General features: G+C 45.3%; 7 protein-coding genes, 1 long non-coding RNA gene and 1 pseudogene across 13 annotated transcripts in view; 5 read left to right on the top strand and 4 right to left on the bottom strand.

Annotated features, from left to right (window-relative positions):
• LOC135543374 (inositol polyphosphate-4-phosphatase type I A-like) overlaps positions 1-19,753 on the top strand; it is a 42,220-nt gene extending 22,467 nt beyond the window's left edge. Inside the window, exons 7-24 of one of the 3 annotated variants that reach the window (XM_064970584.1) lie at positions 317-431; positions 583-673; positions 1,248-1,395; positions 1,558-1,688; positions 3,129-3,233; positions 3,315-3,423; positions 4,252-4,269; positions 5,128-5,314; positions 5,969-6,187; positions 6,902-7,046; positions 7,582-7,614; positions 9,659-9,831; positions 10,534-10,657; positions 10,734-11,001; positions 11,082-11,179; positions 11,265-11,377; positions 12,046-12,200; positions 13,362-16,735. In XM_064970584.1, coding sequence (XP_064826656.1) covers positions 317-431; positions 583-673; positions 1,248-1,395; positions 1,558-1,688; positions 3,129-3,233; positions 3,315-3,423; positions 4,252-4,269; positions 5,128-5,314; positions 5,969-6,187; positions 6,902-7,046; positions 7,582-7,614; positions 9,659-9,831; positions 10,534-10,657; positions 10,734-11,001; positions 11,082-11,179; positions 11,265-11,377; positions 12,046-12,200; positions 13,362-13,542 — 2,413 coding nt within the window. In that variant the 3' untranslated portion in view covers positions 13,543-16,735. Of the gene's footprint in view, positions 1-316; positions 432-582; positions 674-1,247; positions 1,396-1,557; positions 1,689-3,128; positions 3,234-3,314; positions 3,424-4,251; positions 4,270-5,127; positions 5,315-5,968; positions 6,188-6,901; positions 7,047-7,581; positions 7,615-9,658; positions 9,832-10,533; positions 10,658-10,733; positions 11,002-11,081; positions 11,180-11,264; positions 11,378-12,045; positions 12,201-13,361; positions 16,736-17,466 lie in introns of those variants that run through there. The other 2 variants (XM_064970582.1, XM_064970583.1) reach the window with 2 other exon arrangements.
• Positions 19,754-22,395: 2,642 nt separating this feature from the next.
• Positions 22,396-25,317, top strand: LOC135542983 (pyrimidine-specific ribonucleoside hydrolase RihA-like; annotated as a pseudogene).
• Positions 25,205-29,679, bottom strand: LOC135543373 (protein unc-50 homolog). The gene is made up of 6 exons (XM_064970581.1): positions 29,580-29,679; positions 28,664-28,932; positions 26,942-27,062; positions 26,471-26,610; positions 26,277-26,384; positions 25,205-25,620 (listed from the first exon to the last, which is right to left on the bottom strand). The coding sequence occupies exons 2-6, from the start codon at positions 28,926-28,928 to the stop codon at positions 25,484-25,486; spliced, it is 771 nt and encodes a 256-aa protein (XP_064826653.1). The 5' UTR covers positions 28,929-28,932; positions 29,580-29,679; the 3' UTR covers positions 25,205-25,483.
• Positions 29,680-31,914: 2,235 nt separating this feature from the next.
• LOC135543372 (CRACD-like protein) lies at positions 31,915-48,134 on the bottom strand. Of its 2 annotated transcripts, XM_064970578.1 has the most exons (11): positions 48,013-48,134; positions 38,161-38,238; positions 37,793-37,949; positions 37,222-37,357; positions 36,963-37,124; positions 36,642-36,710; positions 36,317-36,511; positions 34,774-36,175; positions 34,442-34,486; positions 32,638-33,248; positions 31,915-32,463 (listed from the first exon to the last, which is right to left on the bottom strand). In XM_064970578.1, the coding sequence occupies exons 2-11, from the start codon at positions 38,207-38,209 to the stop codon at positions 32,302-32,304; spliced, it is 2,988 nt and encodes a 995-aa protein (XP_064826650.1). In that variant the 5' UTR covers positions 38,210-38,238; positions 48,013-48,134; the 3' UTR covers positions 31,915-32,301. The 2 variants fall into 2 exon arrangements, with proteins under 2 accessions (XP_064826650.1, XP_064826652.1); XM_064970580.1 differs by lacking the exon at positions 36,642-36,710.
• Positions 48,135-52,707: 4,573 nt separating this feature from the next.
• Positions 52,708-59,254, bottom strand: LOC135543025 (testis-specific gene 10 protein-like). The gene is made up of 17 exons (XM_064970127.1): positions 58,693-59,254; positions 58,395-58,603; positions 57,520-57,675; positions 57,214-57,399; positions 57,001-57,078; positions 56,720-56,871; positions 56,442-56,557; positions 56,205-56,363; positions 55,964-56,015; positions 55,639-55,807; positions 55,116-55,226; positions 54,516-54,701; positions 54,127-54,294; positions 53,603-53,784; positions 53,298-53,402; positions 53,018-53,170; positions 52,708-52,933 (listed from the first exon to the last, which is right to left on the bottom strand). Exons 1-17 carry the CDS (start codon positions 58,856-58,858, stop codon positions 52,903-52,905), a joined length of 2,379 nt encoding a protein of 792 aa, XP_064826199.1. The 5' UTR covers positions 58,859-59,254; the 3' UTR covers positions 52,708-52,902.
• A 1,427-nt stretch (positions 59,255-60,681) lies between these two features.
• LOC135543024 (lipoyl amidotransferase LIPT1, mitochondrial-like) lies at positions 60,682-61,972 on the top strand. Its single transcript, XM_064970126.1, is given in 2 exon segments — positions 60,682-61,384; positions 61,386-61,972. Coding segments are annotated over 2 exon segments (1,143 nt in total). The 5' UTR covers positions 60,682-60,826; the 3' UTR covers positions 61,971-61,972.
• Positions 61,973-63,159: 1,187 nt separating this feature from the next.
• On the top strand, positions 63,160-90,807 carry LOC135543371 (eukaryotic translation initiation factor 5B-like). Of its 2 annotated transcripts, XM_064970576.1 has the most exons (23): positions 63,160-63,290; positions 67,330-67,452; positions 67,605-67,671; positions 70,560-71,328; positions 71,460-71,489; positions 71,826-72,046; positions 72,123-72,372; positions 72,474-72,560; positions 72,698-72,769; positions 72,859-73,151; positions 73,248-73,466; positions 74,123-74,190; positions 74,277-74,418; positions 74,664-74,795; positions 76,457-76,639; positions 76,824-76,985; positions 80,687-80,818; positions 81,490-81,621; positions 81,717-81,793; positions 81,923-82,087; positions 88,917-89,055; positions 89,170-89,331; positions 89,566-90,807. In XM_064970576.1, exons 1-23 carry the CDS (start codon positions 63,256-63,258, stop codon positions 89,671-89,673), a joined length of 3,768 nt encoding a protein of 1,255 aa, XP_064826648.1. In that variant the 5' UTR covers positions 63,160-63,255; the 3' UTR covers positions 89,674-90,807. The 2 variants fall into 2 exon arrangements, with proteins under 2 accessions (XP_064826648.1, XP_064826649.1); XM_064970577.1 differs by lacking the exon at positions 71,460-71,489.
• A 1,168-nt stretch (positions 90,808-91,975) lies between these two features.
• LOC135543370 (uncharacterized) lies at positions 91,976-94,701 on the bottom strand. Its single transcript, XR_010456209.1, has 2 exons — positions 94,479-94,701; positions 91,976-92,363 (listed from the first exon to the last, which is right to left on the bottom strand). It is a non-coding gene; the product is annotated as an uncharacterized LOC135543370 (long non-coding RNA).
• On the top strand, positions 92,210-121,230 carry LOC135543369 (rho guanine nucleotide exchange factor 7-like). 2 transcript variants are annotated; one of them, XM_064970574.1, is made up of 21 exons: positions 92,210-92,374; positions 94,695-94,778; positions 97,894-97,978; positions 98,476-98,609; positions 98,824-99,025; positions 100,767-100,855; positions 101,778-101,872; positions 102,001-102,096; positions 102,448-102,570; positions 103,471-103,609; positions 108,241-108,300; positions 109,424-109,570; positions 109,635-109,721; positions 110,849-110,927; positions 111,143-111,297; positions 113,522-113,743; positions 113,894-114,077; positions 114,600-114,785; positions 117,348-117,447; positions 117,601-117,655; positions 117,865-121,230. In XM_064970574.1, exons 1-21 carry the CDS (start codon positions 92,210-92,212, stop codon positions 117,985-117,987), a joined length of 2,610 nt encoding a protein of 869 aa, XP_064826646.1. In that variant the 3' UTR covers positions 117,988-121,230. The 2 variants fall into 2 exon arrangements, with proteins under 2 accessions (XP_064826646.1, XP_064826647.1); XM_064970575.1 differs by lacking the exon at positions 114,600-114,785.
• The last annotated feature ends 20,157 nt before the right edge of the window (positions 121,231-141,387 follow it).

Here is a 141,387-nt window from a genome sequence, read left to right as displayed (position 1 = left end):
CACTCTGTGAGGTGGGTCTCAGGAGGAGTTGGGATATGGGAGAAAAAAAAAATCTAATTCACACATGTAAAATATATTCTTGTACATTTGTGAAATGGGTCAAATGTAAACACCCAAAGGATTATTGTCTTAGAACAGATGAGGATGCTTAAGTGAATGGCTCCATAGTAATGTAAATATGAAGCCTATACATTTTTCAGCTAGATTGTTTTGGGTCTGTCATAGTTTTCTGCTGTTTGATCGTTGCTGACTGTAGACTGTGTGTTCCTGGGGGATGCCGTTGACAGCCCTATTGGTGTGTGTTATTGATGAACAGATCTGCAGAGAACAAGCACGTGGGGAACATCACCATCATTGCCTGGCAGATAGAGGAGAAGAGGGATCAGAGGACTCTGCCTGTTGCCAGGTTACCAGACGCCATCAACGGCAGGGTGAGCTTCTGAGACTTCCGCAGGATCCCTACCGCTGACACCAAATGTCAGACACCCGTGACCTGCGAGACCGTGGCCAGGGTTGTGTGTGTGTGTGTGCATGCGTGCGTGCATCCTGCATATGTGACTCTTCTATCCCTGTGTGCCACAGACCGTGCTTCCAGTGGATGAGAGCCTGACCGAATCCATGGGTGTCAGAGCCAAATATGCATCTTTATGCAAAGACACCCTGCTGACATCAGGTAGGAGGGACAGCTGGGTCTGTCCCATTATCTCAGCCCACTGGCACCACCTCTACCAAAGCCCTGTAGAAGAGCCTGTCTCCCCACTGAGACGCTTTGTAAGCAGGACACAATAATTCACAAGTGTCACCTGAGACGAATGCAGTTCTGTATCATCTTCCGTAACATTTCACCTAATGTGATTCTGTTCTAAAAATGATTTCTGCGGCTCTAAATGATTTGATTGGACATCCATCCGATCCGTCCCTCATGGCTGGATGTTAGCAGGTTTCACTGAGTAATGTCATTACCCGTACGCTCAGTGAGAGAGTGTTGCTTTTCTTAGTCACCACTCTGATGTGTGTGTGTCTGGACAGACATCTGTATACAGTGGAATGGCTTATTGTCCTCTGGGAAGGAAATCGTTTTTCACATGCTCCTCTTACACTTTAAATCATCACAGAGACAAAATATGACCTTTTGAAATATGCAGGTCCTTTATCATTTATTACTTGACCTGTGGAGCAAAATAAATGATTCAGAGATTGTGTTAGATGATGTTGAGCATTTTCCGTGTGTGTGTGTGTTTTCTCAGTGTTTGGAGGCACCATGTCCAGAATGTACCGTTTCCCCACCACGGACGGTCACCACCTGCGGGTGCTAGAACAGATGGCTGAAAGTGTGTTGTCTCTCAACATCCCCAGACAGTATGTCAAACTACTGCTGGAGGAGGACGCTGTCAGGTACACTACTACACATTGTCACACACACACACACAGAGACATATACACACACCGACATGCACATTTGTGACAGTGTCCAGGGATTTGTTAATTGAGTGTACATTAATAAAATATAATTTAATTCCTAAGTTGCCAAAGTGTGTGTGTTTGACGTGTTTTCAGGGTTTGTGAGCTGGAGGAGCTGGGGGAGTTGTCACCATGCTGGGAGAACCTACGACGACAGATAGTCACTCAGTACCAGAACATCATCCTCACGTACCAGGAGACTCTCTCTGACCTCACCAACTACAAGGGTTAGTACTGTACACACACACACACACACACGACTACCAGGAGACTCTCTCTGACCTCACCAACTACAAGGGTTAGTACAGTACACACACACACACACACACGACTACCAGGAGACTCTCTCTGACCTCACCAACTACAAGGGTTAGTACTGTACACACACACACACACACGACTACCAGGAGACTCTCTCTGACCTCACCAACTACAAGGGTTAGTACTGTACACACACACACACACACGACTACCAGGAGACTCTCTCTGACCTCACCAACAAGGGTTAGTACAGTACACACACACACACACACGACTACCAGGAGACTCTCTCTGACCTCACCAACTACAAGGGTTAGTACAGTCACACACACACACACACGACTACCAGGAGACTCTCTCTGACCTCACCAACTACAAGGGTTAGTACAGTACACACACACACCTCACCAACTACAAGGGTTAGTACACCAACTACAAGGGTTAGTACTACACACACACACACACGACTACCAGGAGACTCTCTCTGACCTCACCAACTACAAGGGTTAGTACAGTACACACACACACACACACACGACTACCAGGAGACTCTCTGACCTCACCAACTACAAGGGTTAGTACAGTACACACACACACACACACGACTACCAGGAGACTCTCTCTGACCTCACCAACTACAAGGGTTAGTACTGTACACACACACACACACACGACTACCAGGAGACTCTCTCCTCACCAACTACAAGGGTTAGTACAGTACACACACACACACACACGACTACCAGGAGACTCACCTCACCAACTACAAGGGTTAGTACTGTACACACACACACACACACGACTACCAGGAGACTCTCTGACCTCACCAACTACAAGGGTTAGTACTGTACACACACACACACACACGACTACCAGGAGACTCTCTCTGACCTCACCAACTACAAGGGTTAGTACTGTACACACACACACACACACGACTACCAGGAGACTCTCTCTGACCTCACCAACTACAAGGGTTAGTACTGTACACACACACACACACACGACTACCAGGAGACTCTCTCTGACCTCACCAACTACAAGGGTTAGTACTGTACACACACACACACACACGACTACCAGGAGACTCTCTCTGACCTCACCAACTACAAGGGTTAGTACTGTACACACACACACACACACGACTACCAGGAGACTCTCTCTGACCTCACCAACTACAAGGGTTAGTACAGTACACACACACACACACACGACTACCAGGAGACTCTCTCTGACCTCACCAACTACAAGGGTTAGTACAGTACACACACACACGACTACAAGTAACACACTAACTTATTTCAGCCTCAGATAACTATGTCGAAGGTGCTTGGTTTGTTGTGGTTTAACATGAGAATCCTACTCTGTCTATTCCACCCCTCTCTTTTGTCTGGTCTTTCCTCCAGGTCCATCATTCAAGGCCAGTAACCTGAAGGCAGAGAGGAAGCTGGAGTTCATACCCACCAACCTTCATGTCCAGAGGATGAGGGTGCAGGACGAGTCTGGCTTTGGTGAGCTGAGCCCCATTCCCTGTTCCCCCCTGGATGTTCATGCAGCTCTCCACTTTGGCCTTAATAGTTATGTTCCCCCAGACCACACGTATGACGTGGTGACTATCGGGGCTCCCGCCGCCCACTACCAGGGCTTCAAGAACAGCGGCCTGCGCAAGCAAATCACCAAGTTCGAGGAGGCCAAGAAACAGTGAGTACAGAACCTCACAAAGAGGTGGAACCGGGGTAGAACCTTGGTTAGACCTTTGTATTAGGTGTATCCTTCTTGCTGCGAATGCAACACATTTTTTCAGCTAACAACACTACTGACTGACTGATTATCTGGCTGTGTGTGGGCTTGGCTTTTTAAGTCTTGTTTTTAACGGACACATTTCTAATCAAGTGAATCCGAAGTCTGTTTTTGGTAGAGAAACACCCTTGTATCTCTCCCCATCCCCTTTTAAAATGGTATTGGAACGTTGGACTGCATCAACATGTTTACGGCGTTTTAACAGGTTATAACCATTAGGCAGAATGAATACCTGCATTAAACACAAACCACTGCTTTTGTCGAAACATTAACGTCATTATACAGTTGAGAATCACATCCTGAGAATGATATTATTTATGTGGTTAATGAATGATACCCCACAACATACTGTCAAATGCAATGCTTCATTTATCAAATCCATGTACGTCTGTTTATCCCTTGTTCCTGTGCTACTGCATGTCTGTTTTCCCTTGTTCCTGTGCTACTGCATGTCTGTTTTCCCTTGTTCCTGTGCTACTGCATGTCTGTTTTCCCTTGTTCCTGTGCTACTGCATGTCTGTTTTCCCTTGTTCCTGTGCTACTGCATGATCCGTATTTTGACGGCCGACTTCCTGTCTGTTTTCTCATTATACACTACATGCTATGCTGCTTTTAGCCTTGGCATTTCCCCTTAATTATATTTCAAAGACACCTTAATTATATTTCAAAGACATTTTCAGTTTTCTGGCTTTTTAATTTTTTCCAATTGCATCTTTATTTTCTAATCAGCGTTTATGAGGAAGAATGGTGAGTTCCTATGTACTCTGATTCTGTTCTTTAGTCATTTTATTCTCCCCACTGTTTGGTTCTTTCTGCACGGAAATAATTGTTTGTTCGCCGTCACTGAGTTTGTTGTTTAGCTGTAAGGCTGAGTCACTCAGTCACCTACCTGTGTTTCACCACTGTAAGTGTGAATCCACAATGGCTGCCTGTGAGTACCATCGTAAGCTACTGTATATGGACAGAGGGTGATCTACAGTAGAGCGCTTGCTATGGGGTTTGAGGCATAGAACTACAGAGACTGACAGATCCATAACAATAGCATTGTACATTCTACATCTTAAACAGTCTGCCTCACTCTGAACATCTGTGGTTCTATGTCTAGATAGTGTTGTCTGTGTTCCAGGTGAGGAACAGGCTTGTGCATGCAGATGTGGATGCTCACCTCAGTCCCAGACCTGCAGAGTAGAATATTCTAGCAGAGTTGAATTATTCAGATATGTATTGTATGCAGCCAGGTGTGTAATCTGTCAAGCAGTGTGAGAGAATGTATTTCTGCAACAATCTCCTTCAGTTCAGTTCCCAGAATGCAATGCACATTCAGTCTCACGTTCCTGTGTGTGCTCTTACCATCTTTGTCTACACATCTGCGTCTACTGTCTCTGTCTACTGTCTCTGTCTACTGTCTGTGACTACTGTCTGTGTGTCTGTGACTACTGTCTGTGACTACTGTCTCTGTGTCTACGTGTCTGTGACTACTGTCTCTGTGTCTGTGACTACTGTCTCTGTGTCTGTGACTACTGTCTCTGTGTCTGTGACTACTGTATGAGTGACTCAGGGTAAATGCTGTGTTCTCTTAACACCCCACCCTGTCTGTCCCTGCAGCAGTGCCCTGTCCAGCTGTCAGTCTATAGTGTACGTCCCCCAGGACATTGTCCGGGCCAAGGAGATCATCTCCCACATCAACACCCTGAAGACCCAGGTCAGCTACTATGCTGAGAGGCTGTCCCGGGCCGCCAAGGACCGCTCTGCCAACGGTCTGGAGAAGACCCTTGCCATCCTGGCTGATAAGGTGAGGGAAAGCCTCTAGTCTGGTACCAGGTCTGTTGTGGAAGGAGAGCCCCTGGCCTGGTACCAGGTCTGTTTTGGAAGGAGAGCCCCTGGCCTGGTACCAGGTCTGTTTTGGAAGGAGAGCCCCTGGCCTGGTACCAGGTCTGTTGTGGAAGGAGAGCCCCTAGTCTGGTACCAGGTCTGTTGTGGAAGGAGAGCCCCTGGCCTGGTACCAGGTCTGTTGTGGAAGGAGAGCCCCTGGCCTGGTACCAGGTCTGTTTTGGAAGGAGAGCCCCTGGCCTGGTACCAGGTCTGTTGTGGAAGGAGAGCCCCTAGTCTGGTACCAGGTCTGTTGTGGAAGGAGAGCCCCTGGCCTGGTACCAGGTCTGTTTTGGAAGGAGAGCCCCTAGTCTGGTACCAGGTCTGTTGTGGAAGGAGAGCCCCTAGCCTGGTACCAGGTCTGTTGGGGAAGGGGAGCCCCTGGCCTGGTACCAGGTCTGTTTGTTGTTTTATTGACCTTTGGAGTGTGTATTTTGTCTTCAGTCATAAACCCAAAGAGATTAATAAATCATTTTACCAATTGAATTTGTCATCATGTGGACGGAAGAGAATACAGAACTGCCTCTCATGTTTGGCTCAATTCCCGCTGTGTGGTTCGTATGACCTTTACCTTCAGACTCGCCAGCTGGTGACTGAGTGCGACTGCAAACTGCTGGCCTCAGCCATCCAGGGGCTGAACGCGGCACGCCCCGAGTACATCGCCTCCAAGGAATCACCCTCCGCCGACGCCACCGATCAAGTAGTCCTGCGCAACGACCGGGACACGCTGCTGGCCAAGTGGAGCGGATGCAACAGCCGGTCCTCGCTGCACGTCGACTGGCACGAGGAGGAGTGGGTAAGGCAAGGGGTCACCAGGGCTCAGGGGTTCACAGGTCAACTCCAGTTTAGCCTTCGTGGTTTAGGAGCACTTAAATCCAGTTCCAGTATGTAAGGAAGAAAGCAGTGTGTTTACTGAGGAATTTGTTGTGTTTTCGTTTGGTTTGTTGGTCCATCAGATGTCTAGACTGGAACTCTAGATTTGATTGGCTTTTGTTTATTCTCTCCTCCCCTCTCCTCTCTTCCACCCTTCTCTCCCTTCCCCTACAATGTACTTCCATTTTGTGTTCCTCCTCCCCTCTTCATTCCCTCCTCCTTCCACCCTTCTCTCCCTTCCCCTACAATGTACTTCCATTTTGTGTTCCTCCTCCCCTCTTCATTCCCTCCTCCCTTCTACACTGTACTTCCCTTTTGTGTTCCTCCTCCCCTCTTCATTCCCTCCTCCCTTCCACCCTTCTCTCCCTTCCCCTACACTGTACTTCCCTTTTGTGTTCCTCCTCCCCTCTTCATTCCCTCCTCCCTTCCACCCCTCTCTCCCTTCCCCTACACTGTACTTCCCTTTTGTGTTCCTCCTCCCCTCTTCATTCCCTCCTCCCTTCCACCCTTCTCTCCCTTCCCCTACACTGTACTTCCCTTTTGTGTTCCTCCTCTCCTCTCTTCCACCCTTCTCTCCCTTCCCCTACACTGTACTTCCCTTGTGTGTTCCTCCTCCCCTCTTCATTCCCTCCCCCAGGAGAAGGTGTGGGTAAATGTAGACAAGAGTCTTGAGTGTATCATCCAGCGGGTGGACAAACTCCTTCAGAAGGACCGTCTGCCCGGCGACAGCAGCCAGGGGGACACTACCCCAGGCCACCAGCAGGGCGGCAGCAGTAAGAAAGGTAACCAGAGTACCAGGGCGTTCTGGATCAACCCCGAATGCATGACCCAGGAGGAGCCTTCATCATCACTACCTTCCTCCCCATCATCATCCTCCCACCCTGAATCTGACTCATTCCCACCCAGCCCTGACAAAAACCCATGTAGGTTTCTTTCCTTTCTTACTTCACTTCACTTGCTTTTTTGCTTTGTCATGCACATTTGTCCTCTCATCATACTGCTATCATATTCATCATATCTCAACCTATTAGAATTGGTCTACCTTGTTTTTGTGCAGTATTTTTTTTTCTTAAACATTCCAAAGATGTATATTTCCTATGTGTGAATGGTTCATTTTTCTCTGTGTTAGGTAGGTCTGTCAGTGCTTGTTGTATTCTGGAGGCCAGCCAAAGTCCCGTTGCTGTGGCCTCCTATGTGCCAGCTCAGCATACGTACTGTAGCCATCTAGCTTATTATGTGCTTACTGTACTGTGTGCTGTCTGCCATGTTGCTGGTGGTGCTCCCTAACCATGCATGTGGCACCTCCACTCCTTCCAGATGGCAGCCCCAGTGGCGAGGAGGCTTTCCCAGGTAAGAGCTCTGTCCTCTCCCCAGCTTCTGTCCCCCTGTCTCTCTGACTGCTTCTAGCTGCAGCCCAGCTCAGTGCCACTGCTTCGTCTAGCTCTATATATCACCGTCTGTATGACACCTCTGTTTCTAGTCCCCTATCAGAGATGAAAGACTTAAAGGCCAATGTGTTGTCACATGTTATTGTATCACATTATATGAAGGAGTTGCAGCAGCAGTTTAAGGGTCTCTCAGGATGCTTTCAATGCAGGAGTACACAGTGTGTGTTACTGTGTGTGTGTTACTGTGTGTCTGGCCCAGGGGAGTGGAGCGAGGCCCTGTACACTGTGTGTCTGGCCCAGGGGAGTGGAGCGAGGCCCTGTACCCTCTCCTCACCACGCTGACAGTACTGTGTGTGTGTTACTGTGTGTCTGTGTGTGTTACTGTGTGTCTGGCTGGCCAGGGGAGTGGAGCGAGGCCCTGTACCCTCTCCTCACCACGCTGACAGAGTGTGTGTTACTGTGTGTGTGTGTGTTACTGTGTGTCTGGCCCAGGGGAGTGGAGCGAGGCCTGTACCCTCTCCTCACCACTGTGTGTCTGGCCCAGGGGAGTGGAGCCCCTCCCTCTCCTCACCACGCTGACAGAGTGTGTGTTACTGTGTGTGTGTGTTACTGTGTGTCTGGCCCAGGGGAGTGGAGCGAGGCCCTGTACCCTCTCCTCACCACGCTGACATAGTGTGTGTTACTGTGTGTGTGTGTGTTACTGTGTGTCTGGCCCAGGGGAGTGGAGCGAGGCCCTGTACCCTCTCCTCACCACGCTGACAGAGTGTGTGTTACTGTGTGTGTGTGTGTGTCTGGCCCAGGGAGTGGAGCTGTGCTGACATCTGGCTGTGTGTCTGGCCCAGGGGAGTGGAGCGAGGCCCTGTACCCTCTCCTCACCACGCTGACGCTGTGTGTGTGTGTGTTACTGTGTGTCTGGCCCAGGGGAGTGGAGTGAGGCCCTGTACCCTCTCCTCACCACGCTGACAGTGTGTGTTACTGTGTGTGTGTGTGTTACTGTGTGTCTGTTACCACGCTGACAGTGTGTGTTACTGTGTGTGTGTGTGTTACTGTGTGTCTGGCCCAGGGGAGTGGAGCGAGGCCCTGTACCCTCTCCTCACCACGCTGACAGAGTGTGTGTACTGTGTGTGTGTGTGTGTTACTGTGTGTCTGGCCCAGGGGAGTGGAGCGAGGCCCTGTACCCTCTCCTCACCACGCTGACAGAGTGTGTGTTACTGTGTGTGTGTGTGTGTGTGTTACTGTGTGTCTGGGGAGTGGAGCCCCTGTACCCTCTCCTCACCACGCTGACAGAGTGTGTGTTACTGTGTGTGTGTGTGTTACTGTGTGTCTGGCCCAGGGGAGTGGAGCGAGGCCCTGTACCCTCTCCTCACCACGCTGACAGAGTGTGTGTTACTGTGTGTGTGTGTGTGTTACTGTGTGTCTGGCCCAGGGGAGTGGAGCGAGGCCCTGTACCCTCTCCTCACCACGCTGACAGAGTGTGTGTTACTGTGTGTGTGTGTGTGTTACTGTGTGTCTGGCCCAGGGGAGTGGAGCGAGGCCCTGTACCCTCTCCTCACCACGCTGACAGAGTGTGTGTTACTGTGTGTGTGTGTGTGTGTGTGTTACTGTGTGTCTGGCCCAGGGGAGTGGAGCGAAGCCCTGTACCCTCTCCTCACCACGCTGACAGAGTGTGTGTTACTGTGTGTCTGGCCCAGGGGAGTGTGTGCTGACAGAGTGTGTTACTGTGTGTCTGGCCCAGGGGAGTGGAGCGAGGCCCTGTACCCTCTCCTCACCACGCTGACAGAGTGTGTGTTACTGTGTGTGTGTTACTGTGTGTCTGGCCCAGGGGAGTGGAGCAAGGCCCTGTACCCTCTCCTCACCACGCTGACAGAGTGTGTGTTACTGTGTGTGTGTGTGTTACTGTGTGTCTGGCCCAGGGGAGTGGAGCGAGGCCCTGTACCCTCTCCTCACCACGCTGACCGAGTGTGTGTTACTGTGTGTGTGTGTGTGTTACTGTGTGTCTGGCCCAGGGGAGTGGAGCGAGGCCCTGTACCCTCTCCTCACCACGCTGACAGAGTGTGTGGCTATGATGAGTGACAAGGCTAAGAGCTCCATGGTGTTCCTGTTGATGCAGGACAGTGCTCCTACCATCGCCATGGACCTCTCCCTGCAGTACAGACGAGATGTGGTCTTCTGCCAGACGGTCAGCACAGGACACATCCACACATACTGACGTGCGCACACACGCAGATGCATACACGTGTGTGCATGTGCACCCATTAGCAAACACATGTGCGCATACATACAGACACACAAGCAGTGAGGTAGAATGTGTGTAAATAAATAATGTATGTGACGTTGAAGTGAAAATATTAACAATCAACAAACTGAGTATACCAAAATTAGGAACAATTCCTAATATTGAGTTGCATCCCCCCCCCCCCCTTTTGCCCTCATAAGTCTCAATTCATCAGGGCATGGACCTCAAGGAGGCGAAAGCGTTCCACTGGGATGCTGGCCCATGTTGACTCCAATACTTCCCACAGTTGTCAAGTTGGCTGGATGTCCTTTGGTTGGTGGACCCTTCTTGATAAACAGGGGAAACTGTTGAGTGTGAAAAACCCTGTGCCTGACACCTACTACCGTACCCCCCACCCCGTTCAAAGGCACTTCAGTGTTTTGTCTCCCCCATCCACCCTCTGAATGGCACACATAAACAATCCATGTCCCAATGCTTAAAAATCCTTCTTTAACCTGTCTCCTCCCCTTCATCTACACTGATTGAATTGGATTTAACAAGTGACATCAATAAAGGATCATAGTTTTCACCTGGCCAGTGTCATGGAAAGAGCAGGTGTTCCTAATGTTTTGTATACTCAGTGTTAATGTTAATATCTGTCTCCAGCTCACTGCCCTCATCTGTGGCTTCATCATCAAGCTGAGGAACTGTCTCCGTGACGATGGCTTCCTCAGGCAGCTGTACACCATCGGCCTGCTGGCCCAGTTTGAGTCTCTGCTCAGCACCTACGGTAAAGTACTCTCCTCTCTCATTCTCTCTCTCTGTTTAATGATTGTTCACTCTCTCACATACCTCCCACCTCCCAGGCGAGGAGCTGTCCATGTTGGAGGACATGTCGGTTGGCATCATGGACCTACGGAACGTTACCTTCAAGGTGACCCAGGCAACCTCCAGCTCCTCCCCCGACATGCTGCCGGTCATCACTGGCAACCGGGACGGCTTCAACGTCCGCATCCCGTTGCCGGAGACCATGTTTGACGCGTTGCCGCGGGAGATCCAGAACGGCATGCTGCTGCGCGTCCAGCCGGTGCTCTTCAACGTGGGAATCAACGAACAGCAGACGCTGGCAGAGAAGTGAGCGGGGGGGAGGAATGATGGAGGGATGAAGAGTGGTGATGTCCCTGTATTGTTGACATGTCTCCTGTTTGTGACAGGTTTGGAGACACGTCTCTGCAGGAGATCATTAACCTAGAGAGTCTGGCCAGACTCAACTCCTACTATCAACAGTTCAAGGAGGTCCTACCTGAGGACTGTAAGTCACCATGAAGTATTTGGCCCTATATGGAGAATATTGTTAAGATGTAGCCTATAACACCCCCCCCCTCTCCTGGTCTCAGGCCTGCCCAGGTCCCGTTCCCAGACGTGTCTACCAGAGCTGCTGAGGTTCCTGGGACAGAACGTCCACGCCAGGAAGAACAAGAACGTAGACATCCTGTGGCAGGCAGCAGAGGTAAGCCCATTTTTCCGCTGCAGGTCCATTAATGAAATATTGGAGATGATCCTTTCGAGTCCAGTCAATTTCCTTCTGTATGGATGTTACTAATGAGAGTCCAGTCCATTTCCTTTTGTATGGATGTTACTAATGAGAGTCCAGTCCATTTCCTTCTGTATGGATGTTACTAATGAGGGTCTTGTCCATTTCCTTCTGTATGGATTTTACTAATGAGGGTCTAGTCCATTTCCTTCTGTATGGATGTTACTAATGAGGGTCCAGTCCATTTCCTTCTGTATGGATGTTACTCCAATGGATGTTACTAATGAGTCCAGTCCATTTCCTTCTGTATGGATGTTACTAATGAGGGTCCAGTCCATTTCCTTCTGTATGGATGTTACTAATGAGGGTCCAGTCCATTTCCTTCTGTATGGATGTTACTAATGAGGGTCCAGTCCATTTCCTTCTGTATGGATGTTACTAATGAGGGTCCAGTCCATTTCCTTCTGTATGGATGTTACTAATGAGGGTCCAGTCCATTTCCTTCTGTATGGATGTTACTAATGAGGGTCCAGTCCATTTCCTTCTGTATGGATGTTACTAATGAAGGTCCAGAGCAGGCCTGAATAATAATTCTGTAGTGAGCAGCCTGCTGTCTATTATTTCCTGGTATCTCTCCTCCCCAGATCTGTCGTCGTCTGAACGGTGTGCGTTTCACCAGCTGTAAGAGTGCTAAGGACCGCACGGCCATGTCCGTCACCCTGGAGCAGTGTCTGATCCTACAGCACGAACATGGCATGGCCCCACAGGTCTTCTCCCAGGCCCTCGACTGCATGCGCAGGTAGGTGTCCAGCCCACTGCCTGAACTAAAATGAAACGCACACATATTGCTCGTTCCATATGCTGGGATAGTGCCAACTACAAGGTCTCCTCCCCCCCATTTTTTTTAAATAATAAAATACATGAAAGTTATATTTTAATTCTCTGTAGTTTAGCATTGGTTCCTCACGCAGCATATGCTTGACAGTCTGTCCAGCCAGTTTGTGGAGAATGCTCCCCATGATGACAGAGCTCGCTTTCCATACCCCCACATCATCCCCCTATCCAGCTCTCCTCCAACCCCATCCCCCTGTTCTCTGACACTGCTTGCTGAGAAGATGAGAAGGGCTAGATGAAGTGAAGGAGGGTAGAAGGAACAGAAACCTTGTGTAAAGATGTGACGACTCCCAGAACAGAAGCCCTGTAGAGTACAGTAGGTTATGTGAAAGATCTGTTGGGTAGTAATGCCATGCTGTCCTGCAGCTCCCTGCATGGTCTCTCGCTCCTCTTCTTCACCTGCCCACTTCCTGTTCCTATTTGGTATGGGGAATTTTAAGTGCATGGCTTGAGGCTGGCATACCCCCCCCCTCCCTCCCCCCACCTGCTATTCAGGAAGTGAATCCAAATTCAATGACTTGACTGAAATGAAATGGATTGGAGCACAACCCCCCCCCCCCCCCCCCCCATATCTGTTGTCTGTGGTATGAACATGGAGAATCATCACTGTCTTCTCTTCTTACCTCTTGATTGTTTCTTTCCTAAAGATACAGAACATTTCTCTTAATTTTCTCCTTTCTCCTTTCTCTCTTCCTCTTTTATGACAATGTATTTGTCTAACATTTCCCTTTTTTTTGGAATGATTTCATTTATCCATTTTTAATTTGGGGTGTTTCTTGTTTGGGATTTGTTTCTGGCTGAATTGGTCTTTTCACCTTCCATTGCACTGGCTGTGGCCCTAACCTTAATGTTATTACACCCCACCTGCACCATCACTGGTATCTCTCTTTGTTATCCATGGCTGATCATGGCCACCACATATCATTCATATTGTGTATTATCATCTCCTCCACTCTTATTGGCCACTTCATCCCTGTCCCAATGCACGTGTCCATCTATCCATCCATCCATGCCACCTGTACTTTTTGGCCCCGGCTTCTCCTCCTCCCCCCCCCCCTCTCCGCAGCATTGGGACCAGGGAGGGGGTCACCCAGAAGAACCTGAGTGGCCTGTTGCCTGTGCGGGATTTCAGGCTGGACCCCAGCCTGCTGTACTCCCTGCCCCTGCTGGCCCTCAGCCCCAACCTGCTGGTCGTCTGGCTGTTCCTCAGCGTCGCCTACTTCCTGGCCAAGCTTCGCTGCAGCTGAAGGCACAGCCCCTCTGCCACCCAGCCCCACCTTCTCTCGACCTCTACTCACCTCTTCTCTCTGCCCGTTTCCCCCAGTGTGTCAGTCAGTCAGTCAGGAAGAAAGGCAAAAAGTTAGTTTGTCAGTCAAGGAGGAAGACAGGGAGTCAGTCAGTCTGTCTGGAGCTCAGCCGGGAGAAACCTCTGATTGGCTGAGGGCAGACCGTGTGTACCTGACTGGACTTTATGTGCGTCACTCGGCTAAACTGCCAGCTGTTCCACCCAATGGGCAGCCAGCACTCCTCCCGCCCTGCTCTCTGTCCTAACCAATCCAGTCAGAGCAGGAGGCTGGTCTAAAGGTCTATGTGCAGAACTGTATGAGACTGTTACTGTCAGTGTTCTGACATATTTCTCAGTTTAACACCCATTGTTTTGCAACAATCAAATACAAACTGAGAGTATGGAGAGAAACTTAGTGAAATATAGCCGGTAAGAAGTTTTAGCTGAATTTAATGGAAGTTTGTCCCAGTTGTCCTTGAGTATTTATAATGCCGCTTCCCAACTCATGACATGATTATAACCATGATAATATGATGTAATGGATCCTTTGGTTTTGCACAGAGCTTATTTTCAGTCATGCAAATGTTCTGGCTTGCTTGACGTTTACGTCTTCCATGCAATATCAAGCGGATGTTGTTTTGATCTGGTGGCCATTTTGTTGTTGTTCCTCAGGCCCTTCCTACTCTTACAGCAGGAGAGACTTGTGTCCGCTTTCAATTTAAACCAATGCACTTTTGTATCAACGTTGTCGTCTTAATGAAGGTTATTCGCTTGTCTTGCCAATGGACACAGTTTATTCTTGGTCAGAGCAATTTGAATTGGCTAAATCTGTGAATTTATGATATTTCAGGGGAGCTTTGTTGGCTTGTTTGATTATGCAGTGTAGTTTTTCCGAAGTGTTTATTTTTTAGTTGATATAAGATTTCATGCCTGGACCAAGTTTCCTATTTACTATAGAGTTTGTATATATGAATTGGTTCTTTGTTTGTTTGAGAACCTATAAGGGTTGCAGTTCTAGGGAAATGACAGAGAAGATGAAGAGAATGTACATGGGCGAACCTCAAATGGCTCCCTACCACCAAATGATGCACCACCTCTGACCAGTAGTGCACTAAATATAGGGGATGATTTGAGACACAACCCATGCTTGTTGTGCCAAATGTTTTAGCCAGGTCTCAGATGGTAGATACAGGTCTTGGATCTTTATTCCAGGTCAAAGTATTACTTCCAGATCTCCCAGCAGCCCAAATCCATCCCACTTCCACAGAGAAGTGCCCTAGAAAGGGAGATTTGATATCAGACTCTTTGGGTTACTTCCAAGCCTTGCACTCTGGACTTCCTGGTCTCTGTCGAGAGAGTCCACACACCATTATCAAATACAGTAGTTGCTATCTAGTCCCATAAAAACATGATTAGCCATCTAATGGTATATGCACTCATTAATATGTAGACTAGTGGTATTATCGTTTTCCAGCCCCATAGCCTCTCTCCATTTTAATCAGTATAATACCTGTCTTCAGTGTTACGTCCCAAGACGGCCACACTCAATCCAATCTAAAGTGACCTACTAAAGAAATGGACCATCCGTCCCAAAATAGCCTCCTCTGTGAGATTGTCACGCTCGTCTTACATCCCCTCCACCCCTCATTTCCAACTCCTCGACCCCCACAATGGAAAACTGGAGGGATTCTTTTGTCCTTGTTGGTTGAGCTTTATGCAAGCTTCTTATAGGCCTCTCACCTGTGTGACTGGTATGAGAGCTCGGCTGGGTTTAATGGTGTATTTAGGTTAATTCATTGGTTTGGTTTTGAATATTCAGAGGTTTATTATTTCTACTGATTTACATTATCGACAAATACGTACATGCAGTATTTATTTCTCAGTATTCTACAGTATTTACTTTTTCAATCTTGTAAATCATTATTGTAAATAATAGAAATGTATAAAATCAGATCATCTTTTGATAAGTATGCTGGTGTAGAACTACCTCTATTGTCCCATGAAAACACCATCTGACTGTCAGCCAGGGGAGAGAGCCGAGGGACAGCCAGGGGAGAGAGCCGAGAGACAGCCAGGGGGAAATGTGCTCCATGACAGCAGCACCCAAGTTCTTCACCAAATGGCACACTATTCCCTACGTAGTGCCCTATAGGGCCTGGTCAAAGTAGTGTACTATATAGGGAATAGGGCTCTGTTTAAGACGCAACCCCAGTCGGTAAAATGTTAGGATGGCGTTTGCCTCAACCAAATGTGAATTAGCTCGCCCTGCTGGTTAGTAATGATACAACAGAAGCTTGCCACCCAGTAAGTCCTATGAAAAGATTTGGATTGCTCCGTTCTGGGGATACATGCAATTAGGAGACCATTCTAAAGTTGTAGAGAATTGCAGAATGTGCTGGTGACATTTAGTTCTGCTGGTGTATTTAATTCCGATGAAGAAACCCACTGTGTTAAACATGTTGTAACCATAGGGATGCTAAATCCAGGAATATTCCAACTAAAACCAAGTTCTTGACTCAATTCTCAAGTTTTATTTTTCTGTTTCTCTTGAATTCCTTAGTGCTTTTGACTATAGAGAATATATTTATATTGCGTTGCATTATATTTTCATGCTTGTATGTCTAAATGCTCACGTTTGCTAAATATATGTATTCTTATGGAAAGTTTGTGATTACATTATCGTCATGCAGGTGTCACTTTAGAATTTCTCCCTCTCATGATAGTTGCTGTTCCAGATATCTTTGTATTAACCCTTGTCTGGTACTTTGCCAAGTTCCAACCTAATATCAGGGTTGCTTGGATAATCATTTATGAGTATGCTCTGAAATACTATCCTTTCTCCCTTTCTCTCTGAAGTAGTATGCGTTTCTCCCTTTCTCTCTAATGCTTCTCTCTGAAATAGACTTTTCTCCCTTTCTGGTTCTATATGAAATGGTATGCGTTTCTCCCTTTCTCTGGTTCTCTCTGAAATAGTATGCGATTCTCCCAGTCTCTCTGAAATAGTTTGCCTTTCTCCCTTTCTGTCTGAAATCGTTTGCGTTTCTCCCTTTCTCTCTGAAATCGTTTGCGTTTCTCCCTTTCTCTCTGAAATCGTTTGCGTTTCTCCCTTTCTCTCTGAAATCGTTTGCGTTTCTCCCTTTCTCTCTGAAATCGTTTGCTTTCGTTTATGCGTTTCTCCTGAAATCGCTTTCTCTCTGAAATCGTTTGCGTTTCTCCCTTTCTCTCTGAAATCGTTTGCGTTTCTCCCTTTCTCTCTGAAATAGTTTTTCTCCCCTTCTCTCTGCTTCTCTCTGAAATAGTAGACTTTTCTCCCCTTTTCTCTAATGCTTCTCTCTGGAAAGTGCAATAGCAGTCAATTAGTCAGCAGCCCAAAGAATCAGCTTTAATGTTGTTATATAATAAATGCCAAATGTATCAGAGGAGAAGGTGTTCACTTCACTGTAGAGTATTTGAATAGTTCTGTTTGTTTTCCCTGGAATGGAACTGTTGCATTGAAATTAGAATGTAGAACATTTAAGTCTGTGTCTTTTGCTATTGCTCTTGTTTCACGTTATCTGTGGTGCTCGTAACTCTGTGGTGCTCGTAACTCTGTGGTGCTCGTAACTCTGTGGTGCTCGTAACTCTACCTAGAAAGCAGGTCTTCTGTACACAGTATTAGTGTTCCGTACCGCTCCCTCCAACATCCCGATATTTCCCGGGACAATCCGTCCGTTCCTTTAGCTGTTGCCCCCATGTTTCTTTGACAGTGGCGTCAATGTGTTGGTTGGTTTTTGGGTTTGTCATTTGTCTTTTAACACAAGCCCTTTTTTGTTTTTGTTTTCTTCACTTTGCTGTCATCCTCTCTATCTGTGCCCTCCCTCCCTTCCTCCCTCCTCCTTTTTCCCAGTGAGGGCTGCAGACGGGAGAATACCATGAAGAACGTGGGATGTCGCAAGTATGCTTTTAACTGTCTGCAGCTCAAGGCCTTCCCCAAACATTACAGGCCCCCCGACGGAACGTTTGGGAAGGTTGACACTTGATTTGGATCATAATCTTTTCTATTGTAATAGGGACAGCAACAACAATGGCAGCATAAAAAAAATGAATCAATGGTTAGATGGTCTTCAACCTACGGTAGTTGCGGAAGTCCTGTGCACTGAATCGATGCATATTTTCCATTTCAAAGAAGAATAGCAAAAACTATGGAATGGGGAAAATGCCAAACCACTACTGGTTGAGAAACGATATACCATTTATTCAGACCTCACATGCATACCTTTCTATATTGTTCTGAAGTTGTAGATCAGTCAGGTGGAACTAGTGACAACACTGTCTGGTTACATCACATTTTTAGCGTAGTCAAGATACAGCAAGGAGGTCGTTTTCCTGAAAAGACGGTCACTGATTCTTTACCATTATACACAGTGATGACTTTTAGTACTTTTCAGAGCCTCAGGCCATCTATAGGTCACCAAACGTTCATCCTGGGACGATGCTACTTCATGCTGACTATGTTCAAAGTCGTGTCTCTCAACCCATAGTTAACATGTAAACTGGGATTCGTACATTTGGTTGGCGTCATTGGCCAGAGCCTATGCATTTCAGAGTTCTTATTTAGGGAGTGTTTTACGTATGGACCACACATTGTGGAAGTCAAGCTAGTCTGATGGACTTGATGAAGGATTCCATGTGGATTTAGCAGTACTCTAATCCTGTAGAGCAGGGGTTCTTTCAATGTTTTCAGCTCCAGAACTGAATAAAGAATTGACCATCCTCCTGTGACCCAAATGGTTCACCAGTGACCCAAATGAAGACAAAATAGTGCGTGATTTGAGATGTATTCTCATAACTCACCACCCACCTCTTGCATGCCCAGGGCCCACTTTGGAACCCGACCCATAGTTTAAGAAACCCTGTAGAGAGACGTCCCACCGACTGCAATGGCAACCCAAGACCAACCAGAGCTTTCAATGTCTGACGCATACCTCACCTATGTCCTGTTTCCCTTTTCATATCTGTAAAGCCTGCGTTTAACTTCTTTGCCAAATGAAGGTTTGTGATTGTGAATGGATTTAGCTATGTGACATTATCTGGCAGCTCACTGTGAAGTCTTAGCACTGTTAAAGGGATAGTTTGGGATTTTGGCACGAGTTCACCCGGGAGTCGGGTGAAGTTAGCTGTAGTTTCGCAAGCCAATGCTAACTAGCTTAGCACAAAGAGGGCCTCATTGCCAAAATCCTGAACTATTCCTTTAAGACTTAGAGGAATATGGAAAAAGCTATGAATGTTCTAGAAAGATCCACTTCCCTCTTTTTCCAAGTTAATTTCAAAAAGTTTGGTTTGAGGGTAGCAAATGAAACATAACACATTATAAGATTGACTTGTAAAGGAAATCGAGTAGATTATTTTCTGTTCTAATGTTGAACCAAGTAAAGGCCAGTAGGAAACCATTTAAACACCCAAGAAGCACTTTTCTTTATAATCATTTTCTGCATTTGTTGCACTGTTATTTTAGGATTGTCTTGTTGGCAGGCGTTGTTGATCAGGGTAAAATAGTCAGTAGAATGTTATCGGTATGGGAGTTACATTGTACGTTAATCTGGAAACTGTGCTGCTCAACAACAACATATTTGTCACGTCTATTTTCACCACCAAGCAGCAATGTCGACTTTCTGTTTTGCAACATTTAATGAGATCGCAATTTGATACACAATTGAGCCAGAGGAGACTTGACCCTACAAATGAGTCGTGTGTGTGTGTGTGTATGTATGTATGTATGTATGTATGTATGTATGTATGTATGTATGTATGTATGTATGTATGTATGTATGTAGCAAAGCTTCACATATGTTTGCTTTTCAACAGGCACTTCTGTACTGCACATGACACACGAACCATAAACTCAACTGGGATGCAGTTTGTGTACATTTAGTGTATTGTTTACTGTCTTTCATGCTCATAAATATTTTTAGTATTATTGGAAACATATTTCACTATCTGCAGACTTCATTTTCCATTTATGTACTATACTATAGGGTATAATTCAATAAGAGTTGGGATTGGATTTGTATTTCTTTCTATCGTAATGAGCATATCTTGAATCCTGCACAAAGAGGATATCTGTATAGGCCTGACTGTTGCTTTAGATGACGCTTTCATCAATATCTGACGCTAATAAAAGAATGTTCAACGTCTTTGTTTTGTCTTTGTAATGGAAGACTTGAAAGTTTACCTCAAGATGTTGCGTGTTGGAATGTTCCGTTCTTTTCATTTGCAATTCATTCTATTCCAGAATCTTCTCTGGGTGACTCCAGCTAGAGTGAAATGTCATCCAGCCAGGTCACAGCCACAGTAAAACAAAAGACCTTGTGTCTGTTTACTAGGAATTTTTTTTTTTTTGTTCTCTGCAAGATGCCACTTGTTATACAGTAGCAAAGCTGTAGAGATATGAAGCCAGTTATAATGTCTGTGGTGTGATCCAAAGATGTACTCATAGTCACAACTAGAAAGAAACAAGGTTCAACACATTTTGATTCCTAAAATACAGTGCTACTTGAAGACAATGGCAGCCCCATTGGCATATGGCACACTATGGAGATCAGCGTCTCGTTTCCAGAGGTGGAGGTAATTGGGTTTATTTTTCACTTCTCTTTTTACAAAGGAGGGCCGGGTCCATAGTGGTCACGCAGAGTGAATGCAAATCTACTCAGCCTTTAGCTCCATTTGTAATCCTGTATTTTTATTTAATCATATTGGACACACTTTATTTTGACTAAAACATATCTGGAATATATAGATCATATTTTCTTCCACTGTTTAGGATACCTCCAAATATTTGGTGTTTTAATACGTTTGACTGAGTTATGAAAATGTTTTGGAGAACTACACAGTCTGATACGAATACAGCCTTGGCAGACATAAGCGGACCACATTCATGTGGTCTATTACTCTCGATCACACTCCAGTCCAGACGGTGGCAGTAATGCACTCAACATCTGGTTTGCACACTGAAGAACGAACAAAAGGGGGTGGGGGTAAGAAGAACTCGATAGTAGAGGCTGCGCTTCCGTGAAAGTACGTCTTTATTTCGCGCAGAGGAATGGCTTCTCTTAATGTTGGGTCGACATACTCAAATTATACAGACTTTAATAATGCGCTCACCGCATTCGAAAATGAGAGTTTTGTTCAGTTTTACCGCCGCAACGCAAGAACAATTGAGAAAGTCAAACGATTAAATCCAAGGCACCATTACAATCCTGAGTTGAAGTGTGACCATACATCTGATTTGTATACACAGTGGCAGAAATGTCTTATCACATTCTAAAGGAGTGCGTCCGAAAACGAGGTAGCTAGCTTCCATTTCTAGATGACTTTTTTTATTGTATCCATGGTCATGAAGCCTACATATCTGCTAGGTCTGCTGACTGTTTTGCAGCGTCCGTCATAATAAAAGTTTTTCAATGTACTGTTTTAAAGGACAAGAGAGCATATTTTTTTGTTGTTGTAGTGGTGACAGTATAAAAAAACTGTTTTTAATTAGAAATGTATTTCGTTTTACATTGTTCGAACAATGTTAAAGTAGGATCGTTGTCTCTACAGTACCTGCAGGGTTGGATGCCCAGCTTTAATCAAAGTCAAAACTACAGAGGATGGAGAGAGATTAGTTGTAAAGGAAATGGTTAAAATACACAACCATGAAGTCAGTGAGGTGAGTGGTCAACATAATGGGGTCAATTCCAGATGGCAATACCAGGATGCATTTTATAGTCTTACTGTTATGATAAAATACACTAGGACTATCACATAGCAATTACTGGTTGATGGTTGTTCACACATAATAAATGAATGTTCTTGTACAGGCTGCATTCAAGCACTACCCCAAGAGGAGACAACTATGTCCCGCTGAACGCGCCTAGTGTTCCGAATTGCTGACAAAGTACGATGGCAACAAAAGATTGGTGATCGAAGAGCTCACCAAAGTAACTGGAAAAGTCATCCTACCGAAGGACATTCACAACATTGCAGCGACAATGAACTGTCCTCCAAAATGTGAGCGAAAGAAACAAGAGGTGAGCAAAGGGATTCGAATGGTGATGGACACTGACACAAAGCTAAGAGAACAGGCAAGAAAAAGGTGGCCTGGATCTGGTTAGTATATCTGACATAATACGGGCTATTATGTTAAGGACGGTGCATTGTCATTACGTTGCCACAACGTTGGGGATGTTACACCCTCACATACAGCGGCGTAGTGGTGGTGGTTTATTTTTTTACCTGACCTCGAACAACCGCCCGGCAGTCTCATGAGCTTACACTCCGGTTCGCTACGTGGACTCCAGTGGTAATCAGCTTGGTAATAACAGGCTACAGTTTACCAACCGTTTCGACCTGTTATCCACCTACGTGCGCAGGACATTTGTCTGTGGGTTTCGCGTAGCACAGAACCATTACAAATATAATTATATTTCTATGCGCAGAACGTTGGCCCGGTCAATTTGAAAAATACATTGAGAAGCCAGTTCCAACACTCACATGTATAGCTGGCAGGGTTACAAACAGGGTTTCCATATAGGCAATATCAGATATTCTTTACGGCTGCTCTACTCAGCCTGATAACGTATGATTCAATTCCTATACTGTGTGTCTTCTCCATTCATTCCGATATAAAAGTGCATGACGAGGTGTAGCAGACATGCTTTAGTCTTTCAAAGAAGACACGTTGGCAACGACAGTCAAACTATCGTCAAGCACAATTTTGCTGGTAAAGAAATTGTTGGCAAACTTAGATTTTGGAGTGTAATGTCCCATTTTAATGTTACTGCTGTTCTGACTGTTGTTGAATGCACCTCTAAGCGGTCAAGGATCCAAGAGGGTAAGCGGCAACGCCTCCCTGGAAAACTCCTGCAGGAATACACTGCGAGTCCTCAAGGTCTGCCAGAGACTTGAGGTAGGCCTGGTGGAAAGACTGCTCACTTCATTAAACAACGATTTGATTTGTAACGATCATACAATTTTGGTGGTAAGCTTATGCTCTATTATAGACTAATATCAGTGTGTATTATCTACTGTGTTGCGTTAGATCCCAGTGTTCGGTGGCGCTGTGGAGCCTCTGATGGGCCACCCCCTGTCGGCAGGCTCCTTCCACGGGCAGGATGGGCTGGGGGACGCCCCTGACCCAGATGCCCCGGGCCTGGAGCTGCTGCAGACCGAAGGGGCTGTGGAAGCCATCATCAGGCTGGTCAATGAGAACCCTGGAGAGGTCGGTAACAGAAGGGTTAGGTTCCTAGGCTAAAACCAAACCCCAGCACCACTAGATCTATGAGAAATGTCTTTGCATTGGGGCTTGGAATCCAAACAAGAAGGTATTTTACTAGGATCCCCATTAGCTATTGCAAAAGCAGTGGCTACTCTTCCTGGGGTCCACATGAAACATAATACAGAACATCAATAGACAAGAACAGCTCAAGGACAGATACTACTTTTTTTTTTTTAAACACGTAGCCTACATATCAATGCATACACACAAACTAGGTTAAATAGGGGAGAGGCGTTGCTTTGTTTTTTGAAACCAGGTTTGCTGTCTATTTGAGCAATATGAGATTCAAGGAAGTTCCATGCAATAAGGACTCAATATAATACTGTACATTTTCTTGAATTTGTTCTGGATTTGGGGACTATGAAAAGGCCCGTGGTGACATGTCTGGTGGGATAAGTGTGTGTGGCAGAGCTGTGTGTAAGTTGACTATGCAAACAATTTGGGATTTTCAACACATTGTTTCTTAAAAAGAAGTGATGCCATCAGTCTCAACTCTTTGCCAAGAGAGACTGGCATGCATAGTATTTATATCAGCCCTCTGATTACAATGAATAGCAAAACGTGCTGCTCCGTTCTGGGCCAGCTGCAGCTTAACTAGGTCTTTCCTTGCAGCACTGGACCACACGGCTGGACAATAATCAAGACTAGACAACTAGAGCCTGCAGAAATAGCATTTTGGAATGGTGTCCAAAAAGCAGAGCATCTCTTTATTGCGGCTAGACTTCTCCCCATCTTTATAACCATTGAATCTATATTTTTGACCATGACAGTTTACAATCTAAGGTAACTCCAAGTAATTTAGTCTCAACTTGTTCAACAGCCACACCATTCATTACCAGATTCAGCTGAGGTCTAGCACTTAATGAATGGTTTGTACTAAATACAATGCTCTTAGTTTGAGATATTCGGGACCAGTTTATAACGAGGTCTAGTGCTTTGTTGCCAAGGTGTTAAGGGCATTTTTTGTCCCTTCATAGTAGATGTCTGGATTGACTCAGTGTTTTTCTCTGTCTAGGTGTGCCTGGTAGCTATGGCCCCATTGACCAACCTGGCCCTTGCAGTGAAGATTGACCCCCACCCTCCCGCAGAAACTCAAAGGTCTCTTCATCATGGGAGGCAACACTTGACTGTAAGGGTTTTGTCTATAATGCCATTTACATAGGCCTAGGGACTTGTTATCAACATACTTTGTCATACAGTCAATTGACCTGGTAGGATGTTACGTTATTATTTATATAATTTCATGTTTCTTGGGTATTGTTACTTGTGTTTGCAGCGAGGGGGAACACCACCGTGTGTGCAGAGTTCAACTTTGCTGCCGACCCGGAGGCTGCTTACATCGTCCTGAACCGCTTCTTCTGTCCAACCTACATCGCTACCTGGGAGTTCTGCTGTGAGAACAAGCTACCATGGGTAAGACCACAGGTTCTGGTCATCTACCTATACAGACTAAATAAAGGCTCACACACTACCAGGCTTATTGTAAGCACTGGTCCAGCTCTCACATCAGAGCAGATGGGAGGAAATGAGGTGGCCACTTTCAATTATTGAGATGCATCCACTGGCTTACTTAGACAATTCATTACTATCGAAATATCACTTGCAGCCTTTTTACAAAGATATTACATACATTTTGTTTGAGCAAATTGATTAGTCTTTTCTCCAAACCCAATTCTCTAATCTGAATCCTGCAGTCATTCTGTGACAACTGGCTGGCCCAGGACTCAGACAAGGCCCGCTTCATGGAGAGCATCTTCAAACACACAATGAACACCGTGGCCACTTGTGCTCGCTACCAACGGGAGATGACGGCTGGCCCGGGTTTTGTGTCGTGCGACTCGTACGCCATGGCGGCAGCCATCAATGACGGTTTCGTGTGGGTGTCTGAGCCGGTGGAGCTTCAGGGGACCTACACCCGGGGCATGATGGTCCTGGACAAGCTGGGAGTCCTGGAGAAGGAGCACCAAGTTGTCATGAGGACAGTGGACCTGGAGAGCTTCAAGGAGATGTTGATGGACTCCCTGAAGTAATAAGGGAACTACACCTATACCGCTGTCCCATATTGCTTTCAATTGTTTATTTTTACAAAATTATAGGGGAGGGCTCAAATTCCACTGTTTGTAATGATAGATCTTGATAAGAGGGAAACCGTTTGAGGTGGTGGATGTCTGTTTTGACTTACCATTATGTTCTGAATCACCATTTTACTTTATCAGGAAATAAATATTCTACAGTTGTCTTATATATAGTGAGGTCAACAGCAAACATCCATGAGTGATGTTATTAGTTGTTTTAGATTGCATTTCTTTCCTGTTAATGAAAAGGGGGATGAAGTAAAGCCTCTTTATTGAAAGTGCCCAGGAATGTACTCAGAGAAACGTCCCTTAGTCCAATTCAAATACAAATTCATTACTTTCTCTTCAATAAACAAGCTTTTCAGTACATCATGTTTAAAATAAAAACAAACCACAATTTGTGTATCTTACAGCCAAAGTATTATTTACAAAGTATACAAAACTGCATCACCATCCAATCACATTCCAGAATGAAAACATTGTCCATGAGTCCTCAGAGCCACCTGTCTGTGGGCTCTGGTCCTGGCTAGTGTCTACTGGACGCGGTACTTGTAGAACCAGCAGAGGCCCTTGGTGAAGTTCCATCCCAGGGAGAGAGAGAGGATGTAGAGGAGAACTAGCAGGGCGAAGGGGTAGAGAAGAACCACTGTGTTCTGCAGTTGGGGCAAGGCTGAGGAGGGACAGCGAGAGAGGAAATGAAGTAAATATACAGTTGGTAGACGTAACCATCGTTAGAGGGTCTGATGGTTTCACCCCCTTAAAGGTGAATAAAACCACAGAACAAATAAATGAAGCAGCCGCTTGTCATTTCCACTCACTACCAAATATGGCAGTGAGAGGAAGCACCACGTAGCCTAGTGGTTAAGAGCATTGGGACAGTAACCAAAAGGGCCCTGGTTTGAATCCCTTGTTGCTCTGGATAATAGCATCTGCTAAATGACTGGAATGTAAAATAAAGCCCAGTGGCCAGCAGAGGAAGGATGACCGACATTCTGCAAGTTTTGAAACATTTGATCTCAATACAGTTTTCTGTTCCCAAAACTAGAATCTTATGAACAGAGTGGACGTAGACTTTGCCAAAGTCATAAAAAAACATATTGTTTAGAAGGAGTGCAAAGGCGAATTGAGTTATAGCACATGGGCACTTAACAGAGTAGATTTGCAAGAACGGGCCAATAGGATCTCGCTAGCTCGTGCTTGGCTCTGCCCACCTCCTTGCTTGTTCTGCCCACTATGACTCATTTGTTCCCATTGGAAACGACAGGCTGTGATCTATCTTGGTTTAGTTATAAAAAAATCTTCGATAAAACTTATAGGGGGCCTCACCGTTGTATCCCAGGAATGTAATGTATAGATAGTAGCTGATGGCTGTCAGCCACAGACTGTTCCCTACAAAGTACCCCAGGAACCAGTCTGAGTTTATCACTACGATATCTGAAACAAACAGCAGGGATCAGACACCGTTACAACAAATAACACCGTAATATGTTAGAAATGTGTAATAACAAGTCTGCACTCACGGTTTATAAAGAAGAGCTGTAGGAAGTGCAGGATGACAAGCAGGGGGTAGAAGGCATTGAGATGCACATCGAAGGCGTAGCCCCACTCTACATCATAGTCTTTACTGGGCGGCTTCAGCAGGTACTTATTGGTGATGAACCTGGGGATACAGCACGGACAGGAAAGGGCCTTTAGAAGAGCCTGGGGAAGGACCAACATTTACACAGCCCGAAGACAACCTCTACCCTGTATCTGAAGGGACCAGATAGACATACACACAATATGATGCTTCTGGCTCCATGTGGCCTCAAGCTCCCAGCCACTCCATCTGGCCTCAAGCTCCCAGCCACTCCATCTGGCCTCAAGCTCCCAGCCACTCCATCTGGCCTCAAGCTCCCAGCCACTCCATCTGGCCTCAAGCTCCCAGCCACTCCATCTGGCCTCAAGCTCCCAGCCACTCCATCTAGCTCTTTCTGTAAATCTCTACTCACCACATGAGTGTGGAGATGAGCAGGCCCACGCCGATGCAGTCTATGAACACCACCCACAGCAGTAGCTTCAGAGTCTCCACAAAGCCCATGTCCAGCACCAGCCCAAAGCCCACTGTGGACACTACACACAGAGCACGAGAGACCGGTGTCAACCACAGCCACAGGACAAAAGCAGAAAGATGATATTGTAATTTGTAATAAATGTTATTTATTAGGATCCCAATTAGCTGCTGGAAAAGCATCAGCTCCTCTTCCTGGGGTCCACATAAAACATGACATAATGCATAGTTAAGGACTGAAATACATGCATTTAAAATGACACAACATACATATCAGTACATACAATATCTAGGTCTAATACATAGAACATTGCAAGTTGCAATACAAGATATATAAAATGGCTGTCTCTCTTCACAGTCCCCTTGTGCAGTAAGGTGTGCTATTATCTGTTTTTTTAAACTGGTTTTATTTCTAGCTTGAGTTACCTGGGGTGGCAGAGAGTTCCATGTCGTCATGGCTCTATTTAATACTGTGTGTTTCCCAGCCTCTGTTCTGGACCTGGGGACTGTGAAGAGACCTCTGTTTGCATGTCTTGTGTTGTACCGGTTAGTGTCCGAACTGTGTACCAACTGCTTGAACAGACAGTTTGGTACCTTCAACACATCAATATCTCACACAAAGACCAATAGTGATGCAGTCAATCTCTCCTCAACTTTGAGAAAGGAGAGACTGTCAGTAACATGCATGTCACTTTCCCTCCAAGTGAGATACGGGCTGCTTTGTTCTGGGCCAACTGCAATTTACCCATGTCCTTCATCTCCTCAACTTGCTCAATAGCAACATCATTCAATAATAGATCTAAACGAGGTTTAGCATTGAGCGAGTGATTTGTCCCAAAAATTATGCTCTTCGTTTGAGATATTCAGCACCAGCCTATTGCTAGTTACCCATTGTAAAACTGTCTGGAGCTCTGTGTTAAGTGTCTGTTATTTATTTTACTTGTATAAGTCTAACAAAAACAGCTCCCAATCTTCTATCAATTTCTTTCAGTCATTCATCATTTTTTAAAATGTATTTTACCTTTATTTAACTAGGCAAGTCAGTTAAGAACAAATTCTTATTTTCAATGACGGACTAGGAACAGTGGGTTAACTGCTTTGTTCAGGGGCAGAACGACAGATTTTTACCTCGTCAGCTCAGGGATTCGATCTTGCAACCTTCCGGTTACTAGTCCAACGCGCTAACCACTAGGCTACCTGCCGAGCATGTGGAGTAACTGATCATCAAAACATTTCCTTGAGACTACACAGTCTCATCACAAACTCTTTATGTCTCTGATCTGTTTTAATCACAAGTGAGATGAGACCAATGGAAAGAGGGTCCCATAACCAGGCATTAATACTCCAAATGATACATTCATTCCTGTCTGATTGGTGGTTACATCCTCAACAAGAAAGTCTTATTGCATCCTATTTTGAGTTTGTTAATGATTTATGTTGCTGCTTCATTTCTAGTCAAATTTAATATGATGCTTTAAAGGTGCTTTGCTTTTTGTTGGGTTGTGCATTTTTATACTTTCTCTAAATTGCAAAAAGTTATTTTAGTGGTCACACTATTGCTACACAGTTCTTCCCACTCCTTGTTTTTATAAAGCACACTTGATCAGAAAGGGCAGGTGATTGTTTAAGATCGACTGCTGTGAAAAACACCCAAGATACTGACCACAGAGCCAGATGCTGAGTAACACCAGGAAGGCAGGGTCGTCTCTGGCCCACTGGTCCTTGGTCTGCTTCCTGTAGTGGAAGTTACGATAGACTCTCTGTGGAGAGGTGAACAGGTAGAGCATCTGCCACACGGCAAACTCAAAGTCCATGGCTTTGAAGTGCAGCAGCCTCCTCAGGTATTTGTAGCGCTTGGCGCCCGCTGTGTGGCGTGCCGCATCGCGGGCACTCAGGCTTCCGTTCTGCGGCGAGGTGGTCGGTAACATAGTGCTGGGAAACACAGGAAGCATCACGATGACCAAATCAGAGCCATTGATATACAGAATTTGATTTACAGTGGAGGTGCAGTCTTCCCTTTCTCCCTGCATAGGGCTCACCTGGTGACACAGTACTGTCAGCTTATGTCAACATCCAAGAACCTGTACAATATTGACTTTTACCATGCAATTACATTAAGTCATTGCAACAGTCACATTGATTATTTCCTAAATGACCTTGTCCATCCTGTCAGTCTGTCTGCGGAAGTTTAGTTTAGACATCTTACTAGCTATCTGATATGTCTGTAACACACTCCAGCAGTCACGACAGATATGATATACTGTGCTCAGATTTTTGTTGACATGCCAGACTAACAGACTAGTAGCAGCTAGCTAGATGGCTCTTGAAAGCTAACGTCAGCTGACAAACTGTGGTTTTCCGTGCCAACAATATTGTTTAAACTAAAGTAATTTGTGCCAGCGAGTATCAAAACGTAAGACTAAACAAAGAAGCTAGCTATGGCTAGCTGACGTTAGGTCGGTGGCATAGACCCTTTGATGGATATGGAATTGTCTGGCCTTAGTAGCACGTTAGACAAGACTACAACTGAATGTATGGTTTAGTTGCACACAGAGATAAGAATGTTGGAATAAACGTACCTACTGAACCTCCTATTTTTAGAAGAAAGTTCCTTTTCCTCAGTAAAAAAATAGCTCTTCCGGACAACTGAACACGTAGAAACTTCCGGCAATTGACCAAGAGGCGCTTAGATATTGCATCTTGGGAATTGTAGTCAAAACGAAATTAAACAAGCTTTGTTGTAGTACAATCTATCATAACATATCACCACTCCCCTCTGACATAGCCAAAATAAAATAATAGATATTGATTTTTGCAAAAATAGCTCCCCGAGTTACACCAGGAACACACAATCCTTCCATCAGTGCTCAGACTGTCCGCAAGAGGCTGGACTGAGGGCATGTAGGCCTGTTGTAAGGCAGATCCTCACAAGACATCACGGGCAAGAATATCGCCTATGGGCACAAACCCACCATCGCTGGACCAGACAGGACTGGCAAAAAGTGCTCTTCACTGATGAGTCGCGGTTTTGGCTCACCAGGGGTGATGATCGGATTCGCGTTTATCGTTGAAGGAATGAGCGTTACTCCGAGGCCTGTACTCTGGAGCGGGATCAATTTGGAGGTGGAGGGTCCGTCATCCGTTTTGTCACCAAAGCCGCATATACTACCCACCACTGTGACCTGTACGCTCTTATTGGCTGGCCCTCGCTTCATACTCGTCGCCAAACCCACTGGCTCCAGGTCATCTACAAGACCCTGCTAGGTAAAGTCCCCCCTTATCTCAGCTCGCTGGTCACCATAGCAGCACCCACCTGTAGCACGCGCACCAGCAGGTATATCTCTCTGGTCACCCCCAAAACCAATTCTTCCTTTGGACGCCTCTCCTTCCAGTTCTCTGCTGCCAATGACTGGAACGAACTACAAAAATCTCTGAAACTGGAGACTCATATCTCCCTCACTAGCTTTAAGCACCAGCTGTCGTCGCAGCTCACAGATTACTGCACCTGTACATAGCCCATCTATAATTTAGCCCAAACAACTACCTCTTTCCCTACTGTATTTATTTATTTTTTTGCTCCTTTGCACCCCATTATTTCTATCTCTACTTTGCACATTCTTCCACTGAAAATCAACCATTCCAGTGTTTTACTTGCTATATTGTATTTACTTCGCCACCATGGTCTTTTTTGCCTTTACCTCCTTTATCTCACCTCATTTGCTCACATTGTATATAGACTTATTTTTCTACTGTATTATTGACTGTTTGTTTTACTCCATGTGTAACTCTGTGTTGTTGAATGTGTCGAACTGCTTTGCTTTATCTTGGCCAGGTCGCAATTGTAAAATGAGAACTTGCCTAACTGGTTAAATAAAGGTGAAAAAAATGGTCTGGGGGAGTGTGTCACAGCATCATCAGACTGAGCTTGTTGTCATTGCAGGCAATATCAATGCTGTGCATTACGGGGAAGACATCCTCCTCCCTCATGTGGTACCCTTCCTGCAGGCTCATCCTGACATGACCCTCCAGCATGACAATGCCACCACCAGAGTGTGATTTCCTGCAAGACAGGAATGTCAGTGTTCTGCCATGGCCAGCGAAGAGCGCGGATCTCAATCCCATTGAGCACGTCTGGGACCTGTTGGATCAGAAGGTGAGGGCTAGGGCCATTCCCCCCAGAAATGTCAGTCAACTTGCAGGTGCTTTGGTGGAAGAGTGGGGTAACATCTCACAGCAAGAACTGGCAAATCTGGTGCAGTCCATGAGGAGGAGATGCACTGCAGTACTTAATGCAGCTGGTGGCCACACCAGATACTGACTGTTACTTTTGATTTTGACTCCCCCTTTGTTCAGGAACACGTTATTCCATTTCTGTTAGTCACATGTCTGTGGAACTTGTTCAGTTTATGTCTCAGTTGTTGAATCTTGTTATGTTCATACAAATATTTGCACATGTTAAGTTTGCTGAAAATAAACGCAGTTGACAGTGAGAGGAAGTTTATTTTTTGCTGAGTTTAGGTGCTCTGTAGAGCATACAGTGTGAACCCAATGGTGCGTTCGGCTGCACGTATCAACCTATGAAGAGTCTTGCGGTCCGCGGCGGTGGAGTTGCCGTAACAGGCTGTGATGCAGCCTGACAGTATGCTCTGGATGGTGGTCCTGTAGAACACTGTGAGGGCCCTCGGGGACAGGGCGAATTTCTTCAGCCTACTGAAGTTGAAGAATCTCTGTCGTGCCTTCTTTACTATGGTGTTCGTGTGATCAGACCATTTCAGATTCTCTGAGATATGTACGTCAAGGAATTTGCAGTTATTGACCATTTCCACGGTGGCCCCATTGATGAGGCAGCCCCATTGTGGTTGATAATAGCTTATTGATGGTTGATTGAGCCCACACAATTCAAACTAGTCAGAATACAATTGACAGTATATTTATTCCAGACAACAGGGATCAAGTATGGAGTGATATGTCAAAAGCAGTGAAAAAACTGAATCGGAGTTTGAACCAGCAACCAACAAGAGTATGCCCTCTTGTGCCATAAAAATCCAGATCTCTTGGTTTAGTGTTGTTATACGCAGTAGTTTAGCATCAGTCTGGCCGATGTGAAATATAAGTAATTTTAAAAATGTAATGGTTAGAAGAGTAAGGCATAGTAAAGGGAAAGAGGTTTTAAACTCTGAATCCAGTACGTTCAAATAATACAGTCAGCAACAAATCATTATTTTGTTTCAGTCTTCTTCTTACTCTCTTTAGGAACCTCTTTACCTCCTTCAAACACACACACGCACGCGTGCATTTCTCTTAGTCCATAATCTTGTCACTCCAGGCCAGAGATTTCCTCTTGGCAAGTTCCATCCAGGTTGGCTGACCCCGGTGTGACAATGAGGAGGATGATGATGATGAAGAAGAAGGTATCTCAGGATTTGCGATGTGAATCTCAATTTGACCATTGCTAGATTCCTCCTAAGATAAAATACAGAGATGACATATTACTAACTAAACTGGCCACATTACATCTTAGTTACAAAATGAAGACTTACTCTGGTTGAGTCAGTTGTTTTTCCTCACCACGTGAACTGACCAGGAAAAACGCCTGACCCTAGTGGGGGGGGGGGGGGGGCACAGTCAAATATTTACCATAGTCCCAGTCGGGAGCGCTCTTTCTGTCCATTTCTCCACAGGCATCTTCCCAGCTCTCTTCAGAGACGTGGAGGATCTCTCAGACACTCCTCGTAGAGTTGGTCTGGTTGGCATGTGAGGTTGGGAGGACGGTTGTGTCAGCTGTTGCACTGTTCCTTGTGGTGTCGGTTGTGATGCTGTTTGTGTGTTAGGCTGATCTGAAGGCAATGTTTTGAGTTTAGCTGTCAGATGCCTTTCCTGTAGAATTGGTCTTCCGCTTGGTATTGGTTGAGATGGTGATTGTATCACTGGGGGTGATGTTTGTTTTTGCGAGGCTGTTTTTGTGCTTGGCTGTGATTGTGATGGAGGTTGTGTTGATGGCTGAGCTGTTGGTTGTAATCTTGGCTGTGGGGCTGGGGTTGGAGCTGGCAGTGGTGATGGGGTGTACTGGGGCGTTGTTGTCCCCCTTGTCCCAGGCACTGTCTCTGGACTGAGATGCTGTTGGAGACTCCTGGTCTTTTCCCGGGCCATGGACATCCAGACAGGCTCCGATCCAGCTGACACATTAGACCCAGGGGTCTCAGCCCATCTTGGGAGCCCCAGAGCAGGTCTGGAGGATGGGCCTTTGTCTGAGGAACAATGGGTGACAGTGTTGAAATCAAGTCAAACTTTATTTAAAGTGTATTTAAAAGATACTGTGGTGTTTGATGACTGGAGTTGTGAATCCAATATTTAATCAGATCATCTTCATTTATTCTGTGGTTCATTTGGTTTGGTCGATATTGGCAATATTATGATTGAGGTGAAACAGAGATCATATTACAAACAGTGCCCCTGTAATTATTTGGACAGTGAAGAATGTTTTCTTCTTTTGGTTCTATACTCCAAATTTTGGATTTGAAATTAAACAATGGCTCTGACGCTAAAGTACAGACTGTCAGCTTTAATTTGAGGGTATTTTAATCCATATCAGGTGAACCGTTTAGAAATTACAGCAGTTTTTGTTCATAGTCCCCCCATTTTAGGTGAGCGAAAGTATTGGGACAAATTCACTTATGCGTATTAAAGTAGTAAAAAGTGAAGTATTTGGTCCCATATTCATAGCACGCAATGAATACATCAAGCTTGTGACTGTACATTTGTACATTTTCTGTTTGTTTTGGTTGTGTTTCAGATTATTTTGTGCCCAATAGAAATGAATGGTAAAAAATGTATTGAGTCACGTTTATTGAAAATAAGAATAGAATATGTTTCTGAACACTTCTACATAATGATGAGTGAGAAAGTTACAGATGCACAAATATTATACCCCCAAAAAATGTAATGGTGAGAGGTTAGCATGTCTTGGGGGTAGGATATTTGTGCATCTGTAACTTTCTCACATATTCACGATTCATTCAGGATGATCAGTAATCATGGTAGCATCCACTTTAATATAGAAGTGTTTAGAAACATATTATATTCTTATTTACAATAAAAGTGACTCAAGAATGACACAATACATTATTTACCATTCAATTCTATTGGGCACAAAATTTTCTGAAACACAAATGTAAGCATCCAGCAAATTTGTAGAGTCACAAGATTTATGGAGTCATTGAATGCTAGGAATATAGGACCAAATATATAGAGTATAGAGCCAAAGGAAGAACAAATGCTTCACCGTCCCAATAATTACAGAGGGCACATATTATTATACAGATCTGGATCCAGTTTTGATTGGAGGGGAAATTGCCCACTAATTCAGAAGTGCTCATTATACTGTAACTACTATTGTATGATTATTAGAGAAGTGTTCAGTGGTTCAGTGGATATATGTTACCTGGGTCTGAAAAGGCATCTACAACCAGGTCAGTATCATCATCATCTAAGGATAGAACCAAGACAGTGCCTAGAGGTGAGTACATGCTATTGAAACAGGGCCCTGAGTAGACTGACATAGCTGCAACCGTGTGAGCTAGAACACCTTGTTAGCGCAAAGTTAGTTAGTGCATAGTCCAAGTTAATAGTTATTCAATATAGACTCAGCGATATGACGTAGATTCAGAAAGTAAACAGCATAGTGGGTCAATTTCCGCAAAAACTCAAGAGCGTTGAACGCGAGGCTCAATTTCTCTGCTGAACTATCGACGTCGTTCTAGAGGACATACGTACCTTGGTTCTCGTTGAGTCTGTTTCTGTCAAGGGTGTATGAGGGGGGGCAGTCAGACACTTGTGACGGGCCCTTCCTCGTAGCCTTATTTGCCAAGTCACCCCTGATCTTTGAACTTGTGCCAATTTCGTCTTTGACTGGTTCTGCAGTTGTTGAGACAATATGACACCCAACCCTGAATTCTTGGTCCCTTTCCAAGCGATACTTCAGAGACTGAGAAGTGGTGCGCAGCTTCACTCCAAAAGCACTCCTCCTCTCCTGCTCCTGCTCCTCATTTCCCTCACTCTGCCCATCCCTTTTCTCTCCTCCCTTCAGTCCTGTCTCCTCCACGACTTCTACCTCTGTTTGTACTTTTCTCTCCTGAGGTGAGGGTTGTGGTTGGTTTTCCTTCAGACCTTTAAATGTGACCTGCTCTGGTTTTACGTCTTGCCTTCTGACAGACTCCTGAAGAGGGTTCTTGGCCACCCTCCCCTCCCCTCCTTTTCCTTCTGTATTCATCTCCTCGTTTCTTGTCCCTGTTTGTGCTCTGCCAGTGGCGCTCTTGGAACGCTGTCTCAAGGAGGAGGTGGAGAAACTGTTTGCTCTAGGCAGTGTGTCTTCATGGCCACTAGGTGGCCCTGTCGTCCTCTGCACCAGGTCCAATTTGGAGGTTTCTTCATTAAAGCCCGACAGTGGGACTGCTGTAGTCTCTCTGACAGACTCTCTCTCAAAAGCAGGTCTCTGTGTTTGTCTTATAACGCGAGAGGCAGGGGTAGGTAGAGCAGAGTGGTGTGTAGAGCTGCTGGTGTCTGCTAGGCTCACACCCTGTGTGTTTCTGCTCAACCTGTCTCCCTTGTTAGACGTGGCTGGGGTCATATTCTCCTCTGGCTTCTCTTTTGAGGGCAGTTGATTTGTGATGGAAGTGACATTATCTGATCCATAGACAGGACTGAGAGGCCTGGAGAGGGTCTTTTCAGATGTAGACCCAGGCCGACTTCCCTGGTCTGAATTATCCTGGATGAGAGTTCTTGGGCGTTTGACCCGGATAGGTTCCGGGGGCTTCTGTGGCTCCTCCACTGCTGCTGAAGGGGGAGTGGACAGGCTCGGGGTCTCCAGGATGGAGGTCTTGGTCATGGGTTCTGGTAGAGGAGAGGTCATAGCCTGGAGGTAGAGAGGGTTGGTGGTGACGCGTCCCTCTGTCTCGGAGGACTCTTGTCTCTGTAATACCTCTTTCTGACCACCAGGGGGTACTGACTGCCAGGGCTTCTCCTCAGAGTCTTTTGGAGATGAAGAGAACGGTTGCTCCCTCTCCCCCTCTTCCTCTCTGTCCTTGTTCTCCGTTCCATCCTGCTCTTCCTCCCTCTCAGACAGGGGCTGGTCTGGGTCCAGGTCACTCAGGCTCTCTGAGCCAAGTCTGCTTGCTCTCTAGTAATGACACAGACAAGAAAAACAGCCCGTTAAACCATGGTCTTATATTTACACTGTAATGAAGGTATTCAAGATTGAAATGCTGCCCAGTACCCACTATGTGGTGTTTTGATGTTACACTACACAGTGAGATCTTACCAGGGGACCTTTCCTTCCCTTGGCGCTGGCCCTCTGGTTCCTGGGTTTAACAGACATACGGTGACGGGCGGCAGAGCTGTCCAGGCTAGGAGTGTACTGGGCTGGGCTGGTGAAGTCCACTGCAGGGGAGGGCTCTGGATCACAGGGGGAAGCAGGATTCGGGGAGAGAGGACGGGAGGAGGGCTGGGAGAGGCACTGAGGAGAAAGTGGAAAAGCACATTAACAACTGAAATGGACCCAACAAACATGTTTTCGGTGAATGTTGTTAGGATGATCAGTATGTGAATGTGGGATGTGGTGTAACGCAGACAGGAAGTTGCATCACCTGCTCCTCCTCCTCACTTCCTGTCCCTGCTAAACTCAGAGAGCTATGGTGCCTGTGAGTGTCAGGGAACTGGGGATGGAATGGAGGAAGAGGTGTCAATCAGTCAGTCACACAATGTGGTGGAAGAGTAATGAAGAATGATAATGATAATGGTGATGATTACATTGTGTTTTGTTTGCAAGTTTACCAACAGACTCTACTGACTACAGCAAGGTTTGTTCTCTAAAAATAGATGATATCTCAATGAGACTATCCTGGATAAATATAAGTTAGATCAATTGTATCTATGTGTGTGCAGTAAATGTGATCAGCTCCATTCACCTTGTAGGAAGGCCCCTGTGCTGTTCGGTCATGGAACAAGATCTCTGGAGGGCTCTGGGGCAAACCATCATCCTCAGAGGTGGCTCCAGAATCTTCCATTCTCTTTCCAGGGATCAGCAAGGGGGGAGGGCCCAGACACATGTTCTGCCGCTGCAGTTTCAGCTGCCCAATCAGAAACAGTGCATTTGTGATGAGCACACTCCGGGACCAATCACAACAGTAGATTAGACTATAAGGACCCTCCCACCTACGGATTCACCTGCAGTTCTCGTATCCTGCTGTGTACGTTCTCCTGAGACAGAACCCTCGTTGGCTCAGAGGAGCTCTGTGATTGGTCAGCCAGGAAGATGCTGTCATGTGACAGAGCTCTGGACCCCAGTGTATTTGGACCGCCCCTGTAAGTGACACAGTTCAAAAATATGTTTACTACATACAGTGCCTTGCGAAAGTATTCGGCCCCCTTGAACATTGCGACCTTTTCACAACAGTATCTCGGACCTGCCTGGTGTGTTCCTTGTTCTTCATGATGCTCTCTGCGCTTTTAACGGACCTCTGAGACTATCACAGTGCAGGTGCATTTATACGGAGACTTGATTACACACAGGTGGATTGTATTTATCATCATTAGTCATTTAGGTCAACATTGGATCATTCAGAGATCCTCACTGAACTTCTGGAGAGAGTTTGCTGCACTGAAAGTAAAGGGGCTGAATACTTTCGCAAGGCACTGTACATACAGTTTTTCCCAGTGGACGTGCTACTTAAACTTGATAACTTGATCAACTTGACATGCTACTATTTCCAGTGAGTGAAAGAGGTCAGATGCTTACAAACAGTCATCCTCTGAGTCGTCGTCCCTCGGAGCTATGACATCAGCAGTGACATCACTGGCGGACTGGCTCTGCTTCATCAGTCCTTCAGTCTCCTTCCTCTTCAGACGCCCAAACAGACGACTCTTCAGCAGCTTGAACCGAGACTTCTTCCTCCCTGAAACCACCACGAAGTTATTGTTCTACATTAGGTTTGTTTGCAGAGTCAGACATGAGACTTTTGCTGTGAAGTTCATTCCTGTTTGCATTGCATAATACACTGTATATGAATGGTGCATTGGGAGTGAATGATTTGCCAGCTACGTATGTCTGTTTACATTGGTTTAGGCATGTCAATCATTTAAAGAGAAAGTAGACATGTGTTCTACCTGTAAGCTCTTCTCCTGAGTCCTCCACTTCCCCAGCGTTGCTATTCATGACAGGAGACTGGAGTTAGCTGCTCTTACCTAGGAAGAGAAACAGGGCAAGACAAAAAACAGTATTTAGCAACGTCTGGGGGTTCTGTATTAACAATGGCTCTTCCTGTGAGCCATTCAGGAGCCAGTAGACTGCAGGTTACAGCTCACCTCTATCACACCACTCCCTCCCTGGACAAAGTGTGCTTTCAGGACTGGCCTTGGACTTACTGCCTGAGTATTGGTACTGTGCAGACACTGGCAAATATACCTCTCTATACCCCCTGGCGATGTGGGTTGGAGCCCTGTCTCAGCCACTCTCTGTCTATAACCCCTGGATGATGTGGGTTGGAGCCATGTCTCAGCCACCCTCTGTCTATAACCCCTGGTGATGTGGGTTGGAGCCCTGTCTCAGCCACCCTCTGTCTATAACCCCTGGTGATGTGGGTTGGAGCCCTGTCTCAGCCACCCTCTGTCTATAACCCCTGGTGATGTGGGTTGGAGCCCTGTCTCAGCCACCCTCTGTCTATAACCCCTGGTGATGTGGGTTGGAGCCCTGTCTCAGCCACCCTCTGTCTATAACCCCTGGTGATGTGGGTTGGAGCCCTGTCTCAGCCACCCTCTGTCTATAACCCCTGGTGATGTGGGTTGGAGCCCTGTCTCAGCCACCCTCTGTCTATAACCCCTGGTGATGTGGGTTGGAGCCCTGTCTCAGCCACCCTCTGTCTCAGCCCTGTCTCAGCTACTGTCTATAACCCCTGGTGATGTGGGTTGGAGCCCTGTCTCAGCCACCCTCTGTCTATAACCCCTGGTGATGTGGGTTGGAGCCCTGTCTCAGCCACTCTCTGGTGATGTGGGTTGGAGCCCTGTCTCAGCCACCCTCTGTCTATAACCCCTGGTGATGTGGGTTGGAGCCCTGTCTCAGCCACCCTCTGTCTATAACCCCTGGTGATGTGGGTTGGAGCCCTGTCTCAGCCACCCTCTGTCTATAACCCTGTCTGATGTGGGTTGGAGCCCTGTCTCAGCCACCCTCTGTCTATAACCCCTGGTGATGTGGGTTGGAGCCCTGTCTCAGCCACCGTCTGTCTATAGACCCCTGGTGATGTGGGTTGGAGCCCTGTCTCAGCCACTCTCTGTGTATAACCCCTGGTGATGTGGGTTGGAGCCCTGTCTCAGCCACCCTCTGTCTATAACCCCTGGTGATGTGGGTTGGAGCCCTGTCTCAGCCACCCTCTGTCTATAACCCCTGGTGATGTGGGTTGGAGCCCTGTCTCAGCCACCCTCTGTCTATAACCCCTGGTGATGTGGGTTGGAGCCCTGTCTCAGCCACCCTCTGTCTATAACCCCTGGTGATGTGGGTTGGAGCCCTGTCTCAGCCACCCTCTGTCTATAACCCCTGGTGATGTGGGTTGGAGCCCTGTCTCAGCCACCCTCTGTCTATAACCCCTGGTGATGTGGGTTGAGCCCTGTCTCAGCCACCTCTGTCTATAACCCCTGGTGATGTGGGTTGGAGCCCTGTCTCAGCCACCCTCTGTCTATAACCTTCTCAGCCACCCTCTGTCTATAACCCCTGGTGATGTGGGTTGGAGCCCTGTCTCAGCCACCCTCTGTCTATAACCCCTGGTGATGTGGGTTGGAGCCCTGTCTCAGCCACCCTCTGTCTATACCCCCTGGCGATGTGGGTTGGAGCCCTGTCTCAGCCACTCTCTGTCTATAACCCCTGGTGATGTGGGTTGGAGCCCTGTCTCAGCCACTCTCTGTCTATACCCCCTGGCGATGTGGGTTGGAGCCCTGTCTCAGCCACCCTCTGTCTATAACCCCTGGTGATGTGGGTTGGAGCCCTGTCTCAGCCACCCTCTGTCTATACCCCCTGGTGATGTGTCTATAACCCCTGGTGATGGAGCCCTAACCCCTGGTGATGTGGGTTGGAGCCCTGTCTCAGCCACCACCCTCTGTCTATAACCCCTGGTGATGTGGGTTGGAGCCCTGTCTCAGCCACCCTCTGTCTATAACCCCTGGTGATGTGGGTTGGAGCCCTGTCTCAGCCACCCTCTGTCTATAACCCCTGGTGATGTGGGTTGGAGCCCTGTCTCAGCCACTCTCTGTCTATAACCCCTGGTGATGTGGGTTGGAGCCCTGTCTCAGCCACCCTCTGTCTATAACCCCTGGTGATGTGGGTTGGAGCCCTGTCTCAGCCAGCCACTCTGTCTATAACCCCTGGTGATGTGGGTTGGAGCCCTGTCTCAGCCACCCTCTGTCTATAACCCCTGGTGATGTGGGTTGGAGCCCTGTCTCAGCCACCCCCTCTGTCTATAACCCCTGGTGATGTGGGTTGGAGCCCTGTCTCAGCCACCACTCTCTGTCTATAACCCCTGGTGATGTGGGTTGGAGCCCTGTCTCAGCCACCCTCTGTCTATAACCCCTGGTGATGTGGGTTGGAGCCCTGTCTCAGCCACCCTCTGTCTATAACCCCTGGTGATGTGGGTTGGAGCCCTGTCTCAGCCACCCTCTGTCTATAACCCCTGGTGATGTGGGTTGGAGCCCTGTCTCAGCCACCCTCTGTCTATAACCCCTGGTGATGTGGGTTGGAGCCCTGTCTCAGCCACCTCTGTCTATAACCCCTGGTGATGTGGGTTGGAGCCCTGTCTCAGCCACCCTCTGTCTATAACCCCTGGTGATGTGGGTTGGAGCCCTGTCTCAGCCACCCTCTGTCTATAACCCCTGGTGATGTGGGTTAAGCCCTGTCTCAGCCACCCTCTGTCTATAACCCCTGGTGATGTGGGTTGGAGCCCTGTCTCAGCCACCCTCTGTCTATAACCCCTGGTGATGTGGGTTGGAGCCCTGTCTCAGCCACCCTCTGTCTATAACCCCTGGTGATGTGGGTTGGGCCCTGTTCAGCCACCTCTGCCCCCTGGTGATGTGGGTTGGAGCCCTGTCTCAGCCACCCTCTGTCTATAACCCCTGGTGATGTGGGTTGGAGCCCTGTCTCAGCCCTGTCTCACCACCTCTGTCTATAACCCCTGGTGATGTGGGTTGGAGCCCTGTCTCAGCCACCCTCTGTCTATAACCCCTCAGCCACCCTCTGTGATGTGGGTTGGAGCCCTGTCTCAGCCACCCTCTGTCTATAAACCCCTGGTGATGTGGGTTGGAGCCCTGTCTCAGCCACCTCTGTCTATAACCCCTGGTGATGTGGGTTGGAGCCCTGTCTCAGCCACCCTCTGTCTATAACCCCTGGTGATGTGGGTTGGAGCCCTGTCTCAGCCACCCTCTGTCTATAACCCCTGGTGATGTGGGTTGGAGCCCTGTCTCAGCCACCCTCTGTCTATAACCCCTGGTGATGTGGGTTGGAGCCCTGTCTCAGCCACCCTCTGTCTATAACCCCTGGTGATGTGGGTTGGAGCCCTGTCTCAGCCACTCTCTGTCTATAACCCTGGTCTGTCTATGTGATGGGGTTGGAGCCCTGTCTCAGCCACCCTCTGTCTATAACCCCTGGTGATGTGGGTTGGAGCCCTGTCTCAGCCACCCTCTGTCTATAACCCCTGGTGATGTGGGTTGGAGCCCTGTCTCAGCCACCCTCTGTCTATAACCCCTGGTGATGTGGGTTGGAGCCCTGTCTCAGCCACCCTCTGTCTATAACCCCTGGTGATGTGGGTTGGAGCCCTGTCTCAGCCACTCTCTGTCTATAACCCCTGGTGATGTGGGTTGGAGCCCTGTCTCAGCCACCTTCTGTCTATAACCCCTGGTGATGATGTCTCAGCCACCCTCTGTCTATAACCCCTGGTGATGCCCTGTCTCAGCCACCCTCTGTCTATAACCCCTGGTGATGTGGGTTGGAGCCCTGTCTCAGCCACCCTCTGTCTATAACCCCTGGTGATGTGGGTTGGAGCCCTGTCTCAGCCACCCTCTGTCTATAACCCCTGGTGATGTGGGTTGGAGCCCTGTCTCAGCCACCCTCTGTCTATAACCCCTGGTGATGTGGGTTGGAGCCCTGTCTCAGCCACCCTGTCTCAGCCACCACCCTCTGTCTATAACCCCTGGTGATGTGGGTTGGAGCCCTGTCTCAGCCACCCTCTGTCTATAACCCCTGGTGATGTGGGTTGGAGCCCTGTCTCAGCCACCCTCTGTCTATAACCCCTGGTGATGTGGGTTGGAGCCCTGTCTCAGCCACCTTCTCTGTCTATAACCCCTGGTGATGTGGGTTGGAGCCCTGTCTCAGCCACCCTCTGTCTATAACCCCTGGTGATGTGGGTTGGAGCCCTCAGCCACCCTGTCTCAGCCAGCCACCCTCTGTCTATAACCCCTGGTGATGTGGGTTGGAGCCCTGTCTCAGCCACCCTCTGTCTATAACCCCTGGTGATGTGGGGAGCCCTGTCTCAGAGCCCTGTCTCAGCCACCCTCTGTCTATAAACCCCTGGTGATGTGGGTTGGAGCCCTGTCTCAGCCACTCTCTGTCTATAACCCCTGGTGATGTGGGTTGGAGCCCTGTCTCAGCCACCCTCTGTCTATAACCCCTGGTGATGTGGGTTGGAGCCCTGTCTCAGCCACCCTCTGTCTATAACCCCTGGTGATGTGGGTTGGAGCCCTGTCTCAGCCACCCTCTGTCTATAACCCCTGGTGATGTGGGTTGGAGCCCTGTCTCAGCCACCCTCTGTCTATAACCCCTGGTGATGTGGGTGATGGAGCCCTGTCTCAGCCACCCTCTGTCTATAAACCCCTGGTGATGTGGGTTGGAGCCCTGTCTCAGCCACCCTCTGTCTATAACCCCTGGCGATGTGGGTTGGAGCCCTGTCTCAGCCACCCTCTGTCTATAAACCCCTGGTGATGTGGGTTGGAGCCCTGTCTCAGCCACTCTCTGTCTATAACCCCTGGTGATGTGGGTTGGAGCCCTGTCTCAGCCACCCTCTGTCTATAACCCCTGGTGATGTGGGTTGGAGCCCTGTCTCAGCCACCCTGTCTCCCTGTCTCAGCCACCCTCTGTCTATAACCCCTGGTGATGTGGGTTGGAGCAACCCTCTGTCTATAACCCCTGGTGATGTGGGTTGGAGCCCTGTCTCAGCCACCCTCTGTCTATAACCCCTGGTGATGTGGGTTGGAGCCCTGTCTCAGCCACCCTCTGTCTATAACCCCTGGTGATGTGGGTTGGAGCCCTGTCTCAGCCACCCTCTGTCTATAACCCCTGGTGATGTGGGTTGGAGCCCTGTCTCAGCCACCCTCTGTCTATAACCCCTGGTGATGTGGGTTGGAGCCCTGTCTCAGCCACCCTCTGTCTATAACCCCTGGTGATGTGGGTTGGAGCCCTGTCTCAGCCACCCTCTGTCTATAACCCCTGGTGATGTGGGTTGGAGCCCTGTCTCAGCCACCCTCTGTCTATAACCCCTGGTGATGTGGGTTGGAGCCCTGTCTCAGCCACCCTGTCTATAACCCCTGTGATGTGGGTTGGAGCCCTGTCTCAGCCACCCTCTGTCTAAACCCCTGGTTATGTGGGTTGGAGCCCTGTCTCAGCCACCCTCTGTCTATAACCCCTGGTGATGTGGGTTGGAGCCCTGTCTCAGCCACCCTCTGTCTATGCTCTTACTAGCTGTCTCCCGTTACATTTCCTGCACTACTGTCAAAAATACTAAAAAAACATAAAAAAATATATTTACATATATTTTAATTCATTGTCTCAACAGATTTTGGAGTTGTCGTATTTTAATAACATGTATTTATTTATTTAATAATTAATTATAGCACATTTGATTATCCAGCCGACATACCAGTAAATTACCCTTCATTGATAACAAATAGTTTCACATCCTCTTTTCCTTGAAAGAGCTGATAACACCTCTAAACTAAGGCAATGTTTAAGAAACTTAACAAACCTGATAAATGGTCTACATTTTGTCAGGCGTTAGATATTAGCTTTGTTATTGCATTGTTCTGGCTATTTATAGTTAATAAATAAGCGCTTTTCATTTGATGTAACATTTTCTCAAGTCAAGTTTGCCAGTTCAGTGATTATTGTGTCAGCAGTTCCAATTAGTTTCAACAGTATTTCTCTTTCAGCAGATATCATGGAGCGTTTGATTAGAGCAAGCGGCCCAGACAAGAGGCTTTCAGCTCCTGTGTTGACTTTGTGCCTGGTCCTGAATAGGAGTTGCCTAGCAGTCCACTGGTGACGTGATGTGACATTAAATAACAAGGAGACAAATTAAACACGACTTGAGTTCAACCTTTCCCAGACTCATAATGCTTACACACACGCACACACATGCACAGACACACACACACGGACAGCTCCTTCACACAATGTCTGAAAGAAGACAACAAAAACCAGAGGTTCACCAGAGTTCTAAGTACCCCCAAACTCCCCCAATCCATCTTTCTCCAAGACGTATCCAAGCAGGGAGAACTCAGGGAGAAGACTGGGTTAGTGCACTGAACCCAGCCAGCAAACCACATGCAGCAACCCTGTCTAATACAGCAAGTCTGTCTAATACAGAAACCCAGTCCAATACAGCAACCTAGTCTAATACAGCAACTCTGTCTAATACAGAAACCCTGTTTAATACAGAAACCCAGTCTAATACAGAAACCCTGTTTAATACAGCAACCCTGTCAAATACAGCAACCCTGTCTAATACAGCAACCCTGTTTAATACAGAAACCCAGTCTAATACAGCAACCCTGTTTAATATAGCAACCCTGTCAAATACAGAAACCCTGTTTAATACAGAAACCCAGTCTAATACAGCAACCCTGTTTAATACAGAAACCCAGTCTAATACAGCAACCCTGTTTAATACAGCAACCCTGTCAAATACAGAAACCCTGTTTAAGATAGAAACCCAGTCTAATACAGCAACCCTGTTTAATATAGCAACCCTGTCAAATACAGCAACCCTGTCTAATACAGCAACCCTGTTTAATACAGAAACCCAGTCTAATACAGCAACCCTGTTTAATATAGCAACCCTGTCAAATACAGAAACCCTGTTTAATACAGAAACCCAGTCTAATACAGCAACCCTGTTTAATACAGAAACCCAGTCTAATACAGCAACCCTGTTTAATACAGCAACCCTGTCAAATACAGAAACCCTGTTTAAGATAGAAACCCAGTCTAATACAGCAACCCTGTTTAATACAGAAACCCAGTCTAATACAGCAACCCTGTTTAATACAGCAACCCTGTCTAATACAGAAACCCTGTTTAATACAGAAACCCAGTCTAATACAGCAACCCTGTTTAATACAGCAACCCAATCTGATACAACAACCCAGTCTAAATACAGCAACCCTGTCTAATATAGAAACCCTGTTTAATACAGCAACCCAGTCTAATACAGCAACCCAGTCTAATACAGCAACCCAGTCTAATACAGCAACCCAGTCTAATACAGCAACCTAGTCTAATACAGCAACCCTGCTCTGCATCTAGCTGTCAACTGGAACATAATCTCCCTGCAGAGTAGAAGACTAAAGGTCGGTGCAGCTCACTGAGCAACCCAACTACTGAACCACACACAGCAACCAGGCCTTGAACCCTGGTGCCCAGCAGAATGGATATCTGCAGAGAACAAGCCCAACAATAGGGAACAGCAGGGGTACTGTCTCTGGTGAAATCCTATCCTGCAGCTACAGGATATTACTGAAGTTGGCTGGCCAGTCCTGATCCAGCTGGCTACAAACAGCACAGTACAGATGCCATATCTTAATTTGATCATCCTGTTGTTGAAGGAATTGCAATTTCCACTTTAAAATGTCAGACTTGATTTGCCCTAATGATAAATGTATCAACCCCTACAAAACATGTTCATTAATTATAATCCACATAACAATTCACATTTCCTGTTGCTGCAGGATTATATTCATGCTGTTTTAACTGGCTCAAATTAAGATACGGCATCTGTATACTACGTATGCACTCTGTGGTAGAAGAGCCTTTAAGCTAACTACCCTCCTTGTTGGCACCAAACGTTCCATGATTAAAACATTCTAATTTGCATTGTAACTAGAAGTGGCAATGTCTCATGTGTAACTTTTAGTGTCAACATGGTGTCTATTGAGATTCTAAATCAAGCCAAGAGACTGTATATGATGGCTGGTTCTCCATGGCTCTGTCTATCTGTGGATCTGGCGAGGATACGCCTGTATATTACTGTTTAATGAGATGATGAACTTGTGTAACCTTTTAGACCTCACACACACACACCTGCACCTGCGACACCTCAGGTCCTCGAGTGCCTGTAGTGACGTCAGCATTTCCGGTTGTTCCCCCAAGGCTATAATGGAACCCCACAGCTGAGCTACTGTATAGATAAGAGGAAACCATCTACGTTTTACAGCGCCACGCATACAATAAAATCATCAGATTACATGTTTCCGGGGTGTAAATGAATCCATTTGAATAGAAATAGATTTCAGCTGTGGGCAATGAGTGAATAATTAACTGGAAATGGCTGTGAACAATAAACAAAGAATAAACAAAGAAATACATTGTTCAAAGTATAGAAGGTCTATTTTTTTGTTTTTGTTTAGTAGCTACTATCTTGTCTCATCGCTACAACTCCCGTACGGGCTCTGGAGAGACGAAGGTTGAAAGTCATGCGTCCTCCGATACACAACCCAACCAAGCCGCACTGCTTCTTAACATAGTGAGCATCCAATGTGTCGGAGGAAGCACCGTGCACCTGGCAACCTTGGTTGACCTGCTTTCCACAGGAGGTTGGTGGCACCTTACCTGGGGAGGACGAGATTGTGGTAATGGCTGGAGTGGAAGGGGTGGAATGGTATCAAATACACCAAACACATGGTTTCTATGTGTTGGATACCATTCCATTCGCTCCGTTCCAGCCATTATTATGAGCCATCCTCCCCTCAGCAGCCCCCACTGCTGCTTACTTACCATGGAAGTAAATAGAAACCAGGTACCAACATGGTCCCTCCCTGGAAAAAGCCTCTAAAAGGAAGTGTGACTGATAAGTCCTACGTAACAGCACTGCACAATGAGAGCCAAGGGACTCCTCAGAGAGCCAAACAACACAAGCCCAGGGGACCTGACACTTTCAGTAAGTCTCCACACATCACAGCAGTGCAGTGAACACAAAGAATATTACCTGTTGATAATGGAGGGACTAAGGTAGAGAGCTACCCCCTATAATCTATCTCTGGGTACTAGACTAAAGAAATATGAACCGGAACTCAATGGTTTTGTGCTCTCCCTTTAATTAAGGTATTTTAACCAAACAGCCATTATGAAATCTGATTGTCCAGTGAATGATCAGCGATTACTCTGGTCCTGTTCACAACCAGCATTATGCTTTATATACAGAGCAGTGTTGTTTACCAAAGGCAGTTTTATTAGATGACAATGAAGGATAACTTAGGAAAGACAAACACTGTAATGGCAATCATCCTTCTTGCTGGATGAGTGCATAGTGTTGTTTTTACAGAAACAGGTTGAAGCCTATCTGTAGGCTTCTGTTTTGGCAGTGGAATAATCACACAGAATCTGGAGTTTTCAAAACCCTAGCACGTCCTCTTTTACCTGGAGAAAAACTCCAGAGATCATAACAGTTGCTATTGTTTAGGTCGTCAGACACGATTTGATTCTTATCAGTTAATCCCATTTAGGAATGCAGAACTCGTGCTCAACACACTGTAGTTAAAAGTTCAAAGGTTATGGAACAAGAAACAGTTGAAATACTGTACAACACCCTGGAAGATCATATGTTGCAAATGATCTTATCAATTATCATTTTTATCAACAGATACAACTGTTTGTGGGTCGTTTCTAGTTCATTTACAGTAAGAGTCAAGTTCAGTCGGGTGGAATTGTCTTACCCTGTTACTGGAGAGCAGCTGCTTCTTCTTCCTCTCTCTCTTTCTCTGATTTCTCTTTCTCTCCAAGGGGAGGATGTGTCCTTCCACGCACTCACACACATACTAGTCTTCAGCCACCTCACCACACCGCCATCTGCAAATGAAGGGAATGAGAGGTGATAGGACAGAAAGGGAGAGAGGGAGTGGAGAGAGAGAGAGAGAGAGAGAGAGAGAGGAGCGCTGCAAGGGTAGTGTTCATAGGATCAGTGACAGGAGTGGAAAGCTGTCTTAAATGAACTGTGTACAGAGAACAACTGTGTTGTGTTGTCCTGCATCATTTATCCCCTCTATACATTTTAGGGTCTTCGGCAAATGTCTACATTTAAAGACATTTCCTAAGTACTCCAATTCAAAAGTATTTAAATGTCTGAATGCAGTTACGTATCTCAGTATGTGTTCATAAAGAGTTAATAATTAGAGTGAATAAGTCACTTTTACAAGTTGTAATTAGTGACCCGTTGGAGGCATTGGGTCTACCTGACAGCCTCCTGGGTCTACCTGACAGCCTCCTGGGTCTACAGCCTCCTGGGTCTACCTGACAGCCTCCTGGGTCTACCTGACAGCCTCCTGGGTCTACCTGACAGCCTCCTGGGTCTACCTGACAGCCTCCTGGGTCTACCTGACAGCCTCCTGGGTCTATCTGACAGCCTCCTGGGTCTACCTGACAGCCTCCTGGGTCTACCTGACAGCCTCCTGGATCTACCCGACAGCCTCCTGGGTCTACCCGACAGCCTCCTGGGTCTACCTGACAGCCTCCTGGGTCTACCTGACAGCCTCCTGGGTCTACCTGACAGCCTCCTGGGTCTACCTGACAGCCTCCTGGGTCTACCTGACAGCCTCCTGGGTCTATCTGCCAGCCTCCTGGGTCTACCTGACAGCCTCCTGGGTCTACCTGACAGCCTCCTGGGTCTACCTGACAGCCTCCTGGGTCTACCTGACAGCCTCCTGGGTCTACCTGACAGCCTCCTGGGTCTACCTGACAGCCTCCTGGGTCTACCTGACAGCCTCCTGGGTCTACCTGACAGCCTCCTGGGTCTACCTGACAGCCTCCTGGGTCTACCTGACAGCCTCCTGGGTCTACCTGACAGCCTCCTGGGTCTATCTGACAGCCTCCTGGGTCTACCTGACAGCCTCCTGGGCTTACCAGGTTTCTACAGGCTTGAAATACAAGACCCTACAAACATGGATGTTTTCCCCCCTCTGTGTACTTCACTGTTTAATCCTGTGTCCTGTGTGTTATCTAACATTATTCTGACTACTCCAATTCAAGTACACTGTTACCTGAGTGAAACATTAGCCCCGGTCCTTACAAAAGCAGCCCAGGCAGTCCCACCCACCCAATCAACGGTTAGGCGTCAGACAGCTCACCTTTCTGACACCACCCCTTCCCTCCCTCCCTGGACAAAGTGTGCTTTCAGGACTGGCCTTCTGAAAATCATTGTGAAATACAAAGCATGTAATAATACTACCTCTAAGAGTGTGGCTTTATGTTCCCTGTACAGGCGAAGGAGGAACTTGCACACCTCAGCCCAGAAAACATTGACTACCAGAGTTAGAAATGTCCAATGTCTTGTGTGTTGCTCCCCAACAAAGAAGGCTTGTGTAAACATGAACCTCGCTGTCATGGTTTCCAGAGGAATGGTGTGGCAAGGGAGAGGCGAGCTAGCATCTGTTCGATTATTAACTATCCTTACTGAGACCCACTTCTTTCTTTCATATTTATGAAGAACATGGTGTCAATTCAAAATGAAGGTATTGCAAGGTACAATATCTTCCCATTTCAAAGCTTTTCACATTCATCTCTCAGAGTTCAGTGCATTTCTCAGTGTTCTTCACATACGTAGAACAAGACCCTACAAACATTGATGTCTTCCCCCTCCGTGTACTTGACTGTTTAAAGTAAATGGCAACTTCTGTTGATCCACTATAATGGGAACACCACTGTCATTTTTACATGTTACACTTGAATCATTTAGCAGATGCTCTTATCCAGAGCGACTTGCAGTTAGTGCATTCATCTTAAGACAGCTAGGTGGGACAACCACACACAGTCATAGTAGGTACATTTTCCCTCAATAAAGTAGCTATCAGCAAAGTCAGAGCTAGTAAGGGGGAAAAAGTAAAGTGTGAGTGTTTGTTCACGATGGGGTGTGATTATTTAAGATACTCCTTGAAGGGGTGTAGTTTTAGATGTTTTCGGAAGATGGCCAGGGACTCTGCTGCCTTGGCTTCAGGGGGAAGCTGGTTCCACCATTGCTGTGCCAGGACAGAGAAGAGCATGGACTGGGCTGAGCGGGAGCTGCCCTCCTGTAGGGCTGGAAGAACGGACGCTTAGTTTGGGGTGTAGGGTGTTGAGCATAGCCTGACGGTAGGGAGGGGCATTTCCTCTTACTGCTCGGTAGGCCAGTACCATGGTCTTGTAGTGGAAAAAAATCCCATTGATATCCATTCTACTCTTTCTATTTCTATGTAGATGATTTCTGCCATTCTAGAGACCCGCTAGAACAGACATCATCAACCAGATTTGGCCTCGGGACGATTGTTTCTTGAGCGGATGGTCGGGGGGCCAGAACATAATTACAAATCATTTGTAGACTGCAGATTGACCGCAAGAAGCACAAACAGATCTAATATTTGACTAAAACATAATAATTCCAACCCTTGTATACATGTCTAAAGGATCACATACAATGTGTATCTCTATCATGCATAGGAATTTTTTGTAACAGATTTCCAAATTAACAATAAAATGAAATACAGAAAACTTGGGGGGACTAGAAATTCTGCTCTCCTGCATCCTGTAGTCAGGCAGAACCCTGCCATCAACCTGGCAGCAACCTTTGGATAGTCATTACCTTGGGCAGGACGCAGACATTCAGCCTACCCAATCTACTTCTGAGACAGAACAGAAGTGTTATGACACACCTGGCACACTGCTAGTCACACCATGAAACTACACCCCCCCTATACTAATTTCTACAGAACGCCCTCCACAGGTATAACTAGCTGGTACCCCCACTGTGTCTTCACTGCTCTCTCTCTCTCTTCCTCTCTGTCTCTCTTTCCGTTCTCCTTCCCTCTTCAGGGCTTTACCTATTTTAATACTGAAGGTGACCTTGTTTTCACGTCTTTCCTGGTTATTAGTCTTCTTATTGGTCTTGTTTCATCTCTCCGAAGCACATCTTTCCACGCCCAATGATCATTAATATTACACAATGTCATAAAATAATGCTGGATAGAAACAGTGCAAGCTTCTTTTTGTTGTTGATTGATGTGTGATGTGAGAGTATCGGTTTATGCCATAGATACGGTATATTCAAATAGATTGCCGCTTGTGTTTCACAAACCCCTGTGACATTATCTTTGCTAACGATTGTAAATGCTGTTTCTGATGTTGGGTGTACTGTGCCTGTCCAATCTGTTTAGTTTATTGCAGGATTATCATGTGTCTGTCTAGTCATACAGTAAACATGGTGATCGGTCATAGCACGTATAACCTACTGTACCTGCCTTCTGTTGAGTTAGAGTAGGGATGGGCGACTTTGATCGGGGTGGGGCCCGGGGAAAAAACTGAACTCATCATGTAGCTAGCAGGTCTGCATACCGAACACATGCAGTCAGAGTCGGCCATAGCACTTTGGGGGCCCTTGTGAGCAAAACATTTTAGTGGCAGCAGAGAGAAAACATTTATGTTTCAGTTCATATCCTGCAGTTTTCCACATTTTGCCTTTGGGCGTAGAGAAAATGTTGCAGTTTTAAAGCAAGATTGAGGTAATTATAAACATTTTGCCATTGGGCTGAGAGACGACTTAGAAATTGTATATTTTATGTAAAAAAAAAAAATTGAACCTATATTTAACTAGGCAAGTCAGTTAATTAAGAACAAATTCTTATTTACAATGACGGCCAACTGGAGAACAGTGGGTTAACTGCCATGTTTACCTCGTCAGCGCGGGGATTCGATCCAGCAACCTTTCGGTTACTGGCCCAACGCTCTAACCACTAGGCTAATTTCATGCAATTCTGCTCTTGTGCAATGGGGCAGAGAAAAATGAGCAGTGTTACAGCTAATTTCCTGCAATTCTATTAATTTTGCCATAGATTGGAGAGAAATAATTGCAGTTTTTAATATGATATCTGAGAGTGAATAACATTATCAATAACTTACCAATCATAACTCAAATTTGCCGACGGGCTAATTGAGTGACCATCAGTGACTGACATTACAAGAGAAAAACTACTGATGCACAATTGCACCATCTACTATTCTAACTCTCAACAGTAAGTTGAGACCCCAGCAACAATAAATCAAAATAACACATTTTGTAAATTGATCCGCGGGCCTACAAAAGGGGGCCGTGCAGACCACCAGTTTCCCATCTATGATTTAGAGAACAAAGCATCCCAGGGGAAGAGACACACTGAGTGGCCAGTTGAACATGTAGGCTACAGTACCATTCTGCAAGGTTCAACTGACTTATGACTGAAAAGTAAACCAGAACAAAAATTATTATTTTTATTAAAGATAAAGATAATTTAATGAAAGAACATAATTTCCCTCTTTTAGCTGTAGTTTATTTGAATCAAATCTTCGTCAAAAAATATACTGAATGGTCACTCATTTTACAGATCAATACACACAACCAAACACAGTGATGTCAGTTCATTTGTACAATTTAATAAAAAATACATTTGAGATGACACTTGTTGAAACTATTTCCGGTCTAGGAGGGTTGTTCTGAACCTGAGGTCCTGATCATGACATCACAGGTTTGAGTTGAAGAATGACATCATAGCACAGTGAGGACTAGAGAGAAGGTTGGGTTGTCTTTCCTCCAGAGAGAGATCTGTTCAGTCGTAGAGGTCCTTGAACCCCAGGCTCCTGTCACCACACACACACACACACTGAGATGTAGAAATATATGGGTGCTGTATTCAGTGTGAGGTGTTCAGGGAGGGGGCCCACCTCTCTGGGGATCTCTCTCTGGCCAGGTGGTCTGCGGTGGACCACAGGGGCCTGCTGGGGCTGAGGGAGCGACGCAGGTGAGGGGAGGAGGGATGCAGGCCAGAGGACGATGACGACAGACCCTGACGACGCAGCTCCTGCACTGCCCTCTCCCTACGAGAGAGAGAGAGAGAGAGAGAGAGAGAGAGAGAGAGAGAGAGAGAGAGAGAGAGAGAGAGAGAGGGTAAATCACAAGCCAAGCCTTTATGACAAGCAAGGAGAGACAGACAGACTGACGGACCTCTCAAACCGCTCAGTAGATAGCTGTCTTTTGGTCATGTCCAGGTCAGCCTCTAGCTGTGCCGAACGAGTACTCAATGTAGCCACCTCTCTACGCTGAGAGCTCCTAAGAGAGAGAGAGAGAGAGAGAGAGAGACAGACAGACAGACAGACAGACCGAAATGTAGAGAGAGAGAGAATTGAGTTGGAGGTGGATAGATGAAAAAAAGAGAGAGAAAGATGGGAGAGAAACAAAGAGGGAAGCTGTCAAAACAGGCAACCGAACAAATCAGAAACCCTTCCAACAGCGACCAAGTGTCTGCTCACGCCTTGCTGTCGGCCGCGGTGAGTTTGTCCCTGAGCAGCTGGATCTCGGTGTGTCTCTCCTGGGAGCTGAGCTGTCGGTGTAGCTCCTTCTCCCTGGTGGACACCAGCATGGATTCCAGGCTCTTCATGCTCAGACGCTCACTGGACAGCTGCTTCCTGAGCAGCTCCAGCTCACAGTGCACCTACAAGCACACACAGTGTACTGTTAATACACACACACACACAAACATGTTGACATACACTACCAATTAAAAGTTTTAGAACACCTACTCATTCCAGGGTTTTTCTTTTTTTATACTATGTTCTACATTGTAGAATAATAGTGAAGACATCAAAGCTATGAAATAACACATATGGAATAATGTAGTGACAAAAACAGTGTTAAACAAATCCAAATATATTTTAGATTCTTCAAATAGCCACCCATTGCCTTGATGACAGCTTTGCACACTCTTGGCATTCTCTCAACCAGCTTCACCTGGAATGCACACACACACACATACACCATCCCCTCCATGACTCACAGCCTCCTTGCTGGAGTCCAGTTTGACACAGAGCTCCCTGGTCTTCTCCAGGTCAGTCTGAGTGGCGGTGTGTTCCCCCTGGGCCTGTCTCAACTGCTCCTCAGTGTGCAGCAGACTCCTGTTGAGCTGAGACACCTGGCTGCTGCAGCTCCGCTCTGCAGACAATGCCTAGGATACACACAACTATAGGAGTCCAGGGTCATCTTCATTATGCACAACATGGTAAAACGTCGCAAAACATTTTACAACAGAAAACTAAAATGAGCTTTTGTTATTGGACAACTTCAGGTATTCCCACCCTGTTTCAGTCCGTTTGGTGTCTCATGAATACAACCCAGTGTGTAACCAGTAATAATCCCTCATGATAGAGACAGTGAGGTTAGACAGACCTCCTGCAGACTGGCCTCCAGAGACTCCACCTTCTCCTTGAGTCTGCGTCTCTCCATGTCTGAGGACATCAGCTCCAGCCTCAGCTCGCTGATGCTCCCCTCCGCCTGCCGCACCTGCCCCTCCCAGCTCTCGGCCTGGGCCGACGCACGCCACCGAGCCTCCTGGTGCTCCCTGCACTCCCGCTCCTGGTGGACACACACACACACACATTTGGATTATTTGTTCAGCTCCACAATGAATCAGTGCAAGTGAAAAGGTCTTGGCTATCAATCCCTACCCAACTCCAGTCTGAAAACGTTGATTGCCGCTTATAGTAAAGCACAAGGAGGAAAGAAAAAAAAACACATTTTCAAAAAGGAATTGATCTGGAACTCAAAGGCTGCGTTTACACAGAACCCCAATTCTGATTATTGTTCCACTAATAGGTATTTTGACCAATCAGATCAGCTCTTTTGACAAAGTTTGGGCTAAATATCAGAATTGGGCTGCCTGTGTAATCGCAGCCATAGCTACTCTGGATGAGTGATCATTTGTTTGACAAGACATAACTAACAGATCACAGATTGAAATATCATCCATTCAGTTACAGCAGAGGGTACCTTGGTGGACAGCAGGTTCTCGATGCGGGAGATGTCAGCCACATAGTCCTGTACCTTCCTCTGCAGCTCATTCACCTCCTGGGCAGAGTCCTCAGAATTCAGCTCCAGGGCCTGGACAGCAAAACAAACTAGACCTTACAAAGTGTTTGTGAGATTCTAAAGAGATAATGGCCATGAGGTTTGGTATATCATGAATAATATGGCGTCCTAGTGTTTTCTACTACTGTTTGCCCTAACCAATCACATGGGAAGAAAAACTATTCTGGACCATGAGCCCATGGCATCTAGTCAAGTTCCAGTCTTTTTAGCTAACATTCCAATCCTTACCACTCCTGTCACTTGGCAAATGACACAGAGTACAATAGCTGAACAGAGACAATAGCTGAGTACAATAGCTGAACAGAGACAGATACCAGGCTACATACCATCCTCCCTAAATAATATGAACCCTAAAAGGTTGATCATTTCAAATTAAAAAAATAATAATTGTGTTCTGGTTTGGTCAGAAAGTGCTGTATCTGACCTGGTTGTTGAGGCGGCTCATGTCCAGTTCCTCTTGGAGTTGAGCATTCTCCCTCAGGGTGGAATCCTTCACCTTGGCCAAAGCCCCCAGCTCCTCCTCCGCATCCCCCAGCCTCCTCCTCAAAGCCTCCAGCTCCCTCTCCCGCCCTGCCAGCTCCTCACGAACGCTCCTGGGAACAGAAAGGTCACAGCCAGGGGTCAGAGTTTCCAGGTTAACTTACACAGGTGGTGCAATCCGTATGCGTGTCTGAGTGAGCCTTAGTATGGTGACCTGGCATCTGATGCTGCTGTGTGAAGCTTTGTGGTACTGGACAACTCAGACTCACTCTGCTGATGTCTCCAGATCCTCAATGGACAACCTGAGATTCCTGATGGTTTCTCCTGAAGAAAAACACATGGAAACCAAAGAGACCATCACTCAATCACTGATATTAGACCAATGTGTCACATCTCATGAGGTGATATCCAAGTGGGCATTTCAACTTCCTAAAGTGGCTAGCAGGTAGGCTGGCAGGTAGGTAGGCTGGCAGGTACAATTGGCTGTGTGTGTAGTTAGTGTTCAGTTGATTACTTTGTCGTCCAGCTGGTTGTGGGCTGAGTTAAGGAGGTCAGTCTTGTTCTCCATCTGCTCCTGCAGGGAGTCTCTCCTCTGGTCCAGGTCAGTGATGGTGGACTGTAGACTGCTCACCTCCTCTCTTAGACCAGACATCTGCCTCAGTAGAGAGTCTGACACAACAGATAAGGCTCAGTTTGGTAAGGTTATCTGAAATAGCATTATTACACACACAGACCTTGTCTCCTCACCGTTCTTCTCATCCAGCAGTTTGTTCCTCTCCTGGGAGTTCTGTAGTTCTCCGATGCGCGAGGTCAGTCTGCGCTGGCTGTCACTCAGGGCATTCTGTGTCTCACTGTTGGACAGTCTGAACACACACATGCGAGCACACACTTAAAAGGATGATATTAAAGGGATTAAATGGACGCTATAGAATGAACAGTTCCCACACATGTCCAGTATGTGGCTGATGCAGGAAATGAATCCCCAACCACATGACTTCATACATCAGTGCTGGTTCCTTGCTTACCTCAGCATGACACACTCGTTCCTGGTCCTGCTGTGTTCGTCCTCAGCAGCGGTCAGCTTCCTGCCCAGGGTGTGGACCTCCTCCTCCAGCCCCATCATCGACTCCCTCATCAGGGCAAGACGGCTCTTCTGGTCCCCCCGCTCATGCTCCAGCTACAGCAAGGAGAATCACCATGAAATGCAATTAGCAGAACGAACATTCCATTCCAAACTTAGGACATTTAAAGAGTGTGTCTGTTCTAGTCATTGTGTTTCTATGGAGGTTTTCTCCTCCTCACTCACAGTGAGAATGGCTGTCTGCAGGTCCTCCACCCTCTGCTCCAGATGAGCCCTCTCACTGATGGCTGTCTCCTGAGAGATCTGACAACACGCAACACACACATAGACACTTTCTCTCAGTAGGATACACACACACACACACATTAATTGGTAGTCAATAGATGGCCATGCTGGAACACTCAGAAGTAGATTGTCCAATCTGGTTAATATATTGACCTTGAGTCTCTCCCTCAGACTGTCCCTCTCTGTGCTCATACGGTGGAGGTCGACCTTGGCCTCGTCTCTCTCCGCCTCCACGCGTTTCAGGATGCTCTGAGCCGACACAGTGACACTGCTCTTAGCTGTGCGCGACGACTTGGATTTCAATACCTCGCGACGCAGCGACGCTACCTCCTGCTGGGCCTGATGAAGAATGGGATTGTTACCAGCAAAATTATTTCCCATTCATTTGGACCTGAGCAAAGAAAAAGTTGGACAAAACGTGTTGTTGGAGTTTACTATTCCTTTAAGAATGGTACTGGCCTGCTGGTAGTGCATGCTGGTCTTGTCTCTGTCGGCAGTCAGAACTTTCACGTTGGCCTGGATCTCTGACAGGTGGCGCTCATACTTATCCAGCATGTTCTGCATCTCGTCCCGCTCTCTCAAGACCCTGATCAGCTCAGAATCATAGCTGCCCCCCTGCCCAAAACAGGGGAACAAGACATGATGTCAGATTTCAAAAGAGTACATCAACTGTTACATTAGTATTATGACAAAGTGCTCACAGTCCAGGAGACATTGGTAAGAAATTAGATTTTTTTCTGATTAATATGGAAAAAGTAATATTTGAAGAGTTTATTTACAAAATGCTATGTCCACCAATTTTTTACATTTGTATTTTTTCATCAGAGATGATTGCTTATGGGTACCTCCATGTGTGTGTAAAATATTACTGTTCTCAGATGTTTAATTAATAGATGTAAAGTGTGTATGAAAATGTGTTTATTTTGCTAAACGCTATATTGTTTCGCTGGAATGCAATGTTGGTATCCTGTATATTTGACTGTGATATGTGGTTGTCCCACCTATCTACCTTAAGATGAATGCACTTACTTTAAGTTGCTCTGGATGAGAGCATCTGCTAAACGACTAAAATGTCAAATGTAAATGTTTCACAGGTCTTATATTACTCAATGAATTTTAATGTAATTGTTTTATTTTATTGATATCAAAAATGTATAATTTCTGAGGCCTCCCGGGAGGCGGAGTGGTCTAAGGCACTGCATCGCAGCACTAGCTAATTTACCAACATTTCTGAAAATTGATATATAGCCTCATTTATACATTTGTAACACTGAAGATGGTGTAACAAATCCCTATTTACATTTCTAGTTAATATTAGACAGACATTCCTTTACCTTGACAGGGGACTGGCGGGTGGGGCTGCGGCTCTGGAGGTGCCCCCGACAGGGGCTACAGGAGCACCTGCCCCTCAGCATCCTCCTCAGGCTGTCTGCTTCCTGTCTGTAGTAGTCCCTCTCCTCCTCCACGCTCCGCAAGAAGCTGTCCAGACGAGAGCCACGTTTCCCCCTGCCGCCTGGCTCTGTGAACAGGACCTGCTCTCTCTCTGTAGGATAGCCAACAATGTTACATCACATTCTGGCATCTCGTCTCCACTACTCCCTCTCCTCTCAGTCCAGCCCCAGAGTAACTCACCTGTGAGGCTGAGCTTCTGCACCAGTCTGTTAAGACTGTCTCTCTCCTGGTGCAACTGGTCCAGTAAGGCCTGCAGGTCCTGCTCCTGATTCTGCTCTACTGTGGGGTTCAGCTGGGTCTCAAGTTCTATTGGTTCAGTGTCTGCTGACTCGCTATCCTGAGACATAGCCCAGAACCCAGGGTGGATGGTAAATGTAAGCTATTGATTATACTATTTTCTTTATGCCTGTTGAATTAGAATACAATATAGTGGTATCAGTCGTGGTCTTACAGGTGTCACTTTGGTGATAGCGCCCTCTAGTGACGTGATCTTCCTCTGCAGGTTTTCGATGATGCTCTACAAAACCAGACCCCAAGAAATCTTGCATTGATTCAATCAGACATTCACTCATCCATTGTGTTCAGTATTCACATCGCATCCCCTCTTTGGCACACAGTAAGTCTACCTCTGCATGCTGTGTGTGGTCCTCTGTTGTCTCCAGTGTGGGGCCCTGCTGGTCCAGCTCTTCCTGCAGCTGAGCTGGTGTACTGATATGGCCTGGCTCCTGGTGGTTCTCCAAAGACAGCTCCTCCACCTCCTCCTCCCTCTCCTCCCCTCACCCCCTGCTGAAGCTGCACCTCCTCAGCCTGCCCAGGAGCCACACTAACCTCTGCAGCCTGACACAGGAAGGGCAATGGGGATTAGGTGAAAATAATTTACATAAGAAAATGTGTCTGTATCAAGCTGATAGATAAAAAACTAACAAGAGTGCCTGATTTATGACACACTGTTCTAAACAATTTACGTTGTCATGGTAACCAAGCATATTCAAACTTGACCTTGCAAACCAAAACATTGTATTAAAGTTCCTTATTTGGCGAACAGGTGCTTTTAATCGAGCTACTGATTATGAATGTATTATAAACCGCACAGTATTGGTGTTCAAAAGGTTGCTAGTTTGCAAAGGAGTGTCTTCCAAATCACAGCAATCTTGCTAACGACGCTCGCCTTGAAATGTCGAAAGCGATATTGATTTGATTATGGCAAGATTGCTCGCTAAACACTTAAATAGAATTAGGCTACATCTACTCTGCTTGTCTAAGTAAAACATTAGATGTAAACAAAAACAAATCATGGTTGAGAGAGAAATCTTCAACTTACTTTATGGAAGAAATAGTTATAGCTGTAGCTAGCAAATAGTTACGTGAGGTTATCTGGATAAATCACTGGGGTTTGCTGTTGTAAACCCTGAATGGCTCCTAAACCGCTTTTCATACGGATAAACAATCTGACCAATCAGATGTCAGGATTCGATCGGAATTCGAGATGTCGCAAGCTTGCAAGCCAATCAGCAAAGGCCCTTTCTTCACAGTGTGCGTCCATTACCATGACAACGCAGTGACCCGGTACTCCACCACACACACTGACAACACGTGCTGAAAATGTTAGCAGAAGATAATGTCAGCCGTGTAATTCCAAATCTAAATGCAAAAGTATTATGCATCAGAATGACTGATTTGACTGCATTGCTAAATGCATTGCAGTGTTCTATGCAATTTATGCTACCATTTTAAAATAAAAGGAATACACCCCAGGCTTCAAATAAATCAAAGTTATTTTGCCTTCCTCAGGATTAAAAAGTAGACTACTATAATAAATTGCACTGTCAATCTGTTTTGTGCGAGCCTAGCAGTTGTCCCCCTGCAGTACATGATACTTCCATATAATGATCATTTTGTGGCTGCTTTTGCAGAGGGGCAAGTGTTCCCTGTTACTTTGTATATATTGAAAAATAAGCCAAAAATAATATTTGAAATCCAACCCAGCCAGCCCCTCAGGCACGAGTAATCCTTTTTGACTCAATATACGATTTATGCCACTGGGTGGCGTGGAAAAAGCAGCATCGAAAATCATTTGAGCAACACGGAGTCGATATCGCTCCAGCACAGCAGATGGCAGTGTTACAACAAGGGTAAATAAACCGTGCCTTTAAGAAAATAAGAGGAAGAACAACGGAAGTATGTGTGTAAAACTAATTGGATCTGAAAACGTATTCACTCTGAACGTTTCCATTCATGTATTTTGAGAAGTTTCTTTCCACAAAAGTGATGACCTATTTTCAGATTCACAGAAGAAACGACAGATAGAGGTGCGATGATTTTAAGAACATTCTCGAATTTGTGCGCACAATCCCAAGCCTGTTTTCGATCGGCTCGAGCCAAAAGCACATTGTCAGCTGTCATTGACGAGACTGGTAAATCGGGACTTATCCTCAAATCTTTGTCAACAGACATATTTGAAAACTTAGCATTGGAGGACTGGATACACGATCATGTTGACCTCCAAAACCGGAATATGCTCTTCTTATGGAGTAATGCCCCAGCGGTGGTGATAGGGAGACATCAGAACCCGTGGCAAGAGTGCAACCTTCAGGTCATGAGACATAAAGGGATACCGCTCGCCAGGCGACGCAGTGGGGGCGGGACTGTATTCCACGATTTAGGAAATGTCAATTTGACTTTCTTCACGTCCAAGAAAAACTATGACCGTCACAGGAATCTCCAAGTCGTGACAAGTGCTCTGAAAGGACTCCGGCCAGACATGGATGTACGTGCAACAGAGAGGTTTGACATCTTGCTGAATGGCCAACACAAGATTTCAGGAACCACTGCTAAATTGGGAAGGACAGCAGCTTACCATCACTGCACTCTCACTGCTGTGTTCGGCTGACAGGGCACTGCTGTCCGCGGTGCTGAAACCCACCTGCCAGGGTATCAAGAGCAATGCAACGCAAAGCGTGCCATCCCCTGTGAAAAACCTGCTGGATGAGGACCCGACGTTGGACTGTGACACTGTCATGGATTCAGTGGCATCCCAGTACAACACAGAGTTTGGTTTCAGCAGCCCTGTAACACTTGTGGACCCAAGTGATGAGCTGTCCTTGCCTGGTATCCAAAGAATGGCCCGTGAACTGTTGGCATGGGAGTGGACATTTGGAAGGACTCCTAAGTTCAGTATCTGTACGACTTTTGAGTTGAAAAATGACACATCTATCTGCAATGCAACTCTAAACATGGACATCAAAAATGGCATTATAGAAACTTGTGACATTGAGGTTCCCTCGGACTGGCTACCTGTGGAGTTGTCTCGAGAGTTCTCCTTACACATGATAGGTGGGAAATTATGTCCCTATGAGACATCAGTAATCGCAGCAGAATTTCTGAGGACAATCCCACAAGATAAAGAACTTGAAAGAAAGTTGTATAATCTGTGCCGAAGAGTTGTCTTCATGATGTGAATAAAACACTGCGGCATGACATACTGAGTTGTCCAGGGTTTTGTTATTGGGATAGTTTAATCACCAGATTCTCTGGACCAAGGGAAGGGGTGCTCTCTGTATAGCCGTTCTAGAAAGTTATCTGTAGACCCTGGCTTTAAATGCACACAAAGTATTTCCATAGCACAAATTCTGCATAAACAACTAATTACGCTGGTAACCAGTTTATAATAGCAGTAAGGCACCTCTGGGGTTTGTGATATATGGCCAATATACCATGGCTAAGGACTGTATCTAGGCACTCAGCATTGCCTTGTGCATAAGAACAGCCCTTAGCTGTGGTATATTGGCCATATACCATAGCCCCTCTGGCCTTATTTCTTAAATATACCCTTTAGAAAATAGGTTACATCCTTTTCCAGAGTGCAATAAATGCTGCCTCTGTAATGGGGGTCAGTGTGCTGCTAACAACTTAGCTTCCCCCACGTCCTTCAACTATCCTCTGCTTTGAAAAACAAGTGATGAGAAGAAGCCCAGTGGCGGGCAGTGAGGGAAGATGGAGCGATATGGATTTTGGCTGACATTCTGCACATTTTTGTCATCGATGAAACATTAGATCCCAATACAGTTTTCTGTTCCCAAAACTAAAATCTGTTACGAACAGAGTGGACTAAGTTTTATATATTTTACCCTTTGTCAAAGTTGTAAAAAATAGCTTTGTTTAGAAGGAGTGTAAGGGCCAAATGCCAATTGACTTATTTCACAAGCACACTTCACAGAGTGGCGTAACCTAACTGAAATATGCAAATACATGCTAGAAGGTGCCAATAGGATCTCGCTAGCTCGAACACAGTGCCCACTATGATTAATTTGCTCGCATTGAAAATGACCTGATGCTGTTTATCTTGGGTGATTATAAAACACTTTGGCCTAGTGGTTAGTGTTGGACCAGTAACTGAAATGTTATTAGTTTGAATACCTGAGCCGATAAGGTGAAAAATCTGTCGATGTACCCTTGAGCAAGATACTTAACCCTAATTAGCCCCTGGGATGCCGTACTACTGGCTGACCCTGTAAAACAACACGTTTCTTTGCACCTGTCACAATAACAATACTATTAATAATGTGTTACTCCATTATACCTGCGCAGTTTGCGCAGTGAAGATGCCCTTCACTTCAGTACAGGCAATAGAAAACGCTCTGCAACTGCGCAGGATGTGTGACCAACCCCCATTGGACCAACCATATGTGCTGTATCGGCGAACAACGAGGCTGAACATTGTGGATAAAATAAAAAACAAGGAGAATGGGGAAGAAACAGAAAAAGTCAGGCGATGACAGGTACACGATAGTGTGGCCCGTGTGTCATACGATTTGAGAAAGTTGTGATGTATGCAACAGACTTCTATGACTATAACTGTTAGCTAGCTAACGCTAGTCGTACAGGCTGAGCTGGCTAGCATTAGCATGATACTGAAGCCATGAGTTTCATGTGGCGGCAGATTGCCTTGGCTAGGCCTCCCGTCTCGGGCTTATTCATAAACTAACGTTATCCTCGCGCACTTGTTTTCTACCTTTCATATTGACAATGAATTAACCAATTTATATCTCGTATAAACATACTTGATGCTGAACAACAGAGACACGAAACCTATTATTCTCGCTATTAGCTAGCATATGTTATGAAGCTACATTGGCATCCTACTACCAGCTAGCTAGCCAGGCTCCATGCAGTCACATAATGGAGTTAATTTCCATGAGCTCGTGAGCTATCTAACTTAGCTACCTTGCTCGCCCACTAATAGGGAAACGCAGATAACTAGCTATATATGTTGCAATTCTAGGAGGACATTGTCAGCGAACTATTGCTGAATCTTTGAGTCACTGACAACACAAGTGAGGACCTCCAGCCAGGCTATGCCCCATGCCTGCAACATCATCCCTTTTCATTGTGCTGTCAGAAAGGGCCCTCATTCATTGTCCCAACTGTCGCCTCTATGGCTTGAGTATCCATTCAATGGCTGTGACCCCGTGTGAGTAAACATGGTCATTTGCGATTGATACCCCAGAGATTTGTTGTTGTCCTCAGTTTGGTGTGGCTTCATAATAAAGCAGTATACTGATCTCAATACTATTTTCATTGCCAAGTATGATGCTTTACGACCAAAAGTCTTAACCAGTGTCGTTGTTCATAAATTGATACATTCCTGAATAGAGATGTCAATTGACACTGACTCACGTCTCATTACGACATAGCCCTACAACGGATGCTTGTCTGCCAAGTGCACAAATCTACACTAGCTCCTTGTAGTAAGCACTCTTATCCACCCTTTGTAAGTCATGACCAGGTGTCTGCTTTTGACTGTGGGAATGAGCCTTGACAGATAATAGACAGAGCGACAGTAGGCTAAGTGTCGTGCTGGCTTGGTGGCGGCGGCTGCCATTTAAGTTGATAATTGAGGGATATATATTGACTGACCTGCCGTGATGGTGAGCTCTCATCCCTTGTACTGTATACTGCTGATCTGCAGCCTGTTCCTGCTCCAGTCAACTCTGCTGTGAGGTCAAGATGATACCAGGCCAGGGCTAAAGATGGCGCTGAACAGCAATGGCAGAAGGATATTAAAGCTTGATTAACTATGGTCCTCTCTGTTCCCCATAACCAACAACTATTATAGGTCTGGTCCAGAAACAACCACTAGCCCCTAACCCTAAAGGCACTTGTATTTAAGCAATATTCATAGTAGTTATTACAGGTAAATAAGTGAAAGGAATAACATTGATAGAACTGGATAATTCCATCAACATCCTGTCTATCAGCTGCTTCTTCATGATTTTATTACCCAGAGGCAAGAGTGTCTGCACTGTGCACCCTGTGTGTTTCACCCGGGGTTGGGCCCTGTTCATTCTAACACAGAGGTGTTTTCCACTGCTGATGCAACAGGCATGCAAGGAGGCTAGCCTCGCCCTCTGTATAAAGTCTGAGGCTGAGCAGATGTAGGGCTTTTAGTCTCAAAGATCCATGTGCTGCTTCAGGTAAGGTAATTGTGGTTGGATTGTGGATGGTTAGTAGTTGAGATGATCATAATGGTCATTACAGGTTAGGGACTGAAGTTGTTTGTCTCTCATGTTTGGTTTTCATCTTCACCCGTCTGACATAAGACTGAAGGTCTAGAATTAGTTATTGCATTTTTTGGGACTGAAGGCGTAACAGTGTCAAGTGTGCAGCTGCCATTCAGGTGGTGGTGGTGTTCTTGTTGGATGCATACTTCCCACTGTCAGGGTTGATTTGTGGCCACCAGCAAGTCATTTTAGGACCGCAGTAAAGCCTTCAAATCTGTCAACATTTTCTGTTGACAAGACTTTTTAGTGTCCTGTGACTGACTGGGTCTGACTGACTGACTGGGTCTGTCTTTGTCGGAATGACTGACTGGGTTTGTCTTTGTTGGACTGTCTGACTGGGTCTGTCTTTGTTGGACTGTCTGACTGGGTCTGTGTTTGTTGTACTGACTGACTGGGTCTGTGTTTGTTGTACTGACTGACTGGGTCTGTGTTTGTTGTACTGACTGACTGGGTCTGTCTTTGTTGGACTGTCTGACTGGGTCTGTGTTTGTTGTACTGACTGACTGAGTCTGTCTTTGTCAGAATGTCTGACTGGGTCTGTCTTTTTTCGGACGGACTGACTGTGTCTGTCTTTGTTGGACTGACTGACTGGGTCTCTCTTTTGTCGGACTGATTGACTGGGCCTCTCTTTTGTCGGACTGACTGACTGACCGGGTCTCTCTTTTGTCGGACTGACTGACTGACCGGGTCTGTCTTTTGTCGGACTGACTGACTGACCGGGTCTGTCTTTTGTCGGACTGACTGACTGACACGGTCTGTCTTTTGTCGGACTGACTGACTGACACGGTCTGTCTTTTGTCGGACTGACTGACTGACATGGTCTGTCTTTTGTCGGACTGACTGACTGGGTCTCTCTTTTGTTGGACTGACTGACTGACCGGGTCTGTCTTTTGTCGGACTGACTGACTGACATGGTCTGTCTTTTGTCGGACTGACTGACTGACCGGGTCTGTCTTTTGTCGGACTGACTGACTGACATGGTCTGTCTTTTGTCGGACTGACTGACTGACCGGGTCTGTCTTTTGTCGGACTGACTGACTGACCGGGTCTGTCTTTTGTCGGACTGACTGACTGACCGGGTCTGTCTTTTGTCGGACTGACTGACTGACATGGTCTGTCTTTTGTCGGACTGACTGACTGACATGGTCTGTCTTTTGTCGGACTGACTGACTGACATGGTCTGTCTGTCTTTTGTCGGACTGACTGACTGACATGGTCTGTCTTTTGTCGGACTGACTGACTGACATGGTCTGTCTTTTGTCGGACTGACTGACTGACCGGGTCTGTCTTTTGTCGGACTGACTGACTGACCGGGTCTGTCTTTTGTCGGACTGACTGACTGACATGGTCTGTCTTTTTGTCGGACTGGATATGAAAATCATATTTGCGTGAAATGTGCTAATTTGATCAAGGCTGCAAATATTTGAAATCCCACACATTCATTGCTAGTTTGTAACACGGAACCCAAACCGGCTACGCGTGTGCATAAATGTATTTTGTCCCCACACAAAATGCGATCACGACACAAAGGTTAAAATATCAAAGCAAACTCTCAACCAATTATATTAATTTGGGGACAGGTCAAAAGCGTTAAACATTTATGGCAATTTAGCTAGCTAGCTTGCACTTGCTATCTAATTTGTCCTTTTTAGTTAGCTTGCTGTTGCTAGCTAATTTGTCCTGGGATGAAAACATTGAGTTGTTATTTTACCTGAAATGCACAAGGTTCTCTACTCCGCCAATTAATCCACACATAAAACGGTCAACCGAATCGTTTCTAGTCATCTCTCCTCCTTCCAGGCCTTTTCTTCTCTTGACATTATATTGCGATTGGCAACTTTCATAAATTAGGTGCATTACCGCCACTGACCTCGTTTGTCTTTCAGTCACCCACGTGGGTATAACCAACGAGGAGATGGCATGTGGGTATCTGCTTCTGTAAACCAATGATGGAAGAGGCAGGAGTTGCAGCGCGATCTGCGTCACAAATAGAACTTACTTCTATTTTATACCTTGGCAACGCAGACGCTCGTTGGCGCCGTGTGAGCAGTGTTGGTGCAATAATTGAATAACATAGATTTCTACATTTATTTTGCATACTCGCTCACGCGACGCGAGCGGTGTAGTCAGCCTGTAAGCCTGCATTTTTTGTAACATAGCATATGGCAGAAATCTGCATTGAGAAGATATGCTTGGTAATGCTGTCTTTTACCATGTGTAATGTGCATCATATGTGATTTGCATGACTTTGTTTCAGTGCCAAAGACGGTGGCATCGACCTTGACGCCCTAGCAGCAGAAATCGAAGGAGCGGGAGCCTCCAAGGAGCAAGGTAAAGGAAAGGCCAAGAAGAAGAAAGACAAAAAGAAAGACGATTTTGAGTAAGTCTTTATTTCTCTCCGACAGTAATGAACGCTCCCGTTTTAAAATAACTAAGGAAATAAGAACCAACTGTTGGAGGGAAATATTTCTGCACTTGCCTTGGACTTTGCAGCCTACTGTGTATTGATCATAATGATTTGATCTTTCACAGTGAAGACGACATCCTGAAGGAGCTGGAGGAACTGTCTCTTGAAACCACAGGAGCTAAAGGCAGCAAGGTGAAGTGTAGCCATATGCTAATCTTCAAATGGAATGACCCTATACCAGGCTATAGCCCAATGCTAATCTGCATATGTAATGATCCCATACCAGGTTGTTGCCCAGTGCTAATCTGCATATATAATGACCCTATAGTAGGCTATAACAGGGTTTCCATTAGCCAGTAATAGCCGGCTTAAAAAAATAAATTAGAAAAGCTGATAATGCGTTTTGGCCTATTGACGGAAATACCAATTGATGTAAATACATTTGACCGTTCATGCTTATTCTTTCTATGGGTTAATTAGCATAATTTAGTGTAATTAAATTGCCACTTGTGCATATTCGTTATGCATCTCTTTAATCACATGTGCACAGCATACAGATACTGAGCCTTAAACCAGGAAAATCTGTCAGACAGAGCTTTTATAAGCCCAATCATTGCACAATAATTGTAAATGCAATCGTGGGTTGAAAACATTTTTGTGGCCACGATTAAAAATACCTGCTATTTTTTTATTTCTGTACTGGTTATTGAAGTGTGCTTCCCATTCGACATTCAAATACACAGGCAACGGAAGGCAGGCTTCCCACACCACTTTGCAATGAGCTGGAGGCAGTAAGCCTCTTGAAAACGTATAGCTACTTAATTGTTTGAAACCTCAATGTTTTACTACATATTATGGGGCGTGTTTTATCTTGCTTCAAAGTAGACGAGGCAGAATCCCACCATATCCGTGGAGGAAAATATTTTAAACAGACTATAGACTATTTCTCTTCTTTTCTATTGGTTATCAACTTTATTTCATTGTCCGGTAGCCAAATGCACATTCCCGCCTAGCCTACTGCCTTGTGCACATTGCTGACTTAATTATCTTAAAAAATTATATTTTTTAAACATTTAATCGAAATGTTCTGATCTGTTGCGCCCGACTCGTTGCTTTTTGAAGTATGTTTTATGTATCCGAGGCATACTGGTTGTATGAATTTGGGATTATCGTTCTACAACTGTCCCAGAGTCTGTTTGGGCTCTCTCCATCTCAACAAACTGACCAATAGAATAGGTAAACTTTTCTACTATGGGGGATAGTAGATTGACAGGCACATGCACAGTGATAAAAGGCTAGGGAATCCCTAAGAAAATGTTATTAAATTGCCAAAATGATATAGACTGATTTAGCCTACTCCTGTCTATACAGAAATAAATAAAATCATTTAAAATAGGCTGTTAAGCATGCTTTGGCCACAGAGGATCATTAGCCTCCTCTAGCCTTAAACATGTTTAATACGTTGTGGATTGTTTTAAATCCCATTGCCTACAGTTGGAAGGAAAGGTAGCATGCGGAATTTGGGCAGCACACGTGGAAAATGCCAAATAGATTATTGTTGAGTTATGACTGTCAATGAAAAGAGGCCCAGCCAGGCATATTGGAATATTTCGAAATTCAATCATGGGAAAACATAGTTTGGAAAGAAGCATGGCTATTGCTGTAAAGAGAAGACAATGAAAACACTCTAATCTGTAAATTCTCAACTCAATTGAGCGTACAACAGTAGGCCTATGCACCAGCAAAGACATCGGCCATATCCCCGTTGAGTGAGCTTTGCTCAAATTCACTCTTTATCATTGTCGTGTCAGTGTCACTTAAAAGTTTGTTTTTGGACTATAATTTTCCTCCTCCAGTTTAGATGGACGTCATATTCTGTCACCCTTTCTGGTAGACCTATTATATTGTCAGTGTCAGCAGAGTAAGCTACCCTGTAATTTGTCATTTAAAAAAATATTCTGCTAATGTCTGCAGTCATATAAAGTGTAGTAGAATTGCATGAAATGTGTTTTTATAAAAGGCCATATTTGTTTTATGTGCACAGAAAGAAAGAATGTATCTGATATAGCCGAGGCCTCGAGCTCCGCCACGCATTGAACAGTCTTTTTTGCGAACAGTGATTGAGTTATATTATTAATCAAAATGTTGACTGTCCGATTTACTCCTTAAGAATAGTAGGTTATCTTACATAAGTCTGCTAATGCGATGATTCATGGGATGCTTTATTATAAAACGCCATTTTTCCTGGGAGAAATAGCTTCCCCAAACTTGAAGCTCGCTGCCTATTTTTGCTGTTCGTCACTCGTCTTGTTGGCAAAGTTCATGTGGACAGATATTCTAACATCTTCAATGTGAGCGGTAAGAAGGACACAGGTCACTGCATCCTTGACTTGCATGTTCTGTTAAAATGAATGACCATAATCTAAATGTGATGACTGTTATTCTGGGCACGTGGGTGGACGCCTAGTCAGGGTGCATATGCACCCAATGCATAGTCCTATGGGTCCAGTCATGTCTGGCGCCACATTTTCTAACCGGAAACCCTGGGCTAATAGCCCAATGCTAATATGCTTATGTAATGACCCTATACCATGCTATAGCCCAATGCTAATATGCTTATGTAATGACCCTATACCATGCTATAGCCCAATGCTAATATGCTTATGTAATGACCCTATACCATGCTATAGCCCAATGCTAATATGCTTATGTAATGACCCTATACCATGCTATAGCCCAATGCTAATATGCTTATGTAATTACCCTATACCATGCTATAGCCCAATGATAATATGCATATGTAATGAACTTATACCAGGCTATAGCCCAATGCTAATATGCATATGTAATGACCTTATACCAGGCTATAGCCCAATGCTAATATGCATATGTAATGACCTTATACCAGGCTATAGCCCAATGCTAATATGCATATGTAATGACCTTATACCAGGCTATAGCCCAATGCTAATATGCATATGTAATGACCTTATACCAGGCTATAGCCCAATGCTATGTAATGACCCTGTCTGGCAAAGCACATGCTTCTATGGAGCACTCATCACTTCCGCAATCCACAGAAACCAGACGCCACAGACGAGCCGGAGAGTGCCACCGAGCCCCCGCCGCCCACCAAAGCAGAGAAGAAGAAGACACGGAAGGGCAAGCGAGCCAGCCTGGAGGATGACGACGGGGACGACGAAGAGGTTTCGGGTACGGGTGACGTGGAAGACGAAGACAAGCAGAAGGACAAGAAGACGTCTGCTGCCCCCGCTGCTGCTGCTGCTGGCTCAGACTCGGAGGACGACGCCTCACGGACCCGGAGGAAACCCAAGGCAGGGAAGAAGGGAGGCCGCAAGGAGGCCTCGGGCGAGGAAGAGGAGGATGACGATGGAGGTGCGAGGAAAGGAGAGGGGGGAGGGGAGGATGATTCAGATGATGACGACTCGGTGGCGTCGCAGGCCGGAAAGAAAGGCAAGAAGAAGAAGGGCAAAGCCAAGGCAGACAGTGAAGAAGAGGAAGAGGAGGAGGGAACCTTCAAGATGAAGACGGCAGCTCAGAAGAAGGCAGAGAAGAAGGAGAGAGACCGCAAGAAGAAAGAGGAGGACAGGGCTAAGCTGAAGAAGCAGAAGGAGAAGGAGGAGGAGAAAGAGGGGAGTATTGAGGTTGCAGCAGTGCCTAAGAAAGAGAAAGAGGTAGTGAAGAAGAGTGAGCCAGCGGTGGTCCCAGCAGCAGCAGCCCCAACCCCAGCAGCAGCCCCAACCCCAGCAGCAGCCCCAACCCCAGCAGCAGAGACAGGGGCAGCAGCAGAGATTGAAGATCAGGAAGGGGCTGATCCTCAAGGAGAGGGTGAGATTTACAATTGGTTTATATTGTATCCATTCCACAGTCTAAACGGCAACACTTTACAATGAGTTGCCCATATGCCATGTAGGAACTACTTTCGTTTTAATGTGTAAATGCTTATCTGTACCCATTAGCTGCCGATGAGGTGCTTGAAGCAATTAATGGTAAGGGAAGGAAACAAACAGATTTCTGCTTCAAGGTAGCTTGTTAGATGCCTTAATTTTGCTGGACCCCAGGATGAGCAGCATAATACATACAAATACACGTGTTAATGTGTAGTTGCATGCAGTTACAATAGTAGAAGTCTACTGATTTTAATTCTGTACCCATTAGCTGCCGATGTGGTGGTGGAAACAATGAATGAACCCAATGGTGATGTTTTCAAAGTAGTTAAAAGTGGCGTTACTGTGTAGTTACATGCAATTAGTCCAAATGTAGAAATGGCTTGCATAGTTACTGTGCTGTGACTGATTTCTGTCCGGGGTTTTGTGCTACTTCAGAAGAGGAAGGGGGAGACAAGAAGGGCAAGAAAGACAAGAAGAAGAAGAAGGGGGACAAGGAGAAGGAGAAAGAGGAGAAGAAGAAGGGACCCAGCAAAGCCACAGTGAAGGCCATGCAGGAGGCTCTGGCTCACATGAAGGAGGAAGAGGAGCGCGCCAAGAAGGAGGAAGAGGAGAACCTGCGTCGCCTGGAAGAGCAGGAGGCTCAGAGACTGGAGCAGGTTAAGCACACACACACACACACACACACACACACTGACCTCTTACCAACTGCCCTCTTCAATGTAACACCTACAGGAGCGTCTGGAACAGGAGCGCAAGGAGAAGAAGAAACAGAAGGAGAAAGAGAGGAAGGAGAGGCTGAAGAAGGAGGGCAAACTGCTGACCAAAGCCCAGAAAGAGGCCCGGGCCAGGGCAGAGGCCACACTGGAACTCCTGAAGGCCCAGGGTATTGAAGTGCCATCCAAAGACGACTCAGTGCCAAAGAAGAAGCCAGTGTACGGAGACAAGAGGAAAAAGAAGCCCCAACAAGCACAGACCCCTGAAGGTAACAGCCTCTTCCAATCCACATCAAATACATGTTCAACTGCAAAGTCATCTATCTATTCGTTTGTGCCTCATCCCTCATTCCTCCTCTTCCCCGGTCAGAGATCTCAGAGGTCATGTCACCCACGTCGGAGACGGCAGAGCCAATCATCTCACCGATGGCAGTGGAAACTCCCGAAGTACCAGCAGGTAAAATGGACCATAGATCTTGGAGACGGAGCCTGCCTTAATGTCCTCCGCTTGTTGTCCAGATCTGGGTGTAACGCCAGACAACTTTCATTGCCTCAGTCACATTTTGTGTCGTGTCTTCCTGTCCCTCCCCCCAGAGGTAGAGCAGAAAGCTGAGTCTGCAGTTGATGACTGGGAGGCTATTGCTGAGACCATCGATCAGGACAAAGGTAAGACAGGACAGACTTTAGGTCTTTAGCAATATCTCCCAAAGGCTTGGTGGCTTACACCTCACATAACGTCTCTTCTCCCTCTACAGAGCTGAAGACGGTCCACATCGAGGTGAAGCCAGAGACGCCAAAGCAGCCCCAACAGAAACCCTCGTCACAGCCGGAGGAAGAGGACGAGGACGAGGAGGAAGAGGATGATGAAGAGGAGGAGAGTGAGGAGGAGGAGGAGGAGAAGGAGAGTCAGCCTCACACAACGCAGCAGGCCCCAGCCACTAAGAGGAAGGGAGGGAAGGAGAGCTCAGAGTCCAGTAGTGACAGCGACTCCGATGACGATCGCACTAAAGAGGAGCGGATCTACGACAAGGCCAAGAAGCGTATTGAGGTAGTCTCACACATTTACTCACAAACACACATCCTATCAACATTGTTAAACGGTAGGGAAGTGTAATGTTGTTGTCTCTGTGCTCCTCCTCTGTAGAAACGGCGAGCAGAGAACATAAAGAACATAAACCTGGACAAGCTCCGCTCCCCCGTCGTCTGTGTACTGGGCCACGTAGACACAGGCAAGACCAAGATCCTGGACAAGCTGAGGCATACACACGTACAGGACGGAGAGGCAGGAGGGATCACCCAACAGATCGGAGCCACTAACGTACCGCTGGAGGCCATCGTAGAGCAGACCAAGATGGTGAAGAACGTGAGTACTGCTGCTCCTCTCCCTGCAGCTCAGACCCAGTCATACACTGAACAGTGACCGTACACTGAGTGTACAAAACATTAGAAACACCTTCTGTTGTGCCCTCAGAACAGTCTCAGTTCGACGGGGCATGGACTCTACAAGGTATCAAAAGCGTTCCACAGGGATGTTGGCCCATGTTGACTCCAATGCTTCCCACAGTTGTCAAGTTGGCTGTATGTCCTTTGGGTGGTGGACCCTTCTTGATACACACGGGAAACTGTTGAATGTGAAAAACACAGCAGCGTTGTAGTTCTTGACACACTCAAACCAGTGCGCCTGGCACCTACTACCGTACCCCCCACCCCCGTTCAAAGGCACTTCAGTGTTTTGTCTGGCGCATCCACCCTCTGAATGGCACACGTACACAATCCATGTTCCAATGCTTAAAAATCCTTCTTTAAACTGTCACCTCCCCTTCATCTACACTGATTGAAGTAGATTTAACAAATGATCAATAAGGGATCATAGCTGTCACCTGGATTCATCTGGTCTGTCTGTCATGGAAAGAGCAGGTGTTCCTAATATTTTGTACACTCAGTGTATGTATGACATTGGATTTGAATAGATAGTTTGTGTTTAATGGCTCTTTAATCATTTCATTGTTTCCTCTTCAGTTCAACAACGAGGCCATTAAAATCCCAGGAATGCTGATCATCGACACCCCAGGCCACGAGTCTTTCAGGTAACCCCTCATTCAGAAAAATGTGTGTCCACTGCCCTAAATGTGTTTGTCTGACTGCGTCTCGCTCCGTCTGTCTGTGTGTCCAGTAACCTGAGGAACCGGGGCAGCTCTCTGTGTGACATAGCCATCCTGGTGGTGGACATCATGCACGGCCTGGAGCCTCAGACCCTGGAGTCCATCAACCTGCTCAAGGAGAAGAAGTGTCCCTTCATTGTAGCACTTAACAAGGTCAGTCTGTCTGGTCAGACATGCTCATTGCTTACCTCTGGGATGGATGGATGGATGGATGGATGGATAGATGTCTAGTAGAGGACTTGCATGTATTAAAGGCACTCAATAGCCCACAATTCACTGGGAATAAAGCTACCAGGATACAATAGCTTTCTTTTTTTTTGCACAAGTAGTTAATTAGTTGCCCATCCATGTGATGTGTATTTTTGTCCCTTCTATTCGTTCCATTTCTATGTCTCCAGATTGACCGTCTGTACGACTGGAAGAAGAGCCCGGACACAGACGTGGTGGCCACACTGAAGAAGCAGAAGAAGAACACCAAGGATGAGTTTGACGAGAGGGCCAAAGCTGTCATCGTGGAGTTCGCCCAGCAGGTCACTAACTATATGAACAACGGAGGGGGAAAGAGTTTTGGTGTTGACAGCACAACTATGACAGACAAAATGAGAAAAAAAATCCAGAAAATCACATTGTAGGATTTTTAATGAATTTATTAGCAAATTATGGTGGAAAATAAGTATTTGGTCACCGACAAACAAGCAAGATTTCTGGCTCTCACAGACCTGTAACTTCTTCTTTAAGAGGCTCCTCTGTCCTCCACTCGTTACCTGTATTAATGGCACCTGTTTGAACTTGTTATCAGTATAAAAGACACCTGTCCACAACCTCAAACAGTCACACTCCAAACTCCACTATGGCCAAGACCAAAGAGCTGTCAAAGGACACCAGAAACAAAATTGTAGACCTGCACCAGGCTGGGAAGACTGAATCTGCAATAGGTAAGCAGCTTGGTTTGAAGAAATCAACTGTGGGAGCAATTATTAGGAAATGTAAGACATACAAGACCACTGATAATCTCCCTCAATCTGGGGCTCCACGCAAGATCTCACCCCGTGGGGTCAAAATGATCACAAGTGAATGACCTGCAGAGAGCTGGGACCAAAGTAACAAAGCCTACCATCAGTAACACACTACGCCGCCAGGGACTCAAATCCTGCAGTGCCAGACGTGTCCCCCTGTTAAGCCAGTACATGTCCAGGCCCGTCTGAAGTTTGCTAGAGAGCATTTGGATGATCAAGAAGAAGATTGGGAGAATGTCATATGGTCAGATGAAACCAAAATAGAACTTTTTGGTAAAAACTCAACTCGTCGTGTTTGGAGGACAAAGAATGCTGAGTTGCATGCAAAGAACACCATACCTACTGTGAAGCATGGGGGTGGAAGTATCATGCTTTGGGGCTGTTTTTCTGGAAAGGGACCAGGACGACTGATCCATGTAAAGGAAAGAATGAATGGGGCCATGTATCGTGAGATTTTGAGGGAAAACCTCCTTCCATCAGCAAGGGCATTGAAGATGAAACGTGGCTGGGTCTTTCAGCATGACAGTGATCCCAAACACACCGCCCGGGCAACGAAGGAGTGGCTTCGTAACAAGCATTTCAAGGTCCTGGAGTGGCCTAGCCAGTCTCCAGATCTCAACCCCATAGAAAATCTTTGGAGGGAGTTGAAAGTCCGTGTTGCCCAGCAACAGCCCCAAAACATCACTGCTCTAGAGGAGATCTGCATGGAGGAATGGGCCAAAATACCAGCAACAGTGTGTGAAAACCTTGTGAAGAGGGTATATAACAAAGTATTGAGATAAACTTATGATAAATACTTATTTTCCACCATAATTTGCAAATAAATTTATTAAAAATCCTACAATGTGATTTTCTAGATTTTCTTTCTCATTTTGTCTGTCATAGTTGAAGTGTACCTATGATGAAAATTACAGGCCTCTCTCATCTTTTTAAGTGGGAGAACATGCACAATTGGTGACTGACTAAATACTTTTTTGCCCCACTGTATCTATATTTATATTCTGGTCTCTGACATTGCTCGTTCTGATATTTCTTCATTTCATTCGTATGTTGTTATTGTGTTAGACATTACTTCACTGGTAGAGTTAGAAAGATAAGCATTTCACTGCAACTTTAACATCTACAGATCTGCGTATGCGACCAATGAACTTTGATTTGATTGCGTATTCGTACAGGGTCTGAACGCAGCCCTCTTCCATGAGAACAAGGACCCGAGGACCTTTGTGTCTCTGGTGCCCACCTCGGCCCACTCCGGGGACGGCATGGGCAACCTGATCGCTCTGCTGGTGGAGCTCACCCAGACCATGCTGGCACGACGCCTGGCACACTGCGACGAGCTCAGGGCTCAGGTCATGGAGGTGAGGGACAATTACTACATTACTGTTACAGTTTATGGGGACGAGGAAGAATGATCCTCCCTGTTGTTGTCACGGTTAGATTGCTGTTATTTTAGGTTTGTTTCCGTTACACCAGTCGCACTACCGTTACGTCAGTGTCATTACCGTTGCGTCATCTAACACTTAACACCCTGTCCATCGTCAGGTGAAAGCCCTGCCTGGTATGGGCACCACTATAGACGTGATCCTGATCAACGGGGTCCTCCGGGAGGGCATGACCGTCATCGTCCCGGGGGTGGAGGGACCCATCGTCACCCAGATCAGGGGGCTGCTGCTGCCTCCACCCATGAAGGAGCTCAGGGTTAAGGTATGGAGGAAATGTTTATGTTTATATTAAAGAGCAGTTGTAGGAGCAGCAGACAGTTCTGACCTGATTTCAACAGGAATGTCATGCTGTCCATGACTTGGCTAAGGGTTAACCCTAACTTCCACTTCCACGTCTCATTTTCACTAAATAATTCACTGATGTCAATGGCAGACTAAGCGATAATGTGACGGTGGAAGTTAGAATTAGCAGCAGGTAGCCTAGCGGTAAGAGCATTGGGCCAGTAACCGAAAAGTCGCTGGTTCAAATACCCAAACCGACAACGTGTAAAATCTGTCTGCCTTTGAGCAAGAGGTGCCGTACTACTATTGCTGACTGTGTAAAACAACACATTTCACTGCACCTAGGCCCCATAAAGATGATCTGTGTGTAGTATTAATGAATGATCTGACCCCCTGTCCTCTTTAGAACCAGTAGGTAGTATTAATGAATGATCTAACCCCCTGTCCTCTTTAGAACCAGTAGGTAGTATTAATGAATGATCTGACCCCCTGTCCTCTTTAGAACCAGTAGGTAGTATTAATGAATGATCTGACCCCCTGTCCTCTTTAGAACCAGTAGGTAGTATTAATGAATGATCTGACCCCCTGTCCTCTTTAGAACCAGTAGGTAGTATTAATGAATGATATAACCCCCTGTCCTCTTTAGAACCAGTAGGTAGTATTAATGAATGATCTGACCCCCTGTCCTCTTTAGAACCAGTAGGTAGTATTAATGAATGATCTAACCCCCTGTCCTCTTTAGAACCAGTATGTAGTATTAATGAATGATCTGACCCCCTGTCCTCTTTAGAACCAGTAGGTAGTATTAATGAATGATCTAACCCCCTGTCCTCTTTAGAACCAGTAGGTAGTATTAATGAATGATCTGACCCCCTGTCCTCTTTAGAACCAGTAGGTAGTATTAATGAATGATCTGACCCCCTGTCCTCTTTAGAACCAGTAGGTAGTATTAATGAATGATCTGACCCCCTGTCCTCTTTAGAAACAGTAGGTAGTATTAATGAATGATCTAACCCCCTGTCCTCTTTAGAACCAGTAGGTAGTATTAATGAATGATCTGACCCCCTCTCCTCTTTAGAACCAGTAGGTAGTATTAATGAATGATCTGACCCCCTGTCCTCTTTAGAACCAGTAGGTATAATGAATGATCTAACCCTCTGTCCTCTTTAGAACCAATAGGTAGTATTAATGAATGATCTGACCCCCTGTCCTCTTTAGAACCAGTAGGTAGTATTAATGAATGATCTGACCCGCTGTCCTCTTTAGAACCAGTAGGTAGTATTCATGAATGATCTAACCCCCTGTCCTCTTCAGAACCAGTAGGTAGTATTAATGAATGATCTGACCCCCTGTGCTCTTCAGAACCAGTAGGTAGTATAAATGAATGATCTGACCCCCTGTCCTCTTTAGAACCAGTAGGTAGTATTAATGAATGATCTGACCCCCTGTCCTCTTTAGAACCAGTAGGTAGTATTAATGAATGATCTGACCCCCTGTCCTCTTCAGAACCAGTAGGTAGTATTAATGAATGATCTGACCCCCTGTCCTCTTCAGAACCAGTAGGTAGTATTAATGAATGATCTGACCCCCTGTGCTCTTCAGAACCAGTAGGTAGTATAAATGAATGATCTGACCCCCTGTCCTCTTTAGAACCAGTAGGTAGTATTAATGAATGATCTGACCCCCTGTCCTCTTTAGAACCAGTAGGTAGTATTAATGAATGATCTGACCCCCTGTCCTCTTCAGAACCAGTAGGTAGTATTAATGAATGATCTGACCCCCTGTCCTCTTCAGAACCAGTAGGTAGTATTAATGAATGATCTGACCCCCTGTCCTCTTTAGAACCAGTAGGTAGTATTAATGAATGATCTAACCCCCTGTCCTCTTTAGAACCAGTAGGTAGTATTAATGAATGATCTGGCCCCCTGTCCTCTTCAGAACCAGTAGGTAGTATTAATGAATGATCTGACCCCCTGTCCTCTTTAGAACCAGTAGGTAGTATTCATGAATGATCTGACCCCCTGTCCTCTTTAGAACCAGTAGGTAGTATTAATGAATGATCTAACCCCTGTCCTCTTTAGAACCAGTAGGTAGTATTAATGAATGATCTGACCCCCTGTCCTCTTCAGAACCAGTAGGTAGTATTAATGAATGATCTGACCCCTTGTCCTCTTCAGAACCAGTAGGTAGTATTAATGAATGATCTGACCCCTGTCCTCTTCAGAACCAGTAGGTATAATGAATGATCTGACCCCCTGTCCTCTTTAGAACCAGTAGGTAGTATTAATGAATGATCTAACCCCCTGTCCTCTACAGAACCAGTAGGTCTAATGAATGATCTGACCCCCTGTCCTCTTTAGAACCAGTAGGTAGTATTAATGAATGATCTGACCCCCTGTCCTCTTTAGAACCAGTAGGTAGTATTAATGAATGATCTGACCCCTGTCCTCTTCAGAACCAGTAGGTATAATGAATGATCTGACCCCCTGTCCTCTTTAGAACCAGTAGGTAGTATTAATGAATGATTTGACCCCCTGTCCTCTTTAGAACCAGTAGGTAGTATTAATGAATGATCTGACCCCCTGTCCTCTTTAGAACCAGTAGGTAGTATTAATGAATGATCTGACCCCTGTTCTCTTCAGAACCATTAGGTATAATGAATGATCTGACCCCCTGTCCTTTTTAGAACCAGTAGGTAGTATTAATGAATGATCTATCCCCCTGTCCTCTTCAGAACCAGTAGTTAGTATTAATTAATGATCTATCCCCCCGTCCTCTTTAGAACCAGTAGGTAGTATTAATGAATGATCTAACCCCCTGTCCTCTTCAGAACCAGTAGGTCTAATGAATGATCTGACCCCCTGTCCTCTTTAGAACCAGTAGGTAGTATTAATGAATGATCTGACCCCCTGTCCTCTTTAGAACCAGTAGGTAGTATTAATGAATGATCTGACCCCCTGCTCTCTTTAGAACCAGCAGGTAGTATTAATGAATGATCTATCCCCCTGTCCTCTTCAGAACCAGTAGTTAGTATTAATGAATGATCTAACCCCCTGTCCTCTTCAGAACCAGTAGGTGTAATGAATGATCTGACCCCGTCCTCTTTAGAACCAGTAGGTAGTATAATGAATGATCTGACCCCCTGTCCTCTTTAGAACCTGTAGGTATAATGAATGATCTGACCCCCTGTCCTCTTCAGAACCAGTAGGTATAATGAATGATCTGACCCCGTCCTCTTAAGAACCAGTAGGTAGTATTAATGAATGATCTCACCCCCTGTCCTCTTTAGAACCAGTAGGTAGTATTAATGAATGATCTGACCCCCTGTCCTCTTTAGAACCAGTAGGTAGTATTAATGAATGATCTGACCTCCTGTCCTCTTTAGAACCAGTAGGTAGTATTAATGAATGATCTGACCCCCTGTCCTCTTTAGAACCAGTAGGTAGTATTATTAATGAATGATCTGACCCCCTGTCCTCTTTAGAAGCAGTAGGTAGCATTATTAATAAATGATCTGACCCCTGTCCTCTTTAGAACCAGTATGTAGTATTAATGAATTATCTGACCCCCTGTCCTCTTTAGAACCAGTAGGTAGTATTAATGAATGATCTGACCCCCTCTCCTCTTTAGAACCAGTAGGTAGTATTATTAATGAATGATCTGACCCCCTGTCCTCTTTAGAACCAGTATGAGAAGCATAAGGAGGTGTGTACGGCCCAGGGAGTGAAGATCCTGGGGAAAGACCTGGAGAAGACCCTGGCAGGGCTCCCCCTGCTGGTGGCCCACAAGGAGGACGAGGTGGCCGTGCTCAGGGTGAGACTGGCACATTTAAGCAATAAGGCCCGGGGGGGTGGTGTGGTATATGACAAATGTACCACGGCTAAGGGCTGTTCTTAAGCACGACGAAACGCAGAGTGCCTGGATATAGCCCTTAGCTGTGGTATATTGGCAATATACTAAAAACCCTTCAGGTGCCTTATTGCTATTATAAACTGCTTACCAAAGTAATTAGTACAGTAAAAATAAGTGATTTGTCATACCCTGGGTATATGGTCTGATATATCACAGTTTTCGGCCAATCAGCGTTCAGGGCTCGAACCACCCAGTTTATGTACTGTGTATCAGAGGTTCTTAAAAATGTTCAGCTCGAGACCCAAATGAGAAATTGACCCTGTTACCCAAATCATCCTCCAACCACCCAAATTAAGAAGAAATAGTGTGGGATTATAGATGTATTCTCATTATTCGCAACCCACTTGGAACCCGACCCATAGTTGAAGAAACACTTCTGTGTATGAAAACAGGGCTGTGTCTCAATAGTGTTAGACTGGATCCCTCTGCCACCTATGGCTACATGTCAATAGTTATGAATGGCTCCCTGCTTCCTCTCCTTGTCTTTTTTTCCCATCTCTTGAGTTTGTTGCTAGTACACACACACACACACACAGTGTATTGAGATCTTCTGCATTATGATCCCCCTGCAGGATGAGCTGGTGCGGGAGCTGAAACAGACTCTGAACTCCATCAAACTGGAGGAGAAGGGTGTGTACGTCCAGGCCTCCACTCTCGGATCCCTGGAAGCCTTGCTCGAGTTCCTACGAGTGTCCAAAGTGCCTGTGAGTATCACACACACACACACACCGTATCAAACTACAATATAGTATTGAGAAACTGTGCTGTAATGTTCATGTTTTTCCGTCTCCTCCAACAGTACGCTGGCATCAACATTGGTCCAGTCCACAAGAAAGACGTGATGAAAGCTTCCACTATGCTGGAGCATGACCCACAGTGTGTGACCTCTTCTGTCTTCTCTCCTTTCTATACCCTGTCATACATTTGTTTGATTGGTTACTGTCTCAGCGTAATTAACCTATCTGTGTAAACTGGACAATAAAAATCCATGCTGTCCTGTTCTAGGTATGCAACGATCCTGGCGTTTGATGTGAAGGTGGAGAGGGACTCTCAGGAGATGGCTGATAGTCTGGGGGTCAGGGTGTTCAGCGCTGAGATCATCTACCACCTGTTTGATGCCTTCACCAAGTACAGAGAGGACTACAAGAAGGCCAAGCAGGACGAGTTCAAGTATGTGAACACACACACACACACACACACACAATACGTGATACCAACCATAACTTTGTTTTTCTGTCATAGGCCTTAGCACAAGTGATCCACACTCAGCCCATTGGAAGGCTACACCTGTCCTGCCTAGGCTAGGTTTCCAGACAGGACAGTAGGTGTGAGGTATGCCTAGGCTAGGTTTCTAGACAGGACAGTAGGTATGGGGTATGCCTGGGCTAGGTTTCTAGACAGGACAGTAGGTATGGGTTATGCCTGGGCTAGGTTTCCAGACAGGACAGTAGGTATGGGTTATGCCTAGGCTAGGTTTCCAGACAGGACAGTAGGTGTGGGGTATGCCTGGGCTAGGTTTCCAGACAGGACATTAGGTGTGGGGTATGCCTGGGCTAGGTTTCCAGACAGGACAGTAGGTGTGGGGTATGCCTGGGCTAGGTTTCCAGACAGGACAGTAGGTGTGGTGTATGCCTGGGCTAGGTTTCCAGACAGGACAGTAGGTGTGGGGTATGCCTGGGCTAGGTTTCCAGACAGGACAGTAGGTGTGGGGTATGCCTGGGCTAGGTTTCCAGACAGGACAGTAGGTGTGGGGTATGCCTGGGCTAGGTTTCCAGACAGGACAGTAGGTGTGGGGTATGCCTGGGCTAGGTTTCCAGACAGGACAGTAGGTGTGGGGTATGCCTGGGCTAGGTTTCCAGACAGGACAGTAGGTGTGGGGTATGCCTGGGCTAGGTTTCCAGACAGGACAGTAGGTGTGGGGTATGCCTGGGCTAGGTTTCCAGACAGGACATTAGGTGTGGGGTATGCCTGGGCTAGGTTTCCAGACAGGACAGTAGGTGTGGGGTATGCCTGGGCTAGGTTTCCAGACAGGACAGTAGGTGTGGGGTATGCCTGGGCTAGGTTTCCAGACAGGACAGTAGGTGTGGGGTATGCCTGGGCTAGGTTTCCAGACAGGACAGTAGGTGTGGGGTATGCCTGGGCTAGGTTTCCAGACAGGACAGTAGGTGTGGGGTATGCCTGGGCTAGGTTTCCAGACAGGACAGTAGGTGTGGGGTATGCCTGGGCTAGGTTTCCAGACAGGACAGTAGGTGTGGGGTATGCCTGGGCTAGGTTTCCAGACAGGACAGTAGGTGTGGGGCTATGCCTGGGCTAGGTTTCCAGACAGGACAGTAGGTGTGGGGTATGCCTGGGCTAGGTTTCCAGACAGGACAGTAGGTGTGGGGTATGCCTGGGCTAGGTTTCCAGACAGGACAGTAGGCGTGGGGTATGCCTGGGCTAGGTTTCCAGACAGGACAGTAGGCATGCCTGGGCTAGGTTTCCAGACAGGACAGTAGGTGTGGGGTATGCCTAGGCTCGGTTTCCAGACAGGACAGTAGGCATGGGGTATGCCTGGGCTAGGTTTCCAGACAGGACAGTAGGCATGCCTGGGCTAGGTTTCCAGACAGGACAGTAGGTGTGGGGTATGCCTGGGCTAGGTTTCCAGACAGGACAGTAGGTGTGGGGTATGCCTGGGCTAGGTTTCCAGACAGGACAGTAGGTGTGGGGTATGCCTGGGCTAGGTTTCCAGACAGGACAGTAGGCATGGGGTATGCCTGGGCTAGGTTTCCAGACAGGACAGTAGGCATGCCTGGGCTAGGTTTCCAGACAGGACAGTAGGTGTGGGGTATGCCTAGGCTCGGTTTCCAGACAGGACAGTAGGTGTGGGGTATGCCTGGGCTAGGTTTCTAGACAGGACAGTAGGTGTGGGGTATGTCTAGGTTCGGTTTCCAGACAGGACAGTAGGTGTGGGTTATGCCTGGGCTAGGTTTCTAGACAGGACAGTAGCCATGCCTGGGCTAGGTTTCCAGACAGGACAGTAGGTATGTGGTATGCCTGGGCTAGGTTTCCAGACAGGACAGTAGGTGTGGGGTATACCTGGGCTAGGTTTCCAGACAGAACAGTAGGTATGGGGTATGCCTGGGCTAGGTTTCCAGACAGGACAGTAGGTGTGGGGTATGCCTGGGCAAGGTTTCTAGACAGGACAGTAGGTGTGGGTTATGCCTGGGCTAGGTTTCCAGACAGGACAGTAGGTATGGGTTATGCCTGGGCTAGGTTTCCAGACAGGACAGTAGGCATGCCTGGGCTAGGTTTCTAGACAGGACAGTAGGTATGGGTTATGCCTGGGCTAGGTTTCCAGACAGGACAGTAGGTATGGGTTATGCCTGGGCTAGGTTTCCAGACAGGACAGTAGGCATGCCTGGGCTAGGTTTCTAGACAGGACAGTAGGTATGGGGTATGCCTGGGCTAGGTTTCCAGACAGGGCGGTAGGCATGGGGTATGCCTGGGCTAGGTTTCCAGACAGGACAGTAGGTATGGGGTATGCCTGGGCTAGGTTTCCAGACAAGACAGTTGGTGTGGGTTATGCCTGGGCTAGGTTTCTAGACAGGACAGTAGTCATGCCTGGGCTAGGTTTCCAGACAGGACAGTAGGTATGGGGTATGCCTGGGCTAGGTTTCCAGACAGGACAGTAGGTGTGGGGTATGCCTGGGCTAGGTTTCCAGACAGGACAGTAGGTATGGGGTATGCCTGGGCTAGGTTTCCAGACAGGACAGTAGGTATGGGGTATGCCTGGGCTAGGTTTCCAGACAGGACAGTAGGTGTGGGGTATGCCTGGGCTAGGTTTCCAGACAGGACAGTAGGTGTGGGGTATGCCTGGGCTAGGTTTCCAGACAGGACAGTAGGCATGCCTGGGCTAGGTTTCCAGACAGGTCAGTAGGTGTGGGGCATGCCTGGGCTAGGTTTCCAGACAGGACAGTAGGTGTGGGGTATGCCTGGGCTAGGTTTCCAGACAGGACAGTAGGCATGCCTGGGCTAGGTTTCCAGACAGGACAGTAGGTATGGGGTATGCCTGGGCTAGGTTTCCAGACAGGACAGTAGGTATGGGTTATGCCTGGGCTAGGTTTCCAGACAGGACAGTAGGTATGGGTTATGCCTAGGCTAGGTTTCCAGACAGGACAGTAGGTGTGGGGTATGCCTGGGCTAGGTTTCCAGACAGGACATTAGGTGTGGGGTATGCCTGGGCTAGGTTTCCAGACAGGACAGTAGGTGTGGGGTATGCCTGGGCTAGGTTTCCAGACAGGACAGTAGGTGTGGTGTATGCCTGGGCTAGGTTTCCAGACAGGACAGTAGGTGTGGGGTATGCCTGGGCTAGGTTTCCAGACAGGACAGTAGGTGTGGGGTATGCCTGGGCTAGGTTTCCAGACAGGACAGTAGGTGTGGGGTATGCCTGGGCTAGGTTTCCAGACAGGACAGTAGGTGTGGGGTATGCCTGGGCTAGGTTTCCAGACAGGACAGTAGGTGTGGGGTATGCCTGGGCTAGGTTTCCAGACAGGACAGTAGGTGTGGGGTATGCCTGGGCTAGGTTTCCAGACAGGACAGTAGGTGTGGGGTATGCCTGGGCTAGGTTTCCAGACAGGACAGTAGGTGTGGGGTATGCCTGGGCTAGGTTTCCAGACAGGACATTAGGTGTGGGGTATGCCTGGGCTAGGTTTCCAGACAGGACAGTAGGTGTGGGGTATGCCTGGGCTAGGTTTCCAGACAGGACAGTAGGTGTGGGGTATGCCTGGGCTAGGTTTCCAGACAGGACAGTAGGTGTGGGGTATGCCTGGGCTAGGTTTCCAGACAGGACAGTAGGTGTGGGGTATGCCTGGGCTAGGTTTCCAGACAGGACAGTAGGTGTGGGGTATGCCTGGGCTAGGTTTCCAGACAGGACAGTAGGTGTGGGGTATGCCTGGGCTAGGTTTCCAGACAGGACAGTAGGTGTGGGGTATGCCTGGGCTAGGTTTCCAGACAGGACAGTAGGTGTGGGGTATGCCTGGGCTAGGTTTCCAGACAGGACAGTAGGTGTGGGGTATGCCTGGGCTAGGTTTCCAGACAGGACAGTAGGTGTGGGGTATGCCTGGGCTAGGTTTCCAGACAGGACAGTAGGCGTGGGGTATGCCTGGGCTAGGTTTCCAGACAGGACAGTAGGCATGGGGTATGCCTGGGCTAGGTTTCCAGACAGGACAGTAGGCATGCCTGGGCTAGGTTTCCAGACAGGACAGTAGGTGTAGGGTATGCCTAGGCTCGGTTTCCAGACAGGACAGTAGGCATGGGGTATGCCTGGGCTAGGTTTCCAGACAGGACAGTAGGTGTGGGGTATGCCTGGGCTAGGTTTCCAGACAGGACAGTAGGTGTGGGGTATGCCTGGGCTAGGTTTCCAGACAGGACAGTAGGCATGGGGTATGCCTGGGCTAGGTTTCCAGACAGGACAGTAGGCATGCCTGGGCTAGGTTTCCAGACAGGACAGTAGGTGTGGGGTATGCCTAGGCTCGGTTTCCAGACAGGACAGTAGGCATGGGGTATGCCTGGGCTAGGTTTCCAGACAGGACAGTAGGCATGCCTGGGCTAGGTTTCCAGACAGGACAGTAGGTGTGGGGTATGCCTGGGCTAGGTTTCCAGACAGGACAGTAGGTGTGGGGTATGCCTGGGCTAGGTTTCCAGACAGGACAGTAGGTGTGGGGTATGCCTGGGCTAGGTTTCCAGACAGGACAGTAGGCATGGGGTATGCCTGGGCTAGGTTTCCAGACAGGACAGTAGGCATGCCTGGGCTAGGTTTCCAGACAGGACAGTAGGTGTGGGGTATGCCTAGGCTCGGTTTCCAGACAGGACAGTAGGTGTGGGGTATGCCTGGGCTAGGTTTCTAGACAGGACAGTAGGTGTGGGGTATGTCTAGGTTCGGTTTCCAGACAGGACAGTAGGTGTGGGTTATGCCTGGGCTAGGTTTCTAGACAGGACAGTAGCCATGCCTGGGCTAGGTTTCCAGACAGGACAGTAGGTATGTGGTATGCCTGGGCTAGGTTTCCAGACAGGACAGTAGGTGTGGGGTATACCTGGGCTAGGTTTCCAGACAGAACAGTAGGTATGGGGTATGCCTGGGCTAGGTTTCCAGACAGGACAGTAGGTGTGGGGTATGCCTGGGCTAGGTTTCTAGACAGGACAGTAGGTGTGGGTTATGCCTGGGCTAGGTTTCCAGACAGGACAGTAGGTATGGGTTATGCCTGGGCTAGGTTTCCAGACAGGACAGTAGGCATGCCTGGGCTAGGTTTCTAGACAGGACAGTAGGTATGGGTTATGCCTGGGCTAGGTTTCCAGACAGGACAGTAGGTATGGGTTATGCCTGGGCTAGGTTTCCAGACAGGACAGTAGGCATGCCTGGGCTAGGTTTCTAGACAGGACAGTAGGTATGGGGTATGCCTGGGCTAGGTTTCCAGACAGGGCGGTAGGCATGGGGTATGCCTGGGCTAGGTTTCCAGACAGGACAGTAGGTATGGGGTATGCCTGGGCTAGGTTTCCAGACAAGACAGTTGGTGTGGGTTATGCCTGGGCTAGGTTTCTAGACAGGACAGTAGTCATGCCTGGGCTAGGTTTCCAGACAGGACAGTAGGTATGGGGTATGCCTGGGCTAGGTTTCCAGACAGGACAGTAGGTGTGGGGTATGCCTGGGCTAGGTTTCCAGACAGGACAGTAGGTATGGGGTATGCCTGGGCTAGGTTTCCAGACAGGACAGTAGGTATGGGGTATGCCTGGGCTAGGTTTCCAGACAGGACAGTAGGTGTGGGGTATGCCTGGGCTAGGTTTCCAGACAGGACAGTAGGTGTGGGGTATGCCTGGGCTAGGTTTCCAGACAGGACAGTAGGCATGCCTGGGCTAGGTTTCCAGACAGGTCAGTAGGTGTGGGGCATGCCTGGGCTAGGTTTCCAGACAGGACAGTAGGTGTGGGGTATGCCTGGGCTAGGTTTCCAGACAGGACAGTAGGCATGCCTGGGCTAGGTTTCCAGACAGGACAGTAGGTATGGGGTATGCCTGGGCTAGGTTTCCAGACAGGACAGTAGGTGTGGGGTATGCCTGGGCTAGGTTTCCAGACAGGACAGTAGGTATGGGTTATGCCTGGGCTAGGTTTCCAGACAGGACAGTAGGCATGCCTGGGCTAGGTTTCTAGACAGGACAGTAGGCATGCCTGGGCTAGGTTTCCAGACAGGACAGTAGGTATGGGGTATGCCTGGGCTAGGTTTCCAGACAGGACAGTAGGTGTGGGGTATGCCTGGGCTAGGTTTCCAGACAGGACAGTAGGTATGGGTTATGCCTGGGCTAGGTTTCCAGACAGGACAGTAGGCATGCCTGGGCTAGGTTTCTAGACAGGACAGTAGGTATGGGTTATGCCTGGGCTAGGTTTCCAGACAGGACAGTAGGTATGGGTTATGCCTGGGCTAGGTTTCTAGACAGGACAGTAGGTATGGGTTATGCCTTGGCTAGGTTTCCAGACAGGACAGTAGGTATGGGTTATGCCTGGGCTAGGTTTCCAGACAGGACAGTAGGCATGCCTGGGCTAGGTTTCCAGACAGGACAGTAGGCGTGGGGTATGCCTGGGCTAGGTTTCCAGACAGGACAGTAGGTATGGGGTATGCCTGGGCTAGGTTTCCAGACAGGACAGTAGGTGTGGGGTATGCCTGGGCTAGGTTTCCAGACAGGACAGTAGGTATGGGTTATGCCTGGGCTAGGTTTCCAGACAGGACAGTAGGCATGCCTGGGCTAGGTTTCTAGACAGGACAGTAGGTATGGGGTATGCCTGGGCTAGGTTTCTAGACAGGACAGTAGGCATGCCTGGGCTAGGTTTCTAGACAGGACAGTAGGTATGGGGTATGCCTGGGCTAGGTTTCCAGACAGGACAGTAGGCATGGGGTATGCCTGGGCTAGGTTTCCAGACAGGACAGTATGTTTGTGGTGTACTAAAAGTTGTTTTGTCTGTCATTCTCCACAGACACATTGCTGTGTTCCCCACTAAGCTGAAGATCCTGCCTCAGTTCATCTTCAACTCTAGAGACCCCATAGTCATGGGAGTCAACGTGGAGGCTGGGGTCCTCAGACAGGGAACCCCACTCTGTGTGCCCAGCAAGGGGGTGAGTGTTTGTGTATATATAGAGTGCAGTGTGTGTTTGTGGGACCTGTTTCTATCTTTGTAGGACGTAGGAACAGGTGTAATAATATTATCTGACTGACTTCCTCCCTGTCAGTTTGTGGACATTGGCATCGTGACCAGCATTGAGATCAACCACAAGATGGTGGACAGTGCCAAGAAGGGCCAGGAGATCTGTATAAAGATCGAACCGATCCCCGGAGAGGCACCCAAGATGTTCGGCCGACACTTTGAGGCCACCGACATCCTCGTCAGCAAGGTACAGTCACAGAGAGGAGAAAGGCAACACTTTTCTTTTCAATGTTCAAATTACCGTGTGGTGGGTTTTCAGGTCAATACAGTGTATCAGATGTTGTAAGTACTCACTGTTACATTGTACTGACAGCAGGTATCCAAACTCTAACAACACTGGGTTCTGTACTAGAAGTAGTGGACCATAATGAGAATGGGGAGACTTCGGAGTTCTGAATGTGGTCTTTTGTTTGTTCTCCAGATCACCAGAGCGTCCATCGATGCCCTGAAGAACTGGTTCAGAGACGAGATGGGCAAATCTGACTGGCAGCTCATCATGGAGCTCAAGAAGACTTTTGAAATCATCTGAACGGAGGAACGGGCACACACCTTCATGTCTTCAGGCGGCCGCAGCACTTACACACAAACACACACACCACTGATCATGTGACACCTGATCAAAGACACACACACACACACACACACTTGTTCATCACAGCCACGTATGTATACATCCATAAATGGTGGGAGCAGTGCAGTGTCCCACTTTCCCCCTCTCCCCCATCCCCTCCCCTCTGGTGGGTGGGGGAGTGTATTTTTAGAGGGGAAACAGTGTTTTTCTGTGAGAAACCAAACTATTTCCTGCTGTTGTTAACAGTGACAGTTTAGACAGCATCGACACACACTATTCCAACGTGCCTGTTGTTTGGAATCATCTTGAGTTTTTTTTTTTCATTTTGCCGCTCTTTCTCTCTCTCACCCTCCACATCCGTCTGCTGCTGGAGTCCTGCCCCCTGTAATCACTCCGGTGCTCAGGCTGGGGTGAGACTGGAGAGGGGGCGAGTGGGAGTGAAGAAAGCTGGGTCAGGCGTCACTGGAACCACAGATCTACAGAATTCAGCAAACTGGGTTTGACAAGTTTCCGTGGGTGCCATGTTGGCACCGGAAGTCACAAGGAGAATGACATTCCACCGAGAATGCAAATGAGAACCTTATTGTTATGACACGTTGGTTGCCAACATGGAGGCGAGTTTGCTGAACTCTTTATATCTATCACGGATCAAGGGGAGCTGTGCGCCAAAGGCCTGGATTAGAAGAGGGGAGAGGGGAGGCATTCTTACCAGAAGTTTTAGACGTCTGAATAATACGACCTTGTCAGTGTTTTCTCTTTTCTTGAATGCAGTTATTTTATGGTCCTTTTAAAAAGCTCCTCCCTCTCTGACATCACCACCACCCATCACCAGCCCCCCTGTCAGCGCAGTTCGACTGGTGCCTACAGACCTTTTTTTACCATGAATGAACTAGGTGACAAAATAGGTGGTCCCTCTCCTCTCTACTTGAGTTCAAAATGTAAAAGATAATAAACCATCTACATCAATAAAGACATATTTATAGAAGTCACGAACTCTGCCCCCTCTGCCTTGTTGTATATTTTGGATAATGGTATGGATGGAATATGCATTGAATTCAATTCTATAAAAAATAAATATGAAGTGCTACTTTCCTTGGTTTCATATGCTGTTATTAGTGAGGTCGAGCTCCCCTGGTTTCATATTCTGTTATTAGTGAGGTCGAGCTCCCCTGGTTTCATATGCTGTTATTAGTGAGGTCGAGTTCCCCTGGTTTCATATGCTGTTATTAGTGAGGTCGAGTTCCCCTGGTTTCATATTCTGTTATTAGTGAGGTTGAGTTCCCCTGGTTTCATATGCTGTTATTAGTGAGGTCGAGTTCCCCTGGTTTCATATTCTGTTATTAGTGAGGTCGAGTTCTCCTGGTTTCATATGCTGTTATTAGTGAGGTTGAGTTCCCCTGGTTTCATATGTTGTTATTAGTGAGGTCGAGTTCTCCTGGTTTCATATGCTGTTATTAGTGAGGTCGAGTTCCCCTGGTTTCATATGCTGTTATTAGTGAGGTCGAGTTCCCCTGGTTTCATATGCTGTTATTAGTGAGGTCGAGTTCCCCTGGTTTCATATTCTGTTATTAGTGAGGTCGAGTTCCCCTGGTTTATTTTTTCAATATCTGTTAAATCGTGAAATTTCATGAATTTCTGCAGAATGGGTGGATGGCTGTTTTTTGTTATCCTGTTAAGTAGTTTTTATTTCATGCAAATCTATACAGTTATAGTGCACAGAAAATGTAGGTTGTGTTGTACAAATAGCTATTTATATATATATATATATATATATATATATATATATAAATTCACCCTCAAGGTGGTGGAGATGTTACATTTCTGCAGGCAGGGGGCGCTTACAGTTCATTCCAACGTGGGATTCGGGAGTCCTATAAATTAAATTAATTAATATTGTAGTCCTTGTAATAAACGGTGTATTATGCAAAGCTTTATATTTATACACATTAACACACAGTTTAATACCGATTGAATAAGTAAATACAATCATTTGAGGGTTAAAATGCAGGAGCCCACTCTGAAATCTAATATCATGGATTGTATTATAAGGAGCTATTATTACAGCAACCTTTAATAGTTGATGTAGACCCAGCTACCTCATGCAAACGTATGCAAATAATTACGAGTAAAATATTAAACCGTCAACAGGGGGACAGTCTCTAAATGCAGTTATAGTTTTACATCTTTGTGATGTCATTCTCTGTTGGAGCATTTCGCGGCAGCAGGCGACACAGGTTGGGGGAATAACGAGAGAGAGGGGGGCAGTGGACAGTTTTTACCAGGCGTAAAAGACAGGGAAACGAAGCCGATAGACTAGCTACAACTTATAGGAAGAAAGCAGCTGTCCGTCAACCTCTCCAAAACGCAGTCATGTTATCTTTATCCATTAGGATATGTTTTTATTCTGAATAGGCTATTATTCTCCAATCACACCGTTCTCTTCTCCCAAAACATCCCAGGATAGGATAGAGTGGATGTTATTGTAATAATAGCCATGAATTCGGCGGAACAGACGGTAACGTGGCTGATAACGTTGGGGGTCTTGGAGTCACCGAAAAAGATCATTTCTGACCCTGAAGGATTCCTGCAGTCTTCTCTCAAAGATGGGGTTGTCCTGTGCAAGCTGGTGGAGCGATTGCGCCCTGGTTCTGTTGAGAAAGTAAGGTCATACTTTATTGCCTGGATGTCCCACCTCTGCCTTAGACAACTATTATGTGGAACTTGAAGAATTAAACATTGTATTAGTATGTCTTTGTTGTTGTAGATCTCAAACTGATCCTAGTTTAGATCATTAACAGAGGGGTTATTGTACGGAGTAGAGTGGAATTTCCGGACAGATGTCCGTGTGTCTCACTTCAGCACTAATTTGCATTGACAATGAGATAGATACCTATTCCCAATATAACCTATTCTTAAGTGAGTAGTAAACGTAATTGTATTCACATTGGCTACACATGGCATTAAAGTCACATGATTTTTTTTCTAGATTGAAAACAGAAGCTTTAAAAAAAAAAATAACATGTTTGATTTTCGGATTAAGTATGCACATTTTTATTTTTGTTTCACCCAAAAATATTGCTATAATAAACGGGTGTTTTTGGTTCGGATCAACTGCTATAATGGGGTACACTACAAATAGATTAACATGAGTGGGCCGCCATTGACTGCAATTTCAATTTCACTCAGAGGAAGACCCCTCCCCCCTCACCCTCTCTTTTAAAGGAACAGTGTGTTTAAACATATTTATCCATCAGAGTAGACCACTCGCATAGGCTTACATTGTAACATTGGGAAACGCATTCGCCTCGTGATGGGACTCTCCCAATTATTCAGTGAAACTCTCTCATTTAAGGGTTATGGAAACACCATTGTATTAGGGATACTTTTTATTTTTTAAATTTAATTAGGCAAGTCAGTTAAACAAATTCTTATGTACAATGACTGCCAACCCCGGCCAAACCGTAACTCGGACGACGCTGGGCCAATTGTGCGCCGCTTTATGGGACTCCTAATCACGGCCGGATGTGATACAGCCAGCGTCTGGAGTGACGCCTCGAGCATTGAGATGCAGTGCTTTAGACCGCTGCGCCACTCGGGAGACCCTATGGGCTTGACTTTTTTGTATTTTTGTTGTAAAGCAATTCAAAATATACAATATAGAAAAACAGAGTATATAACGGAGTATACAAACATTACATACAACATTCAGGGAGATACAGACAATACATTATATAAAGACAGTGGTGTGAAATGTACCCAATTTTCATACTTGAGTAAAAGTAAAGTTACGCTAATAGAAAATTACTCAAAAGTGAAAGTCACCCAGTAAAATACAACTTGAGTAAAAGTCAAAAAGTCTTTGGTTGTAAATATACTTAATTATCAAAAGTAAATGTAATTGCTAAAATATACATAAGTATCAAAAGTAAAATGATAAATGATTTAAAATTCCTTACATTAAGCAAACGAAAGCACGATTTCTATATATATATATATATATATATATATATATATATATATATATATATATATATATATATATTTTACAGATAGCCAGGGGCACACTCCAACACTCATACATAATTTACAAACGAAGCATTTGTGTTCCGATGCAGTAGGGATGACCAGGGATTTTCTCTTGATGAGTGTGTGAATTGAACCAGTTTCCTGTCCTGCTAAGCATTCCAAATGTAACGAGTACTTTTGGGTGTTAGGGAACATGTATGGAGTGAAAAGTACATTATTTTCTTTAGGAATATAGTGGTAAAAGTTGTCCAAAATATAAATAGTAAAATACAGATACCTCCCAAAATTACTAAGTAGTACATAAAAGTATTTTTACTTAAGTACTTTACACCACTGTATAAAGACTCATTAATTACAAACAAACGTTTTGATAGCTTTTTTTTTGTCATGGGAAGAAGAAATCGTGTTTATTTGCTGCCTTGACATTTTCACTGAGGGGGGAAACCGTAATTTCTGTCACACACCGACAGAGCAAGAATGTACCTGCCCTTGTGCACTTGCAATTTATGCACAATTGGGAAAAGTTAACAGCATAACTACAACAACAACAGGTCGGGGACTTCTAAATAACAGCCAATTGACGATAGGCCTAATAAGGAGAGCAATGGTTAGGTTATTCAAGGTTATGAAGCATGTGATTGCCACTACTGATATAGTCGCGGAGGGTTCTGTTTGCACAGGTAGGCACCAAAAGGTGTAGCCGCAGGGTTCTGGTTTTCACCTTTGAATATACATACCACGTCATTTCCTCTCCTACTAATCCAATTTCCCGATGGGAGATTGAGGGGTCTTTTAGAAACACCGATTGGAGATTTTAGTTTCACACTGAAATCGTGGATCTGTACCGTCTTTTGCAAAACCGAGAACGAAACAGGTTACCTACGGAAGGCCGTATGCGTGCACGTACGACTCGGGGATTTACTTCAAAAAACGTTTAACTCCCTTTCACACAGATCTTCCAAGAACCAAGGAATGATAGTGAGTTCCAGAGCAATATAAAGGAGTTTCTGAAAGCCTGCGGGTCCTTCCGAGTGGAGGTGAGTAATTTAACCTGCCTGCTGCTCTGTAACTTTGTTGTAAATATCGACAATACAACGCGCTCTAAACATGACTGAAAACACTGTATCAACATTTAATTTGATCAACACGTGATCCTGCCCCATGGGGCGTTAGCACAGCCCAGTTGTACAAGCCTACAAGCAGAAATGCTACAGTTGCAGCCTGTCGCCCTTAGGATACTAAGTTTGGGTTTTCATTTGTATTTCTAACGTAGTGTAACAACATTCCAAACGAATACTACCCTACTCAATGTGTGGGGTTAGGGTAGAATGATTTGGTCACCATGATTTGGCCGTTTAACTGAGAAGTTCACCATTTTACAACTTGATGTTAGATGGTTCCTCATCCTGAAAATATTCTATGGGCAGAGAGAAACTGCCATCCGTGCTTCAGTTCTTTACACAGCCATTACAAACTTCAGCTGACATTAGCCACCGTTAGCTAAAACGCAATGGAAGCGATGGGGGCAAACCAACTCCATATTTGGTGTAATGTTACTTAAAGGCGATTTGGCCATAACAATCTAATAAAAATATGCTCACAAATTAGCTGAAGTTTGTAATGGCCGTGTAAAGAACTGAACCATGAATTCTAGTTTCTCCTGGCCTATAGACTATTTTCAGGGTGAGGAACCATCTAACATCAAGTTGTAAATTAGTGATCTTGTCCTTTAATTCAACAACAAAAAGTTATTCTGCATATTGAACTGTCCTGGTCAATATGCAGAACAAGGTAATTTAACTGGGCATATCTACTGTCATGAGTAGCCAAGAGCCATAGTTCAGTCAGTCAATACCATGAACCCTATTTCAACATTACAAAACACTTTCAAATTCTACTGTGTGAAACCTGAGTTGTTGGAGTTCTGTTTTAAAGCACAAATGGCATCTCTTGGAATACTGTGCAGCTATCACACAATTTTCTATTTGTCATGGAAACAAGATTTGCCTCAAACTTCTGAGATATTGTGTGACTTGGCAGGTGCCATGTAAACAAAGGTGTGATCTGAACAGCCTCCTGATTTTAAAATCCGTCTGGGAACGTAGACAGTCCACTTCTCCTGAAAAATCTACATTTGTACACCTTGTAGTAAAGTACTTGCCTTACCGTGGCCTAGTTCTTGTGAATGCCTTGTCTCATCTCGACCCTGTTACTGACTGCTTCAAAACCAGGCCTTATGGAAAGACTGTGACCGCTCTGTTCCAGTGTTCACACGATACCACTGAGAATGAAGCAGTGTATTGGCATGCATCCAAGTGCTATGCTAGTGTGGATATTGGCCTGTGACTCATACCTGCCAGGAGTGAGAGCTGCTGGACAGTTATATCTCATGGCTGCTCACTGCAGTGTTGAGGCTGGGCTGCAGCAATAGTAACTAGCATGGCCTTTAGCACCCAACTCAGGTCTGTCTGTCTTTGTCTGGTCCTGTCCGTCTGTCTGGTCCTGTCCTGTTGTCAGTCATGCCGAACTGAATCAATACAGTTTATGCAAGAGGTGGTGCTGGGGGGGGGGGGGGGTTCATGAGAATGTCAACCCAACCAATGGATTTTCCAACGAGGTCGATTAGGTCGCAAGGCTAAATTCCAAAATGACCGGACATGGACATACACTGTAGTGTGAAGGAGCAATAAGCTGTCATGATGGCCATGGTAGATTATTGTCCCAAAACAACCCCTACCTTATAGACATTCATTCCTAATGAGACCACATTGAGTCCATCCACCATGTGGCTTAATACATCCATGTAGTTCTCTGTCAGATCAAGAAGAGGTCATACAGAAGTGTGTGTGTGTATAGGATTAGGGAGTAAAGGGGTGGTTAGGAAGGGGTTAGGGGCGTGTGTGTGTTGGTTAGAGAACATGATGAGGCAGAGATTAGAGAGATGGCTCAGACTGCTGCTAATCCCCCAGACTGGCTCTGGATGGTTAAAGGGTAGGAGTGAGGGTGTGTGTGTGTCCAGACTAAGGGGGCAGGGGTGGGTAGAGGGTGGGACTGTGTGGGTGCTTAGCCATAAGTGTGCCACAGTGCGTGCTGGACCAGACTGGGTGAAAACTGCCCTCAGAGCAGAAGCAGCATGTAGGGCTGAGGAAACCAATGACACTGCTGAATTACCACTTGGCTATGAAAATGACCTAATACTCTGACAGGGAAGTAGACCTCGTAGAGCTACTACACTTACTGCCATGCCAAATGGTGCTGAACACAATAGAATAGCAGTAAGTAAGTAAACTGGGGTGTTGGCCTGGTTGTGCAACAGTTAGCACATCTCCTGCTGTGGCCCAGTCACCTGGTACACTTAGTCACCTTAGGAAGCCTGATGAAATCCTGTATTTGTACTACAGAATTAGGTAGTAATCTGATAAATACAGTCACACCATATCCTGCCTGGCCAGGGCACTCATAGCATTTCATGTTGGCTGTGTATCTAACAGTCATTTAATGAACTCTGACAACATATAGTTGAAAGAGACACCCATGCCCAATGAGACCCCTGTCCTAAAGGTCAAAGTTCAAATATGAAATGCCCAACATTGCAGGTAGCAATTATTTTGAGAATAATACAGCATGAAGTGTCCTGAGTGTATTAGTGGTTGATTCCCAGTTAGACAGAGGGTGGATCTCAACATGACACTCACATTCCTGATCTGTCTGGACTGAGAACAAAGAGAGGGAGGGCAGGATGTCCTTAGCTCTGTGGCTTCCTTCCTGTGGTTGTCTGTGGTACCATGCACTGTCTAAATCCCAGCGTCTGTACAACATCTCGGTAATGCTTGGGTAGATTATGGCTGAGTTCTGCTGCCTGTGTCAATCAGTAGTTGTTTTAACTCTGCGATATTCTCCAGGCCTCAAACCTAGGCCTCCTTACTGTGAGAAATCTCTTTACCGACATTACACAAATCACTGTACTATGGGAATGTCTGGAAGTTCCGGTGTCAGGTTATCATCACCAGAACCAGAGGAAATATGACAAGACCTTTATGCCGTTGCAATGTTATGAAACAGTTGTTTGATTTCAGTCAGTTATATAGATATTTTATTTTAAGCAAGTAGTGAAAAGCTAAAGCATATCTCTCCTCTCCCTCCTCTTCTCAGCCGTTTGAGGTCAATGACCTTCTCCAGGGACTGAACTTCACCAAGGTGCTCAACTCTCTGGTGGCACTGGCCAAAGCCACCGAGGGTAAGTGGACTAAGACAGAAGTGTGTCTGGGGTGATTCATGAAAGGTTTCCTGATAGAGCCTAACCTCTAGGCTCTATCAGAGTGGGCATTGTGTGTGTCCGTTTAGAATGATGGGTGCCCGTTGCAGCATGTTGTGTTCTTCACTCACGTTAATGTGTGTTGAACCTAAAGTAGCAGGCGTAAAATAAACTCCTGAAACTAGACCCCCCCCCCCCCCCACATTCTGTCAGGGGGAGGGGGGGGGTTCTCGTCTGCTCTCTTCAACCAATCCAGTAAATGTGGGGGAGGAGTTAAGATGGAGTGACGCCTTGTTAACATCCGAAAGCGGAAGTCGCGTCACAGGCTCTCTTCCATTTCCCCTGATAACCAGATCATCCGATTATTGACGGCCCCGCCAACGCTAATGTGTGTCCTCATCCCTCTCTCTCTCCTCCACAGACATAGGAGTGGGCAGTGACTCTGTGTGTGTCCTCATCCCTCTCTCTCTCCTCCACAGACATAGGAGTGGGCAGTGACTCTGTGTGTGCGCATCACTCATCCTCGTTACGGATCAAGTCGTTTGACTCTCTGAACACTCAGTCTCCCCGCGGACGCTCCTCCAAGCTCCTCCACAACCAGTACCGCAGCCTGGTGAGTCACACAACCACATAGAAACCAACAGAACTAGGACGGAACCATTTGAGGTGGTACTCACCTGCAGCTTGGGGTTGTTTTCGGTCTCCATTTGTTTTTGCTCCATCCTTACTTTCTCAATCTCTTCTTTTTTCTCTCCCTCTTAATTTCTCCCCTTCTCTCCTGCTCCTCTGTTCCCTTCCTCCATCGCTCACTCTTTCCTCCCCACTAGGACATGTCGGAGAGCGGTGGGCAGCGGGTACTGGTGAGGGCCAAGTTCACCTTCCAGCAGACCAATGAAGATGAGCTGTCCTTCAACAAGGGTGACATGATCAGTGTGTCGCGCCAGGAAGACGGCGGCTGGTGGGAGGGCTCGTTCAACGGCAATAAGGGCTGGTTCCCTAGCAACTATGTCAAGGAGGTCAAAGGCAGCGGTGGGTGTCAGTGATTGGGCGGCTTGGATTGAATATTAAGTAGGGATCATAGTTTGTATTGGCGAGTTTAAACATTAGGCTTATGCATCTCTATAACAACTTTCTAATCATCTATAGCAGCTCTATTACAACTGTATAACTCTCAGAGAAATTTACATTTACATTTAAGTCATTTGGCAGACGCTCTTATCCAGAGCGACTTACAAATCGGTGCAGAGCATACTTGCGTTACGCAGGGAAAACAGTCCAATATATCGGGACTTAAGTAACGACATCGTGGGTTTGTTACAAAACATCAAATCTCCTGTGTTGATGATATCTGATAGTGGTCCCCCCTATAGCTGACTGTACCTCTGAATCACGCAGCTAAACCAGGCTGTTGATAGCTGGTGTGATTTACACACCGTATTTAATGTGGGTCTCTAGGGAATATCCTCTGCTGTTTTTAATGGCTATACATCAAATACCCATTTCATGCAGTCAGCCTTTCCCCCCATGCTGCTAGAGCTGTAATAACATGATTTATTTATTTTACCAGGTAAGCTGACTGAGAACACATTTGTATTCACAGCAATATAGGGTGGTATGCTGCTGGCCAAAGAGAATGATCATGAAGAGAATGATTTAAAACGGCAATATGTAACTTTTTGGGTGTCCAAACCAAATTCGCATAGAAATGTTATTTATAGATCAGTCATTCACACTGAAGTCGTAGATATGTTCTATGTGCACTATTTCTATGCTTCTTGTTCTTAAGTTTAGTTTTTGCGTCTTCTACTTTTTGTACACTAGCTTCAAAGAGCTGAAAATACAATATTGATTCACTACACTATACGTGCGTTTTGTCGCATAAACTGAAATTGGGAGAACTACTAGAATTTGAGAAACCAGGAAATAGCGGAGCAATTTCTGCATAGTGCGTCTTTTTAAAAGAGGAATTACAGAGTGAAGGAACGTGTTGCCAATACTAAGCTCACCAAGACATGGCTCTACTCCAGCTTATTCAATGGACTGCAATGTGCAAATCATTACAGATAGAGCTCTACTCTGCATTACATTTCTAAGTTTGTTCTATACACTATATTTCTATCTGCAACACTAAGTGTTCTATCAGATCATATACAGAAATGTATAGTAGATGTATAAACTCTTTGTGCACAGTGATTGCACTATTAATGTAGCTATTGTGCATTATAACGGAGAGGAAGGAAACTGCATGGTTAAACAAAGACAGGACATTCCTTATCTTAGCCTGTGGGTGGGACTTCCCCAAACACACCAAACAGCTCCCAGTGCTTCCCTCTGTTGGCCTACTACCTACCTACACGTGATGAGCTATGTATCAAACTAATTGGCATTTCTCTATAAGCTCACAGTGGTAACCCACTCCCTTTCTGTATCCAATCAGTCACACATGAACATGCCCTCTGTCTCTGGCCGCAGAGAGCGAGCCACAATTTTGGTTCCTTTGCTGTGTGTCATGTTCTCTCTCCATTCTGTATGCTATCTCTGCCCCAAGGGTTAGCTACTAAAACACAGCAACATGAATGTGTCCCCATTTCTCTGTGGTGCATAGAAAGCCTCTGTTCTGGTCGTTAGCTAAATGAGGCCAGCATCTATCCCTGCCGGATAACATTGCTTTAAACGCTATTATCAAATGAACAACTTCATGTTTCTTTCCTACTTCTACTCTACACTTTCTTCTCCTCTCTCTCTTCTCCTCTCTCTCTCTACCACACAGACAAACCAGTGTCTCCTAAGTCTGGCACCCTCAAAAACCCTGTGAAAGGCTTTGACACACCAGCTGTCAGCAAGACCTACTATAACCTGGTGAGAATCTACATGACCTACTGCACTGAGATCTGAAATACCACGAGGGTTTTAGAATTGAGGCTTTTGCCTGCCGTGTGTTCGTGTGCAATGTAGGTTGTTTCTTCCGTCTGACTGGCTGCTGTGCCAGCTGTGCCTTAAGGCCCTGTGACTGGCTGCTCCGTTTCTATCTAGTGGTAGCACACTGTCACTATGGTGTCTGGGTCAGTGATAGTTCACAGGGACTGTGTGTCCTGCTGCCGTGACGTTGATGGGAGTATCTGTTGTCCCAGTGGACAAGAATACGTTAAGATCCACATGGAGCAATCTGATAGAAATCAATACATGATGATATGGGGAAAGAAGTGAATAGTTCAGTACTAGTCTTTATGAAGACTTGAAGGTAACCTCATCACAATGTTAAGTTATCCTGTGTTACAAGATCCAAATGAGTTTGAGAGTTGAAATATGAGCCCCACAACATCGGGAGTTAAACGCTACCTGGTTGTCCGCCAGTAGTGGATGTTAGATGGGTTAAAGCCAACCTAAACCCTCCACCTTCATCCATCCATCTCTGCATCCTTCATAAAGCCTGCTCTGAACCTAGCCATTAATGACATGGACTGAAGAGGTCAGTATTTGATGAGAAAAGGATAGCAGTTTATTTCTGTCCTCTGGTTTCTCTGTCTAATGGGTTCCTCACATGAAACATAAAGACAAAAGAAAAGAAAATGATTCAAAAAATGAAGTAAAGAGGACAGGCTTCAGGAAGCAGAATGGACGGTCTCCCTGGCCCCATTCTGTCAATGAGGGGGAGGTTAGGAGGAGAGAGGGTGGGTCTCCTCAGTGGGGGTGTCTGAGTTCAGTGTCTGTCTGTCCGCCTGCCTGCTTGTCTATCCGTCAACATCCTCTCCTAACCCCCCTGTTCCCTCTCTCCATCCAGGTGCTCCAGAACATTCTAGAGACCGAGACCGAGTATTCCAAGGAGCTCCAAAGCCTACTGACCTCATATCTGCACTCACTGCAACCCACAGACAAGTGAGTGTGTTTGTGTTCACATGGCTGTGTGTCTGTGTGTGAGGGTCTGATTTGAGCATACTATGAACCTTACTGTACCCCAACCATATCGCTTCAGCTTTCCCCACACCGTCTCCCTCTGTCTCCAGGTTGAGCAGTGCAGATGTCAGTCACATCCTGGGGAATCTGGAGGACATCTCTACCTTCCAGCTGATGTTGGTTCAGTCCTACGAAGAATGTACCAGGTGAGTCCCCGAACACACACACACACACACACACACACACACACACACACACACCCATATGATCAGTCCAGCATTGACCAAATGTATCATCAATACATGGATGTACCAAATGGGTGCCCGCAATCTTCATGCAAACTTAAAATATGAATCAACTCTGAAATAGACCACGTCCTGTCTGCCAATAGGATCTAAAGCCACACCTTAAAACCCGCCGTGTGGGAGGGAGCATTATTCGTCATATATAATAGTACATCAACATGCTGTTTATACAGGTCACACTGACACCTACTGGTAGACTCTGGTAGTGCTGTGGTGATGAGCACGCGTGTGTGTGTGCGTGTGTGTGTGTAGGATTCCAGAGAGCCAGCAGAGAGTAGGGGGCTTCTTTCTCAACCTGCTCCCCGAGATGAAGGCTCTCTACATGGCCTACTGCTCCAACCACCCCTCGGCTGTCAACGTCCTCACAGAACACAGGTAAGTGTGTGTGTGTGTGTAACCAAATCCATCGTGTGATTTTATGTCACCGGGTTGACTGTCAAAATGATAGCGGACTATTTTCAGTTACAATACCTGCAAGTATTTTGAGTGTTTCAGTGAGGAGCTGGTGGGTTTAGTATGTCGCTGTGTGTTTCAGTGAGGAACTGGGGGAGTTTAGTATGTCGCTGTGTGTTTCAGTGAGGAACTGGGGGAGTTTAGTATGTCGCTCTGTGTTTCAGTGAGGAGCTGGTGGGTTTAGTATGTCGCTGTGTGTTTCAGTGAGGGACTGTGTGTTTCAGTGAGGGACTGTGTGTTTCAGTGAGGGACTGTGTGTTTCAGTGAGGGACTGTGTGTTTCAGTGAGGGACTGTGTGTTTCAGTGAGGAACTGGGGGAGTTTAGTATGTCGCTCTGTGTTTCAGTGAGGAGCTGGGGGAGTTTAGTATGTCGCTCTGTGTTTCAGTGAGGAACTGTGTTTGTGAGGGACTGTGTGTTTCAGTGAGGAACTGTGTTTCAGTGAGGAACTGGGGGAGTTTAGTATGTCGCTCTGTGTTTCAGTGAGGAGCTGGTGGGTTTAGTATGTCGCTGTGTGTTTCAGTGAGGGACTGTGTGTTTCAGTGAGGAACTGTGTGTTTAAGTGAGGAACTGGGGGAGTTTAGTATGTCGCTGTGTTTCAGTGAGGGACTGTGTGTTTCAGTGAGGGACTGTGTGTTTCAGTGAGGGACTGTGTGTTTCAGTGAGGGACTGTGTGTTTCAGTGAGGGACTGTGTGTTTCAGTGAGGGACTGTGTGTTTCAGTGAGGGACTGTGTGTTTCAGTGAGGAGCTGGGGGAGTTTAGTATGTCGCTGTGTGTTTCAGTGAGGAGCTGGGGGAGTTTAGTATGTCGCTGTGTGTTACAGTGAGGAGCTGGGGGAGTTTATGGAGGGGAAGGGAGCCAGTAGTCCAGGTATCCTGACCCTCACCACTGGTCTCAGTAAACCCTTCATGAGGCTGGACAAATACCCTACACTGCTGAAGGAACTGGAGAGACACATGGAGGTGAGAGGGAGACCATCTGGTTATTTAGTATTTATTTTTTTAGGGTCTAGAACAGTTTTAATATTAGACAGATTGTTGCTTCCGTCAATGGAATTGTCTGCATCATTTCCAATCTCCCATATATATTGATTTGTAAATATACAGTACAAGTTAAAAGTTTGCAAACACTCATTCCAGGGTTTTTATTTTTTACTGTTTTCTACAATGTAGAATAATAGTGAGGACATCAAAACTATTAAATAACCCATATGGAATCATGTAGTAACCAAAAAAGTGTTAAACAAATTAAAATATAGTTGAGATTCTTCAAAGTAGCCACCCTTTGCCATAATGACCGCTTTGCACATTGTTGGCATTCTCTCAACCAGCTTCATGAAAGTCTGAGTCACCTGGAATGCTTTTCCCACAGACTTGAAAAAGTTGCCACATATGCTGAGCGTTTGTTGGCTGCTTTTCCTTCACTCAACGGACCAACTCATCCCAAACAGTCCCAATTGTGTTGAGGTCAGGTGATTGTGGAGGCCAGGTAATCTGATGCAGCACTACATCACTCTCCTTCTTGGTCAAATAGCCCTTACACAGCGTGGAGGTGTTTCGGGTTATTGTTGAAACACAATTGAGTCCCACTAAGCGAAAGACCAGATGGGATGGCGTATCGCTGCAGAATCCTGTGGTAGCCATGTTGGTTAAGTGTGCCTTGAATTCTAAATAAATCACAGACAGTGTCACCAGCAATGCACCATCACACCACCACCTCCATGCTTCACGGTGGGAACCACACATACAAAGATCATCCGCTCAACCTACTCTGCATCTCACAAAGACACGGCGGTTGCAACCAGAATTTAGACTCATCAGACCAAAGCACAGATTTCTACCGGTCTAATGTCCATTGCTCGTGTTTCTTGTCCCAAGCAAGTCTCCTTTTTATTGGTGTCCTTTTGAAGTGGTTTCTTTGCAGCAATTTGACCATGAAGTCCTGATTTAACGCAGTGTCCTCGTAACTGTTGATGTGTCTGTAACTTGAACTCTGAAGCATTTATTTGGGCTGCAATTTCTGAGCCTGGTAACTAATGAACTTATCCTCTGCAGCAGACGTAACTCAGGGTCTTCCATTCCTGTGGCGGTCCTCATGAGAGCCAGTTTCATCATAGCGCTTGATGATTTTTGTGACTGCACTTGAAGAAACTTTCAAGGTTCTTGAAATGTTCCGGGTTGACTGACCTTCATGTCTGCAAGTAATGATGGACTGTTGTTTCTCTTTTCTTATTTAAGCTGTTCTTGCCATAATATGGACTTAGCCCTATTTGGTAAAAGACCATCTTCTGTATACCACCCCTACCTTGTCACAACACAACTGATTGGCTCAAACGCAGTAAGAAGGAAAGAAATTCCACAAATTAACCTTTAACAAGGCACACCTGTTAATTGAAATGCATTCCAGGTGACTACCTCATGAAGCTGGTTGAGATAATACCAAGAGCGCAAAGCTGTCATCAAGGCACTAGGTGGCTACTTTGAAGAATCTCAAATTTAAATATATTTTATATTTGAGATTCTTCACACTTTTTTGTTTTGTTACTACAACATGTGTTATTTCATACTTTTGAGGTCTTCACTATTATTCTACATTGTCGCAAATAGTAAAAATAAAGAATCCCTGGAATAAGTTGGTGTCCAAACTTTTGACTGGTAATATGTGTGTGTGTGTGTGTGTGTACGCGTATACACGTGTGTGTGTGTGTGTGCGCGTATACACGTGTGTGTGTGTGCGCGTATACACGTGTGTGTGTGTGCGCGTATACACGTGTGTGTGTGTGTGCGCGTATACACGTGTGTGTGTGCGCGTATACACGTGTGTGTGTGTACGCGTATACACGTGTGTGTGTGTACATTTACATTACATTTACATTTAAGTCATTTAGCAGACGCTCTTATCCAGAGCGACTTACAAATTGGTGAATTCACCTTCTGACATCCAGTGGAACAGCCACTTTACAATAGTGCATCTAAATCATTAAGGGGGGGTGGTGAGAAGGATTACTTATCCTATCCTAGGTATTCCTTGAAGAGGTGGGGTTTCAGGTGTCTCCGGAAGGTGGTGATTGACTCCGCTGTCCTGGCGTCGTGAGGGAGTTTGTTCCACCATTGGGGGGCCAGAGCAGCGAACAGTTTTGACTGGGCTGAGCGGGAACTGTACTTCCTCAATGGTAGGGAGGCGAGCAGGCCAGAGGTGGATGAACGCAGTGCCCTTGCTTGGGTGTAGGGCCTGATCAGAGCCTGGAGGTACTGCGGTGCCGTTCCCCTCACAGCTCCGTAGGCAAGCACCATGGTCTTGTGTACGCGTATACACGTGTGTGTGTGTGTGTGTGTGTACGCGTATACACGTGTGTGTGTGTACGCGTATACACGTGTGTGTGTGTGTACGCGTATACACGTGTATGTGTGTATGTATGTGTGTACGCGTATACACATGTATATATTATATTTATATACACACACACACACACACACACACACACACACACACACACACACACACACACACACACACACACATATATATATATATATATATATATATATATATATATATATATATATCTCTATATATATCTCTATATATATCTATATATATCTCTATATCTCTATATATATCTATATATCTCTATATATCTCTATATATATCTATATATCTATCTCTATATATATATATATATCTATATATATATCTATCTATCTATCTATCTATCTCACACACTGCTCAAAACAATTAAGGGAACACTAAAATAACACATCCTAGATCTGAATGAATTAAATATTCTTATTAAATATTTTTTTCTTTACATATTTGAATGTGCTGACAACAAAATCACACAAATTATCAATGGAAATCAAATTTATCAACTCATGGAGATCTGGATTTGGAGTCTGACTCAAAATTAAAGTGGAAAACCACACTACAGGCTGCTCCAACTTTGATGTAATGTCCTTAAAACAAGTCAGAGGCTCAGTAGTGTGCCTGTGGCCTCCACGTGCCTGTATGACCTCCCTACAAGGCCTGGGCATGCTCCTGATGAGGTGGCGGATGGTCTCCTGGGGGATCTCCTCCCAGACCTGGACTAAAAGCATCCGCCAACTCCTGGACAGTCTGTGGTGCAACGTGGCGTTGGTGGATGGAGCGAGACATGATGTCCCAGATGTGCGAAATTGGATTCAAGTCTGGGGAACGGGCGGGCCAGTCCATAGCATCAATGCCTTCCTCTTGCAGGAACTGCTGACACACTCTTGCATTGTCTTGCATTAGGAGGAACCCAGGGCCAACCGCACCAGTATATGGTCTCACAAGGGGTCTGAGGATCTCATCTTGGTTCCTAATGGCAGTCAGGCTACCTCTGGCGAGCACATGGAGGGCTGTGCGGCCCCCCAAAGAAATGCCACCCCACACCATCACTGACCCACCGCCAAACCAGTCATGCTGGAGGATGTTGCAGGCAGCAGAATGTTCTCCACGATGTCTCCAGACTCTGTCACGTGCTCAATGTGTACCTGCTTTCATCTGTGAAGAGCACAGGGCGCCAGTGGCGAATTTGCCAATCTTGGTCTTCTCTGGCAAATGAAAAACGTCCTGCACGGTGTTGGGCTGTAAGCACAACCCCCACCTGTGAACGTCGGGCCCTCATACAACCCTCATGGAGTCTATTTCTGACCGTTTGAGAAGACACATGCACATTTGTGGCCTGCTGGAGGACATTCTACAGGGCTCTGGCAGTGGTCCTCCTGCTCCTCCTTGAACAAAGGCGGAGGTAGCGGTCCTGCTGCTGGGTTGTTGCCCTCTTACGGCCTCCTCCACGTCTCCTGATGTACTGGCCTGTCTCCTGGTAGCGCCTCCATGCTCTGGACACTACGAGGACAGACACAGCAAACCTTCTTTCCACAGCTCGCATTGATGTGCCATCCTGGATGAGCTGCACTACCTGAGCCACTTGTGTGGGTTGTAGACTCCGTCTCATGCTTCCACTAGAGTGAAAGCACCGCCAGCATTCAAAAGTGACCAAAACATCAGCCAGGAAGCATAGGAACTGAGAAGTGGTCTGTGGTCCCCACCTGCAGAACCACTCCTTTATTGGGGGTGTCTTGCTAATTGCCTATAATTTCCACCTGTTGTCTATTCCATTTGCACAACAGCATGTGAAATTTATTGTCAATCAGTGTTGCTTCCTATGTGGACAGATTGATTTCACAGAAGTGTGATTGACTTGGAGTGATATTGTGTTGTTTAAGTGTTCCCTTTATTTTTTTGAGCAGTGTATATATTTTTACATATTTCCTTTATTATTTTCCACTAACCCTACCACCCCTCCCCCAATTGGAGTAAACTAATGAACAACAACACTTAGGCGGCTACTTCCAACTATATATATATATAATACTACAAACATTTCACGAACAGTATATTTTACGTTAGTAATCTTTTTGTTTGTTTTTAGTCCCATCGGTTTTTGTCTATGTAGTATAGATAAAGGTCATTTGCCTGTGAATGGTTGCTTTTTGTTGTGTAGGTGTAGACTATATTGACTGTTAGACCTGTGATCTTCTGATGAATCAAACACCCCCATCTTCTTCGTCAGGAGCATCATGCTGATCGACCAGACATCCAGAAGTGTTTGACCTCCTTCAAAGGCCTCTCTGTAAGTCGGACATTTACCGTCCCTGTCTCCGTTTAATGTTGAAGGGTTACATTTGCATGTCTCTTGTTGATGATGTACACTACCATTCAAAAGTTTGGGGTCACTTATTTTGTCCATTTTAAAATGACATCAAATTGATCAGAAATGCAGTGTAGACGTTGTTAATGTTGTAAATGACTAATGTAGCTGAAAACATTATTGTTTTTAGTCGATACATACATTTTGCCCATCTTAATCTTTTGTTTTTATTAGCTTGTCTGAGATATGGCTTTTTCTTTGGAACTCTGCCTAGAAGACCAACATCCCGGAGTCGCCTCTTCACTGTTGATGCTGAGACTAGTGTTTTGCGGGTACTATTTAATGAAGCTGCCAGAATAGACTGACAAGTTTCAGAAGAATATTATTTGTTTCTGGCCATTTTGAGCCTGTAATCGAACCCACAAATGCTGATGTTCCAGATACTCAACTAGTCTAAAGAAGGACAGTTTTATTGCTTCTTTAATCAAAACAGTTCTCAGCTGTGCTAACATAATTGCAAAAGGGTTTTCTAATGATCAATTAGCCCTTTTAAAATGATAAACTTGGATTAGCTAACACAATGTGCCTTTGGAACACAGGAGTGATGGTTGCTGATAATGGGCCTCTGTACGTCTAAAATCAGTTGTTTCCAGCTACAATAGTCATTTACAACATTAACAATGTTTACACTATTTATGATCAATTTTGTTATTTTTGTGGACAAAAAAATTTGCTTTTCTTTCATAAACAAGGACATTTCTAAGTGACCCCAAAATTTTGAGCACTAGTGTATATGGAATCCAGTATTATTCAGGGTTAAATTGACGTGTTAAATAGTCTCTGTCTTGTTGTGTGCACTGGTGCTAATCCTGGGCTTTGGGAAAGCTTTAGCCTGCCTCTGGACTCCACGGTTTGGCTCTGCTGTTCTGTGGCTTGGTGCCCTGACTTGGGCTTCTATGCAGCCTGGATTTTTCATGTGTGTGTGCGCGCACATGCATACATTTGTCTGTTTCTCTGTCTCGCTGTCTCTCACAATGACTGGGATTCAATACTTTAAAACAGCTTCCCTTTTTATTTGTGTGTGTTTGTGTCTCCATGGCTTCAGGCTCAGTGTCAGGAGGTGAGGAAACGTAAGGAGCTGGAGCTGCAGATTCTAACTGAGACGATCAGACGCTGGGAGGGAGATGACATCAGAACCCTGGGCCCTGTCCTGTACATGTCACACACACTCTGCCACACACATGGATCCGAGGTAAGACGCGCATCTATAATCTACACCCAGGAACGTCTTAACAGTGTGTGTTTGTCTTCTTTAGGAGAAGAGTGAACGCTACCTCCTGCTGTTCCCAAATGTTCTCCTACTGCTGTCTGCCAGCTCCAGAATGAGTGGATTCATCTACCAGGTCAGGATCTCTCTCTCGCTCTGTCCTTTGTTAGTATTTAGGGCCCTATAGAATCCGCTTTGTGGAGAACATGACGGAATCCTGGAATCGCGACATTAAAACGTAATTCAACAATATTCAAAAATGTATTGAACTTATTAGAAATCAACTAAATGGTTTGAACTTATTAGAAAAGTCATTAATTCGCCCAAAATGATCATGACATAAATAAAATGCATCAGTGATTGATATTTTCCTTCAACTTTCTGAAGAGGCAACGGCACAGGAATGCCTGTCTGGGTGTGCGCGTTTGTCTACAGTCGTTGTCCACAGTCGTTAGCGATTATGCTAATGTGTTGCCAACTGTCTTCTGGTATAGATGGTAAAGCTTTCCCAAAAACCTTCTCAATTAAATGTTAAAGCTGCAATATGTGACTTTTTGCGTGACCCAACCAAATTCACATAGAAATGTGAGTTATAGATCTGTCCATCTCATTGAAAGGTTGTCTAAGAAGCAGTGCATCTGTTCTATGTGCGGTATTTCTATTCTATTTCTATTCTTCAAGTTTTGTTTTTTCTTTTACTTTCAGTTTTGTGCACCAGCTTCAAACAGCTGAAAATACAATATTTTTGGTTATTGAAAATATATTTCACAGCGGTTTAGATGGTACAATGATTCTCTACACATTGCTTGTTTTGTCAGACAAACTGAAATTAAGCAAACTATTGGAATTTTAGCAACCAGAAAAAATATTTTTGCCTATTGTACCATTTAACTACAAGGTAGCATACTGGCAGAATGATCTCATGACTATTTGCATCAATCCAGTGGCCATTTGTTTTGCAAACTTTGCAATCACATGAGTGCTACAGAAGCATCCTAACCAAACAACTGTCTCTGGCTCGTGAGCAGTTAAAGGGTAATTACACCCAAAAATCTACATTTCTTAGATTTTTTTCCCCCCCAAACCTCAAGTGGTCTCCTGATGTGGTTTAAGCATTGTTATGGACTTAGAACATGTTTTTTTTCAACAAAGTGGGAAAAACGGAAGAAACGGAATCGGGCAAAAATCGAACGGATTTTATAGTGCCCTTAATTGTGTAAACACTAAAGTTTTGTGTAACTCTGTCGTTGATTTGCTTTAAAGGGTAAGCTGCCATTGACAGGAATGCTTATCTCAAGGATAGAAGATTGTGAGATGGTCAAAAACGCTTTTGAAATATCAGGTATGTTGTTTTTTTTGGTGTTTTTTTACTAGTGGAGCTTAAACAGCTCAAAATAAGGGTAATTACATGTGTGTGGACATGTTTAACTATACTTGTGGGAACACGACGGAAAAATGCTAGGAGGTTAATGTTGATGTTAGGTAAAATACGATTTTGAATGGGAATAAATTGTCCCCACAATGTTAGTTAAACAAGACTTTGTGTGTGTGTTACAGGCAGTACGTGTGAGCGGATGCAGGTAGTGTGTAACAACCAGCAGGATTTGCAGGAATGGGTGGAGCATCTGTCGAGACACACTCAGATCAGAAACGCCCCCTCCGTGATCATGACCACACCCACCGCCAAGCCCCAGTCTGTCCCCTGCCACACGGTAACACCCCCAACCTCTCCAGTCTGACTGTCAGTTAAAGGGAAGGGTATTGACGTCTGTCTGACATTTTTTTTGTGGAGATCCAGGTACATGGATTAGGATATTTGCAGGTTTAAATCCCAAATGAATGGGAAAGATAATGCTGCGTTCATAACATCTTGTAAATTCGTAAATATGACCATACCACTGGGAAAGATCCATTTGAATGCCCCTCCAACTGGTATTACTAGTGGGAAACTCATCTACCATCAGACTTCTCCCACATGTTGAACTTAGTTGTCACATACTGAGGAAATACCTCTATAGCAGCATTTTCGGGAGTTAATTGCAACAATAAACCATTATTTATAAAAAGCAATCTATTAATATAGTTTTTGAACACTATCATTTGTTTACAAGCTAGCTCGCTGTTCTTTTAATTCATGGTTGAAGCAGATTGTTTGCTCGTTAGCCAGGCATCGATTCTCAACGAGTTCAAAGCACTTGAATGCATCCAACTCTATTTACAATTGGTTATTACTAGAGGTCAACCGATTATGGTTTTTCAACGCCTAAACCGATTATTGGAGGACCAAAAAAGCCGATACCGATTTTAATCTGCCGATTTAAAAAATAAAATAAGAAGTGTGTGTGTGTATATATATATACATACATACATACATACATACATACATACATACATACATACATACATACATACATACATACATACATACAATGACAATTACAACAATACTGAACACTTATTGTAACTTAATATAATACATAAATAAAATCTATTTAGTCTCAAATAAATAATGAAACATGTTCAATTTGGTTTAAATAATGCAAAAACACAGTGTTGGAGAAGAAAGTAAAAGTGCAATATGTGCCATGTAAAAAAGATAACTTTTTTTAACGTTCCTTTCTCAGAACATGAGAACATATGAAAGCAGGTGGTTTAATATTCCCAGTTAAGAAGTTTTAGGTTGTAGTTCTAGTAATTATGGCACGTCGACTATTTCTCTCTACCATTTGTATTTCATATAACTTTGACTATTGGATGTTCTAATAGGTACTTTAGTATTGCCAGCTTAATCTTGGGAGTTGATAGGCTTGATGTCATGAACAGCGCTGTGCTTCAAGCATTGTGATGAGCTGCTCGCAAATGCAGGAAAGTGCTGTTTGAATGAATGCTTACGAGCCTGCTGCTGTCTACCACCGCTCAGTCAGACTGCTCTATGAAATCATAGACGTAATTATAATAAACACACAGAAATACAAGCCTTAAGTCATTAATAATGGTCAAATCCGGAAACTATCATTTTGAAAACAAAACATTTATTCTTGCAGTGAAATACGGAACCATTCCTTATTTTATCGAATGGGTGGCAACCCTAAGTCTAAATATTGCTGTTACATTGCACAAAGCTCAATGTTATGTTATAATTATGTAAAATTCTGGCAAATTAATTACGGCTTTTTGTTAGAAAGAAACAGTTCCCTACGACCCTGACTCTGCTTGCACTTAACGCAAACGAAGTGACACAATTTCCCTAGTTAATATTGCCTGCTAACATGCATTTATTTTAACTAAGAAAGGCATTGATGTTTATGGTTAGGTACATTTGTGCAACGAATGTGCTTTTTTTTCCTCCCAAATGCGCTTTGTTAAATCATCACCTGTTTGGCGACGTTGAAGTAGGCTGTGATTCAATAATGAATTAACAGCACTGTACAGCACTTTGAGATATCAGCTGATGTACGAAGGGCTGTATAAATAAATTTGATTTGATTTGAACAGGCACCGCATTGATTATATGCAACGGAGGACAAGCTAGTTAACCTAGTAATATCATCAACCATGTGTAGTTAACTCGTGATTATGTGAAGATTGATTGTTTTTTATAAGTTATGTTTAATGCTAGCTAGCAACTTACCTTGGCTCCCTCTGACGCTGCACTTGTGTAACAGGTGGTCAGCCTGCCACGCAGTTTCCTCGTGGTTTGCAATGGAATCGGCATCCAAAAAGGCCGATAACCGAAAACTTGAAATTAGCCCTAATTAATCTGCCATTACGATTTTAATCGGTCGACCTCCTTCCCACTAGTTAGTAGTTATTACCACCTTCCCACTTGGTTATGAACTCAGCAAGCACCATTAATTCCAAGAGATGCTACTGTATATATGATATACTCTCTTTTTTTTAGTCTTAAACTTCTCCCCTCTGTTCTCTCTCCCCCAGCTCCCCTCCCATCCCCTGACCCCCACCAGACACTCAGAGAGCAGGGGTGTATCTGGGGGCCCTGCCTACCACACCCTACCTCACCCCTCCTCCCACGGGGCCCCTCAAACCCCCCCCATGTGGGGTCCCCTGGAGCCCCCCAGCACCCCCAAACCCTGGAGCCTCAGCTGCCTCCGCCCCGCGCCCCCACTCAAGCCCTCGGCAGCACTCTGCTATAAAGAGGTATGGTCCTGGGCCTTTCGTCTAAGAGGGAATAGGTTCCAAACAGTAATAGTCAGCACAGTTACAGAGATGATGCCTTTATCAATAAAATAGCCCACCTCTAGCATTCTAAGAGAGCTTCTCTCTTCCTCTTTTTATCTCCCTCTCTAGGATCTGAGTAAAAGTCCTAAGAGTATGAAGAAGCTGCTGCCTAAACGTAAGCCTGAGAGGAAAGCTTCAGATGAGGACTTTGCTACCAGGAAGAGTACTGCAGCGCTGGAGGAGGATGCCCAGATCCTGAAAGTGATCGAGGCCTACTGCACCAGCGCCAAAACACGACAGACACTCAACTCAAGTAAGACTATGCTGCAAACACACAACCTGTCAGACTCAATACAACCAATACCAACTAGTCTTTGGTCTTCTCCTCCAAAGCCTGTCTTTTATTTCTGTACTAACATGAACCTTGTCCAGGTTAGTTCTAAGACTTCACAGGAGTATAGAGTATAGCTGTTTAGATTCAACTGTCAGTGTCTAGTCTATTGCTACTCATAGTTCAGTGTTGTCTCCTCTAACTATGTTCTCTCCTGTTTCTTTTCTCTTCCCTCATCCCCTTTGCATTCTGTTATTCCCTGCTCTGTTCCTCCTCCTTTTGGTTTGTCTATTTTGTGTCCTCTCCCTTTAAAAAAAATATATTATTTTTGTCCTCATCCATAACCCCACCATCCCTCCTTGTTTTAAATATACCTGTATACTATTTATCCTATTATTATGGATCCCTCCACAACCTACCTCAACAATTATTTGCCCCCCACACTGCTTTATTATGGTTTGATCCACTCCCCCTCGTTCCGTATGGTTTGATCCACTCCCCAAGCATGGCAGGGTACTGATTTGATGCATAACCACGTGCTGGCCGAGCCAGTTGACCGGTCCAGTGTGGACGCTATAGGTTGCCGTAGCAGCCTGTCCAGAGGGACCGAGCCCTGGTCTGACCTATCAGAGGACTCGGATTATGACAGTATTTGGACCGCCAGTAGTTACAGGACCTCCTCCGTTTCTCGTAAGAGCTACAGTCGCTCCTCCCATATATCCCGCTCCCTCACACCTTTTTTTAATAAACTATTTTATTTTGAAAGAGAAATATGATTTTCTTTCATCGTAGTTTTGGAATCCCATTTCTGGCTAGGCCACATTCAGTACGCAAATGTTGCAGATAGAAATGCAGTGAATAGAGCTGACATAATTCTACATGTTTGTTTAACATAATGCATTTCTATCTGAATGTCGGCCAACGTTGTCCTGCTGAATGCGGCCCTTCGCCACCGTTTGTAGTTTCTCCCCCTCCCTTAGTCATGGTTGGTTGTGTGGTTTACAGTAGCTGTGTCTGGTGTTTCTGTGAAATGTTTGTCATGCCAACCTCTCAGAAACTGAAGATAGTGAGGAACCTAACATGAACTCTCTCCCTTATGTATGTATGCACAGTGCCTTGCAAAAGTATTCACCCCCCTTGGCGTTTTTCCTATTTTGTTTCATTACAACCTGTAATTTAAATGGATTTTTATTTGGATTTTGTGTAATGGACATACACAAAATAGTCCAAATTAGTGAAATGAAAAAAAAGGTTTATAACATTTATTTTTTTAAACAAGCTAAGTTGTGTGTGCATATGTATGCACCCCCTTTTTGCTATGAAGCCTCTAAATAAGATCATAATTGGTCACATAATTAGTTCAATAATGTCCACCTGTATGCAATCTAAGGGTCACATGATCTCCGTATATATACACCTCTTCTGAAAGGTCCCAGAGTCTGCAACACCACTAAGCAAGGGGCACCACCAAGCAAGTGAAACTATGAAGACCAAGGAGCTCTCCAAACAGGTCAGGGACAAAGGTGTGGAGAAGTACAGATCAGGGATGGGTTTTGAACATCCCACGGAGCACCATTAAATCCATTATTAAAAAATGGAAAGAATATGGCACCACAACCAACCTGCCAAGAGCGGGCTGCCCACCAAAACTCACAGACCAGGCACGGAGGGCATTAATCAGAGAGGCAACAAAGGGACCAAAGATAACCCTGAAGGAGCTGCAAAGCTCCACAGCGGAGATTGGAGAATCTGTCCATAGGACCACTTTAAGCCGCACACTCCACAGAGCTGGGCTTTATGGAAGAGTGGCCAGACAAAAAGCCATTGCTTAAAGAAAAATATAATATGTTCACCAAAAGGCATGTGGGAGACTCTCCAAACATTTGGAAGAAGGTACTCTGGTCAGATGACACGAAAATTGAGCTTTTTGGCTATCAAGGAATACGCTATGTCTGGCGCAAACCCAGCACCTCTCAACACCTTGAACACCATCACCACAGTGAAGCATGGTGGCGGCAGCATCATGCCTTGGGGATGTTTTTCATCGGCAGGGACTGGGAAACAAAAATCCATTTAATTCCAGGTTGTAAGGCAACAAAATACTTTCGCAAGCCACTATGTATTCATGCATGCATGCACTACTGGTTAGAGCCAGTTTGCACTGTTCTGTGAAGGGAGTAGTACACAGCGTTGTACGAGATCTTCAGTTTCTTGGCAATTTCTCACATGGAATAGCCTTCATTTCTCAGAACAAGAATAAACTGACGAAGAAAGTAATTTGTTTCTGGCTATTTGAGCCTGTAATCAAACCCAAATGTTGATGCTCCAGATACTCAACTAGTCTAAAGAAGAGTTTTATTGCTTCTTTAATCAGAATAACAATTTTCAGCTGTGCTAACATAATTGCAAAAGGGTTTTTAGCCTTTTTAAAATGATCAACTTGGATTAGCTAACACAACGTGCCATTGGAACACAGGAGTGATGGTTGCTGATAACGGGCCTCTGTAGATATTCCATTAAATAATCAGCCGTTTCCTGCTACAGTACTCATTTACAACATTAACAATGTCTACACTGTATTTCTGATCAATTTGATGTTATTTTAATTGGCAAAAAGTTGCTTTTCTTTCAAAAACAAGGACATTTCTAAGTGACCCCAAACTTTTGAACAGTAGTATACACACACACACACACCATTCTCCCCTCAAAAGACCTCGGTGGACAAAGGGAATAACTGCTCCTCAGCCTCCCTTCTGTTCTCAACTATTAACGGCTTCAAAGGACCTGGTGTCATGTTACAATCATTAAAATGATGAGTTAATATGCTGCTGTCATAGCTTAGATCTCCCTTGGAGAACAGAGATATGGAATCTCCTGTATGGATAAAGGATAAATGGTAGATGAGGGAGACTTGATTTGCCAGGTCAAGTTCTCCTCGACCACACCTGTCCTGATCCTTCCACAGGCCCCCTTTGACAGGCCGCTGATCTGAATCTGGTTTGGGCTGTGTCCTAATACTCTAAAATGGCCTCCTTGTCTTCTTTCCTTCATTGCCGCTGATAAATGAAAGGGCTCCTATAAAGGACTGTGATCAGGGGGACAGGACACAAGGAGGAGGCTAGTTCGAACTATTGAGCTACAGCCTTAGTGTGTCAAACCTCTATGGAATGGTCACCCTCCCCTCAGTCAGTCAATGAGTCATCCCGTCCATCGACCAATGTGCTCTGCTGACGGTCTTGTTTTACCAATCAGGATCCAGGGAGAAGTCAGGTCTGCACATGCTCTTCCCTGAGGAGGAGAAGATCATCGTGGAGGAGACCAAGAGCAACGGACAGACTGTCATCGAGGAGAAGTAAGCACTACATTCCTCCCTGAACTACCAGTGCGTTAGATTGGGAGAACTCTTCACTTCGCACGTTCAGAAGTTTATATGTTCCCTAATGGGGTTTATTGATAATGGTGAGCTGTGGTTGGGTTGGTTAACTAACATGTCTATCTGCCTTAGGACTCTAGTAGACACGGTGTATGGGCTGAAGGATGAAGTGCAGGAGCTGAAACAGGTGAGCATTCAGTTCGCCAAACCGTCACATCAAATAGCATGTTAGTCGTACAGCATCAGCATCATAATGAATCAATTAGAGGCTCTCTATGACAAGAAACCTCTAAGCATATACATCCCAGAACCAGAGCACTGTTCATTCCAGGCATGTGCGATTTAGAGCCTTTTCTAAGATCCAGCGGCCGTCTTTGTCCCCTCCCCCCCCAACAGGACAACAAGAAGATGAGGAGAACCCTGGATGAAGAGCAGAAAGCCAGGAAGGAGCTGGAGAAGATCCTAAGGAGAGTTCTGAAGAGCATGAACGACCCCACCTGGGACGAGACCAACCTGTGAGTGCTCAGGTGACATCGCATCAACATGGTTGAGTTCGGGTTCCACCGTGACTGGACCAAAATTGTTAACCACAAAGCCATCTGACGTAACATTGTGGAAGACTGATCTGTCACTGTTGTAAGAGACTGGGTGTGGTCCAAAGTCAAAACAGCCAAATAGCGCCCCCGAATAACTCTGGAAGACTGTTGGCTGCGACATGGACCTCCGACCTTGATCTGGGATTGGAAAGAGGCTGGAACAATCACACCAGTGGAGATAAATCTGACGTCACTGACTCTGTCTCCTTCCGGGCGCTTCTCAAAGGGTGATTCCTCTCCACCTCTCCCCTTCTGCACTGATCTGAAAGCAGGTGAAAACAACATGGGAATTTTCTGTCACTTGTACAGTACTTTAACATCCGTGATGAGGAAAGGAAGTAAGTTCAGACTATTGAGATCCATCCCCTGCACGTAGAGGAATAGTCTCAGGGAATCATTTCTAGAGACAGTGGCTGCATCTCAATAGTGGTTTGCTCTTCTCCTCTTTGCTGATCTGCACTGGTATGTGCAGTAGGTCCCTAGTGCCTACAAAGGGATTTCCTTCCACCTGTCCAGTTTTATGCAGATGAAAGACGAGGAAAGGTAGCAACGGTAGACTATTGAGATGCAACCCAGACTATATTTTGACATGATGATTTTGTCACTGCCTCCATTACCCTGCTGCCAAGCTCCTCAACACCCCCACCCTCTTACCCCACTCTGGAGCATCTCCCTGCCCATTCCTCTGAGCCTTGTAGGAACCTATGGCCAACACACAGAACAGCATAACCTCTCGCTCATTCTGCATGTTTCCATGGAAACCTTAGCAATCCAATACTGGAACGTTTTCAGGTGATTTTTGTGGCTTTCTGATGATGATGATTTGAAGTATTCTGGATGACCTATTTCTTGTTTGTTACTGTTATTTTACCGGATAAGGGACTTTCTATTTTAATGCTTTCCTGAAAACACTGTATTTCTACTTTTGCTTTTCTACTTCTTTGTCACCTATGATTTATACAGAAACTAACTGTAGCGTCTCAAATTAATATCATGAAATGTGCCTTGGGGAAACTATTCCATGATATTAGCTTACATCCCTGGCAGGCTCTTCAGTTTAAAATAAGTCAAATATTCCAATGCAATATTGATTCCAATTATGAACACTAATGTAAACTACTTATCTAACTATTTCAGATTCTATATTATGTCTGTAATTTATGTATTTAAACGAAATTGACTGAGGAATGTATTATGCCCTCCTCAAGTCTATTGTTCAGTGAAAACCTCCCTCCCATATCCTCTATTTATTACCTCTTCGTCTCTCTCACTCTTCTCAACTTGTCTCTGAATTAAACCAGTAAACTGAATCTTGTGTGTATCTGAATACTTGCGATGACTGAAGTGTTGTTGTACCCGTCTTAGTTGAAAGCACTGGCTGGAAGTTGCCTCTGAATAACAGCATCTGCTTTAATGACCTAAATGTGATGTAGCCTTTGACCTGCAAAGTGCTGTCACTTTTAAATTGAAATGTATCAGACAGTTATCATTGGATACCTGTCAGTGGTAGATTCAGGTGGAAATGTACTAAACGGTCCATGAATGGTGACAGCGACCACGTTTCCATGCGCACAGTAGCTCATATCCCGCTTAAGGTCTTATTTGGGATGAGCTTTTTACATGCACCTTTTTGATATCTCGCTCACGAGTATCCCTGTATCCATGAATAAACAGAATAGTTCAAATGTAAGTTATATGGGTAAAGTGGAATAGTAACTGCCCTCTGACCTGTACAGTAATACAATAACTCTGGAATTATACATTTCTTGCAGTGAAATATAACAGTTTTGTCTCTGGAACAGAAGTGGAAAAGTATGAACTCTTTTGGCATCTCTTGAGAAAATGTGAATGTAAGTGTAACATGTTATCTTTGACACTGTTATGCCAGCAGACAGTATTTCAACCAAGATCAACTGAAGTCTTATCAGAAACGTGTTTCATTGTTTTCTCAGCTTTTCATTTTCTTAAAACCAGTCAATCTGATGACATTTGGACATTTCGTACGGGAACAAACCTTCTGTTATTTTGGAGTTATTGTGCATTTTCCTCCCGATCCCTAAACAGATCAGACAACTTTACCGATGTTAACTAGATTACTAATGCATTTATTCTAAGACAGTATTCTGGTGAGCACTACTTTATTTCGTCTTCTGGGGCAACAAGTTAGGACAGAAGAGAAGATGTGCCTTTTGGAAAGTATTCAGACCCCTTTGTTACATTATAGCCTTATTAAAAAAGTATTCAATTGTTTTTATTCCCCTCATCAATCTACACACACAATACCCCATAATGACAAGCCAAAAACAGTTTTTTGTTGTTATTGTTACTAATATACTGAAAATAAAAAACAATCACATTTAGTATTCAGACCTTACTTAGTACTTTGTTGAAGCACCGTTGGCAGTGATTACAGCCTCAGGTCTTGGGTATGATGCTACAAGCTTGGCACACCTGTATTTGGGGAGTTTCTCCCATTTATTCTCTGCAGATCCTCTCAAGCTGTGTCAGGTAGGTTGGGGAGCAATGCTGCACATCTATTTTCAAGTCCGGGCTCTGGCTGGGCCACTCAAGCCAAGCCACTCCTACGTTGTCTTGGCTGTGTGCTTAGGGCTGTTGTCCTGCTGGAAGGTGAACCTTCGCCCCCGTCTGAGGTCCTGAAAGCTCTGGAGCAGGTTTTTGACAATGATCTCTATGTATTTTGCTCCGTTCTTCTTTGCCTTGATCTTAACACTGAAAAACATCCCCACAGCAAGATGCTGCCAAGCTTGTAGTCATACCCAAGAAGACTCGAGGCTGTAATTGCTGCCAAAGGTGGTTTGACGAAGTACTGACGAGTCTGAATACTTAAGTAAATGTGATATTTAAAGTTAGTGTGTGTGTAGATTGAAATTTTAAAAAATGGAATAAAGCTGTAATGTAAAATGTGGAAAAAGTCAAGAGGTCTGAGTACTATCCAAATGCAGTGTATATGAAAATAACCATTGCCATTATTTGGATCTGTGCCATTCACTTTGAACTGGACTGTGTTTACATCATGAGCAGTCACCAGTAGATGCATTTATTTGTTTTAGATCAAAGCGAGAGCTGCATGTATCCACCTGTGCACATCAACACATTTTCGGTCACCTTGTCTGAAGGACAAGTGAATAAACAATGTCAAGCCCTGCATGTTTTTTTTTTCAAAAGTCTCATGGAACACCACACATTGGCTGCTTACTGTAGGTTGAATAATATAACGGCTATTTCCATGTTAAAATGTTATGGGATGCATTTCTCTTTTTGTTTTTGATGGTAGGCCTCTGGTGGCCTATAATCGTGGCCGAAAGTTGAGAATAACACAAATATTAATTTTCACAGTCTGCTGCCTCAGTTTGTATGATGGCAATTTGTATATACTCCAGAATGTTATGAAGAGTGATCAGATGAAATGCAAAATCCCTCTTTGCCATGCAAATGAACTGAATCCCCCAAAAACATTTCCACTGCATTTCAGCCCTGCCACAAAAGGACCAGCTGACATGTCAGTGATTCTCTCGTTAACACCGGTGTGAGTGTTAACGGGGACAAGGCTGGAGATCGCTCTGTCATGCTGATTGAGTTTGAATAACAGACTGGAAGCTTCAAAATAAGGGTGGTGCTTGGAATCATTGTTCTTCCTTTTGTGCTTGGCACAAAAAGGGCTTCACAGGTAAGGATATTGCTGCCAGTAAGATTGCACCTAAATCAACCATTTATCGGATCATCAAGAAGAGGAGAGCGGTTCAATTGCTGTGAAGAAGGCTTCAGGGCACCCGAGAAAGTCCAGCAAGCGCCAGGACAGTCTCCAACTGCGAGATTGGGGCACCACCAGTACAGAGCTTGCTCAGGAATGGCAGCAGGCAGGTGTGAGTACATCTGCACACACAGTGAGGTGAAGACTTTTGGAGGATGGCCTGGTTTCAAGAAGGGCAGCAAAGAAGCCACTTCTCTCCACAAAAAACATCAGGGACAGACTGATATTCTGCAAAAGGTACAGGGATTGGACTGCTGAGGACTGGGGTAAAGTCATTTTCTCTGATGAACCCCCTTTCCGATTGTTTGGGGCATCCGAAAAAAAGCTTGTCTGGAGAAGACGAGGTGAGCGCTACCATCAGTCCTGTGTCATGCCAACAGTAACACATTCTGAGACCATTCATGTGTGGGGTTGCTTCTCAGCCAAGGGAGTGGACTCACTCACAATTGCCTAAGAACACAGCCATGAATAAGGAATGATACCAACACATCCTCAGAGGGCAACATCTCCCAACCATCCAGGAACAGTTTGGTGACGAACAATGCCTTTTCCAGCATGATGGAGCAGCGTGCCATAAAGCAAAAGTGAGAACTTAGTGGCTCGGGGAACAAAACATCAATATTTTGGGTCCATGGCCAGGAAACTCCCCAGACCTTAATCTCATTGAGAATTTGTGGTCAATCCTCAAGAGGCTGGTGGACAAACAAATACCCACATATTCTGACAAACTTCAAGCATTGATTATGCAAGAATGGGCTACCATCAGTCAGGATGTGGCCCAGAAGTTAATTGACAGCATGCCAGGGCGGATTGCAGAGGTCTTGAAAGAGAAGGGTCAACACTGCAAATATTGACTCTTTGCATCAACATCATGTAATTGTCAATAAAAGCCTTTGACACTTATGAAATACTTGTAATTATACTTCAGTATTCCATAGTAACGTCTGACAAAAATATATAAAGACACTGAAGCACCAAACTTTGTGACAAATATTAATTTCCATTCTTAACTTTTGACCATGACTGTACATTATGATCAAATAGTCACAGTAGCCTACTTGACCACTGTTAAAAGTGTAACTTAAAGCGTGTATTGCTTCAGTGTTCACAGTAAATGTGCCGGAAGTTGCACAGAATTTTCACAACGTTCGAGTTTGCGCTCAGCAGACCTAAAATGTGCTTAGTGCCAAAATGTCTTTGAAGGAACATTGCCTACAGTATAACCCCTCAGTTATTGCACCTCTCAAAACAGCTACCAACTGTAGGTACAACTGGCCCTGTTGTTCCACAGGTTTCAGCACTGCACCATCAGGTGAGGTTGCGTCCCAGTGTTGCATGACTTCTGTTGGCAATGTGGCATATCTGGCCTGAGCGAAGCCCATTCTATTGTGGAGGGTCCATGTGACAAAGCTTCCTTTATGTGGAGAGAGGGATGGGGGGGGGGGGGGGTATTCAAATGTCTGGAAACCTTTGACGGTTGTGCCCACCTTTTGTCTTGGCATAAGCCGGCAGTAAGTCCCCCCACGTTAATTCCACCATTGTGTCTGTCCTGCCCACAGCCTCATTGTTTCACAGTAATCCAGGTTTGGGCTGAAGGGAGAGAGTGAAGAGAGAAGAAAGGTTTTGGCTGTGATTGAAGCCATCGTGGAGGAGTACAGTATGTGTCGATGACGAATGGGAGCGTCATTTAACCCTTTGATGGTTTGATTCTCAGTTGGGATAGTTTTGTTCCAACCCTGCACTGACTGGCACACTTGATTTCAAATATATCATCTCCTCATGGTTGCCGGTTTAGACCAGGTTTGGTCAGGTGCATTAGAGCTGGGCTGGAATAACCTGCACACACTACGACCATCCAAGACTGGAGTTGCCTGTCCCTGGAAGTGAAATCTATACCATCATCTCTCTGTATCATAGAGTAAAGAGAAGATGCCATTTTAAGAGCAGTAAAAACAGTAAAACAGATACAACTCGGGTTCTACTGTTTCCCCAACAACACACCACCACAGCAGCCTCTACTCAAAACACCATTATAACAAACAAAGCGGTCTGAATCATAAAGCCTCACAGGTCCACAGAGACAACGGAATTGTGGGAGATTTAATCGCCAGGCGGACACCCAGTCGGAGCAGAGCGCAGGGATACGTAGTCGGACTGATGGGGCTGAACGCTTCCTCCTTCCTTCCTTTTGTTTGTGCAGAAGCGAGGGATGACATTTGGAGAGAGAATGACATCTCGTAGACATTTACATGAGGACAAAGCTCGGGAGCAGCCAGTGGTAGTGGCCTGCCCACTAGACAGACAGCAGAGGCTAAATGTTACCTGTCTGCCCCTGATTAGAATAGCACTGGATCTCCAGACTGTCTGTGGTGCTGTTCTGCATAAAGAACTGATGAGGATCTTAACTAGTAGTCTGTCTCTACGGTTTCACTAAAGCAGAGACTGTGGCCGGGGTTCAATGGTGGTTGTTTCTGCACAACAGTTTCTCACAGTGCTGTTGTGCTGTTCTCGTAGCTGGTGCTCAATCCAGACAGGCTCTGTTTTCAATGCATGGGAGGTGAATAATACCCCACGTCTTGAACTGACAGATTATGCTGATTTCCAGACATGTTTTCACCTCCGCAAGTGATAGCAGAGTTGTCTGGAAATTAGACTAAGTTTCAGTTCTTCAGGAAGTAGCCAAATGAAACTCCCAATGTTGGCTTCCTGGTTCCTCTGTCCAGTCCTTATTTCTATCATTCTAAAGGACATGCATATACAAAGCCATAGAAAGACAAAAGCAGTGAACTGAAAAGCGATAGTGCTGCATATTCAGTCCCTTCATAGCAGCAGGCAGTGGAGAGAGTGAAGGTTGTATAAAGATGGCCTTATTAAAGTGACAAGGCAATTTACTGCCTTTTATGGGGGCGATGACTCTACTTCATTGACTTACAATGGAAAGGATATAATTTTGCAGATGTTGGTGGAAAGTCTGAAATGTCAGCTCCTTTCAGAATGCCAGCCTGGGCCTTGATGGTGAATGAATAATTGATAAGTCACCTTTTGTCTACCGTTAAATATTCTTACACAAACACAAAAGCGCTGCAGAAAAATGGAAAGGAGCATCTAATGTATCTTTTTTAGAGTGCAGATCAAACGCGGTGATCGCTTGGATGTGCCAGGAGGGGTTCATAATGAGTATGAGAACAAGGGGATCGAGTGTAGACCAGCCGACTGTACCTGGTACCTTTAGAGTTAGGAAACAACTGGAGGATCTTAAGTAGGCTGAAGCCTGTTTTTGTTTAAGCCTTGGGCGAAGATTATGACAAAGATCACAGAGAGCCAAGGTCTCTGACCTAAGGTGTCCAATAGTCTAAAGTGGCTGCCTCTCCCTGTCTCCTTTCATATTTTATGTGAAAACAAAGAATATCTGAAAGCACTATCCTGGAAGATTACCAGGAAGTAGCTTTCACCTGTCATTCAGTTTGTTTCAGTGCAGATGGAGAGGATGAGACATTAGGGAGCTTTTATAGACTATTGGATTTGGGACACACTCCTACACTCGACTGAACGGCAGGGGGTGAAGCAGGTGAGGTAGCTGGCAAAAAGGGAAAGTGTATTTCTCACATGCATTCAACACTCATATGGCAAAGATCAGTAATTGTTCCTGCTGCGATCCGTCCCTTTTCAGCCCTGTCTGAGTTCTGCCCACCACAAAGCTGATGGAACGTCCAATACATGTGAACAATAAAGATAGTCAATCAACTGTAATTATACAGGCATTATGGAAACTGCTAGGTGAGGTAGTTACATGTTCTACACATCTGCTATATCATCCTCATGATAGCTTAGGCCTTTGGGTCAAGTCAAGTGTTCAAGTCTTACAGTATGCCCATAGTGTAATGGTAGTCTTGCCAGCTCCCTCCATCCACCTATACAGCCCTATAGTCCTAAGGCAATAGGGGGTATTGTCTAGGTTGAGAGCAGCAGATTGTCTGCCATCAATAGTTCTGTACAGAATGAAAGTGACAGCAAGTCACTGCAGCCATCTTACAATGGGCCTCAGCCAATTGGGCAGCTCTGAAACCATCAAGGTGTCTTTATTTTTAGAGGCCTGAATCAATCAGCTGGGTACACCCTCCATGTGCATACACACACACACACACACACTCCTCGACTTGTTCCTGGCTTCTTTACATTGGCTCTGTTCAATGACTAGTGATCATTTAGATTTGACATGTATTGTAGAAGCCAGAGCTAGTCCCCCTCTCTCTCTCTCTGTCTCTCTCTCTGTCTCTCTCTCTCTGTCTCTCTCTCTCTCTCCACAGCCCTGTCATTAATTTTCAGGCTTTGCAATTTTCAACAAAAAAGAGAGAAAAGGATGAAAAACGACAAAGGACGGGCGAAGACTGGATGCTCTTCTCTTAGACTCTGTTATTGTACAAAATAGCAGAGCAATAATTTTTAGTCAATGGTTTACTCTAAAAGCTTTCCACGTCAGCTCTGTAAAGAAAAGCAATAAAGCCCAATTCAATGGGCATGAATAAAAAAGAACAATCCTTTGGGGGTTCGACCAAAGGGCTCCTTTTCTTTCACTGGTAATCAAATTGGAGCTGAAATGAAATGAGTTTTCTTATGAAAATAGCCTTTGTTGCCAGGAAGGCTGGTAATTCATAAACAATAAGCAGGCCTTTGTGTTGATAATAATATATTCATGCTGGTGCTCCCGGGGAAGGGAAGGGTAAAAGCCAGAGCGTCAGGACTCGACTGTATGAGGAACAGGATATAAAAGGCAACAGAGGCTTGAGGAGACACACCAGTCCTGCTGCCACAACTCTCAGAGATGGTTGTTGCTGCTGCTGCTGCTACTGGGCTCTCTCTCTCGATCTCTGTGATCTCTGATCTGCTCTCTCTTTCTCTCTACCTCCCCTCACTCACCATCTCTCTTTTCTGCTCTCTCTCCACTCTCCTGTCTGTCGCTCTTAACTCTCCTGTCTCTCTCTCTCCTCTCTCCACTCATGTCTCTCTCTCTCCACTCTCCTGTCTCTCTCTCCACTCTCCTGTCTGTCGCTCTTATTCACTCTCCTGTCTGTCTCTCTCTCACCACTCTCCTGTCTCTCTCTCTCACCACTTTCCACTCATGTCTCTCTCTCACCACTCTCCTGTCTCTCTCTCTCACCACTCTCCTGTCTCTCTCTCTCGCCACTCTCCTGTGTCTCTCTCCACTCTCTAGTCTGTCTCTCTCTCTCCACTCTCCTGTCTCTCTCTCCTCTCTCCACTCTCATGTCTCTCTTTCTCCACTCTCTTGTCTGTCTCTCTCTCCACTCTCTTGTCTGTCTCTCTCTCCACTCTCTAGTCTGTCTCTCTCTCCACTCTCTTGTCTGTCTCTCTCTCCACTCTCTTGTCTGTCTCTCTCTCCACTCTCTTGTCTGTCTCTCTCCACTCTCTTGTCTGTCTCTCTCTCCACTCTCTTGTCTGTCTCTCTCTCTACTCTCTTGTCTGTCTCTCTCTCCACTCTCTTGTCTGTCTCTCTCTCCACTCTCTTGTCTGTCTCTCTCTCCACTCTCTTGTCTGTCTCTCTCTCCACTCTCTTGTCTGTCTCTCTCTCCACTCTCTTGTCTGTCTCTCTCCACTCTCTTGTCTGTCTCTCTCTCTACTCTCTTGTCTGTCTCTCTCTCGTCTGTCTCTCTCTCTACTCTCGTCTGTCCACTCTCCTGTTTGTATCTCTACTCTCCTGTCTGTCTCTTATTCTTCCCTCTCTCTCCCACACTCGTCTGTCTCTCTCTCCACTCTCTTGTCTGTCTCTCTCTCCACTCTCTTGTCTGTCTCTCTCTCCACTCTCTTGTCTGTCTCTCTCTCCACTCTCTTGTCTGTCTCTCTCTCTCCACTCTCTTGTCTGTCTCTCTCTCTCTCCACTCCCTTGTCTGTCTCTCTCCCCTCTGTGTCTCACTCTCCACTCTCCTGTCTCTCTCTCCACTCTCCTGTCTGTCTCTCTCTCCACTTTCCTGTCTTTCTCTTTCTTTGTCCACTCTCCTGTTTGTCTCTCTCTCCACTCTCTTGTCTTTCTCTTTCTTTGTCCACTCTCCTGTTTATATCTCTCTCCACTCTCCTGTCTGTATCTCTTATTCACTCTCCTGTCTGTCTCTCTCTCCACTCTCTTGTCTGTCTCTCTCTCCACTCTCTTGTCTGTCTCTCTCTCCACTCTCTTGTCTCTCTCCTCTTCCCTGTCTGTCTCTCTCTCCACTCTCTTGTCTGTCTCTCTCTCCACTCTCTTGTCTGTCTCTCTCTCCACTCTCTTGTCTCTCTCCTCTCCCCTGTCTGTCTCTCTCTCCACTCTCTTGTCTGTCTCTCTCCTCACTCTCTTGTCTGTCTCTCTCTCCAATCTCGTTTGTCTCTCTCTCCACTCTCTTGTCAGTCTCTCTCTCCACTCTCTTGTCAGTCTCTCTCTCCACTCTCTTGTCAGTCTCTCTCTCCACTCTCTTGTCTGTCTCTCTCTCTCCACTCTCTTGTCTGTCTCTCTCTCTCCACTCCCTTGTCTGTCTCTCTCTCTCCACTCCCTTGTTTGTCTCTCTCCCCACTCTGTGTCTCACTCTCCACTCTCCTGTCTCTCTCTCCACTCTCCTGTCTCTCTCTCCACTCTCTCCAATATCTTGTCTGTCTCTCTCCACTCTCCTGTCTGTCTCTCTCTCCACTCAACTGTCTCTCTCTCTTATCCACTCTCCTGTCTCTCTCTCTTATCCACTCTCCTGTCTGTCTCTCTCTCTCCACTCTGTGTCTCACTCTCCACTCTCCTGTCTGTCTCACTCTCTCCAATCTCCTGTCTGTCTCTCTCCACTCTCCTGTCTGTCTCTCTCGCAATTCTCCTGTCTGTCTCTCTTTCACAACTCTCCTGTCTGTCTCTCTCTCCACTTTCCTGTCTTTCTCTTTCTTTATCCACTCTCCTATCTCTCGCTCTTATCCACTCTCCTGTTTGTATCTCTCTCTCCACTCTCCTGTCTGTATCTCTTATTCACTCTCCTGTCTGTCTCTCTCTCCACTCTCTTGTCTGTCTCTCTCTCCACTCTCCTGTCTGTCTCTTTCTTTGTCCTCTCCTCTCCCCTGGCACTTGTCTATCTTGCTCCTTCTTCACCAGCTGCAGCAGAAGAAGATATCTACTCCAACAGAACTTCACTTCTGCTCAGAAGCTTGGAACTGTTCAGAGTGAGAGGTGTGTGTGTGTGTGTGTGTGTGGGGGGGGGGTTATAGATAACAACAGGTGTGTCTGAATTACCTGTGGAGCGACCAAACAGACGTGGAACACTTGTGTGGATGGTGGGAGGGGCCCCACCAGTGTGTGTGTGTTCCTGGAAGCTGCAGTTATATGTTACTGGAAGACTGAGAAGCACCTGCTGACATTCACCTGCTGTGGACACACACATTCACTGCTGACAGGTCTGTGGCTGCCAGAGCAAAGACAAGATGGTCTGGGTTGGAAGGGACATGCTGTTATAGCATCAGGACCAGTAGGAGTCCAGAAGACGTGGTGGAGGGACTAGTGGATTTTAACACACCTTCCCGGGAGAAAGGAGATAGGACTGACAGGATGTGAGTGTTCATTTTAACCTTTGCTTCATTATTGTGCCTTTTTTGACATATTTGTTATCCGAAAGTTGTCTTGTGGTGGTCCTACGAGGGTTAGGGCGATTTGTAACCTAATTTTCCAGATTCCAGGATGAATGTGTGTGTGGAGTGTGTGTTGAGGGATGCTGTTGAGTTCAGGTGCGTTCAAAGTTCCGCACCTTTTTGGATTTATCATTTGTGATGCATTGAATATAATCACTTCAGGATGGACAAAACTACACAATGATTTGAAAGCTTGTGTTTCTAAATGGCTTACGCTTTCTACGTGGACTTGAGTCTTATGATCAAGAGCAATGATTCTCAACTGGGGGGGTCAAATTTGGGTCGCGGAAGGATTCCATTGAAAACATACTCCAGTCTGAACCTAAACTACCAGCTTCAGACAGTTAGAAAGGGTGTAGAAATAATAATGAACCTACGTTTTTTATAATTTAGTGTCGGAAAAAAAGAAATATTCAATTAGTATTTTGAATATTGAGCTATTAGCAGCACTATTTAGCAGATTGAGTTGATTCTGTGGTCTCAAACCAGTGCGCTTACTAACATTCTTCATTAACATAGCATTAAAAATAGCTTTCCGGATGGTATTTTGAAGATTGTTTTTTCGCAGTTTCAATATTGGCTCGTGAATGAGACAACTGGTCCAACTTGGGTCCAGAGACAAAACCAGTTGAGAACCACCGATCTAGAGGTCATATAGACGGTAGTGGTGATGAATAGTGATGGCAGTATAGGATCAAATAGCAGAGGAGGACAGGGACAATCTGTTCATTTGGAGATTGCTTCTGATCAAATCAGACACTTTTAATGATTGTTGTCTTGACAACCAAACAGCCTTTCAGGAAGTTAATGTGAAGCTCTATGATACAGTACTTTAGTCCTGTATATTATACTATTGATATGAACAGGTGAAGCTTCCATCACACAGTACTTTAGTTCAGTATATTATACTATTGTTTACAATATCATAAAGGACTGGCAACCAGGAAGTGTTTTACATCAACATCAAAGACAGTTTCCTAAACCTCAGTGTGTTGTCAATGGCAAATTATGCATCTTGTCTTGGCTGTGTAACTCTACGAGGTGTCTTTAACTCACTCTAGGGTGTCCGTGTGTGACTAAACTAAGTTGAGCAGTTCGGGAATCTCTTGCTGCTGCTGCTAAGTTGTCAAACAGCACAATAAATAAAAACAGACACATCAGTACTGCAGTAGCTATAGTTAGTAGCTAATTAGAAACACAAATATATTTTCACAGATATACGCTAACAGACTTGCACGTGAATTGACAGTTTGTGTGTTCCCTTCCATAACAGTCTACTAACCTGTGCCCAGTTGTTTTCCCTTTACTAAAGCGTTTCTGATATCCTGCAGAACTATGTCTCAAAGTGAATCATGGAGTTCTTGGGCCAAAAGCTCTTGGTTGCCATCAGCTGGCGAGACAGAGTACTGCCTGCCTGTCAGTACTGGGAAGCCTACTGTCAACTCATGCAATGGCTTTAGAAATTCCCAGTGGATGTCCACCATATTGTTTTAACACCCTGATCCATGAGCCTACATCTCCCTAATCAACTAGGCTCTTTGATTCGTCTCACTTGGTATTTTTTCGAGTTGAAATCTGAGTTGATAATGATGTCACACAGCTTCTCGTCAGTAGATGGCAGTGTTGCCTAAAGAATTTCAGCTCCCTTTGCATCCTGCTGAATGCTACACATCCAGCAGTTTTTAAACCCAAAGATTCCAGGATTGTCGAATGAAAAGGTGCACCTGTGACTAGTGGCCTCTAGATGTCACCTGGGCTCTATGAGAAAACAGCACACATCATCCTTCCATTGGTGGGCATGCATAGGCTTCACTGTTGTTCACAGATGAAGGCCCAATGTTGACGAAAATACACTGCTAGTAGCCTAGACAGTAGTTCAGTGTATTTTAAAAGAGGTATAATTTGATGGAAAATCGTAAAATTCTGGCTACCCCATAATGAACTATTTGAATATATGTTATAACAAAGGATTTGTAAACAAATGATCTATTTGAAATGTAGCAAACAGGCCAGAGTTAGGTTCAATTCCAATTCAATTCCAGCCAATTCAGAAAGTAAACCAAATTCCAATTCCAAATGTTCATCATTGAATAGCATTGAAGAGAATTGGAATTGGACTTTCTCAATTGACTGGAATTGAAATGGAATTGACCCCAACTATGAAACAAGCCTTAAATCAAATTCTATTTGTCACATGCACTGAATTCAACAGGTGTAGGTAGACCTTACTGTGAAATGCGTACTTAGAAGCCCTTAACTCTTTGTTGAACTGCATTGTTGGTTAAGAAAATATTTACTAAATAAACTAAAGTAAAAAAGTAACACAAATAACAATTACGAAGGTATATACAAGGGGTGCCGGTATATTAGCAAAATAGGAAAAAATACCTTTGTAAAAAAGGAACTATGTGTTTTAAATTCTTAGGGCTACTTCCTTTTAGCCTTGCCAATATCTTCAGAAATACTTTCACTTCTCTCTCTGGAATGAATAAGATGGCTAATAAATGATTACCCTTCCCTCTCTGTCTCTAATGATTGAACTGATTGGACCATTAAAGAGCTTCAGCGCTTGTTCTAAATACAGAGAAACAATGTTTCCTTGTCAGATATGGCAGGGTCAACGTCTCAGCCATACAGCATCCTACAACGTTTTACATTTTAGCATTAAATTCACTTCAATGGCCTGAGTATTAAGCTCAGAGTAGGTTTGGGTTTTTCTTCAGAATTAAATACACTGATTTTCCAATGTGACAAGTCCTTCAATATCAGCAGCAACTTAAAAAACACAAGCAATATGGTGCCTTTAGTATCGAAGTGCTTCTCATGCTAACAGTGAGAACACAAAATCTCTTCTCAGAATTCACCCAGAATTGCGTGCTGTCAATGCAGGTTAGCAATGTTTGTGGCCATCGAGTTCGACATTTATTCATTGTGCATAATTGTATGACCGTGCTTGGTGATTACAGGCAACTAGGTTCACAGCAGGTTTTGGGTACTTTTTGCAGCCACAAGCTGTACACAAAGATCCAGCATTTTTCTCCACTTCCATTTAACCCGGACCCCAAGACACGCGGGGTGCTCGGAGTCCACCGTTGTAGTTTTGAACAGCCATTCTGTGACGCATTCACCAAACCACTGGCTCTCTAATGGTGGACCCCAGCGGGAATAAATAGTGCATTTCTTTTAGTGCAATTTTCCCTGTGGATTTACCTCCTACACCTTTCCTCTCCTCCGGGGCCACGCAGGCGTGTTCTCCACTCCTCTCCTCCACTCCTCCTCACACAATCAGCTGGTCCTGGGGCCTGCAGGCAGCCTGGGATTTTTATGTACAGTCCCTACTGTTGACCCCTACTTCCTCTAGGTCTGTCAAAAGGTCACCAAAACAATGAAGTACTTTCTTGCAGCTTGAGTGCGGTTCCTCTGACACTTGGGAGTTTTCTGACCCGATGGCCCCCCCTCGGCTTTCTGTCTTGGCCTGGTTGTTGAGTGCCCTGGCTAAACCTGGCAGCTACAAAGAGAAGGGGAGAAACAGAGAAATATGTGGAAGTCAAAAAGTTGTGTCCAACCGCTGGGCAGTTCTGACTTCCTTTCACTCAGGGAGACGGACAGCGACTCAGCAGGGTTAGAGCCCAACGCCTGTTGCCATGGCAGCCATGGTCATTAATGAACTGAGGGGCAGGCAGGTGCTCAATGTCAATGACTTACTTACTCACTCTAGAAGACTGGCAAAACAGGGAGTATTGGATTGTTTGTATTTTGGGAAGACATTGCGTAATCTTGTACACAGTCTTGTGTACACTTTTTAAAGTTATTTTAAACTACAGAATTTAATTTCATTAATTCTATGCTCTTTAAAAAAAATCTGATAATCCTTATACTTTTATACAGGTGGAGAATAGCGAGAATGTCCATCACGAAGATTGACTGTAATTCCAAACCATCAACATTAATTTGGATATTTAGTCTTACTTAAGCTCCTCTGTATGAGGAAACTAAGTAGCTAGGTCTTGGGATGCAAGTGCATTACAGTAGATATTTAATCAGGGTAATGGTCAGCCCTATTATATTGATTTGGATGAAACGTATATTGTTTGCATTAGCGAAGGAAAATTGAGTGCCATTTCCTAGTCGCCACAATCTATTTGACATTGAGAATTGAGCCGTGTAGGTAATGGGCAGAATGTAAATGACGTATGGGAATAGTAGCACCGATTACCACTGACATCAATCCATATGCTTGTCTGTCTTGCACTTAATATGAATCAAGTCAGATTGGGGCTGGTTTGGAGCAAAGTTTAGCTGTTGGGGTTGTTTATGGGAAACCACTTGACTTAATATGATGCTATTTTTAACTTTTACATTATTACTTCTGGACCTAGCAATATGAACATTTGAATGTTTTTTAAAAACATTTTATTATTAACTTTGTTGCCTAAATGTCATATACACAACTAACAATTTTGCTATTCACCAAGTACAATTTTGACAATCTACCCCACGCTGTGGTCTCTCTCTCTCTCGCACACACGCACACACACACGCACACACACGAACACACACACACACACACAGCAAAGGCTGGAGAAAGAAAGAACAGAAATGAAAAAGGAATTGACTGTTTACTGGCCCTACTGTAGTCATTATTATCAACATGTCAACAGAGCGCTTTCTTACCATTTCTCTCCTCACTATGATTAGACATTGTGACAGGGAATTTGTTAATCCATTAATTGGGATGTAAAAGCATTTTCAACATCTAAGTTCTGCACCATATATATTGTAAAAGATGCATGTAAATCGTATAAAGTAAACCCTTCTGTTTGCCATTGATGGCAGGGCTTTCACTATACACCCGCGAAAGCCTGTCTGGAGCAGCCGATGGCGTACGGCTGTATCATTATCCTTGAAGAGTGTGATTTCCCTGTCATGCCCTGATGGCAACTTGCCAACAAATGTGACAGAGTAAGATTGTCCTCCAGCACTGGGTTGTCTGAGAGGGAGCCGGGAGAAGCCGGGGTTCTACAATCAACAATCAAGTGATATTCTATCGACATCCACTCACGGAGACACAACCAAAAACCATCTGAAATGTTACTGTATAATACCACAGTATTTTATCATGTGTTTGTCTTTTTAGGTATTCATATTTAGTTTTATATATGATGTATTGTGTATGTTTGGCAGTGACTTGGGGCCAGATTTAACGCGTTTATACCCAAGCAACGTTTAGCTTATATTGTCCAGAGCCAATGAAACATGGTACGGGAGTCATATATAGGATGAGACAACGAATGAGATGTTATTATGAGAAATGATTATTATGAGTAGGCCTGTGTTTAATCTTTTGTCTATGGATCAAATGAACACTTGTATGAATGGCATGGTTAGTGAATCTGTCCCTTCTGGTGTTAAATTGAGTCCTTTTCCCACCTAATGTAATATCTTAAATGACTCCTAGCAGAAAGAAACCAAAGTAAAACCAGCCATCGTGTGCTTGGTTTTGAAGCAGTACAATTCTCCAATGACTTCTTCCTCCAAATTTGAGATGTTGGAGATGGGGAAAGTGCAGCATTGAGATGCAGGTTTAATTAACATAATCATCTAACACATTAAACACAAAGTCCTCCGCTCTAAATGACCTGTCCTTTAACTTGGTGCCGCACAACAAGAAAGAAAGCCAACACTTCTTTGTAGAATTCAGGGCGCTATAAATTCTTTGTGTCCACAGAATGGCCTGATAACCAGTTCACAACAACCACTAAGGCATTTGATAGGCTAATGGGGAATAGTGTTCGCTGCACACCTTTGTAATTGGACGTCATAAATCCTGAGAAGGTGAAGGGACAAAACAAAAGCCTGTCTTTGTCTGTGTGTCTCAGCCACTGCACTCCTCGTATATCCTGTTGCCTTTGAATAGGGGCTATCTGAATGGGCCATATATATGTTACAATGTGAGATGCATGGTCATTGGCCCCTGGGCATTGATCGTCGCCTTCCTCGCTGCCCTGGTTCTTGACCAGGAAATAAGGCAAAGCAATCGCCGTGGCGATAACATAAGGCTCTGGTCTTATCAAGATCCTTCATGTAGGTTATGCTGTCAGCAACCATTAACCTTGCGTTTGTTATCTGCACACTGGTGATTAGCTCAAAGCCCTAAAATATCCATTGATGGGGTGGGGCCAATAGAAATATAATGGCTAGAGGGGACAATAGCTAGAATATCCATGTGATTTTTCACAATGTAACTCAATGTGGAGGAACGATTGAATTTGTCACTGGAGTTTCATTCCGCAAAATGCCAATTGGGGAAAAAAATAATTGAGAATCGCTCTCTTTTGTTTTGCTTGTCTTCCACCAGTCTTATTGCTATGAACAATGTTAGCAGATGGCCAGACCCTTTAATAGTAGCATATTGCGTTGAATTGGACTGTCTTCTCTAGGGTTACACAATTCTGATAACGTTCCCAGGTTTTCCAGAAATTCTGGTTGGAGTATTCCGGACATCCTGATTATTCCCTTCTGATTCTGGGAATGTTCCAAACGGGATCTCTGGGAATCCTGGGAATTTAGGGAAAGTCCACAGTAAAACGAGTCCTATATCAACATAACCTGAAAGGCCGCTCAGCAAGGAAGAAGCCACTGCTCCAAAACCTCCATACAAAAGCCAGACTACGGTTTGCAACTGCACATGGGGACAAAGATAGTACTTTTTGGAGAAATGTCCTCTGGTCTGATGAAACAAAAATAGAACTGTTTGGCCATAATGACCATCGTTATGTTTGGAGGAAAAAGGGGGAGGCTTGCAAGCCAAAGAACACCATCCCAACCGTGCAGCACAGGGGTGGCAGCATCACGTTGTGGGGGTGCTTTGCTGCAGGAGGGACTGGTGCACTTCACAAAATAGATGACATCATGAGGGAGGAAAATTATGTGGATATATTGGAGCAACATCTCAAGACATCAGTCAGGAAGTTAAAGCTTGGTCGCAAATGGGTCTTCCAAATGGACAATGACCCCAAGCATACTTCCAAAGTTGTGGCAAAATGGCTTAAGGACAACAAAGTCAAGGTATTGGAGTGGCCATCACAAAGCCCTGACCTCAATCCAATAGAACATTTGTGGGCAGAACTGAAAAAGTGTGTGCCAGCAAGGAGGCCAACAAACCTGATTCAGTTACACCAGCTCTGTCAGGAGGAATGGGCCAAAATTCACCCAACTTATTGTGGGAAGCTTGTGGAAGGCTACCCGAAATGTTTGACCCAAGTTACACAATTTAAAGGCAATGCTACCAAATGCTAGTTGAGTGTATGTAAACTTCTGACCCACTGGGAATGTGATGAAAGAAATCAAAGCTGAAATAAATAATTCTCTCTCCTATTATTCTGACATTTCACATTCTTAAAATAAAGTGGTGATCCTAACTGACCTAACTGGGGATTTTTACAAGGATTAAATGTCAGGAATTGTGAAACACTGATTTTAAATGCATTTGTCTAAGGTGTATTTAAACCTCTGACTTAAACTGTACACTCTTAGAAGAAAGGGTTCCAGAAGGGTTCTTTGGCGTTTTCCATAGCAGAACCATTTTGGGTTCCAGGTAGAAGCCTTTTTGGTTCAAGGGTTTATTCAAAGGGTTATTCTATGGGGACAGTCAAAGTACTCTTAATGGTTCTACCTGGAACCAAAAAAGGTTTATTCAAAGGGTTCTCCTATGGGGACCGCCAAATAACCCTTTTTGGTTCTAGATAGCACTTTTTTTTCTAAGAGTGTAGACCTACACACACACACACACACACACACACAAATTCCCACTCCCACTCCATCGCCATGCCAGGCAGAAAAAGTCACCCACAGCAACCTCATACACTCTCACTCTAACTCTAACTCTGTACCAATATTTGCGTAGCGCTCATCAGGTATTTGAGCAAGTCCTTCTGGTCCCCTCCACAGATTGATAAGCACTCACTGTGAACAGCTCTCGTAGTAAGTGGGAAATGCCCTGTTATCACCTGACCTGAGAGGGGATCAATAGTAGTTAGTGTGGGTTTGGTAATTGCAGCTGTTAGGCACAAGTGCTAGTCTACCTCTCCATCGAGTGACTCCTATCACCTTGTGGCTAGTCATTAGTGAATGGACCACGCCTGGGACTTGTGTAAAAGTAGAGATACCTTGATAGAAAATGACTCAAGTGAAATTCACTCAGTAGAATACTACTTTCGTAAAAGTATCAAAAGTAAATGTAATTGCAAAAATAAACATAGGTATTATAAGTATAAATATTTTTAAATTGCTTATATTAAGCAAGCCAGACGGCACAATTTTCCTGTTTTTAAAATGTATTTACAGATAACCATGGTCACAATCCAACATTCAGTAATAATTTACAAATGAAGCACTTGTGTTTAGTGAGTCTTCCAGATCCGAGGCAGTAGGGATGACCAGGGATGTTCTCTTGATACGTTTGTGAATTGGACCATTTCCCTGTCCTGCTAAGCATTCAAAATGTAATGAGTACTTTTGAATGTCAGGGAAGATGTATGGAGTAAAAAGTACATTATTTTCTTTAGGAATGTAGTGAAGTAAAAGTTGTCCAAAATATAAATAGAAAGTAACTACTTAAGTAGTACTTTAAAGTATTTTTACTAAAGTACTTTACAACATTGGATTTGGGATGTGAAAACTCACTCTGTATTAAACTGATGAACTCGATATACCTGTCCTCAATGGACAAATGTATATCTGGGGTTCCAGAAGTGATACAGTCTAACCAGGGCAGGGAGTTTGTCTCCCCCAGAATCTCATGCTTCAAGATACGTTAATACATCCAGCTCAGGGAGTCGAGAAAATCCACCTTTCCTTTTAGAAACAGATAGCTGAAAAACTGTGTGTGTGTGTGTGTGTGTGTGTGTGTGTGTGTGTGTGTGTGTGTGTGTGTGTGTGTGTGTGTGTGTGTGTGTGTGTGTGTGTGTGTGTGTGTGTGTGTGTGTGTGTGTGTGTGAGGTGATTTGGTGATGATTGTGAGAGGAGTTGTCAGACAGAAGAAGATCACAGCGTTTGACGGAGGGATTCAACATCTGAAAAGACCTGTTTTAATAGTATTTCACCCATGGAAGGTTTTCTTTTAATGCGGATGAATTTGGATTAACATTGGATGAGGAAGAGATTGTGTGTGTGTGTGTGTGTGTGTGTGTGTGTGTGTGTGTGTGTGTGTGTGTGTGTGTGTGTGTGTGTGTGTGTGTGTGTGTGTGTGTGTGTGTGTGTGTGTGTGTGTGTGTGTGTGTGTGTGTGTGTGTGTGTGTGGCCTGGAAGAAGCTTTATAATGAAACAGTTCATCTGAATGCTTATAGGTAGTGCTTCAGTAATGCCCTCAATAATATTTCCTACTGGGCTATAATTCGTATTCATTCATTGTTGTACTATCCTACACAGTATATGGAAGTAGCCATGTGTTTTACTTCATAGGGATCACTGCTTGTCACCACTCAGTCTCCTTGCTGGTGTATTGATGTGAGTGTGTGTGCGCGCATGGAAGTGTGCGTATTTGATTTCGTGTGTGTGCAAGTTGTCGCACGTGCAGATGTAGAGGAAGACAAATTTGTGTTAAAATCGGGTATTGGCAAATGAGGCTTCCTTGTGTGTTTTCTTCAAATCAGGAGACAGGATGAATATGGCTTTGATTGGCAGGATCTGGTAAGGCAACATGTCACACACCATAGTGTCAGCTGTCTTTCCAAGATCACGGCAGGGGGCAAAGTGTGTGTGTGTGTGTACGTGTGTGTGTGTTAGATTAATCTCAACCCTGTGATGGTTCTTCCGTCCTCTGAAAGGCTTCTGGGTTCACTCTGTAAATGATTCTGAAGAGTGACATTACCAACGTTTCATGTCCCATGACAATCAGACAGGATATCACAAACGCTGAAATGTCTTCCCCAGCAGCTCTCTCAGGTGAAATGCCAAATCTCTCTCTCTCACACACACACACCAGATTTTGTCTTGTCTTCTCACTGAAAACCCCCCGTCTCTCTCTCCTCTCTTCTCCTCTCCTCTGCTACCTCCATTCACACTCGGCAATTAAAAAGGGAAAGAAAAACAACTCTGCCTGCCTTGCAAGTGTTACTTATCATATTAATTAAAATCTGGTGACACAATAACGCCAGCAGCTGTGGAGGAAAGCGAGGGAAATTAACAAACGTTTGATATGTTGTGTTGCTAATGTGACACGCATTATACAGGTCAGAGAAAAACAAAGAGCAAGCCCCAATATGCTAATGCTGCTGAGGGGACCCAGACAGTTGGAGAGAGGGGACGAGGAGGAGAGAAGTGGAGAGAGAAAGGAGGAGGAGGACGACAGACAGACAGACAGACAGACAGACAGACAGACAGACAGACAGACAGACAGACAGACAGACAGACAGACAGACAGACAGAAAGAGAGCCTTCCTGCTCGATAGCAAGGAGAGAATCCCTCAAATGGCCCTGCATCATGTGACCTCTAATGGCAGACTGGGTTGGATGAAGTCAAGCGTTGGTTTGACAGACTGACAGGCAGGCCATTAATGTAGATATCCTGACCTAGCGAGACTTCAGGATTTAGGATTGAGAGGAACGGGGTCAGGGAAACGGTGAATGCACGGCTCCCACTCACCCTGACACAAGAGGTAAAGGCCAGAAGACAAAGAGAGGAGGAGAGAGGAGAGAGGAGAGAGGAGAGGGCCTTGGATATGAGGCTTGGCTCAGAGGTCAGAACAGAGGTGATTCAATTCCATTATTTCCTTTCAGGAAGATTGTGTTCCAGGCCTTGTTTTGCCACATCAATCCTGAAGTCAGGGAGACGCAGGAGGAAATAGCACAATGTACACACTAGTGGATATGAGCAGTGTGTGAGTGAGTGCACACCTTTGTTTGTCTGTTGTGAAAGGTTTGTTTTTGTGTTTACGTATAAACTACACATAGCAATAAATAGTTATCTTTGTGGATATTAAACTTGTTTTTTATGTTAGGCTTTCTTATTTGTGATTTCTCTCCTCACACATGTATTTCATATTATTTTTTTTATATTTGTTTATATCAGTAAACCATCCCAGCTGGCACATGCCTGAGTAGTTTAACAAATGGGCTTATGTATTCACCATACCAGGAAGTCTCAACTGATCACATGTGATGTCAGATCCTGTACCCCCGCCTGAAGAAGTTGAGTTGAAATGTTTTAGGTTCTGCTTTCCAAAAGCAAGTGTAGGATTATTTTATGAAAGATGCCATTATTTCTTAAGTCTCAGCTGTGTGGTTCTAAAATATGAGGATTCAGTTGAATTGTAACGCTAATTGATTATCTACCTAGCAACTACCTGCTCTATTCGGATTGGTCAGATATTTGTTAATAGTTGAGTTGATGTATGGCTGTAAGTGTAGTCAGTTAAATCTGCTATATACAGTGCCTTGCAAAAGTATTCGCCCCCCTTGAACTTTGTGACCTTTTGCCACATTTCAGGCTTCAAACATAAAGATATAAAACTGTATTTTTTTGTGAAGAATCAGCAACAAGTGGGACACAATCATGAAGTGGAACGACATTTTTTGGATATTTCAAACTTTTTTAACAAATCAAAAACTGAAAAATTGGGTGTGCAAAATTATTCAGTCCCCTTAAGTTAATAATTTGTAGCGCCACCTTTTGCTGCGATTACAGCTGTAAGTCGCTTGGGGTATGTCTCTATCAGTTTTGCACATCAAGAGACTGAAATTTTTTCCCATTCCTCCTTGCAAAACAGCTCGAGCTCAGTGAGGTTGGATGGAGAGCATTTGTGAACAGCAGTTTTCAGTTCTTTCCACAGATTCTCGATTGGATTCAGGTCTGGACTTTGACTTGGCCATTCTAACACCTGGATATGTTTATTTTTGAACCATTCCATT

This window comes from Oncorhynchus masou, chromosome 7 (assembly GCF_036934945.1).
Source record: "Oncorhynchus masou masou isolate Uvic2021 chromosome 7, UVic_Omas_1.1, whole genome shotgun sequence".
Classification (NCBI taxonomy): Eukaryota; Metazoa; Chordata; class Actinopteri; order Salmoniformes; family Salmonidae; genus Oncorhynchus; species Oncorhynchus masou.
This window is presented reverse-complemented; position numbering and strand designations above follow the sequence as displayed.

Excerpts from the sequence above, each read along its gene's own strand:
- LOC135543373 (XM_064970581.1), bottom strand. The coding sequence starts at position 28,928 with ATGTTACCGACCACCTCGCCGCAGAACGGAAGCCTGAGTGCCCGCGAT. Across the intron at positions 26,611-26,941 it reads CTCATCTCCACACTCATGTG|GTTCATCACCAATAAGTACC; the intron begins GTGAGTAGAGAT and ends CTGTATCCCCAG. Across the intron at positions 26,385-26,470 it reads ACAGCTCTTCTTTATAAACC|ATATCGTAGTGATAAACTCA; the intron begins GTGAGTGCAGAC and ends TGTTTGTTTCAG.
- LOC135543372 (XM_064970578.1), bottom strand. The coding sequence starts at position 38,209 with ATGAATAGCAACGCTGGGGAAGTGGAGGACTCAGGAGAAGAGCTTACA. Across the intron at positions 36,711-36,962 it reads CACAGGGGCCTTCCTACAAG|TTCCCTGACACTCACAGGCA; the intron begins GTGAATGGAGCT and ends TTCCATCCCCAG. Across the intron at positions 32,464-32,637 it reads CGCTCCCGACTGGGACTATG|GAGGAATCTAGCAATGGTCA; the intron begins GTAAATATTTGA and ends ATTTTATCTTAG.
- LOC135543025 (XM_064970127.1), bottom strand. The coding sequence starts at position 58,858 with ATGTCTCAGGATAGCGAGTCAGCAGACACTGAACCAATAGAACTTGAG. Across the intron at positions 56,364-56,441 it reads ACTGCTGGATGAGAAGAACG|ACTCTCTACTGAGGCAGATG; the intron begins GTGAGGAGACAA and ends CTGTTGTGTCAG. Across the intron at positions 55,808-55,963 it reads GATCTGGAGACATCAGCAGA|GAGCGTTCGTGAGGAGCTGG; the intron begins GTGAGTCTGAGT and ends TTCTGTTCCCAG.
- LOC135543371 (XM_064970576.1), top strand. The coding sequence starts at position 63,256 with ATGGGGAAGAAACAGAAAAAGTCAGGCGATGACAG. Across the intron at positions 67,672-70,559 it reads CAGGAGCTAAAGGCAGCAAG|AAACCAGACGCCACAGACGA; the intron begins GTGAAGTGTAGC and ends CGCAATCCACAG. Across the intron at positions 72,047-72,122 it reads AGGCTCAGAGACTGGAGCAG|GAGCGTCTGGAACAGGAGCG; the intron begins GTTAAGCACACA and ends TAACACCTACAG.
- LOC135543369 (XM_064970574.1), top strand. The coding sequence starts at position 92,210 with ATGAATTCGGCGGAACAGACGGTAACGTGGCTGATAACGTTGGGGGTC. Across the intron at positions 103,610-108,240 it reads AACTGGAGAGACACATGGAG|GAGCATCATGCTGATCGACC; the intron begins GTGAGAGGGAGA and ends CTTCTTCGTCAG. Across the intron at positions 110,928-111,142 it reads AAACGCTTTTGAAATATCAG|GCAGTACGTGTGAGCGGATG; the intron begins GTATGTTGTTTT and ends TGTGTGTTACAG.